This window comes from Manacus vitellinus, unplaced genomic scaffold (assembly GCF_001715985.3).
Source record: "Manacus vitellinus isolate BGI_N305 unplaced genomic scaffold, ASM171598v3 scaffold_67_pilon, whole genome shotgun sequence".
In the NCBI taxonomy this organism is placed as follows: domain Eukaryota; kingdom Metazoa; phylum Chordata; class Aves; order Passeriformes; family Pipridae; genus Manacus; species Manacus vitellinus.
In genome coordinates this window covers 631814-775992 of record NW_021940737.1, presented here as the reverse complement: position 1 = coordinate 775992, position 144179 = coordinate 631814, and the positions used below count along the sequence as shown (strand labels likewise).

Genomic DNA, 144179 nt, shown 5'->3' with positions numbered 1-144179 from the left:
CTCTGAGTGTCCCTCTCAAAGGAAATGTATCACTTTGCTTTTAGAACGAGACAAATAAAATAAAGCACCAAGCACGACACGGAAAAAAAGCAAAAGGAACCTCCAAAGCATGCACAGCTTCGTGTCCCTTCCACAGGACCAGTACAAAAAGGGATAAAATGACACAGATGTTTGATGAACAGCAGAGCAAAGCAACCGTGGAGAACGTGCCTGTGACTGTCATGGGAGGGGAGCACCCTTTGCCCAGTAGCTTGCAAGTGTTGCAAGCACACAAGCACACAAACGTAGACATTTCAAGTCTGTCTACATAATGTGTTTTAGATGGTTTTCCCTGCCTGGAGAAACTGTAAGTAAACCATCTGCAAAGGTGATTTGTATCCCTGGGTGTAACTGTTTCACTGGGCTTCTGGCAGCAAGCAGTTGTTTGTCAGATGTGATGCTCATAAGACCTTTAACTATAGTGATACAGCAATTGCCTCTGTAATACTTAACACGTAAAACAAATTATAACAATATCCTTAAGATTAGCATATAAGTAATAGTGCTATATAAAAACTCATAAAACCAAAATGTATGGCTACAATAACCGTATTAAAACAACCATTGTTCTGCTTTAAATAACCATATGAGCCACGTTTGGAAGATATTATAGTATTTACTGATTAAGAATAAGGAAAAATCTATAGCTGTCATCTCAGAAGAAAGGAATTGATTCCAGTTTCTGTCTTTCCTGTAGGTATTGGATGGCCAGCTCATGGCAAAAGCCCAACAGAACCATCTAAAGAGCTTCAATAATCCTTTCATAGTTTTAAAAGAATAAAACCACATCCTTTTTATGCATCCTTTTTGTTGTTTGGGGGGGGGGGGTTGGGTTTTTTGTTTGTTTGGGCTTTTTTCCAAAAGGGTACCATCATGTGTTACAGACAATATAAGAACACGATGCATGTCATCAACTACTGACCAGCTCTGCATGTCACAAACTGAACAGCACCATAAACTGAACCCCTGCACTGCACTGGGGACTTAAAAAGTCAAACTGACACTAATGCTAAAATGTCACATTTACACCGGTGCTAAACTGGCATAAAAAATGAATTGGGACAATATATCTCTCTTAAACAGTGACATTTAGAGCCTGGGAAAAGTAAGATGCAGAATGGGTTTGTCTGAATGAGTGCCAGACAAGACTGCACCTACGCACTGAGGAGGTTTTTCTCTGTGAGGAAACATGAAGAGAAAACCCTCGCTTTGTCACAGAACTGGTACTCCCAGTCTCTTCAGCAGCTTCATCTTTCACTTGGCAGCTGAAGTGCTGAAATCCAGTGCAAATGAAAACAATCAGAGAGATCATGCTTCTGAGACCAGTACAAGCTAAAGAAGATTATCCCCCTAGATGGGGACCAATAAAGGCCTTTTACACCTCCCCTGAGGTGCTCAGGGGTGGGATGTGTGTGAGGAGAGGAGCTGTGCCCTTGGGAATGGTGCAGCCACTGCCTCCTGTGCTCACAAACCCGGGGCAGGGCAGCTGTCCTGAGCCCAGCACACACCCAGGGGGATGTCCTGAGCCCAGCACACACAGCTAAGCCCAGTCCCAAGCCCAGCACACACAGCTAAGCCCAGTCCCAAGCCCAGCACACACAGCTAAGCCCAGTCCCAAGCCCAGCACACAGCCAGGATGATGTCCTGAGCCCTGAGCCCAGCACAGTGACCCACCAACCCAGCCAGGCAGAGCAGAGCCATCAAAAGCAACACCAGGCATTTTTCATTTGCCTATGGACAGGCCACTTATGCTGATACTCATGATTACTTTCTACTGAATGAGTCACCTTCTGACCCGTTCTGCTCAGTCATTTTCATTGTACACTGAATTCCCTTTGCCATGTCAGACCCTCAATTTTACCAGAGCCACTAACACAATTTTCCAGAGCAGCAGCATTAGCTCAGCTTCCTCATTGTGTCTCTGGTGCCTTGTAGTTCAATTTATAGGCGGAAATAAAGACTTGTTGGAACTTGCCTCCTGCCCCCGAGGGTAAACTTAGTCCAAACCCAAGAGCAGAATCTGGGCCCAACCTCCAGGCTGTTTCTCCCAAGAGGTGATACATCAGCAGATGATCCATATAAGTCATATCACTATCATTGAATAAAAAGCAATTTGCACTATCAAAAGAAGATTTCCAGCACTGAGATTCACAAATACCTGAAAAGGGAGTACACTGTTTTTCTTTCTGCTAAAAATGGGAGGAGGAAACACACACACAAAAACCTCAAAGCACCAAATGAACAGAAAATTACAAACCAGCACAATGCAAATTAAAATATGTTTGCATTAATTAATTTCTGAATCCTTTTGCACTCATATTTAGCAACTATATGTCTTACAAAATCAACAGTATACCAGATATTATAACAAAAAGTAGAAAATCTTCTTTGTTCATGATAAAAAAATATTAGGTGAAAGACAAAATGTGTCAGTTTTGTAGAGAATAGGGGATTCATAAATTTTATTTTCCCCCTCCACTGTGCAGAATTTTTAGATTTGCTTAACAGCAACAGTAGCCTGACCTAGCACAGCAGTCCTTTAGCCAGAATGTCTGCCTTAGCATTGCTTAAAACTACTTCATTGAGAATTAACCATTGCCAAGCTCTCAGAAACACTTACAGGGCAGTTTCAGGTTCAGTTAGCAACTGGAAGCTCAGGTCATGACTGTGCCATCAGAATAAAAACGAACACTGCACTCAGTGCACTGGCTTGTCAGTTCATTTACAGAGATCATAAATAACAATGGTCCAAGGATAGATCCCTGAGGTACTTCTGTAATGACATCCATTAAATCTGACATGATGCTGTTTAATAACACAAGCTGTATGTGCCCTCCTAAGTAGCTAGCACCCAGTTAATTACAGATGATTCCATACCTAATCCACTCAATTTATCCTGTAAAGGAATATAATTTACAAAACAGACAATAAAAACAAATTTAAATGCACTCCAAACACATTCCCTGGAAACAACTCGCACTTAATCTGCAGTGTTTAAAAGCATCTGATTTTCTCATTCTAAATTAACCATAAACATTCAGATGCCATTCTGCTCCAGAGTCCCTAATTACTGCAGTGGCAAACTAACCCAATATCCAGTGTTCCTGCTGCTGCCCATCAGCGAGGGTTGCTCTGTGGGAGCACAGCCAAAGGAGACCATGGGGGTCACCCTGGGGCTCCTCAGGGCTGCAGCACAGCTCCTGGGCAATCAGAGCCTGAGCAGGGCAAGCCTGGCCTTGGCAGAGCCACCCCGGCTCTGGAGGGTCTGTGCTGCCACACTGTTCTCCCAGAACAGTGGGAAATGCTGCAGGAGCACACACTGCTGCTCAGAGGGCATCACTGCTCCTTCTGCAGATGGAGAGAAGGAGCTGATGTGATTCCCAGTGACAACCAGAGTGTGAGAGAGGGAGAAAGGTGAGAAAGAGGGGGAGACCAGAGACAGTGCTTGGGCTTGCTCTCCCACTTGAGAATGAAGGGAGAGCAGGATGTCTCCATAGCAACCAGCAAAAAGCATGGAAAAGGAGAGAGCAACAATGATTATAATAAGATTAGAAGAGGTCACACAGATCATCAAATAGTCCCCCAAAATCTCAGGCAATCATGTAGTAATAGCTGCTTAGTCTGGAGGTGCTCCATGGAACAAGTGCTCCACATCCACACATCATAAACTTCTTCTCCGACTCATGACTAATTTTTGTAGTTAAAAATAAAATAAAATTGAAAATTATATACTCTAAAGGAAGGGAGATTCAAAGAACAGGTATCCTATATTCCTGTGATGGGAAGGAGTCTACTGGTTCTACTGGGTGGTTTTAGGACAAGTATCTCACCTCCTGCTGTTGAGCAAGGCTGTCACAACAGACCCACACATCTGCCCTGAACAGTTTGATCTCCAGGAGAATTACTTCATGATACCAAAATCAGGAACAATGTTAACCCTCAGGATGTGAGCAAGACACAGCAGTGAGATTTCTGAACACTAAATGAACACCAGGTCATCCCCTTCTGCATGAATCCTGTCTCTGACAACACAACAGTATGGCCTGATACCTCTTTAAGAAACATGTATGTTCTGTATCTGTGAAGAGGAAAACAGGCCCCCCACACACCAGGCTTTAGTGGTAATACTCAATTTACTTCCAGCCAGACACCACAATGGGAAGATATAAGGCTTCCAAGAGAAGGAACAATTTATTTCTTTCACTAGTGGGTGAGATTTTTTCAGAGGGCAGAGAAGGAACACATTCACATGCTCCACCATTAGGCCAGGGCACAGGAGATAAATCTGGCTGCAACTGGCTAGACAGAATAAAATAAAGATACTCAGCCTGAAACTAAATGATGCTCCACACCTTTAGCAATATGCTCAGTCTTATCATTTCCCTCTGATATTGGAAGGAAACGTGGGGTGACAAGAGTGCTTGTACTCTAATGCACTTACACTGGTTATTTAGAGACCAGTGACACTTAATTTTCAAATACAGTCCCGTGGTTTTATATTGCTTTTCACCACACTGATGAAAAATCAGCCAATGCACAATGTAAGTCTCCACCAGTGACACTGACCTGAGCTGCAGTTCAGGGGAAAATCTATAACTGATGCCTGAGTGCTCCATGTGACTGGGGATGGGAAATAAAGACACTCTTCTTATCTACATTCCTATCCATCACACCTTAGGAGAAAGGATACTTTATGTTTTGGAACTGCATGTTTCAAGAGAAACTGAAGAATTCCAGAGCCCCAATAAATAAACAGAAAAGTCAAGTGTATTATAGATGCATTTGTAGGATAGATTTTGAATTGGCCCTCTTACATGGCAGGATGGTTTGTGCTGCATTTTGTTGCTGTTGCAAGCGTTTCTTCAATAGTAAATGACGTCTAATTGGGCAATTTGCATCCCCTTTGTGCCTGGCACACTGCTACCTCTGACACTCCCTGCAGGAGGGACTCGAAACTGCAATTTGGAATTACTCACATTGTAATTCCTGACTACAGGCCACTCTGGAAAGGCAGCTCAGCTGAAAGTCTGAAGCCGACATGCATAGGATCCAGTTTTCCCACTCTTGTGTGAAGTGCAGCTACACTTTATGGCTGCTTTACTCCAGAATGAGAAAATGCACGTGGCCAAATCCATTCAGTTGATTTGCCTTAACCTTCCTAAGTCCTTCTACAGACATGGACGTAATTTGTGTTTTCCCAACTCTGCCCTTCCTTCCTCTGCAGGTACCTGTCTCAGGCTTTTCCATGTCAGCTCCTTGAATCTCCACTCCCTTACCTGTTTTCCTTCCCCTGATCCGCTCAGCAGCTCTGGCAGATTGCTTTGTTTTTCCTTCCCTATCAGGGGGCGGGGGTGAGATCCAACATGAGCTGCTTTCCACTCTGCCTGGCAGCAAGGCAGCTGTGCCTCTGCCTCCCACACTGTTTCCCCATTCCCTGTATCACTGCTTGGACCAGATGTTGTCTCTGGCCTTTGCTTCTCCCTGTCCCAGAGCCCTTCCTTCCAGGGCCATTCCTACCCTGGCACTGGGAAGGTCTGACAGCTTCTTCTGCCGACGCTGATGCCAATGACTGTGCTGACAGACATGTCACACACGTGGACAGGCATGTACAACACCTGTCCCAGACACCACCACTGCACCAAAGGCCCAGACCAGCCCTGGGGTAGGGCCAGGCAAGTCCAACAAGTGCATCTTTGTCCCATTCATGCTTTCTATCAGTACTGGCATTGCACCTGCATGTTCACCTTGTCAGACTTCTCAATCAATCCTACAACGTTTATTAAGCAGGAACTTTTTTTTCTCCCCTCTTTTCTCATTTTTTTTTTTTTGAGTAAGAAGGAAATATTTTCAATTCCTCAGTGGCTAAGCAAGTGATAAGTCCACTAATGAGGGGCAAAAGCAGGAGACATAGCATGCCTGGATAACGAGAGAAGTGCTGTTGCTTTATCTTTCCCTTACTTTAATAATCTCTCTTTAACAGAAAAGCACATAGTTCAATACACAGCCTTGAGCTTTAAACTTCTGCTTGTCCTACAGGGGATTTCCTGCCCTGTCGGGTGAATTCCACTTAATAATACTGAATTCCTCTAACAGAACAATCCCTTCCTGTGGGAATTTAAAGACTTCAAGACTGTTTATTATATTTTAACTGGTGATTTTCCCTGTAGCTTCAATTGTATTTGGTTTAATTTCACAGAAAATGTTTATTCCCTTCCTATATTTTTCTTTCACAGTCTCAGCTCACTCCCACCTTGCCCACAAAGAGAGGCAAAGTTACTTTTAGTTTGTATTATCTAACCAATATGTAGGATGCACTTAAGCCCCCCCATAGAGAGGTGTTATTTGCAAAATGTATTACCTTTTCTTTTCTTCAAACACTGTGTGTAATCTCTGCCTGGCTCAGGTCTCTCCGGTGTGACAGAGGTAAATTTCACACCAACAAAGCAAGTTCAAACACCTCCTCACTGTACATTATAAGCCCTGGGGGAGACTGTACCTCACACACGGTTATTTTGGACCCCTAACAAAAAAAACACTGCAGTTCTACAGAAATAAATGTGCCCCAGTTAAATCATATTTTGCTTATACCTAAAATAAGAGACCTGTAGGTATTTTAAGATTAAATTATTATTATTATAATTAAATTAATTAAATTAAATTATAATTGCAGGGCTGAAGGAGATGCCCTGGTATATTCCCTGCACTGGACTGGGACAGTGCCCATATCAGGCTGAGACAGCTCACATCAGGGCAAAGCACATCCCCATAAGCAGATCTTCCTGCAAGGCTTTCTGGATCACACTCTTGTCTGGTTTTAATTTAATTCTGGAAATATTTTGTCTCCATAAAGAAGTGTTAATTCAAGGAAAATATTTATGTAACATAAAATAGTGTATTACAAATGTGATTAGAATTGTAATGCAAAGTGCAAAAGGTCCCCATTCTCTTTTTCATTCCACGTCAAGTCTGAAATAACTGATTTAAGTTAAAGAAATTTCTTTGGCAGTGATAATATTAAAGAGAATCATAAATAGTTTGCATACCTCTGAAATATCTATGATAAAACAAAGTGTCTCACAATATTAATGTTTTACTTATGCTGCACTTAATGTCAGAGTTTTCTAGTTAAAATACATTCAGATGATAAAAAATATCTATTGAGTAATAAATATGTAGGTTATCTGATGAAATATATTTGAATTTCTACTCAAACATTTTAACTTCTAGTTGAGACATCAACCAAGGCCAAAGATCTAAAAATCCATGTACTTCAAAAGAGACTGATTTTTGATACTGATTGTAGCCTGGGACTATCTTTGAGGTCTGTAACTGAGTTCTCTGATGAGATCTGTTAAAATGCTGTTTGGAGCCAAACATTTACACAATGTACAGCATGAAATGGATTTTTTTTTTTCCTCAAATACATTTTTATACCCTGGCAGTCTGTTAAAAAGAAAAGAAAAATAAAAGTAAACCTTAATAGAGTTGATTACAAAATCACAGCAATCTCATAACACAGATTAACACATAAGCTGTTATAGTACATTTTTTCTTTTCATCTCCGTGGTAGTACAGAATAATATGGACCACCTTGTTGTTATAGAACATTACTGCTTTAACAGGGAGATGTGCTCTGTGATATAATAGTTTTTCCATCTGTATCCTCTTTGATTCAAATGAAACCAATAATTTTAATTAAATGCTACAAGTAATAGCATAGTATAACACTTCAAATTGAAGAAATCATTTTCAACATATGGCATAAGGTTTTGTATTTGGTCCAGACCAATAAAAAAAAAAGTGTTTTATTTAATATTTGAGGTTGTAAGACATTTTTATTACCATGTAAAGTTTCAGAAACATTTCTGAACTATAGAAACCAGTTTCAAAGTTAACAACTGAGGTTCTGGATCCACATCAAGGCCAGCAAAAATAAAATAATACTTGAAGTTTAGATCTCTCTGAAGGCTGTGAAAAACCCTTTGATATTTTAACTTTGAAAATAGTTCCCTTGCAAATTTTAACTACAGCACAGATAAACCATCTGATGGCTGCTCAGTGGATCCTATGGAATAAAATCAGCTTCAGTCTGTAGTATTTATGTAGCACTCAGAAGCAACATTAGTAGACAAACAACAACCATTCTGATCCTACAGAAGGAACAATTCTGATCCTCTAGCAGTGTGCATCTTCAGCAGAATGGCTCCAGGTTTGGATGCATTTCTTTTCTACATTAGCCAAGGCCATACAATTCCAGACTATCACCAGTCCAGACCATGCAAACACAACTTCCCCTCATTTGTATCTCCATCCCCACAACCTTTAAAATTGCTCCCTTAGCAAATGTATCCTGATGGAAAACACAGACTTCCTAGTCAGACCAAAGAAGAAAAGAGTTGCCTACAACAGATCTCACTGCCTACATGATATCATAAAGATTACAGAATAAATCTGGCAATCCAAACATGAGAAACAAAGCAGGTGTTCAGCTGTTTGTTGTCCTACATGGTGAAAAAGTTCCCTTTTTATCAATAACTACAAATATGAAATTCAGAAAAATATATTATGATTCCAGAGGGAGGGAAAAAGTAAAAAAACATTGTGCTCATTCTAAGATAATATATCAAAGATAAATTTTACTTGTGTTTTAAGGTCTCTGGATGCATTGGTAACTACTTTTTTTTTTTTTTTATGTGCAGGTTATGCCAATATTGTTCAAAGAGTAAAGGTATTTGCACCCAATTTAAAGTCCCTTTACTGCCAAGTAATATAAAGGAGTCCAAATTTAAATGAGAGTTGGGTCACTGCCTTCTAAAATTTTATTACCTTCTAAACTATGGAGTCAATTTACATTTGTACAGGAAGAATTGCAATGCAGTCAGATTTGAGTAGAAATACTTTCTGCTCACTTATTTCCCTCCTCTTTTCAACACACAACAAAGCCAACACAACAGACAGGAGTGGTGAAGCAGACTTTGGAACCCCAAATCTTAACATTTTAAACTTGCTGATGCCACTGAACTGGGAGGAGCTGCCAGCTCCTGTGAGGGCAGAGAGACCTGGACAAATTACAGAGATGGGCAATCACCAACCACAGGAAAGGGGACAATGGCAAAGGCTGGATTCTGCCCCTGGGATGGGGCAGCCCTGGGAGTGTGGATAGACTGGGAATGAGGGGCTGGAGAGCAGCTGGGGAAAGGGGTCTGGGGGTCCTGGTCATGGCAAGCTGGATGTGAGTCAGCAGTGCCATTATGGCAATGGTTTTAGCTGTCAGAAACACAGAGACTGTAAAACTCTGCTGAACTGTTGGCATCCATGACTGAGCCTTCTGCAATCAGAAAGGTTGGAAAATGTTTGAGGACAGAAAAAGACAGAAAAGGGGAATAACCACACCATCTTCCATCTCCAACAGCAGCTAAGTTGATTATTTCACATTCTAGACTTAAGGCTCGATTTACTGTTCCCAAGTTTCAGCTAATTTCTCCACTATCAAATCTGGTGTGATACTGGATGAGTATCTGAAGGGTTCTGTGTGCCTGACACATCTGACAGGTGACACAGATAATAAGTCACTGCTCCCATCAAATCCAGCATCAGCTCTTTGGAGACTACAGTCACTCTAAGTGATCCTGAGTTTAACAATCACAAACATTACATTTCTAAAAAAGTCAAATAATAAAAGGGGGCAGAGTAACCTTAACAAGAGATTCTTCTCACGCTGGAGATACACTGATGTATCAGCATGAAAGAAAAGACAGACAAGGGAAGTTGGCAGTAACACTGACTTGTTTTCAAAAATATATTTTCCTATTTGCCCCTGCAGGAGAAACCTTTTCAGCATTCATGTGTTAAGCTTCATTTAGAGTCTGGATGGTTGTGTCCATGTACACTTGCAAATAAAATATTATTTATGGGCTGATCTAACAAATATTTACTACTGAACATATGGGTGAATGTTCAGCTGGTGTAAATCAGCAGAGCCACCAGTCTCATTTACATTAGCTGAGGCTCCAGCATGGTATGTTTATTACATTAGGGACCCATTCATATGGATGGGATTTACCCTGGTCACCATCTATAGGTTGCTTAATCCAATCTACATATTGAGAGGGACAGCAGAATCCCTTCCCTACTTAGGCTTTGTGCAATGCAGAGCCCTAAACTGCTGCCTAATGAATATTTTGGTATGTCTCCTATACAGGTATAACATCAGTGTTGTGTTCCCAATATTTTCACAGAAACCAACTGAAAAGCTATATTAGTTTCTAAACCCTTAATTATACAAACAGTCCCCTGAAGTGCTCAGCAATGCACACCCCAGGCCAGAAAGGTGTGAGCCAGAGCTCAGCCCCAGCACTCCCTGCCCAGGGCAGAGATCCTGTGGCTGCTGCTTAGGACATCCAACACCTCCCAGGGTTCCCTCAGCAGCCTCAGTGTGCAACCAGCAACTTGTCAGAATATTATACCAAAAATCACGTGGCTTTGTGGAGCAAGAGAGACTGGAAGCACTTTCTCCTTACAGACCCTCTTTGCCAAAAGAGGGAAGTGTTTCCTTCTACCGTAACACAGTGATCCATTCCTACATGAGAAACAGTTTTACATCATTGGTTAAAAAAAACAACAAACAAAACCAAACCCAAGGTGAAACCCAGTCCCTTAGTTTGCCTTTCAGCTCTGGCTGAAGCACAAAGGTAAATCTAAAAATTACTAGAAATTTCATATATTTTTGCCACTGGTTGTTTATATGACCATAAATAGCAACATTTTATTGCTAGATTTGCCTATCCACTAGACAAAGAGGCTCCTCCATAGCATGCAGGATACCTGGAGGTAAACCTGAATGTTCTCCTCTCCACCCCAGCCTGTCTTTTCCCATTTTCTCTCAATGACTGTATTTTCCATATTGCTTCCTGCAGCATTTACGGCTTACATTTTGAACCAAGGATCAAGTACTTAAAAAACATATTTCCCTCCAAATTTTAAACTTCTTTACTCATTCTTTCTTTTTCAAGACAACTATTCAAAGCTGTTGCTCCAGTAAGTAGTAAGAAAAGGTAGCAGACAACTGACCTCCTCTGTATTTTTGGAAAAGTAATTAGTGAAATTCTCTAGAGACCCAGAGACAGGGGTGATATATTACCACCTGTAGGTGGTTTAGAAAGGCATATGTTACAACACCCACACAGTTATAATCAACTTACATATTTTAATGTAAAAGTGGTATAACAAAGTTAGAGGGAAATGTGTTTTTTAAGCAACCTATTTCAGTTTCCTTGGACCAATACTGTCTCCTTTAAAACATCTGTTATTACAGACCTGATGTCACAAAGACAACTGATGGTGGAGGCAGACATAATCAACTAAAGTTTTCAACACTCCTTATCTCATCCAACAACCAATAACTATCTCCCTGCCAGGATTCTGCAATAGAAGAAACAATGTAAACTAGGCACACTCATTTTTCATCTTCTCCTTCGGGGATTTTTGCTTGTCATCATCACTGCATGCATTTACTCCTTCAGAAGTGAGACCCAGAAGCTGTCTTCAAGAAAATATTTCAGGTAAAATGTTGAAAAGTGTGATTGCCAGCCAGTGATTTCAACCAAGACATCTTATTTCCTCTTTTAAGACTAAAACTAAATCTTAAGTATCCTTGAAATCACATCCCTTTCAGTACATACAGATTTCTAATAATGGTAAGGATTTCAGATGTGCCTCTTTTTCCACTTTAAATGGAAAAAATGAGTTTTCATCTCAGTGATCTCATTTTTTACATACTTGAAGCGTTACACATAGCAGTGCTACATATATGACTTCTAGTGAAAACCTTCCAAAAGACTACAAAAACCAGAAGACCCACAGGAAATAAATCTACCACAAAATACTCTTCCTCAATCAAATAATTGGGTTAGTTGGGCACCTGAAAAAAAAAAAAAGCGAACAGAGTCCGTGCTGGTTTTGTTGGGATAGAACTGATTTCCTTTGCAGTGGCTGCTCTGGGGCTGTGTTTGGATTTGTGATGAAAACAGGGCTCACAATTCAGGGATGTTTTATTTTTTGCTTACAGAGCCAAGGCCTTTCCTGGGTCTTTGCTGCCACTCTGACAAGAAGGAGAGGAAGGCACATGTTGGGAGGGGACACATCTGGGACAGCTGAGCCCAAGGGACCAGAGGAATATTCCACACCACACATCATGCTCAGAGGTGAAGGTGGAGGAAAGGGGGATGTTTGCAGTGATGGCTTTTGCCTTCCCAAGTAACCATCACGTGTGCTGGGGCCCTGCTTTCCTGGAGGTGGCTGAGCAGCTCCCTCCCTTGGGAAGCAGTCCATGAATTCCTTGGTTTGCTTTGCCTGCAGGCACAACTTTTAATAAACTGTCTCTATCTCAACCCGGGAGCTTTCCCACCTTTACCCAACCCATCCTGGGGGGAATGAGCAGCAGCTCTGTGGGGTTTAGCTGCTGGCTGGGGTTAAACCACAACAAGTCCCTGTGCAGTGACCCAAGGGAAAAAAAGGACTGGATATAACTGAGCTAATAAAGGAGAATATGATAAAACAGAGAACTGACAGTTCCCCGTGACATTGAGGAAGGCAAAGCAGTGCTCAGAAGGCACTTCTTTACAGGTACATCTTTTGTATTGCTCATGTCAGAGTCTCCACTGGGAAAAAGAAGAGTGGCTGCATTCTCACTCCCTCAGTGTATTGCAAGAACAACTGAAAATGAGAGGTTGCAATTGCCAAACCTTTCTAGTTCCCTGTATCTGTTGCTACACACACTGGTGCATTAACAGGAACATGATGATACAGCCTCCTAGTTTAGGGCCAGACAGTGCAAGAGGGGAGATGGAAATTCCTGGCACATGTCAGGTCCAAGATTTCACTCAGCATGCTGTTCTGCTCACAGATCCCTGGATTTACACTCAGTGTACTTTTCTAGTGATTTACTGCAACAGAATAACTTGTATGAGCTTTTGTCTTTATTTTAATCAGAAATGGAGCAAGGAACGCAAGTTAAAAAAAAAAGCACCAGCAATTCAAAGTTCAGTTGCAGAGAAAGTACAAATGAATTTCTGATTGCATGAACACAGGACAAAGCTTGGAAATAGTTCCTGATTAATAATGATCACGTTATGAATAGATTTACCAGAAGGAGGAATGCAAATCAAAGATTCCATAATGATTTCTAGTAGAAACCTTCATGACTAGAATCCATACTGAGATGATTTGGAATTCATTCAAAGGTATTGGTCTACTCTTTGGAATCTGTGAGAGCAATCAGTTTTCTGGCATTAATTATATGAAGGCTTCTCTTGATGTATCTCTTTCTGCTTCTAGCTGATCTTATTTTTTAATTAAGAACTAAACAGGATATCCCCAGAAGCAAGACAGCAAGGAAGATTTCTTCACACAGGTGAGAATGTCTATTTTGCACAAGTTTGAAGTGACATGAGTTAATTACTGATTCAAAAGCCTTTCTACCAAACACAGTATAGTTGATCCCCCTCATTATATTTGTCAGTGCCATGTTAAAGCAGTACAGAGGTCTGGGACTGGGGCTGACAGGGCCTTACCAAGGGAGACTAAGTCATCTCTCAGGCAAAGGAACCTTCCCTTATTTATGTTTGTCCACCCAGACATGCACAGGCAAAAGCTGGAGCTGAACTGTAGTAACAGAACCCGAAACCAGACCAGGTGTCAGGGAAGTCAAAAACTTGCAGCTATTTTAATCGTGAAGTTAACCTGGTTAAGTCAGGGGTATTTTGTTTGATTTCACAGTGGTTTTTGTTTGTTTCTGTGGGTTTTTTGTTTGTTTGTTTCAGGTGCTTTGTTTGTTCGCCTTAATTTTTTATATCTGAGAGGAGTTGTGGTGTGTGGGGTTTTTGTTTGTTTGTGGGGTTTTTTATGTCGTGTGCTTGCATTTAAAATTGACTGCAGTGTTTATAGCCATGCAGCCTGTTGGGGATTAAAGACCCTCAATAGATCTCTGTGCACCATATGTAGCGTTTTCTGATTTAGCTGCCTTCTAGAATCATGGAATCATCAAGGCTGAAAAAGACTTTTAAGATCATCCAGTCCAACCATCCACCTGGCACTGCCCCTGTAACCCCTAAACCACCAAACCAGACCACCCAGAGCCAGATCCAGATCCAGATGCCTCTTGAACACCTCCAGGCATAGTGGCTCCCCCACTTCCCTGGGCAACCTGTTCCAGTGCTTGGTACAATAAAACAGGAAAAAAGGGGGAGGGGGTTATGCATAGATCTTAATATATTTTCAAAGGAAAATGTAAAATGAATTTACCACTGAGAAAAATAATTAATAGAAAGATACAGTGACCTCCTAAGAGGATAGAGCATGTCTGTAGGTAACCCGAGATAAACCCCAGGGCTTTCTCTTCTCAGAGCATGTGTATCCTGTGGCTGGACATTTTCAGCAGCAGCATAGCCCAGAACTCAGCAAAGGATAAAAGATCCAAGTTAGTTAAGCTCTCACAAAAGAAATCTGATGATCCTGCAAGCATGTAATTACAGAGGCACCTCCTTTCAGCCCTGTCTCAGCACATCAATGTCTCTCTTCATCTGCTTTGAGTGCTTTCTAACCTTGCAGATCCATAACCCCACTACTCAAAAGTAAGTGTACAATGACACAGCTGAAAGTTTAAACCATACCTTGTATCAGCACACTAATTTCCCCCCGGGGCTGATGCCCTCCAGCAGTTTGATGCCAGCCTTGCTGGGTGAGAGGTTCTCCCCTCGATGAGTGTTCACAGTGTGAACACACCCAGGAGATCCCTGTCACCTCCCAAACACCTCCACGGAAAAATAACCATTTGCTACCTGGGAAAACTGCTCCAAGTTCTCTTTATAAGCCCAAAGAGAGAAGAGAAATGTCTTGCTTTTTCACAAAACTAAGAAAATAGGATTTCCCTGCGTAGCTGAGAACACGTTTCTGTCCAGCTGTCCCAGCGCTCAGCTGAATAACCATAAGCCAAATTTTTCATTTGGGTTGTACATAACTCTTGCTCATTTTAAATAGGTGCTATCTAGGAGTAGAGTTTGACCTAGTTTTTCCTCAAGAATATGCAAAAAGAAACAGGAAGAAGTGATGAGATAATTCACAGCTGATTGAAATTTCTGGGGAGCCATTAAACCCAGAACACAGCCTCCCAAACAGTTTCTTGACAATCTCTTGTGAAAAAAACTATCAGAAATGCCAAATATTGTTAGTTAATTCTGGAACTGTGACAGAGTTTTGCTTTGGTTCTATGTCTCATGAATTTATCATGACTGTATATTATTTGCCTAAATAGACCTTCTCCTATAATTTTGACAAACACTGCTAAAAGGAACTGTATGTTATTGTTATTCAAATCAGTAGACACATTCAAAGAACTGAACATAAAGGTGAGTTAACTGAACATGAGTTTTGACTTTGGCCAGAGTGAAAACTTTGGAGGTCTTGTTGTAATTTTTACCAGAGACACAGCACAACAGATGCATCTCTTTGCTCAGGGGTTTTCCTAAACAACTGCATTAAGCCATGTGAGCCATCAGAGATCTGCATTTGCTGACATGGAACAACCTTCTCCATCCCCACACACAGCTCTGGGACCAGCACAGAGTCTGAGCAGAGTTTACAGCACTCTTTAATCTTCTAGTCACTGCTTGTTCTATGTACCAGCAGTTTGGGGGAAGCTGTTCTCTCCCTTTCACCCACACTCCTGCTCTGGTGTGCCCTGGGGACAGAGCAGAAATGCCCCCTGAACCCACCCATGCAGCAATCAACTGCTGAGGGCAGACTTCGGGATGCAGAGAGTTTTTCATCTTGTTTGTTTCTATTAATTAGCTCCTGAAACCTCCCATTAACATGAGGAAAACCAAATAGTTAACTAACATAACAATGGTTTTAAGTATCCAGCTTTATTCTGCACTGCTAAAATTATGCAATGTTAAGTAGATTTTGAGGCAATAAGTATCAATGTTTCTAATAATAGCTACCTTCTTACTGAACACAAATTTCCTACTCACTGCCTTTTCCAGAACCACTCTTTGTTTCTTACACATGCAGGGGAATTATTTTCACCCCTTCTAGCTCTTCTTTGCTAACCTGTCTGAAGCGAGTTCTCAGCAAGACTCAAAGACCCTACTATTTCCCCATACATCCAAACTATTTCCCTCACCCTACTATTTCCCTATCTGCATCCAAACTCTGGAATCTGATGCATTTAAGGCTGGTGTTCTGTCAAAGTTAATAGTCATAATTGCCTAATTATCGGCTCTAGTATGATGGTAAAACCTTTTAACATTTCACTTTTCCCCAAGGAGTGTGTATTGCAGCTTCTGGAATGCTGCCTTACCCTTCTTTTGGGAATACTTAGGCAAAGAATTCATTTTGCTCTCAGCTAAATGAACCTTCTGCTCTCCCTCTGTAGCCATCCTGTCTCTTTGCCTGGTTGTTTTACATGAAGTGTACACATCCATACTGAGATATACACTAAATTCTCCAGCTTGTTCTGTTTGCCAAATTCCCAGCTCAGCTACAGGGAAGCAAATCACACTGGGAGTAATTTTGTTGAGCTAATCAGAATTAGTTTAGCCGTGCAATGTCATAATACTTTAAATTCCCTCTGATTTAGTCCCTGTACACGCTGAGGTTGCTCAGGCTTAAATCAGAGGAGTCCTGTGATGGCTCTGAACCACCAGAAGACAACTTCTGTTCTAAGTGACCCAGAAGGGTCACTCTGCAGGGGAACTGAACACAGTTCTAAGACACCTAGGCTAGATTCTCCATCACCTTATTCCTATGAAATCACCTCCACCAAATCATATTGAGAGACACTAGGTATAAACAGTGTTGGTAAGAACAACATACCACGTAGATGTTGAATAGTTGTGAAAAATAATTACCTTTCTTTATGGGACACTACAAACTTTATACAAAGAGTTTCAAGTTAAAGTCATTGGCTACTGTAATGTTCTAATAACAAACCTAAAATCAGAAGTACATCCAATCAGGATTGAATTTCATAAACTACGCCTTCCTTCCTCAGTACTTTATTTTACATTGTTGTGTTCATATTCCTTCAGTTCTACAGCCTAAACTTTTGAAAGTTTGGGTCTTTCTATTAGGTCAACCTATCTATAAGCTCTGTTTTTCTTCCTGCCTACTTCGTAGGACAACTTATGTTCGTATTTACATCTTCCTTTAAAATTAGAGTTTTTATTCTCCTCCTCTCCATATTTTGTTTGAAATGTAGGGATAAGTTTATAATAAAATCCCCAAGAGGTAGCTTTAAATGGCAGAGGGAATGGTATAGCTAGAGCAGCAGAGAGTCCTGCACAAATAAACTATTTGTTTCACTGACCATCTCAAGAGTATCCTGTCCAAAGCTGTTCTGCTCCCAATGCCTGAGTTAACTCACTCACAAGGTAGCTCAGGTACTCTGAGCTTTGGGCACACAGATACACTGATCACCAGATTTTTCCTTCCATGGACTAATTAATGGTTAACTTCACTAATAAAACAGTCCTTGGCTGTCATTGGCCAAGTTCCAAGAATTCTGAATTGCAGAATTCTGTTTCTGTCCCCCCACCACACTGGAAGTCTCCCCTCTGCCCCTTGAGCAGGACGACACAGAAGCTGATTCCCTGGGAGCAGGATACCTGCACTGCACATTTCAGAGACCAGCCTTCCTCCCCACACCTCTGAAAAATTGCCTGTCCCATAAAAGGCCTCCATAAACAAGAAAAGTGTAGCAAGGGATCCCACATGGATCACTTTTATTGGGCTAATAGAGAAACGACCTTGGGGGAGGACATCCTTTGAAAAGTAGCTAAATCTGCTGCTGACACAGAGCTGAGAAGTAGTAAATACAGAGGAACAGAGCAAACAAAGTCATAATGATTTGGAGAGAATTAGGCTTATGGGATGCTAAGTAGTTTATGCAGTTCCATGTAAAGGAGTAAAAGGTAATGAGGCTAGGGACCAAAAATAATCACAGAGACCCAAGTCTAAATTAAAGCACAACACAGAATAGAGACCAGGAAAAGGAAGTGGGAATAAGATAGTTTAAAGGGTTTTCCATGATCATGCACAATATTTGGCCACAATAAAAATGCAAACAAAAGTTCAGAGCCAGAAATTGGATAAGGTAGAGGGGAAAGAATAAAAAGGGAATTATTCTTTCAAAGGAAGGCATTCTGGCATCACATGAAAGAATACTGAGGCCACATGTCAAATATTGTGAGCAATTCTGATCACCACATTACACTCCAGAAAGGACATCAATAGGATGAAATAAAGCACTAGATGGACATCAACATGTCCTATGGTTTGGGAGGATGGTTATTCACTCTGAAGAATGATTAGTGAGCTTCAGCATTTGTGAATTTTTAGAAATTATTTACAAGTCATCGTAGTGTAACCTCTCCTCCTAAGAGAAAGGGCATGGATTGATGGCAGTCTGATAGCAAACTCATGCAAAATGTTACATTAGATTTCAGAAAGTACAAACAGTAATTCAGCTGGACACTGAAATACTTTTCCAAGGCACACTGCAGCAGTTCTGTTTATTTTAGTCCTCAAAAGCAGGTTTTATTGATCAAGTCTGATTCTGCAACTTTTAACAGGCAAACATCCTACTAACTTAGCAAGAGTCCTGTATGAAAAATACTTAGTATTGTGCTCATAATTCATTAGATTTTTAAGGAGCTGAAAAAAGTCTAGAGTTCATACTGACATCAAGGAAACCTATGTAGCTAAAATTCCTGCCCAAACTGTTAGAAATGGTGTTGTAAGAGGCATAACTGAGTCAATTATATAAGTACATGCTCTAATTTGATAGTCAATAGACTTTTGAGACAGGCAGTGAAACCACTCATTTATTAAAGATAAGCTCACGTTTAGGCCACATGAAAACTCTGGGTAAATGCAGAAGAGATTTGCAACTGTTCAAGAAGGTTTTAAAGGTTTTCAGCCTACAAACTTCTCGTGTATCCCACAACATGTACAGGCTCACACACAAAAAGACAGAATATAAAACCCTTGAAGTTCCTACATCCAACTAATTCCAATGTTTAAGTTGAAAATGTGCCAAAATTTGTGTGACACCTTGACTAGGTCTGAACAGTCAAGTTGTCTGACTAGGTCTGAAAAGACTGATTTTTAAGCATTCAAAATATTAAAACTAGCACCTAGCAAGGATCAACCATGGAAATCAGTGAGTATTTAAATATTTAAAATTTCAAGTAAAAAAAGTCATCATTATAAAAAAGAAATCACTTAAATACCTTTGAAAAATGTACCCAATTTCACCTACTTCATATCTCTAGATGTCTTTTAACCTCTGTACACTACAAACTAAAGTATTTCAAAAAATCTGAAAACACATCTTGATTGGGAGATGTTATATATATATATATCATTACAAGATATTATATAAAACATTCTGTCCTCTAATATTAATTCTAAGTAACTAAACTGGAAGTTGCTGAAGCAACTCAGATCACACCTTCAGTAGATATGATTCAATTTATTTTCAGGGTTGTTAACTAGTTCCTACTCAGTCTGGGCAGATCAAAATCTTCTGTCAATAATGCCTGGATTAAAAAAAACCAGCACCATCTGATAGATTTGGCACTTGGACCAGAACAAGTTTTATGAGAACAGCAGAACAGAGACATCATAAAGATGCAGGGAAAAATTAACCCCTCAAAGCTCCTAAAATCAACTCTAGGAAAAGAACCCCACCAAACACCAGCCCCCAAAGAAAAAAAAACTAAGCAGCTGGACTAGAACTGAAACATATGTAGGACACATAAAGGAGCAGAGAATCAAATAAAAGGGATGCTAATGAAAGGGAACAGAACTTTCTAGAGAGATGAAGGGTAGCCTGGGGGAAGCCTCCAGAAAAAGAACTGCATGAAAGTGTTACAAACCAAGAGGAAAGGTGGGGGAAGAAAGCAGTGAGTAATGGGGAAGCAGAGAGTACACAAGAGCATAAAAGATGAAAAATAAAAGCACAAAGATGAAAAATGTAAAGAAAGCATTTCTTTCCTGTAACAGAATCACAACTGAGCTGTCTGATGTTCACCATGTGAACTTACAGTGTTTTTATGGAAGGAGGAAAACCTATCAGAGGGACCAGAGTCCCATTGAGGTTTTTTGTCTGGTTCAGAATTACTTAAGAGGTTAAAAGGAAAAAAAAAAAATGACAGTCTGTAAAATTTAAAAACCTAAATACCTATTTAGACCTGGAGTTTGTGAATTTAGTAGAGTTGACGAGGATTTAAATATTTTCTCTCCTAAATTTAAACCAGAGTAACAACGTATTCAGCACCTATATTAAAATAAAATGAGAAAATATGCAGATAATATACTTTTCTTCAGTTTACTTTCCTTCTAGATCCTCTGAAGCCAAAATGCTTTTGTAATATGTCCACTCCTGGGAGAGAAATGCACCAAAACTAACAGCAGAAAGGAGGATTCTCTTTCAGCTTTAAATTTGTCATTTGTATTTGATGTGTTCATTAGAGCTGTTCATTACATCACCCTGCATCTCCATGGTTCCAGACATTTTGAGCCATTTCTAAGCGACAGAACATATTTTTACTGCGTGTCATTCTCCACACACTTCCTTCTGAAACTCTGGATTTCAAAGCTGAATTTTTTTAGATCTGCAAGACAGATACTGTGACAGGAAAAAGGTACTTTGAACACACTATTAGGATCCCAAGGTCCCTTTAAAATGAATGGTCAGTGTCCCAGAAGGACGAAAGAGTACATTTGATGGTGGATGTTCTGTTTATTATATGAAAAAAATACTCCTCCTCTGAGACTTCCCAAGCTGGAAATACAGTTTCTCTGCTGTCTGTTACACTTGGGTACTTCTGCTTAAATTATCCATTCCATAGATTCCTTCTTGTCTTAACTTCAAGCCTGTCACATTAAGACATGATGGAGCACTAATGCAAGCAGCTTTCAGCTCACAGATACAAATGGCATTGGCTGCTATCTCCCTGAGCTTCCCTTTCTACTGGCTCAATGTAAACATTTTTAGTTAAAACATCCAGGAAGTCACAGACATAAAATACATTTCTGAAGTTCGTACACAGACCATTTTCATTCCCATATGTTAAAAGCAAAAAGGATACTGCAATCTCACCATATTAATATCTACATCAAACAGGTCACTGATTTTCATGAAGAAAATGTTGCATTGAGGGTTTGTGCAACTCACTCGACTCCTGTCCCTGAATGAGGACCAGGAATGGTTGTCCAGATAATGCAGGACAGCAGGGATCCTTAGAAAACAGAGGTAGATGAGCCAGGAAAAAATCCCTTGTGTTAGTCAGGATGGCTGAATGAGAAATTCCACATTATTATCACTTGTGTCACAGCACAGGACAGCAGGTATGGCCTAGAATCCCATGGATGGGAATAAAGCTGGATTTCCTCTTACAGACATTAGAGGAACATGTTCCTATAGGCAAGTGGGACTTAAGAAGTTTTGAAGCATCTCACGTTGGTGAAAGAACATTCCAGCCTCAAATCTCAGTGTCAAAGACATCCCCCCCCAGTTTGTCTGCTCCACAAACCCCAAGAGAACCCCAGACAGAGAATGCTAAAGAGGAGGAGGAGGGAAATGATTGCATCAAAGGGCATCTGCATAAAGGTGCTGCCTTCTGACTTACGTTTTACAAAGACATCATTCAAAAGCACTTTTCATTGCATGAAAAAGTGCTTTGGTATGAACACAGTGCTCTTCCTAAACCTCTTGCATTTTCAAATCAAGATAAAAATTTGTGTGAGTGGAATGGAATAATTAAAAGCATAACATAAACTTATGTAGTCTTTTTTTTCCCCTAAAAAATAATATTATGACAGAATTTCCTTAGCCCACGTGTTTCAACTAGGCTAGCATTTCCATGTGAATTCAGCTTTACCCAGCTGGCCTACTCTTTGCTTTATGCTGATACTACAGGACTTATATAGTACCTCTTGTTAATACAGGACTATCCAATTTCTCTCCAAACCACTTTCTCTTTCCCCACTGTCCTGGTTTTGGCTGGTGAAGAATGGAACAGAAGCTGTACAGTGTATATGAGAAATAAACACAGACTCAAATGCCAGTTATAAGAACAGGGTTATGTATTAACGACTTCTGCTTTCAAAATCTCTGCAAAATACATTGTGCTTTACATCAGAAGAGACACTTAGCTAAAAGTACCACTACACTGACAGTACTTTCCCATCTGGAGAGAGGAAAAATTTTAGAAATACTCAGTCAGGCAAAAGTCTGATTCAGATTTTATTGCTAAAACTGCCAGCCAGCACAAAGTACTTAAAGCTACTATTTATATTTTTAACAGTTCTTCTTTTACGAGTAAGCGGGCAAAATACTTGCATGAAATAAGTTTGCACAGAGTAAAACACTTCAATGGGGCTGGCATGACTGGCTTTTTACTTTGAAAAGAGCTGGCACTTCAGCACTGGCTCAGAAAGCACCATTCTTTACTCTGATGTTGGTCCCTTTTTGGCCCTAATTAAACAAGACAGTGCTGTAAAGTGTCTTTCTGCTTTGTGCACACACATTCACTGATGTTTGCATGTGTAACAGCAGCTTATGGCTCAACAGCAAGATATTCCAGATTGGAACATGCATACAATTCCAGATATCAAAGTTAGCTTTAGTTTGACTTTGTGAGATTCTAAAAGCAGCTGTGCTTTGTTGCACTTCCTTAGATCCCAACAGTGATTTAGTTCTGAGGATTATATATTTGTCTCTTATGTGTCAAAAGTCTTATCCCTGGTGACATTACAACTCTGTTTTTGTATTTAATGTAAAAGCATGATAGCTCCACATTGATGATTGTCAGCAGTTGCTATTTATCATCTGTCAAAAGTTTTCCTCGTGGGAAGACAGAAAATCAAATGGATTATGGCTGGTTTTTTAGTTGCTTAAAGGAATCTTACATGACACAGGCTAAAAGGAACGGCGAAACCTGCTCCTGACAAGCGAGTGAGCATTGCCAGCAGTGGGAATTTATGTCCAGGGCAGGAGAACTGGCAGCTCTGCACAAAGCAGCACAGCTAAAAACGCTCTGTCAGCTCACTCCTCTGACCTCCTGGTTGCAAGACCACCTGACACTGTGGTGCCTATTCCTAAACCTACTCACAGGATTCTCTAGAACAAAAAACAAAAAGCCAAAAAGAATAGGAAAAAGCAAGACTTTGAATAAGCAAGACAGATGAAATATCTAATAGTAGATGTAAAAATGTCCGATAATTACATCTCTCCAATATCTTTTGGTCAAGGTTTTTAGAACTAAGAGGGGTATACTCTCCAAAGACAGAAAGAGGAATGAGAGGTGGTTCCTGCAATAAGACTTATCTGTGCCCCCAAGTCACTTCCCTGCACTTATACAATAACTAGAATGTACCCTTTCCTGAAAAAATGAGGAACTTTATATCTTCTTAAAGGTGCTTTCTCTAATATATCCGGAGAAAAAATTAATGAGAAGATACTCATTTAGACTCAGGTACCTCCCTGCTTGCACCAAAAAAACCCACGCACAAAAAATAGATGCAGCTATGAATTTTACATAAAACTTACAGAAATCTTTCTGGTTACCTCTAAAAAAGCTAAGCTACAAAAATTGAGGGAGACTTAAAGAGGCAAAAAGTTTATAAATTTCTAACACATTACAAGATGTCAATTTATGTCCAGAACTGTAAGATAACAAGTGCCACATTCTGTCTCTCTGTTATTTACTCAGACTGCCTGGAAACAGAAGGGATTCAGGAGTTGGAGTGAAAGCTCCCACAGGCACGATGGGTGAATCTCAATAACTTGTAAAACCATGAGATGGAGGAGTTAACTGCATTATGAATAGATTCTGCATTCAGCCTGTGCTCTGGGACAACCATGGACCTGTTACTGTTGTAATGCTGTGAAAAAGGCTCCTTTAATGACATTTCATTTGGAATTCAAACTACAAAGGAGGTTTGCTGGTCCAGCATTCTCCATTATCTCCTTAACCTATTTCAGGTTTGATACCTTTTTATCTTTAATAAACCTACTGAAAGGGATTCAGTGTTTCACAGGTAATTATGCCCCACCTTTAATTTTGGTGTATTATAGGAGATAGATTAAGGAAAATTCAGGGAAGCAATGGGGATTTAAATGAATAAAATAGAATCAAAGATTTAAAATTCAGTCTTTCTAGTTTCACCTTACATTGCCAGATAGAGAAAGCAGCTTTATTTCAACCTTAATGGTCGTGTGGAGATTACTGGTCAAAGCGCAGAGAATACAAAGCTCCTGTTACAGAAGTACTTCTGAAGAACCTGAAGCTTAGATCTGGGTTTCCACCTTCTTTGAAGCTGATTATGAAAACCTGTTCTGTGACAAATGTCCAGATAATGACACGCTGTAACAATACCTTGGTTTTCAAGATCCACCTTACAGGCTTGTGCTGCACTGTACCACCTTTGGAATTACGCCCTTCAAAATATTTTATGTCCTTCTAGAGTTGCTAAACAGAGACAAAAGTCAGAACACCTCTAATGAATCTCAGTTTGAGAAATATGTTGTATCCTGTAAGTAACCACAGAGGTACAGCACCAATATCAGGTCAGTGAACAACAAACCCCCAATGATTAAGCTCATTATAAACAAAAGGATGTATATCAGCAATGAACATTTATGTAATAATTTGGAATCATAATAACATCAAAAAAAAACCCCACCAAAAGCTGAAAAAAACCCCAAAACACACAGGTAGGATGGGTCAAAACTAGTTAGGATGTAATACCAGGTCTAAGCCAGTTTCAGTATTAGGCTCCCTTTACATTTAACTCCCACAGTGTGGAGAGGAAAATGGATTTTTATACAAGATAAAAGGATACTGCTCAGAAAAGGCAGCCCTTTTTTCCCCAACTTTAGCATAGGTGTTCTGCATTATTTAAGGATACATTAATTTTACTTCTCTGTGAAGCCTTGGTAAGTACAGACACGTTTTGAGGATTCAGTGGTAATACACAAGGTATATAAATACTATGGCTATGAGGAACAAAGAAATGTAAGAAAATGGTGCTGACTTTATGCTTTGCCTGAGTTTACTAAGTAAGTTGGAGAAATTTGGTTTCCCTGTTAGATAACCTAATACTTGTAAAGAAAAAATGAGAAAAGATGTATCTGATCACCTTTGAATCCATCTGGGTGCCAGTGACAGAAAAGTATTTTAAGGGTGAAAACATGGCCAGACCAGGACTTTCCAGATTCTTCTAATTATTTCCTTTGTAGGGATCAAATTTAGTGATCAATTCAAAATTCTAGTTTTTGAGCTCCTCTGGACTATCAGAACACGTGTTAAATCAGCTTTGCTAATTGTCTGGACCGTGTGTTCCCTTTTCCCTCATCACATTGGCAGAGGGAAGTGCACACGTGTACACAGCTGTACACAATGCACAGCCTCACACACATTGCAAATGACACTGGAGCTGTGCACTGAGGCATCAAATATCATCACACATCAGGTCACATTCAACACATGCACGGATGAAACCCAGTGATCACCATTTTAACATTACACAGTCACTGCTGAAAGCCCCTGGTTCCTACCTATGCTCAATACTCATCTGTAGGGTTCACTCAGCTCACGTGGCTCTCTCAAATGGTGCTTTTTTCAGTAAAGCTGGAGGGGAGGGAGGACCTGTGCCCCCCTCACTGTGGGCTCTGTGCACAGCAAGAGAACTGGGATGAGCACTACACAGAGGGCAGTGCCTGTGGGGGCGAGTCTGTGGGAATGAGTCCATTAAGAGAGCTGCCCCCAGGCAATTTTGTTTTCCAAGCTCTGTTTTTCATACTGAACAGCTCCTTTTAATGAGCACTGATGTCCACTCTGATCAATACCTGCAGCAGAAAGTATTACTGCCACTTTCTCTGCTCATACCCAAACTAAAAGAGAATTTCCAGTGGTGTTTTAGAGCAGCACAGGAATACCATCTGACCACTTCTTGACAATGAAATATGGAGAGGGAGAATGAACACAAGCACTCATGGATCCTTCTGCTTGTGATGGCCCTTCTTAATTTCCTGACAGCCCTGTGACTGATCCTGTCAATACCCATGACACGAGCCACTTCTCCCCATTTGTCAAACTCCAGCAGAGCAGCTTCCAATTGCTGGGAACACACATGTTGTTACCTGCAAGTCTTACTCAGCACAACAGATATTGAAAGCATTTTTACACCACCAGACAAAAAATGGGGAAGGAAGTTTACCCTCAGGCCTTGCCTTCCTTGTATGTTGGCATTTTTGCAGGAACCCATGCACAATCATACCCCTTGCTAAGAAATAACTGATACTGATTTTTCAGTTCCTGTAGGATTTTTTTTGTTTTTTCTCAGACAGGGGTGTTGAGAGCAGTGGGATGTGATTCCCTGTCATGAAAAATCAGCTGCCACATGCAGCAGGAGAAGAAGGACCATCATAATTCAGAAACTTGAACAATGAAGTAATGAATCCCCCCTTCTTTCAGCACCACCCTACCCATTGTGACAGGCTTCATTGATCACAGCACTGCACACTTCTGATCCTGTACCAGTTCTCAAGTGTTGATCCTACTGAAGAAAAATGGGCATCTGAAGAGCTGCTTAAGGTCAGCTCAGCACTGAGGGAATGAGGGAAGAGAAATACTTCATTATGACAACTAAGAACCTCAAACTTCTACTGAATTCCATTTGTTGACAAAGTTATGCCATGATCCTGCTACTTCCCACACAGCTCATCCATTTCCAAGGCAGCAACTTCTTCCCCAGGAAGTCTCTGACACTCATTATCACAAACATAACCCAAATCAGCACAACTAGAGAAAGAAGCTTGGTCTTGCCCTGAAAATCTGCCTTAGATTTATCCAGGCCCCTCTTTAGCTAATTTATCTTCACCTAATACAGTCCCACTTATTTTAAAGTCCTCAAACCCATTCAAATAAAGAGTTAAAAGACAGGACAGAGGTGGAGAGTCCTTGATTCCCTCAGTTCCAGCAGTAAGGACATGACTTACAACAAAAGGAGGGAGTATGAAAGCAAACAACATTACTCTTGCAGGCTTTCTTACATTTTGGGCAAATCAGAAATTTATGTCCCAGCTGCATTTGGGGGAAAGGGGAAAAAAAAAATCCATGCTCAAAACCTGGGATAGCATTGTCTGAATTCAGACCTGCTCTACGTGTTTCTAAATTTAAATTTAAAGCATGTCAAAAGGTGGCAACTTTTGTACTTTTGCTTATAAAACGAAAGGAGAAAGGGAAAGTTTAGCAGATATAGCAGTTTCAGAGACCAACAGCATACTCCTGTGCTAAATAAAGCATGTAACTGCCTTTAGTTACTGGACAGCTCTAACACATAAAAGTTCTCTGTGCTTAGAGGCTCTTTCCCAGTAATAATGACATTCCCACTCTCCTGGCCATCAGTGAAGGCCAGGAAATTTACATGTTAATACTGAGCAGCAAATTCATTCACTTGCAAAAGTAAACTTAATTCCAAAAATTTTCATGTGCCCTGTCTGCAAGGAATTTAAATTAATGTAGTTTGCATAAATAAATATGAATGTCAAGGATTCCAGGGAAGGTCTGGAATAGTTTTATGTTTTGCAATATGTTCATACTCGTTGCTGCTACATTGAGAATACAGACTGGTTTTTATTGTTTCATTCAAGATCAATTTTTTTTCTCTGTTGTCATCTTTACCATCTCTACCTTGTAAAGTGTCTCTCTTGCAATATCTAGTGGTCTAACAGGAAAAGCCTGCAGCCTTCTCCAGAGGATGTTTTCCTGCACTGTTTCGAACAGAGAAGACACAAATGGATTTTACAATTGTTCCCCCTCTAACAGTCCCTTTAACACCCTCGAGGTGTGCTTTGTCCCCGGGCTCGTTGGCCATTCTGGGGGTGCTGGCAGAGCAGGGACAGCCTGCCCAGCCTGCCCCTGACCCCACAGCAGTGCCCACCCCGTGCTCTCCAGCAGCTCTGCTCCCGGGGTTCCCCAGCTCCCCTGGCCACTGATGGCATTGACCACAAACACCTAGAGAAGGATCTGTCACTCCAACAGTCCCACCCACACATCCTGCACAGTATTGAACTGCACTGTGGGGACATGCTGGGTTTGCATGGCACAGTTTGGGCAGCAGGGAGAGCTGCTGGGGGTGGCTTCTGTTAGAAAGGTGCTGGAAGCTTCCTCTGTGCCAGGAGAACCAATGCCAGCTGGCTCCAGGGTGGACCTGCCACTGGCACTGCCCAAAGCTGAGCCCATCAGAGCCTCTGGGACAATGGATGTGTAAGGAGGGGGATAAAACTGCACAACTGCAGGTTTGGCTGGAGAGGGAGTGAGAACACTGGGGAGAAATAACTCTGCAGACACCGAGGTCAGAGAAGAAGGAGGGGCAGGAGGTGCTCCAGGCACTGGAGAAGATTCCCCTGCAGGGGCAGGTCATGGTGAGGCAGCTGTGCCCCTGCAGCCCATGGAGGCCCCAGTGGAGCAGGGGCAGTATGAGGAGTCCTGCCCTGGAGAAGGAAGCAGCAGCAGCAGAGACATGGGATGAACTGAGCACAGCCCCCACTTCCATCTCCCTGTGCTGCTGTGGGGAAGAGCTGCAGTCAATCAGGAGCAAAGCTGAGCCACAAAGAAGGGAGGGATGGGGGAAGGTGTTTGAAGGTTTGGGGGGTTCCTCTCATTATCCTGCTCTGACTTAATTGCTCATAAACCAAACTAAACTATCTTTGCCCAAGTTGAGTCTGTTTTCCCGTGACAGTACCTGCTGAGCCATCTCTCCCCATCCTTATCTCAACCCACAACTCCTTCTGTTCTCTCTCCCCTTCCCAGATAAGGAGGGCAGTGATGGAGTGGCTTTGACAGGCAGGTGGCACCCAGACAGGGTCAGCCCACCCCAGGGAGTAACCACAGTTATGTTACCCAATCATGACTCTGTGCACAGGACCTGTTTATGCATTTCACACTCAACTGCATTTTTATACTAAATTAATTAAGACAGGGACACCACCAATTCCTTAATGGTTGATTTTTAGGCTCAGGTTTGAAGTTCTTAACACTCTGCTTTCCCAACTTCTGTGGCTTTACTCTGAGATGGCTCATAAGACAAAGGTTCCCGTTGCTACTTTAAATGGCACCAAAGAATGAAAATCTGAATCCATTGCCCATTTAACTTCTGCCACATGGGGAGAAACACCTTGTAGTACAGTTTCTGTTTTGTTGTTACTCAATCTGAAGCTCTGTTCTCTTACTTAACAGCAATTTGGTCACAGTCCTTATGGTAATGCCCAATGTACTTAACCATGAGTATCTGAATAGTCCCACCCCAACCAGTAAAACCATTTACTCTTTGTATTATTAAACACACACATCAGCATTTCCAGCAGTCCCTACTCTAATGTGCTCATCTGGCTCATCTCTACTGAAAACTTCATATGTATCGTTTGTCTGACAAACAATTCTGACTGCAGGATATCTATACACAGAATTAATTCCTTGTGTGGATTACTTAGAACAAAGCTAAACGATTCTTGAAATGTTTTAAACATACAGTCAACCAAAAAATAAGTATTTGTGCACAGCGCCCCTCAAAACTGCATTACACAGAAAACAGGAACACTACAATTTAAGGGATGATTGGGTCATCTCCTCGATGCATTCTAAGCACTGAGTCTCCCAAAGCTGTTTTCATTAATTATGGCTGATCATTTAAATCACAATATTCTCACTGATCCTGTGACTTAGTAGATATTTCTAGCTGTAACAGTCCCCCGAGTGAATTTAGATTTGCTTTCTTTGATTCAATTTGAATAGAGATAACTTTGATAGAAAGTAGGTTACTATTTTCAAAACTGTATTTTTTTATGGTTATAATTTATTAGAAGCAGTAGGGAATTCAAATTTATGGATCAGTTATATCAAGTATTTAACTAAACCCACGAGACTACTGAACAGTATACTGCTAATCCCAAGATAAATATTTTAATCCACTTTTCAGCAGAGTCTTAAAATAAGGTTTCTTTCAATATGTATAATTTTATCATTTATTTTTCTCCGAACAGAGTTCCATGGATGAATTAGTAAAAAAGCGGAGCTTAGAAAGAAAATCAATAGTTCTCAACTGAAGACCACTTACAAAATACAATTGGGTAGTAATTGATTTGTAGCAAAATTTGCTGCTTAATTCCAGCCACATGTAACTGAACTAAAAGAATGCATGAGAGATTATAATTTGTCTGTGTACTAATGCTCCCAAGTGGATCACCTCTGAAACCATCATACAACTCCAATAAATTAAATAAAATCTGAAATGAGCTCAGAGCTTGCCAAATGCACCTTTTGCTAATGACAGGAAGCTGCATTTTGGCTGGGATTGACTGCTGCTGTTTATTGAAGAGCCATTCCATGGCTTACAGGGAATGAAGGGGGAGAACAGGGATATAAACTGGGTTCAGCACGTGTGCATAGAATCAGACAACGATTCAGTCACCTCACAAACAAGTGAGTCCTATATTGCATAAACTGATGTTAGCCACTCAGCCAGACGAGAAATCCTCTGGGGTAAATCCAGAGGGAACCAGATTGCAGTAAACCAGTATTTGAAATTTAAAAAAAAAAAAAAAGAAAGAAAGAAAATAATGTTTGACTTGCAGTTGTTTCCTGTAATGTTCACAACCAAAGCCCAGCCCCTGCCAAAGGGGTTTCTATCAGAATGAGTTCAGTACAAGCTCCTCTACGTGACCCTGCCTTGGCAGGGGTTTGGACTAGATGATCTCCAGGGGTCCCTTCCAACCCCAATGATTCTGTGAAACTTAAGGTCACTGGGTTTTTAAAATGTTTCATTTACCTAAGGTACTGCAGTATAAAACACAGTCCAAGACCCATCCATTTAGAGTGGTATTACATTAAGTTATAATCTTTTGACCTTACACCTGCACATGTTTAATTTATACTTTGGGGCTCCAAAGATGCAGGGTATCATTAAGGTCACTTGATGGCTTTAGCTCAGGTTGCTACTTACAATAAACCAAAACCTGCAGTGTCATGACACCACTCCTGTAAATCCTGAAGGAACCAACACTTCTGCATGTTTCAGTACAGACAGTTCTTTCTAACACACAGCACTAGCAAACACTGTGTTAGCAATTCATTGTTTCTGAAATGAAGCACTCAAAGACATACCAGAGGTATACCAGAAGCAATTTGGATTCAGATATTTTGTGTATAAGCACTACAGTCCTGTTTTTAATTATCTAAGCATATACTGTTTTTCTAAGAATTCCTGCCCCATATTTACCATCAGTTGATTTTTTTTTTGAAAAGTGTCTATTCTATTTTTTTTCATCCTTATTTCTCCATGTTAGGACTCTAGGCTATCTAGACCTCACTCATTTATTCTCTTCATCAACTTTTTAGTTCTTCCCATCACTCTAGAACCTAAGTTCTCCCCATTTTCACTCAATGTCTTTGCAAAGTGAGAGTTGGTACTGCCATTTTAGAGTTAGTAAAACAAGGCACAGGGGAACTCAGTTTACCACTTTTTCACTCGTTATTGAAGTCTGATGTGGAATGCACAGTACATTCCAGAGGCTGCAGCATGGGGTCTCGTGCTACCTGTCTGCAAATTAATAGATTCTTCCAGAAAAGGCTGCAGGTTTAAAAATCTAAGAACATTTCCTCTGTAACTACTTCTTTCAGAAGTAATTATTTTTACTGAAATAACAGTTAGTAATTGTTAAAAGAGACATCATGAGAGCCTGACAGAGCCAGGGAGAATCCCAAGTTAAATTACCAAAAAAGGATATTAACATGAAAATATTTGGTAACCTCAACTGTGGCTAAAACCAGAAGAAAAAGGGCACAGAGACATATGGAAAAAGGCATCATGACGGTAATAAAGGTTCAGTTTGCAAACCAGATCTCCCTGAAAGCAGTCTGGGTTTAAATACCACCTCCTGGATATTTGTTCATATTTTCCAAAATTAAGACTAGAGTTACGGTAAATAAAAAATGTTGGTCATTTCCACACAGAGAAAAAAAAGTATATATATATATATGAAGGTCAACATTTTTCTCTTTCAAACCTACAATATTACCCAGCTCCCTGGAATGAGTGCCATTTCTTCTACTGTATTTTCACTTGACCATAAGACCTGTGTAACCCATGGAACCCGTGCAGCAAGTGTAACACTCACAGTTATGAACCCAAAAATGACATTCACTTCAATACCAGAGTCCATGCAAGGTCTCACTATGAGTTTCACACACATTCAAAGATAATGAAGCTACTTATAAGAAAGAATGTAACCTCTTTGAACAGTCCATATATTCACACCCACAACCTCCCAAAGGATAGAAAGTACTGAGTTTTGTGAATGGAAGGACTACCACACCAAAGAAAAAAAAAAAAAGCAGTTATCTTTTTCACCATGATAAAGGCATTCTGTATTTTTAGACTAGGGAAAATGAAAAACATTTTTACATCATCTTGTTTCGGGAGCCTCTCAGTGTAGCTACAATTAAGGATTTTACAAGGGGCTCCCTGCATCAATCAAGTTATCCAGTGCTAAAATTCATCATTCTATGAGATGAAGGGCTAAGAAAGACATAACAGTTTTTCAGTCACACAGAAATATTCTTTCACACCCGGTGGTAGAGAGGTTAGGAGGGAAGGGAAGGGACAAGATGGCAGCGTTAAAAGAATGACTACCAAATTCAGTCCATTTTCTGGAAACACATTCCTTTACTGCAAAAAAGTACAGGTTTTAACATGTATAATTTGAAGTGTGTTGCCCAGAGCGCAAGTTTATGTGCATGAGAGAAAGCTGAGTCATGAGAAGGCAGTTTGAGTTTCTATCTCAGGAGCTCACAAGAGTCATTTGCTCATTTTAGTTCTGTGAGCCACATTCTGAAGGCAAAAAGCATCTCCTCAGATAATCCCAGGCAAGGGGGATTTCTGTAACATCAGAGGGAGCAGTGACCTCTTCAGAAACAGCCTCTTTGAGTCTCAAAGCAGGCCAACCAAGAGGGTCCTGACCCACTGAGACCTGCTCCAGCACATCCCTGGGAGGCTGTAAATCCATCCCACTGGGGCTTGGAGTCCAAGCTGAGCTTTCCCAATTGCAAAGAGGTGTCTCTGTAAAGAACATTTCATGTGTGTATCCAGTCAGGGTGGTAATGTTGTTATTACAGCACTGTCTGCAATAACTCAGCTGTCACATTCACTTCAGGCTGAAACTCAGTCTACATGGTCAGCAATTTTTTTTCATATACAGTATGTTTAAAATTTAAGCAGACTGTTATGAGTCATGGGGTGGCCAGTAAAAAAAAGGAAAAAATATTTTTATTTATTTATTTAAGAGGAAAAAAGGTGTTAGGAAATTTTAAAGAGGGTGTTATTGCTTTTTGCACCATTGGAATATTACATCAGAAGAATAATTCTGTGGCATTACCCACTTCACATCCAAACCTCTTTTCATGAAGCATTTGTCCACATTACCCTGTCTGTTAAGCTAGTTCCTCCCTTAACACAGTATTAGCAAAGCCTGGATTCTAGTCTATCCACACCAGATGGACAAATTGTGATCTCTGGACAAAGTAACAAATACACTGACAGTAGTTTGAGACCAAGCAAAAAACAAACAAAGAAAAAAAAAACAAACAAAAAAAATAGTTTGCTGCTTTGAGTCCACACAAGAACCCTTTCAGCCTGTAGCTACCAAATCTCCCTTAGCAAGAACCTACCACAAAGAACTGTTAGTGAATCAACAGCAACACTTCTCTCAACATTCTTTGCTCAGATTCTTCCTGTGCTTTAAAAATGTGCCACTTTAATATATATCAACAGAAGAATACACAAATGCAGAGACTTCAAACAGCAATTCAATACCAGTGTTAGTTCTTATGTGACATTATTTCATGCTGGGATCACCAGGAGCTCTACAGAGCACAGCAAAAGCTGCACTGACAGAGACCCACACAGTGCCCACCACGGAGAACACAAGGCTGGAACTTCATCACATTAGAGACAAGATAGGAGAATAATTTTACCTACATAGCATTTCAGTCATCCAATCTCATGCAGCTGGAATTAGCCTTAAAACTGAACATACTGTGCCTCAGCAGTAAGAGAAGTTCTTGGATGAAAATGATGGAACATCAGAGAATGTAATACATTATAAATAATATATTTAAATTTTTAAATACTTAAATTATTTAAAGTATTAAATAACGAAGGGAAAATTAATAGATAAATCTTGTAAGATAAAGGTTAGGAAATAGTCACTGACTGCCCCATGTGATAAAAACAAATATGGCTGTGCCAAAAGGAAATGACTCAAAGATAAAAAAAACCAGCAAAATAAAGCACCAAACTATATCTTAAGAACTGAATGTTGCTTAAGTCTGTTTAAATCCTTTAGAAATTGCCAAGACGACCATCAACACACAATTTTTCCATCAGTAAAAAATGACACTGACAGTGAACTCAGAAGTCCCCCAGAGATTTTAAACCTCTGACTGTAGATTATAATAGTTAGACCCCCTCCCTGGCACTGTCTAAGCTGAAGGAGAGTAATGAGCGTTGAAAAAAAATTAAACAAATCAATAGCAATATTGAACATATATTAAAATATTATTGAATTTCTGTCTTTGGATTAAGCTTTTATGAAGGTTGACATAATGCAGTTGGACAAGTAGGCCCTTGGCCAATTGTCCATTGGAGTCCTACTGACTGCACCCAACTTCTGAACAGATACATAGAAATCAAAGTGTTCAAATACAGGCCTGAAAATTCAGCATTACTTTTTGTTTCAGCCACCCTATTTACACTTCCATTAATATTTCCAGGAAGCTATATAAATGCATTTATATATCTATACTAAGTATACATCTACGCTTCATACAGTATCTGTGTGAATATTTGTTAACAGCATAACCAACCAATTTTCTGAGGTTTTCTTCCTACACTGCTAGAGAGGAAAAACAACACTGCCTTCTTGGTTGACATATCAAACACTTCAAAAGCAGAATCAGAGTGCAAGTAATCAAGACTCTACTTGCTGCAAACAATTCATAAACACTGCCTAACATTTAATGTTCACAAAACTGTTTTAAAACTATAGGAGATAGCAGACAAATTCACAACTCTAGTTAGAAAAAAACCCTCTTTCTAATGAGTAGCAAAAATTCCTGAAACATAATGGCAAACGCTTTTGGGTTTGGAGCATCAAGCTCTAAAATAGATCATGACTTAAATGAATTTCAAAGTATTTTTCATGCTAAACTATATGTAAATGAGCAGATTATTCAGGCAATATTTAAATAGGATTATAGAAAGAAAGGCATAATCCTTTTAATGTACTATTTTTTTAATGTCTGTGTGTCTTCCATTTTCCAATTGGAGTGAACTATTTTTAGGCAGCCTCACAGTAAATATTAACCACTATCTTCCTTTGCCATAACAGTCAAAACCCTGCACTGATTTGCCTGTATAATAAGCAGGTTTTTGTATATTCTACACAGCGTGGTCTATTATTGTTGACTATAAATTAAAATTCTCAAATAACTGATAGGTTATTTGAATTACAGCATATGTTTGAAATTTTTCATAGCCTTTATAATTGATTGCTTTTGACTTTGTCTTTCCTGTCTTTCATGTACACGTCCTCCAATGAACATATTTTTAAAGTGCTAAAATCCACTTGACAATGTCACTTTAAGACAGTCTTTTGTGCCTTATCTCACTGGCAGTAATCAATCAGGAATATTAAACTGTGTCTTGTGCCACCAAGGGAAATGAGCTCCTCCTGTGCCTGGGCAGACAGGGGTGTGGTGAGAGCTCCCAAGTCCATCAGAGTTCCCCAGCCTGTCACCTCCAGCCCCGAGGTTCCTGCCAGCCAGCAGGGACCTGTCCTGTCACATCTGCCATGACCTGTCCCCAGATGGGTGAGGCAATCCCACAGGGCAGTTCCCAGCACCAGACTGGGCAGTGTGGCAGCAGGGAAGGACTGAAGGTGAATCCAAAAAATCGGCCCGAAAGGCTGCTCAGAGACATTGTTTTATCTTTAAGCAGCAAGGTATTTGTTTATTCAATGTGGGAGCAAGCCAGCTCACACTGGACAAACTTGCTCCACTTGCAAGTGCAAAAGCAAGTTATTTTATACACTTTAGACACGTGGTTACATCATTTATTATACATATTAATAAGCAGGCTGGTCTCTGGGCAGAGTCTTTCCAGACATGCTCAATATTGTACTGTGGAGTCTTCTCCTCAAGCCTTCACCCCTCTGGTGGTCACCATGGACTTCTTCCTCAATTTGACCTCTTCAGTCAGGTGACCTGAATTCTTCAAGCTTGCAAAGTCCTGGCTCTGGGCCTTCTAGATCTTATTCAGAGGTCTGGTTTCCCTAATTTATTACTGTGTGTGTACTACTATTCTTTCTATACTAAGGCCTTTGGTCCAGTGAGCAGAACAGAACATGACATTAATCAGTGGTCCCAAAATGTTCTTCCAGCAACACAGGTATTGGGGTTTCCTAGCAGGCCAAGATATCTCAGTTAACTCTTTTAGGCCTGGCTCCTGTTTCAAAAGCACCTCTCCACTTCCTTCTCAAGCACGAGCTCCTCTTGTAAAGCCAGCAGGTGGGCAGTTCATAAAGTGATGGCACACGAGACTGTTTTCATCAGAAACTACTAACCTCTGATAAATACCTTTCAGCTTAGAGATTGGTGTTCAATGCCCTTGAACTAAATTATTATACTTATTCTGAACTGCATTTATTTTATTTTTGTTAAGAGTAATTTCTCAAAAGATGAAAAAGTATTGATGAGTAAACAACTATTCATAGGACTAAGGAGAATGCTACAATTATTTGCTTTAGATGTCTATGTCCTAAAAGCACTGGAGGAAAACAGTAATGTGAGTTGGGCATACACTTGCTTAGTAGACTGCTGCAAAACATTTTAATCAGATGCAGTTAAGCTACAACTGAGAAAGTTCTTATGCAATGTTTTTATTGACCTAAAGTTTACAAATACTATTTCAAAAAAACATGTCTGGGATACATTGGTAGAGAAATGAAACGTGGTTCAGGTTAGGGGGATACAAAAATCAGCAGGATCATTGTGTATAATCCCTCTTCACTCATCCATTTCATGAATTTCATTATATTGTGTTTTTCTACATGAGGAGTATTTTGGGTTTGTATGGTCAACGCCACTTGAATTCTACAGACTGTGAACACAAACCCTTTGGGCAATCACTGGGTGGCTGCACTGCAACCCATCATTTCAGATGTTTTAGACACATCACCATGTTAGTTGGGCCCTGCAAATGTAATCTGGCAGAAAAAAACCCTGTGTTTCCACAAAAATTGAATGTTTTAATTTGAGCACGCTAGAGGAGTCCATCTGGCCATTTAGAACCACTATTAGCTGTAGATTCTTTCTAAGGCCTACTGGTTTCAAGACATTACTTTTTTTCTGACAGTTAGCTGTATGAACCACATAGTTATGGAAATATTTGAATTGTAAATATTGAAAATCAGCTACTATTCATGCATTGCAACCCTTCATATATTTTAATATGCATATTAACACCATGAAGGCTCCATATTCGTGAAGCTGATCCTGACAGATAATAATAATTGTTGAATATAATTGATAATACTACTTATTGAAAGTGACCAACCATTTAATAGTTTCTCTCTCTTTCACTTGCTTTAATTCTGGAGAAACATGATGATATTAAATGTTCAGTATGGTAAGTTCAAGATTAATAATTCAATTATCATTAAGCACAGATTGAAACAATAGTGTTGCCTTGCCTTGCAGTGTCAAGAGTTTTAGTGAATCATTTAATAATGTCTGTGTTCTTCCTACACGTGAATTGTCTGGGTTGACAATACCATGCAATGGTTTCAAAACTAACATTTTGCCACAGTTCCAAGGGAGCTGTGAATTAGAGGTGTTTTAAAGTTATTTCAGTGGGTTTTTTTTCCAATCCAGACACTTTCTCAGTGTTTAAAAAATGGGCCAAACTCACAGCACAGGGAAAGAAGATGCTTCAGTGACTCACGGCAAAAACAATGACTTGGTGTGAACACCAACTCCTGGCAAAGGAAGTGTGATGGACAAGTGACACCAGTTCTAACTCACCTGCCTGCTGAGCCTTTGCCAGGGGGTAATATTCAAACAAACACCTTCTGCCTCACAGTAAAATGAATTAAATTATCTTCCTGTTATCTTTGGTTAGACCTGCACGAGGCCGTCGACAGGAGCCATCTCTTACTTTCCTTATGGTCAGATTTCAGAAAGGATTTACTTTTCATTTTAAAAGGGGCAATTGCAGACTGAAGGATCATCTGAGTTTCCTGAGGAGTCTCCTCAGATAAAGACAGAAAGTTGCAGTTGCTTATCTCTCCCTGCTCCATGAAGCCTGGCTCTCAGACATGTGGACTTAACAGAGCTTAGGTGGACTTTTCTCTTTGGCTTTTGATCTTGCCAGTCTCTTCTTTACCAGCATAAATGATCAGACAGCATGCACAAACATTGCCAGTTGCATATCTTTTGAAAATATGGAAGTCAAAAACCTGGGCTCCTGCCTCTTGCTTTTGATCTGAATCTATTCTTTGTTTTTTCCTCAGATTCATAAATGTGAAAATATCTCTTGAGCTGTACATAGGATGTCTCACATATATTCACCATTTTCATAGCAAATGCTTTGCAAAATTTTATTTTTGATTAAAGGGATTTAAAAAATAACTAATCACTGCTTCTCCCTTTAATCTGTTCGGATAAATTATTTTGGAAGAGATGCACAATCAGAGACCAATTTTCCAAGCACTACTGAATATATGCAAGTTTAAATTAATGACTCAGAAACATAACCTCTAGACCCTACCTTGTACTTATTCATAAAGCCCATCTTGACAGAAAATAATAATTAAGGATATAATTGATAACAAACACAAAGGTGACCAAGTATTTAATAACATCTCCTTAATTCTCTATAAACAGGATATGTATCACAGATCAAAATGTTCAGTATAAGCTCAAATTTTATAACTCAATTAACATTAAATATAATTTATGTCAAAACAATGTTTCAGGCGAGTGGCAATTAAATGTTACCTAATTCTGCATCATGAGGACAAGATGCATTGACTCTATTATGGAAGAAGAAATATCAGTAAAGCAGCAGGTTTTCAGCAAACAAATGCATTTGTGAGGACAAGCCATCCCTTTCTGTGCACAGTTGGTGTTTTCACCCACCTTGTCCTTTGTTACAGATTTCTGCTCAAACCAAACTGCAGGAAGGGACATGTGATGAGCACAGAGCACACACAGATCACCTGAGGGCACAAGGATCCAACTGGGAGAACTGCTGATGGGAACAACCCAACGGGAAGAGAGAGCTCTGGTGCAGTGCCCAGGACTGTCCCTTGTCTCCCACCCCATCTCCTGTCCCCTCAGGGGTTTGAAAGAGGACCTGCCCCGTGTGTCTGCAGTGCCCACACACCTGGAGAGAAGCTTCTGCTTCCCCTTGCCATGTTTTGTGGTCCTACCAACAGGCAAGTCCTCACAGTCACCAAAAGCATGAGGGACTGTGGTTTTTTAACATAATATAATGGTGTCAAGCAAATTCCATAATCTCAGCTGAGTGGCACTGCTCATGTAGTGTGAAGCTGAATTTTTCCCGTGAGGCTGTATATTCACACATTAGACTGAAAGGTTTCTCCCACCTTTGAGCAGAGCCAACATCTGCACCTGTGTCCCTGTTTCACATTTCAGAAGAGGAGAAAAATGGACACTTACTTATAGTGTTTCAGAGCAGCAGAGATAATCCTTCCTCCACTGCTATGTAATATTTATTCTTTGTAAAACCGACACTTTAAAAAACAACACAAAACACAACAAAAAACCAAAGGAACGAACAAAAACAAAAAAACCCAACAAAAAACCCCAACAGAAAAACCACAGAAACCCCCCACAAAAAACCCAACAAAAAACCCCAAACAGAAAAACCACAGAAACCCCCCACAAAAACAACAACAAAAAACCCCAAACAGAAAAACCACAGAAACCCCCCACAAAAACAACAACAAAAAACCCCAAACAGAAAAACCACAGAAACCCCCCACAAAAACAACAACAAAAAACACAAAACAAAGAAAAACAAAAACAAGACCAAAACACCAGACCAAAACACCAGACCAAAACACCAGACCAAAACACCAGACCAAAACACCAGACCAAAACACCAGACCAAAACACCAGACCAAAACACCAGACCAAACAAAAAAACCCAAACAAAAAAACCCAAACAAAAAAACCCAAACAAAAAAACCCAAACAAAAAAACCCAAACAAAAAAACCCAAACAAAAAACCCAAACAAAAAAACCCAAACAAAAACACAAAAAAACTCCACAAAAATAACAACAAAACCTCAAAACAAAGAAAAAAACTAACAAAAAACCAAAACACAAAAACCCAAACAAAAAAACCCAAACAAAAAAACCCAAACAAAAAAACCCAAACAAAAAAACCCAAACAAAAAAACCCAAACAAAAAAACCCAAACAAAAAAACCCAAACAAAAACTACAAAAAAACTCCACAAAAATAACAACAAAACCTCAAAACAAAAAAGAAAAAAACTAACAAAAAACCAAAACACAAACCAAAGAAAAACAAAAAACAACAACAAAAAACACAAAACAAAGAAAAACAAAAACAAGACCAAAACACCAGACCAAAACACCAGACCAAAACACCAGACCAAAACACCAGACCAAAACACCAGACCAAAACACCAGACCAAAACACCAGACCAAAACACCAGACCAAAACACCAGACCAAAACACCAGACCAAAACACCAGACCAAAACACCAGACCAAAACACCAGACCAAACAAAAAAACCCAAACAAAAACTACAAAAAACCTCCACAAAAATAACAACAAAACCTCAAAACAAACAAAAAAACTAACAAAAAACCAAAACACAAACCAAAGAAAAACAAAAAACAACAACCAAAAAACCCCACAAACCCCAAAACAATAACAACAAAAAACCCCATAAAACAAGAAACAATACAAACAAACAAAAAAACCCCACATGGCTCTGTTTATGTTTAAGTTGTCCAGATTTTGCAGTTTGGGGAAAAGAGGTAGCTGAATGCACCTCATCATGGAACTCCTACAGAGGGGGAAGAGGGAAAAGACAAAGCCATGGAGCACACCCCAGGCAAAGGTGACTCAATAAGAACGTACAATTTGACTGTCATCTCTGATCACTCATAAGTAACAATCACACTGCTCAGTGCAAAACAGAAGGACTCCACAACTTATAGGAACGTACAGGAATAAATAAACCTCACAGTACGTTTATGACAACAGTGTTGGAGCTCATTCCCTTTTCCCTCCCCACAGAGAGGGGCTGAACTCCAGAACTGCAACACTTCCAAGGGCACCACCTCTGAGCCACCACATCCACTGCTCCCAGTGACACCACGGTGCTGGGGATTTGAGACCAACAACTTTACTCCAAGATTTACTAGCAAGGACAGCAGGACCCAAGCCCCAGTGCAATGTGATCTCATGCACAATAACACACTGAGTTGTGACATTCTGCATTAGCTTCTATTTCTAAATGATCTCAGGCTGGAGCCACATGCAAAACAGATTAGAGCAATCTTGTTCCAAGCCAGAAAAAATGTGGCTAAATGTGGCAACATTTGTAGTGCAAAGATTTTATTTTTCTCACCAGGCTCTGGTAAAGGAGTGAACTCCTGGCCAAGGCTGTGGGCTGCACATCTGGATGAGGCTTAAGATGAAGTAATTACTTATCCTACAAAAGCTCTGATTCTTCAAGCTGATCTGCTCCATGTGCATCCTACTGTAGGAGTCTGGGAGGCACATGGACACAGCACATGTCTTCCTGGCAGGACCAGCATTCAGCACTGCTCTGCTTGTACCTTCTGGTCCTTATGTTCCCATATGAGAGGACATTAAAGTCTGGCCAGCCATGCCCAATTATCCTGGCAGTGTTAACCCTGTACTACTAAAAACTGCAAAGCCTGAACAGAAACCAGACTAGAAAAACTTCACTGACAGCAGCTGCAAAGGCAGTAAATAACTCTGTTTTGTGGGGAAAAACAAAACAAAACAAAACCCAACTGTTTTAGATGAAGATATCTACTTTTTAGAACTTAACGCAGATGCCCAGTGGGTGCCAGGACTCAGGATGTAAAGCTCCTGGAGTGTTCCTTGCCATTGCTGAATAGCTCTCAATGACTGGTGTGGAACTGTAGCAAGCAAAGAGAGTCTCTGTCAGTCAACTACACTCGGACATTTGGAGGGGAATAAGTCCAATAAACAATGGAGCATACATGGTGTAATCTAGTGCAAGGAAATTTATGCTGAAGTAATTTAGCTTTCAAATATAGTACCCAAAACAGCAAAAGAAAGCCTGAAATGTTTATTTTCCTGTTAATGTAGTAGAAAAAAACTGAGGAGTTGTCAAAATATTCTGTTTCAGCAGCAAATGCAGATGAGAAGATCCAGCAGCTTAGGACAGAGCAGTTTCCAATGCTACACAAAGTGATCCCTTCACCCAGGAGCCAGACAAGGAGCAAGTGTGGAAAAAGGCTTGAAGTCTGATATTGAGGAAAAACTGTATCATAAGAAAAACCAGCTGATGTTCAGCACAGTGTGTGGTACTAACCACACGCTCCAGAACTCTGTTTGGCCTTTGCAGTCAGTACAAAAAAATAATTTCCTCACTGACTTTTTTGGGTCACTTGCTGCTTTATGTAAGAATTTACTGAACTGATAGGGATTGTTCATATTTTGTTTTATTTTCACCGACCTCTCCATAAAGCAGAGGTTAGTATTCCATTCTGATCTGGTGAACGATGTAGTCCATCTTAAACCTAGCAAGCTAAAAGAAATAGTCTATTAAAAACTGGTTTTCCAGCCCCAGCAGGTGTTATAATTATGTCACTCCACTACTGTTACAATGTCAGAGTATGAGGAACCGACAAAATAGTTACAAAGATGAAGTTTCCCAGAAGTGTCTACATTAGTAATTTTGCTCAGAACATACTCTTTTTATTTCACTAGGTATTTATGTATTTTAGTATCTTAGCACCCAGTTTAAACTCAAGGAGGGTAGCTTGTTTTCCTGACCTTCACATGGCCCAAATTTAGCCTTTTAATCTGCTGACCAACTGAAGCTGGAAACAGCAGAACAGGAGGTCAGAACTTCTTGCAGTGCAGGATAAATCACACCTTTCCTCTGCTCTACAGCTCCACTGAGCATTACTGGTTACAAGCTCAGAGGAGGCTGCTGTTGGCAGAGCAATCTGCTATCCCAGTCAACCAATTTGACCAAATCTAGTCACGAAAAACCAAGAGATTCAGAGGAACGAGGCTGAGCCTTCTTCCACTTTGTTCGTGCTGCAGTCAGTCAAGAAGCCAAATAATCACTCATCTTTGCAGTTTTTAAAAGTCAACATTATCTGTCCAGCAGCCATTTACACATCATCTGCAAATGGTAAAGCAAACAATCTCATTAAAAGGCTTCCACTTCATTTTAGAAACTGAGATTCCCACACAAGTTGTGTGGCATTGCACAGTGCAAAGCCCCTCTTTCCAGGCTGCAGTACCTCTGCCTGGAAGGTCAAGGGAGGAAAACTCTTGAGGTCACTCCCAAATGTGATGTCCTGCAAGGGGGGATGTACAACGATCAGCTGAGCCTTTCTGCTGAACCAGAAACTACAAATGTCTTCATTTCTATTCTTTTTAGATAAAGAAATGTTCCATCTCTCTCTTAAGCTTTTTAGAGGGGAAAAAAAAAGCAACCAGTGTCTTTTTTTAGCTGTGTTTTTGTGTTCTCTGTCCTTTGTAATCTACTTTGACTCACTGACAATACATGACTTTCTGTACTCTCACTCTGTCTTCTAATCACAAACAAAAAAGAAAAGAAAAAATCACCACCCCAAAACCTTCTGTCCATCCCCTGTGATTCCAAACCATCTCCTTTATCCAGTGGTCTGGTGAGAGGAGGAGGAGACAGAACAGCAAACGTTTTTCTTTCCTTGGCCTCTGCCCCAGCAATATCACAGTATCACCTCTTCTACTCCCAGTTCTCTTTTGTGCTGTCTCTTCACTGAGCATAATTGTCAGAGGTGCCTGATGGGCAGCCAGGCACGAGTGCCACAGCAATGCCATTCCCTTCCTGTGCATTTTAAAACAGCTGGGGAGTACCTATTCTTTATTTGGTCACAAGCATTTCCATGATTGGTATGTCTTCATTTCTGATTCTGTTCTGTGTGCTTTGATTCCTGAATTTGATGAACACAGATTTTGCCTATGTGAGGGTGAGTTGCTTTGTTTTTTCAAAGGGCTAAATATAAAAACATTATCAATTGCATGCTTTTTAAGTGTGGGGCTTAAAGATTCATGCTATGGCAATGGCTGTGTTAGCTGTGGATTACAGCAGTGTCTGTACTTGTGTATACCCCTGAACAATACTCAGACTCTGCAATTACTGCAGAACAAACAGCAGAGTTGATCAAGGGCCTTTGTGCAGGTTCTTCAGTGACACCACACTGATCTGCTGTGACTGCCCACACATCAGTGAAGGCACTGCAAGACTTTGCCTGGTTGGTATAAGAAGCTTTAAGACCCACAGGACATGGGAAAAGGCACAACTGCCCTGTTTGCCACCCCAGTGGGACTCTTCAGGCAGGTACCTGCTGAGTGTGAGTGGCTCTACCCGGGTGTACAAGCCATCTGAAACTCTTCTCTGTGCTGTTTGTCTGCTAGGGAAGATTCAAACCTCTTGCTCCCCTCAAGCGCTCAAGTACATAAGAAGCCATGAAGCCAATTGCAAGGTTTCTTTCTAAAACACTGGTGAAAATTCTCTTCTATTTTTGCAGCACTCACAATTCAGGTTTTCCAGCTTTGGTCTATAGGAACAAACCCCAGCAAATGCATAAAAGCCCATTACATTCCATACATCTTAGGTGCTGGATTTTTGTTCCTAAAGCCACAGAAGTTGCAGTAAACCAGGTAGTGATTCACTTTCTAAATACAGGCTGGTGTTTCTGTCTTTATATTGTGCTCATAATTGCAATGTCAAGGAGGATCCTCTGTTGTTTCTAAGAAGGGAAAACCAAGAGTTTTTAATCTCATTTGTGACCTGCCATTTGTCAGCTTAAGGTTTTGGGGTTTTTTTGGCCACACTGAAATAAGTTCTACCTCAATAACATATTAAGAACAGCCACTTACAAAGCTCTCCCTTTGGAAGGGAGAATTATCTTTGGGGACAGTCTCTTCTAACTTCTCCACCAACCTGCCACGTGACTGATCAGCCACTGACTTCCACAACCATCTATTCAGCACATCTGAGCCAGAAACGTGCCCTGATGGTACTGCTGCCACCTCTGTGCTCTCTAACCAACACAATGAGAGGAACACTGTGGGGGACACTTCCCCTGTGCCAGAATATCATTTACATTATGAGCATTTTTCCCAAGCAATGCCAGAGAGGAAGGATGCAACTCTCACTGTCTTTCTTTGGAAACAAAATTAAATTATCAGTCTTTAATTTAGTTAGTGATAATCTCTGCTAAAACATTCCCTCATGGCTTCCACTAAATATACCATTAAAATCTCTCTTCTGTCTGGGCCACCAAGAGCTCTCTCTACATGAGAACATTTGTTCAAGTTCGAACTGGGTTCCTGCTGGCTGCTGGGAAAGCAGATTTCTGCTCCTAAAAGAGTTTCTACGTATCACTGCATGATGTAAAAGCACAAATTGGTCACATTGTGTCATCCTATTAGGAATAAAAAACTAAGTCAAATGCAGCCGTAACCACAGCAGGACAAAACAAGAGCAATTCCCTGGGCTGTGTTTCCAAAGAACATATTTGAGTAGCACCTAAAGACAGCACAGGCACCCCAGAATTCCTGTCAGCAGGACAGTTCCTGCAGTTCTTGCATTAGAGAAGCATGTGGCACCAGTTTGTAAGAGGAAGATGTTCTTGAAGGACAGCACAAAGAAGTAACCTTTCAAGCAATGCCAGCAGGGATAGGGTGTAAACTACTGGGGGATTTGAAGGGCCAGATTGGAACTCAAGCAAAGTTAAAATCGATGAGATGGAGGGTTCACAGAGGCAAGCCAAGGTGGAAGGCAGAAGCAGACATCTGTACAGCTACCAGCAGGGTGGGAGTGATCCCTGCTCATGTTTACAAAAATGCCAGTCCACATCAGGGTTAAAAATATCAGTTCCAATTCTCTATCACTTCATCCCATCAGTACAATTTAGCTCCCTGTGGAAAAGAAACAGTAATTCTACTACAGCACAAAAAAAAAATTGTTCCAGGTTCAAATTATCTCAGAAAAAAAAAAATCCTCCTCACCCATCATTGAAGTAGATATGTAAAAATGAGAATAACCTCAGTTGCTGTTTTGATACATCCGAGTTGCATTTGTAATAAGAAGGCAGATATGAACCCATATGTCCAAGAGTCCCCTGGGCAGCCTGACTTGGAAGTGATGGAAGACATTCCATCACTGTGACCAACTCAAGTAAAAACCAAACCCACTGTCTCCATGTGTACAGAGAAGATGGGAACAGTTGACAGAGGAGTACTATGGAATATTTACAAACTCTGGCCTTTGGACTTGTCAGTAAACAAGTCCTTTCTTCCCTGGCACTGTGATACCCTTCATTAAATGCATCCAGACACCAATTCACTGTCCAGAAGAGCAAGAGCTGAATGAACTGAATCTCTCGCTTCTCAGTGAAGTCTCTCCACTCCATAAGAAAAGAACTCTGCACTGGTAAAAAAAGACACACTACTGATAACCCAGAAAGACTTTAGACACTGTGCAGGAGCACAGTACAGGTCTGCCTTCTCTTGCTCCAAATCCTTGAGCTCTGCTCAAGAGTGCAGCAGATCAAGAGAGAATGTGGAGTCTAAAAACACAGTCATAAACCTTCCAGGACAGGGCTGGCTCAAGGCTTCTCTGCACAGAACTATGACTGAGGCTGGACTGCTGAGGGCTAGAAAGGGAAGGGATGGAAATGGGATAGGCTGTCTCCTTCCTGTTATTATCAGAGAGGTGGGTACAGTGCAGAGCAGAGTGGGAAGGAAAGGCAGCCCCTCCTGCCCTTCCTCAGCCCTGTCTCTCTTGCAGCAATGATCAGCCCAGCTCTGGCTGAGACAGAGTGGGGGACAACTGCAGCTGTGGGGTCACATTGGACCTGGTGTCCCAGACAGGCACCTGGACTTGCCTTTAGCACTCCTGTCCTAGGAAATGCTTTAAGTAATGAGTTTGTCTGTCCATCCCCAAGAGGGGAAGTCTGCTCCCAAGTGGAGAAGTCCCATATTACTTTGCCAAGTTCCAAGGAAATAGAGAAGGCAAAATAGGAACCTCCAGCCTCATGTTGTGGTAAAGAATTACTCTAATATAAACACACATACATATGTAAAGGAAAACACTTAGAATCTAGGTAGCCACTGCACATACAAGAATTTTAACATTAATGTTTCTCTTGTTCATTGTCATGCTGCTAGGCAGACATAATATTTTTCCACTTGATTGCACAGTGTCACCAAACCCTCACCTTTTTTCCCAACCCCCTGACCAGCATCTATGCTGCTCCTGAAACAAAGCACTCAGTGTTCCAGGTAGGTGGTCTCTAACAGCTGACACCATAATGCCACGTGGACTGTGGCACTGTTGAACCACAGTGCCCCTCTCTGCACAGAAGGAGCTGCCAAGGCCACTGGGCATGGCTGCAAAACTCATCACACAGAGAAGAGCTCTGAAACAAAGGTTACACATGTTAGCCCCAAACAATGGGAGTCCTGCTCATATGCCAGCCCCTGACTGTTTAGTGTTTCTCAGACACCAAGTTGATGTGAGCTCTTTCTTGTTCCAGTTCCTTAATGTAAAAAACACAAGGGTAACACAGGTCCCAAATATAAAAAAAGTAAAATAAAAGAACTGGTCTACCTTCTAACTACACACGTTAGTTTGCAGTTCTTTCACTGTCCCATACTATTCCACACTTGATCAGAAAAGCAGTTTGTTTTCCAATGGATCAGGCAGAATTACTATTTCCATTCTAATTCTCTCACACCTCCCCTCACACAATATTAAGGTGAAAATCCGCATTAGCTAAGTTTTTAAGAAGTATAGACAAACAAACCAAAACCCAAAGCCATTAAGCTCTTGCATTTAATTACACATCATGAGCTCATTATCTACCACGCAGAAAAAGTATAAATTCTTAAATACTTGTATTTACTTTTAAAGCATGTTCCCTTAGTATTTCAAAGCACAAACACGAGCACACAGTGTACCCAGTCATCAGTCACACCATTATTTTGCACAGACCTCTACCATGGATCTTCTCATTCATTTTCTTCCTGACCTATCACATTTTTCCTTTTTCTTTCATTGTGTCCTGTCTAGAGGCAAAACCAGGTCCTTAATCACTTTCGTTGCCATTTTGGGCCACTTTTTTCACTGTCTCTTTCTCATTCCTACAGAATATTTCAGTCTTAGATAGATAATGTATAAGTGGCTTTTCACTAACTTAGCATAAAGAGGTCTGGTATCAGCAGAAATGTATTTCTAGGCTCTGGTATGCTATTCATTGGCAAATAATTTCTAATAATTAGTAGGGCTTTGATTTTTATTAAATCAGTTTACATGGAAATGGTATATCCTCTCCTATAATTCCCAGCTATTTAAGTTCTAATTTCAAAGTCAATTCTGGATAAAGTTATTCTTAGCAACCACCTGAATGCAACTGTTGCCTGTACAAAAGGAGTCACAAAAGCTGTGTAACACTTGTCTGGACAAGCTTAGAAGTGCAAACTCTATTTTCAAGGCTGTAAATAATAATAAATAAAAAAATCTGAACAAACAAAACAAAAACAACCAAAGCAAACAAACATAAAACCAAAACACTTGGACAGCAAATGAAGAAAGCAGGTGTCTAAATCTGCAATATCTGTTTCTCCAAAAGAGAATGCAACAGCTACTATAGAGGTTTAAATACTTCTAGGTCACAGACACATCAGTTTGCAAAGAACACATTTTTGCCTTAAACTTTTATCACCTCTCTCTTGTGCCACGATGGTTGATGTATCGGGGTGGTTACTTTAAATCAATACAGAAATCAATAGTACTGAATGTTACTGAATTTCAACATGAGGAAATAAAAGAACAAGGTGATTCACAAGTACTAACTACAGGTAAATTAAGGCAAAGAGCTTGTACTAGAGAGCTCTTTAAAAAGTTTACTAAGCAGAATTCCAAATGGTTAAATTAATAGTTTGTTCAAATATATTTTAATGTATGCTGATTTCAAATACTTTTCCCTTAAGTATGTCTTGTAATATTTAATACACTATTTATGACACATGATCAAAAGCAATATTGTTATTTCTTCCTGACTATCCAAACTTTTACAAAGCAGAAAGAAGGAAGTCTGTCACACTGAACTCCAAATCTGTATTTGATTTACATTAATATTATTTATGTCAATACACTGAGAATAAAATAACAATTGTTGTAATTGTTCCTGTAAACAGGTTTGAAAGAGAAATCGATGTCTGATCAGCTTTAAACATTAGTATAAACACCCAGGCATTTATCCTCAGCACTTTGACTAAGAAAGAACACTGGGATAAAAAGCACACTTCACACCCCTGGCACTGCTTCCAGCTCAGCCCTGGACAATCCATCAGACACCACCACATTCTGGGGCACAATTAACAGTGCCAGCTGCTCCCTGCCAGGCATTGCAGGGGCACCCTCTTCACATGGGGAGTGAGAGGCTCTGGCTCGACTGGAGGGAATCTGTACCATATGTGGGGAGCTGACAGGCAGAATAGAAGAGGACTTGCACATCACCTCAAATGGGTGCTCTGCTCACTGTGCATGCACAGAGCACATCCACAGCCTCCACCCCTTCTACTACAGACATTACAGAGTATTACTCACAACAGCTTGGAGATGCCTGAAGTGGGGATGTTCCTCCTCCTTCTGAAGTTACAAAGTAATTAACTTGTGCCAGTTAAATGTAATTTAAGAATTAAACTCGTCATCTCACTGTCGTAGTTTGAGACCCCCAAAATCCAATTCCCAAGTCCAAGCCCCCCCTCCCCCATCTCACCTACCTACCTGTAAATTGTTGCAGTAAAGAGAAATAACAAAAACAATACAGTAAAATGCATCAGGGAGATGCTGACAATGTTTTATAATAATGACATCCTTGGGTACACAGTGTTTTAAGTATTTTTCTATAAACTCATTGCTACTCAATGTTTTCCTGTTGTGCCTTAAGATTCAGAGTTAATATGACATGTCCTCTCTCCTGACAACACATTTTATGGTGAGTTTTTCAATAAGATAATCAGCCTATTGCAATAGGGCAGATCTCATATTCTGCTTCTGGTAGTCTTCAATAAAAAATATCCTGGGAAGAGTGCTAGAAAATATAATCTGCACTGTTTGTTTATACCAGGAGAAGTGCTCCACCCTTCTGATGCAGTGGTTTACTTCTCTCTGTCTTTTCCACCAAAAACTATCACAAATTCCTGTAAGAACAAAGTGTAGGGGGCCCAGCAAGGACTTTCCTGTTTTCTTCTCTGCAACTGTTCTGTTAAAAATGCTTTATGGCAAAGTATAAGGAGAAAGTCTTTTGTCTACAGCTTGTGACCTTACTGGCTGCTTTCACTACCTTTTAATTTATTTCTCATTTTCCTTCCTCTTTTCCTATATTTCACCTGTTCTGTCATCTTTGTATTTCAAAGAAATGAAACCCTTTACCACATTTCATATTCTCATCCAAATCTATAAAATTCTGTACCAGTTTTAAGAAAGACAGACTTTCTTAATGTCTCTGTAAAGTTTACACTACTATTTGCAAAGGTAGGAGATGCCACTGGAAGTTAATTGAGTAGCTGCAGTCAAGGGAATCAGCAAGCAGAAAGTCTTTACAGAAGTGGAGCCCAAACACTGTACTTACTTTCCTAAACAGCTGACTTCAGCACTATTATGCACAAAAATTTCATTCTTCTTAAGGATCCCACCCCATCCCAGTTTGTGGAAATGTAGTAAGTGCATAAAAAGAAAATACCACATCCTTGGCTGATTTGATGGGCATTTTTGCCTGTTTCAGTCTCTGTGCTAAGGTTGATCCCTAAGGCTGATCCCATCCACTTCCCCACGTCCATCAGTCTCCCTTTAGAGCTGAAGCTGCTGGGACCACCCTTCTCTTTTTGGCAGTAACTGGTTCAATTCCCAGATTAGGCAGATGTTTGTGTACCAACGACTTATTTCCTCAGGTTGGTATTTGCATTAGCTTTGCTACAGCCAGATTTGTGCTTGAGCTGCTCCTGATATGCTGCAGCAAGCACCAATGTGCAACAGTTCTTATTTCCACAGCGTTTCAAAGATTTCCAAATTAACAATATGGAGGTGTTTTCAGCCATCATCACCGTGTTATTATTCACATGTGGCTTCCTTATCATATGTAAGCTGTCTTTCCCCAGCCTCTGCTGCTGTGGGAATCATCTATAGCATGGTCTTACTACGGTCCTTTAATCTTCTAACTCAGTTTGAGTCATTACAGACAGTTCTAGGTCTAACAGTTTTCATTTTCTCTATGTGAAATGCCATCATTTCTTTCTCATTTTATTTTTAGTGATTAACCTGAGTGTATACAATTTAAAATAATACCTATTTTATCCCCTAACTTCTACACATATGCATAAAGAACTTCCCTCAGCTTATTGCTGCTCATATACCTGGTTTTAATAATAATTTTTTAAAAAAAGCAAAGAGCAAAAAAAAAGGATAAAAAACCCCCCAAAGTAAACCAACAGAAAAAAATGACAAGTGAAACAGGGTTCTTTTGCATTACGATTTTAGGATAATGCAAAAGCAAAGTATATTTCAGAATATTTCACTGGTTTTGGCTTTTTACAAGAGGACAGTATTCCACTGTTCTGTGCAGGGTTTAAATTGATGCATCTGACATGGAGCATTCTTTGGGCAGCACACATGATTAAAATAATTCTTGCTTAATCTTTAATTTATTCTCACTTCACTGCTGAAATACCCATTATATTATATTAAAGATATTGTTCCAGTAATTAGTTCTGTAATTACTTGGTAGCAAGAGTCTACAATGACAGTAAGCAGATCACTAATGTACACAAGGATAAACATTGCTTATTGTTTTCCTTTAATATTATAACATACATTGCAGCACAGCCACTTTTTTCAGTAAGTGTTTATTTTATTATACAGGACAGAAATCCCCTTTTGGGAAGATGCAAAACCAGTATGAAAACCTTGGCTCTTTCTTAGAGTTTAAAGAACTTTTAGTAATTTCTCTGAGACTGTCCTGTCATAGATGTATTATCTTGGCTGTCTGCACTGAAGGAAGGTACTTGAAAACTAAGAAGTACTTAAGAGATTTATGAAGGAGTTCGGGAAGAAAGGCCTCTGCACCATGAATATTGATTTTAGTTTTAAATAAAGCACTGAGATGATGCAAGATTATAAAAAGGCACTTTTAATAACGAGGAAGTGACTCTGTCAGTCCACTGTCTGCACAAACTTAATAAATGTCATTTAGGGTTAAACAATCGGTGTTCAGCAACGCTGCAAAGTTATTGAGGATGCCAGCTTGGGGCTGGCAATAATCAGCTCTGTTTGACCCTGCAGCTGATATCCTCAGTAAAGAGCTGCTTTCAGGAAAGTTCGGAAAGAAAGTTCATTATGGTGCAGTAGTTAATCCCTAAACTTTTCCCATACTCTGTCTGATATCTTAATAAGGAAATGCATGTCACTCCTCCCATCTGTATCACAGACAGGAGCTGCTTTTCTGTTCAGTCCTTCAGTGTCCCTGGTGCAGCAACAGCACTGTCTTACCTGGACCACCTATGTCACTTCACACAGCATTTTAGCTGCTTCTGATGCACCTGAAGCAGCAGAAACAACGAGATGAGATGGCATCATGCACTAACTCATCTCCATGGAACTCCAGTAAGTGTGCCCCAAAAGGCTTCCTGGGGAGCCATCTGCTACTGCTGCAAGGACAGACAACATAAATCTGTGCTAAATGGACAGTATTGACCTGCACTCTCATTCCCGGGCTTTTCAAGAGCAGGGAGGAAAGGAAAAGACAAATGTACCTCATTAAATAACAGTTCATCAGAACAGGATCAGATTGATGTCAAGACAGCCATGGTAAAGAGGACTCCCAGGCTCACACAGAAGTCTGGGGGCTGTCTGTGCCCTGCTGAGGGTCCTCCCTCCCACCCAACACACCTCTGCCCTCCAAGCCTCATTCACTGCAGATTCCAGCTCTTGCTGGGACTTACATATCAAATAAGCACTTGCTAGCTCTGCCTCTCTGTTCACACTGAGGCCCATTTTCCTGCCTAGCTTTTGTATAACTCCTTTGGTTCTTAGTTCCATACATCAACGGGACACACATCTGCAGAAGTCAAGACACTAAAATTATTTTAAGGGGTCATGACTCCTATACGATGTGATTATTTTGCATTAGCATAATGCAAAATATCAGGCAATAAAATGATTTATTAAACTGATTATATATTCTCGTGTAGCCTTTAAGCTTAGTTGCCCTCACCACCTTTATTCACAGTGCTTTTCACTCTGCATTTACAATGTGGAAGTGCAGCAACAATACTTTCTCATCTCCCAGAGAATCAGGCAGTACACCCATGGTTCAGTGTTTCACAATCCATGCTTAAAAATCATAAAACACTTGGAGAGGTGTATGACAGTGCATCAAAATTTGAACACTTCCTTTCTCAGGAAGAAGGAACATGTGGGTATAATGCTTTAGGATAAAAAAATATAAAGGAATTGGGTATGTCTCACTTACATGTCAATGGTCTAATCTTCAACACCTGACACTTCTCAGTACAAAATATTTTGTTATATCTCACTTCAATGCCAGTACTTCAAACATGGAAAATAGGGTTCATCTCAGTATGAGTGCTTGAAAACTGTGCATTCTTTGTGCAAAACGCCTGGGGAAGGAATCCAGGGAATGATCTAATATTGTACACCGCCACATAAAAATATTGACATTCTTGGCAAACTACAGCAGAATTGAACATTCACATGTTGCTGCATCTCCCTGGAAAGCAGAACTGCTTCCCTGCTGACTGCTCCCTCCCTAGGACTCAGCCACTGCTGCATGTGTTTGTATGGGCTGTCTGTGGCTGCAGGAGCCGAGTTCCTCATCCCCGTGCTTGAAGGGTGGGCATGGGAAGCCTCTCCAGAACACAAGATACAGACCTCCAATAGGCAGGTCAGATATTGCCATTTAAGATGCAACTACCTGGCAGTATGTAAGCCTACAAAAACTTCCAGGTGCTTCTTCCTAAAGAGAGTACGTGGTTTCTCAAAACAGAAGCACTGATTCTGATTCAGCTATTCATTACACTCCCTCCCTCCTTTCCCTCCCTTAATATTCCACATTTTCACTATGACACAGAATCATGCATACTGCTACATAGCACTAATATGTAGTTTATGTTTTTTCCATTATAATTCCCACAGAATCAAACCTTGTAACCTTTCATTAGGCATTATTTTAGGCTTTTAAAGAATCAGCATTATACAATAATTATCAAACTACAAAAACTAGCAGATATATACATAGGTGATAATAAAGTCCTCTGAGCACTTCTGAATCACAAATCATCATCTCCTATAGAAAACAAACAGCACACTCACTCCTGAAAGCACATTCTCGATTGACTTGGTTCTTAGAAACATCATTGCAAAGGGACTCATTGCATTTTGTAGTATTGGGTATAATGCTTAATGATCTAAATGTAGATATTCTAAATATCTACCTAGGCAAATATATAAATAGATGGTATTAGTATTAGACTTTAATAAAGACTCACGAATAAAACAGTCACCTATAAAATTCAAGATTATTTAACAACCAATATCAACATTAAAACAAACACACAGGTTTCTGCTGACAGTCACAGGAACCTGAATTCGTTGCACTATCACAGGGGTTTTTTTCCTGCATCTGCTTTCCTCCTGACCCAGCTTCACCTAAATCTCCCCACCCCAAGCATTATCTCTGCAGAAACATGTGGGCAGTGTTCCCTGTTCTGCTCCCATGCCTGCACACTGTGCTCCAGTGTACAGACCCCCTCCAATTCCAGTTCCCAGCCCTGTCCATGTACTTCACACTGCTCTGGCAGGAAAACCAACTCCATAAGCTACACCAGCATCCAGACACATGGAGGGATGGGAGAGAAAAATAATGTAGGGAAGCAGAGCCTACTGGACAGCAGGCTGGGCTACACTGCTCTGACATCTATGTGGTGTCAGAGGTATCCTGGACCCAACTGCCTGCTGAACAGAAACACAGCTCCTGTTTGCCTTGGCTCCCTTCATTTCACTGGTACTTGTAGTGCTACTTACAAGTACAGGCTATTTTGCCAAGCAGATGAAAAAACCAAATGGCCCAAAGACCACTTTTAGCTGATGATGTCTTTGTTTACCAAAGACAGAAAGGGCATGACTCAAAAGCCATGAAGTCCTTGCTCTCTCCAGGGGCCAGGAGAGAGCAGGGTAATCCAGAGAGCAGGGTGACCCAGAGAGAGCAGGGTGAAGCTCAGAGATGCAACTGAGCCCACAAGAGCAGAAAGCACAGTATGGAAGGGAAAAAGCACGAGTCAAACAACTTTGTTCTGTCAGAGCTTTCCTCTAAGATTTCCACTTGTTTTGTAAAACCAAACCAGAACCTGGAATTCCTGTGGATAGTAACTGAGACACTTGGAGACACTGAGTACCATGGAAAATGGCAGAGGAAGTTAATGCTGTCAGAGGTAACCACACTGAACAGAATCAAACTGATAACACACAGTCTGTCATTATTATGGTTTCTGCACGTACCCAGACAGTTTTGTTAGATAAGAGAAGAAATCACATCTGAAATAAAATAAAATAAAAAAACCCCAACTTTCTTCTTAACCTACAGCCAACTATGGTGAAACACAGGGCACAACCAGAAGCATCCCAGACATGAGTGGACTGCAAAACCAGCCAAGAGTGCCTCGGGAAAGTGGTCAACTTTGATATGTATTTGCTACAGCTTTTGAAGAAAGTGTTTTTCAGTAACTGGGTTTCAGCATAAGCAGTGGCAGTGTTTAGTATAAGATTAAATCAGATAAAATTATACACAAATACAGATAGTGGATCATAAAGGGTTTTTTTCCTTCCACTCAGTCCCATGTTGATGAGAGAAATCCCTTCAGTTTAAAAGACAACTACGAGACAAATTCTAATGTTTACATTTCATAATTAAGTACCTACAATTAGTTACCTACATGCTTATCAGGTTACTAATAAGTTTAGGTACAGCAAGCTGTTTAGTCAGTTAAAACATTGCTGTAGGATTATTACTTCTGATCCTTTGATTACTACCATATCCTTCCTAAGATGTCATTTAGGCATAATTCATTGAAACACGGATACTGAATTACACAGGATAACCATTAAGTTGCTGGCAATATGCTTTATTAAGAATTGGTCTTACAATAGATTTTACTCTTCCTCATGCTCAGGAATGTCCTGCAAGTTGCACATTGACTTTCCACACTTACTGCTTCCACCAGCTGGGTGACCTGAAGCACCCTCTGCCTGCACCCATCACACCCCCACAACACGTGTTCATACCCCTGCCCTGCCCCCTCCACACGAGAGACATGGATGCACAACAACATTTGGGAAGCCTTGCCTTGAAGCCCCAATACCACCTGCTTTATCTCCCTTGGAGTCCAACCTAACACAAACAGCATTTACATCTTAAGCCAGGATTTCCTGAACACCACACCAAGTCCAGGCCCAGGCTCTCTCTCCACTTGTCCCTCTCAGTCTGCTCTGGTGTGTGTGAATTTAAACAAGGTATTACAGGACACTTTTCCACTTTGAATAAATCACCAGTTGATTCCCCCTGGCTGAATTCCCAGAGCCTGAGTATCACATTCCCCTAATGAAGGCTTCATGGTATTCTCTTGAACTGAATCCTGACAATATCAAAGCAGCACAGCAGAAGCAAAAAACACCAATGCGATGTTAGAAGTCACAATAGTTTACTTAAAAAAAGAAGCCTTGCTATGAAGGTTAGAAAAACATGCAGTTCAAGGAAGAGACTGGTAAATTCATGGAAAATCTGGAAACAAACAAAATGACCATTAGAAACTATAACTCTCCAGTCCTACTCAAATAGCAAAATGGGATTTCAAATAATGAGTGCAATACTGTTGTGTTTAAACCCATTTGTTCCACATAAAGAGCAGGCCTAAGAAATGGCAACACAAGGACAAGTGCTTTGAAAAGGTAATTATAAGTCAAGCTGTTATTTCACAAAATGAAGTTAGGAAGGCTGAGTAGCTGCTCTGTCTTTGATCTTCTACTGAATTGAAAAAGATTCTCTAGAAGAAGAAGATATATTCTACTTACCTGGACCCTCTAATGAAAGTTGCCATACAATGAAAGTTGCTATACAATGATTAACATTTCAGGCACTGTTTACATTTATAGTATTTGATTACATTAAATTTTGATTACATTTTAAACGGAATGCTTTCTCGTGGGGACTTAAAGAGATAATCGTGGTTTGACATGAAACCAAATTCAAGATTTTGTTTCCTATTTAATTTAGCAGTTTCAAAATTTCCTAGCCAGTTTATATTTTAGCAGGGCTGAAAAATATAGCATGTTTGGATATTATGTGTTTATAATGCTACTACCTCCATTCTCTGTGCCTTGAGAATTCATATTTGGGTTTGGGTTTTTTTAACCCATCTCAATAGTTTTAGTCTAAAATAACTTTATTAAAACCTGAAGCTGTTCTGATTATTCTAATACAACCAAATGACACTTAATTTAAGAGAAATTACTTTGAATGTGCAATCTAGAAATGGAAGAAATTGAAGAGACTCTCTCTATGAAGCATTTGGGATGTAGTTAAATTGTTTATGTTTGTTCAGAAGGGGAGTGCACATTTAAATCCTGCAGGCAGAGCCAAACCAGCAATGCAAGGTAGTACAGTCAGTTAATCTTGTGGTGTTCAGTTTGTTGGGTCTGTGCTGTGAAATTGCTCCTGAAGCTTTCATGTGGAAAATGAGAATGTTCTTTAATGGCTGATGGGGGAATAAAGAAGTAAATACAAAGAAACTCCTACAAGCTCTTAATATTAACTGCACTAAATAAGTGTAACTAACTGCACTAAGTTATTGATTTATCAGGGCTTGTCCAAATAGTATTCTCTTTTGTTCATTTGAGGGAAAAGGATGAAAAAGAGTGTTAGACAAACCAACTGCTACAAGTTACTGAAAAATGCCAATGTTTATGCTTCCAGCTGTTTCAGTAAACCACCAAAGGAACAATTAATAATGACCTCAAATAGTCTAAAGCCAAAGAAGTTTATCATATCTCAAGTAAGATGTATTTTCCTTCAAGGCTGCAGCATTTCCAATGAGGTCTATCCTATTTAAAAAATGGGAAGTACAGTAAACAAGCACAGAACAAGATGTTACGGGAAATCTACTTTGTTGCTATAAACAGATCAACACATCTGATAATTCTGTTAGTGCCACTTCTTGCAAAGACTGAGGAACTGAGCTAACTACAGCAGTTTATTTACAACTGAGCTATTTGAATTACATGCACTTAGGACAGAACAACTTGGAGACTTCTACTTCAGACACGCTTGGGTATTTTCCACCCTGCCAAAACTCAGAGCTACAGAGGCTCCTTTCCCAGGGAGATCTGAGAGGAAGCTGCAGCCACACGTTGGTCCCATCTGAGCTGCAAAATCAATTCTAGTTGGTGATTAAACTTGCCAACCATTTTAAAGGCAGAACTGTAGAGGTGTATGGAAGTTTTAGGGCTTTTAAGTGCAAGTCCCAACAGTGAGTTTTGGCAAATTTGAATTCTGATTACCTTTCCTGTCCCAAATTAACAGAAAAGCAGGTTATGTGCACATACTGTAAAATTCACTAACAGCATCTTGTTTTCCTAACTTGATAAAAGTGGTGAACCTACTGAATGTTACCTGCCAGGTAAGGGAACATTTGCTCCATTTAGAGGAATAAAGAGAGGAGATGGATGATAAAAATCTACTGAACAGGCTGCTCTGTCTACACTACCATATGTGTATCCAAACCGTATCTCTGTGCAAGAATTACTAAATACATAACTTACTGTGTCTACAATGAATTTTAACTATTTCACATATGCACTCTAGTTCTCAATATAAACAATGTTGTTCCAACAGTCTTCTCTTTCAGCAATTACAGAATGGCAGCTCCTAAACGTGTGTTCAGTTTAGTGCAGGAGCTTCCCAATAAAGAAGAGGGAGAAAGAAACCACACTATTGGAAGTAGAAGGAAACCTAATTTCAATTTGCTGAACACACCCCCAAAAAACTGTTTGGCAAGTCAATTCAAAGCTTATTTGGAAGGGATAAAACATATCAGAATAAGCCTGTTCAATTCTTGCCCATCTGTTTTGGTTAATAGTATGTATTCTATTATTTTGTGTGTGTGTATTGAAGGCAGGAAAAGATTTTACAGTTGCAAATATAAAGGTCAGCAAGCTTAACCACACATTTTAAAACTTCTCTCTGTAAATTGATGTCATACCCTGTGCTCAGTCCAGGTTGAATTTTGAGTCAGTGAACTGTTGACTACACCCTACTGATCTAATTTAGAACAAATTTTTATAGCCTCACAAATTACAGTTACGAAAACTTGAAAGAAAACAAAATTTACACCATGTCCATACCTACACCAGTGAAACCATTGCACATCTTCTCTACCTGCTTATATATTCCCTCAATACCAGACACAAGAATTGTCTTATAGAGGAAAGACTATTTAATTTAAACACAGTCCTTAAACACAGGTTTAAGTAATCAATAGCATTACCCTGCTGTCTTCATTGGTTTGCAATCAGACAAATGAGTAAATTACATTTATAGAGATGCCCTCCAAGCCTGAAAGACCTCAGAAGTAGCCAAGGCTGCTGAAAGTAAAAGATCATGCTTTCTGAAATAAATACAAACTAGGCCAAGTAAATTACACTGATGAGCAATAAAGTATTTGTACAATATCATTTTCATTTCATAATGTTTGCTTTAACTAGTTTGTGAAAGACCTAAGAATTTTAAGGCAATATTTGAGTAATGCTATTCAAACAGTTGCATTAGTAACAAGATGAGCAAGTGTTGCATGCTACCTAAACATATCTGTGTCACCATTTTAAAGGGTAAACAGCACTCCCCAGAGTGTCAGCTTTTCCTTAAGTCTCCTGATTGTCACTAATCGAGGCAGATATTGTCCTTCTTTCTCCAAAACTACTGTCAGGGATTAACTTCCTTCCTGTGTGACCCCAGCACTGTGGTTCCAGCCCAGGTCAGCTGACTGACCATCTGTGCTCCAGAGATAAAAGGCTCAAGTGTCACACTGGGGCCAAGTTTTCAGCCCTTGTAACCTGCACTGAGCACACATTTGGATTACGAATGGATTGGCCTTTGTGAGAATCCCCCTCTCCCAGTTCCTTGTGCAAAGCAGGGGGGTTTTGTTTCAGAGGCAAACAGGGCATGACAAGCACACTCTTACCCGAGCACAGTCACACCCACAGGGAAGAACAGCTTCCCAAGGCTTCTCCCTGCTCCAACTGGCTGGCAAACTACCTCTTCACGTACAAAACAGAGTCCAGCTGGAGCAGGAAATCAGTTATTTACTGTAATGCAGACTGACTTTCTACTGACATCACATAATGAAGGCATTTACTGCAAAGTTACAGAAGTTGATAACAGTGGCTTGAAGTATTTTCTTGTATTACTGCAGGTTTAATTACCAAGAAATTTGCTACTACTCAAAATACAGATTTGAAAACTTACTTTGGCAACCAATGTGAGATTCAAATTCCAATTTTAATGGCAGAAGTTACTGTTTACTAATCGTTTTTGCCTCTGATTGACAAGCAACGAGAGAGGGGAAAAAACAGGTATTTTTGAACCTTTTGAACAGCTGAGTGAGAAAGGCTGTGCCAGAAGAAGTAGAGAGACACAGGTGGTATCCCCCACTGCAAAACTTTAATAAGTTTTAAACTAGATCCTGGAACATTTTAGACTGTTAAGGAAAAAGGAAAGAAAAGCATTCCAGCAGAGTTCCAGTAATAAAAAGCTGTTATCTTATGCTGGCAAAAAGCAGTGGCATTCTGCTGTTTATCTGGAGGTTTGTGACTGCTGAACAGCAGAGCCAGGGGACAGAACAGCCACCCTCCAGCAGCACGAGGCTCCTGCCTCAGCTCTGGCTGCTCTGCAAGAACTTGCAGAGCCCCAGACCCCTCCCAGCACCTCTGGTCAACTTTTTTGAGTTTCCTTTTTTCCATTATGGTTGACGTTTTCAAGTCTATGATGTGTTCCACAGAACTAGCCTATCACTGTGAGCTGCTGAAGTAACACTGCATTCATGGACAGAATGTGTACTTTTAAGTCTAAATGAAAATAAAATGAATACCTGAGTTTTTAACTGTCTGCCTGAAAGACATTTTTGAGCAATAAAGCCAGGAGACAGGTTTAATAGAACATTCAAGGCAAAAATGTCTTTCTAAATTTGTTTTATTTCAACAACTCTAGGGATAAATTGATGTATTATGTGATTAAATTAGAACCTGACAATAAACCTATTCCTGCAGAGTGATACACTCACTTGGGAGGAATAGAACTGTAAGTAAATAAAAACCTCATAATTTTTATCTAACATACTTTCAAAAAAGGCAATTGATACGATGCCATAGGTAATAAGGGCCAAAATACCATTGGAAGAAAGACTTTTGTACTTTACCACTCTTCTCTAATCACATGAAATGTGTTCTGCTTTAGAACTGGGATAATTCTTAAACAAAGTAAGACTTCAATACCCTTCACAGCACATGCTTAACTTACCTTCCTTTTAAGGAGTTTAAACTTCACTTTGAAAAACTTCCTAAGTATGACTTGGATGTTGCTGGAATAGCAGTAAAATGTCTGTACAGTGCCTTATTTCAGGCACCTTGATTTCATAACTTTACTTGTTTATCGTATTTCAAGGCAACAAAAGTTGTTTAACAGCAATCTCAGTGTTTGTATACAGCTGACCAGTAACTAGCCATTGTCAAACCTGATAACGTAAGTTACTAAAAATATATTAAGTCATAAGATAAAAAACACAAGATACTTTTAATTGGTTCCAAACAACCACAAAGTTTCCCCAACAAAACAGGTAGATTTTTGTTCTATTTGCTGAGACAAACTATCACACAATCAGCTTATTTGCTGTAAGGTATTTTTACACATACAGTAGGCAAAATAGCACCAAAAGAACAGAAGTTTTCTCAGTAAGATACATGCAGGAAAAATAAAAAATAGTTCTGTGTTCACATTTAGCATCTCACCTTCTGCAGAAATATGAAAGTCATTTTCTTAGCAATAAAAGGATGACATGGCTACTAAACCAGTCAAGTATTAAGCTTGCCCTTTTCAAAGAAAAACCATGTATTTCCACATTTAAGACTGAGGGGACAAACCAAGACCAAACAGGAAAAGGAATAAGAGCCTATGCTCAGCAAGCACAAGCTGCACCTGAATTAAACACAAAATAGCAGTGGCTTCCTCCAGACAGCAAATTCCCAGCAGGGTCAAAGTCAGCACTCCAGGACAGCCACCACACAGGCACCGGAGAGACCAGCAAAGCAAACCAGACCAGAAATATTCACCAGTTTGCTGACTTGTATCCAAACCACAGAATTAGTTTCACATATATACACATGCATTCTGTTGTCAGTCTTTCTCCCTTCTATTAGATATATAAAGCACACATAAAACCAGACTGCTGTACCTGCTTGGGGACACAGTAGGAGAGCCCAACACCACCTTTAGGATCCTTTCAACACATCCAGGATCCCTTCAAAAAAACTCTGTATTTAAAACCTAATTATCTCATTTCTTTGTTTGCTACTTAAAGGAGAATCACAACAAATGGTAACCATGCTGTAAAAGCCAACAGCAAGCAGCTGTACCACTTAATAAGACGTGCTGGCCACGAGTCTCTCAGCCCACACCAATTCCTTGATTTCTGTTGCTGCTGCTGGTCTCCCTCATCAGATCAAATCTATCACCACTTGTGCCTGCTTAACCCCACTTAACACACCTCTTAATTACATATTTCCTGACAGAAAGCCTGACAGGTTCTGGGTGAAGCTCTCAGGGCTGCTCCTGCAATGCTGGGCAGCTCTTGCATCCCTTCAGCCACCTCTCCCATATCAGCTCCACCTCCACCTGCAGCTCCTCCTTTGTCTTTCCAGTGGCAGCAGGGAGTGAAAAACCAGCACTTCCATGGCTACCTGGGGGGAAGCAACTCTGCACTGTTTGCATCCTAGACCAGCAACTCCTCCTCCTGTCTGAGACAGGGGCCTGCCTGCAGAACCAGGAGGGGTTGGGAAGCTTTCCTTTCCAGCCATACAGTGGCTCTGACCATGGGATTGTCACCAGCACACTTGCTTACTGCCACTCTGCTGCTTTTAAATCTTCAGTTCACCCAGAAGCAGAAATGTCTGACTACACAAGGGCCAGTGATGGCAGCTGGTGCTACAAGAGCTGCCATTAAAGCATGGAAGCCAAAAAAAACCACGTTGGTTTATCACAAAGTTCTCCAACTCGACTGACAGCAATTAAAGTGCATTTCTCACAATTAGTCAGCCCTACCTGACCTATACCAGGAGACTAATAGGGCTTACCTGCCCTAAATCGTTTGTTAATTTTACCTTTTGCTTCAAATCTGGATAGTGAAGGGAGGTTAATTAGGTGGCCAGACATTCCTTTGAGTCTCAGTGTGTCTGTGTTACTGGTGGCCTATTAGCAAGAGCTACCACTGCTCCTGGGTCTGCTCCTGTTTCCATGCACAGGAAAAGAATATTTTTAATTTTCCTGTTGCCATATACAAGGCTGAGATGTGACTATAAAATGTACCTTTTTCCAAGAGTGACTGGGAACTGAGGTACCATGCACTCAACACCACACAAAGTCAACTGAAATACAGGGCACTCACTCTCAATCAGAGAGAGGCTTAAAAAAGGCATGAGAAGAAAATGGAGTGCTGTAGATAAGATGTATTTCTCAAAGGACAGAATGCTTATTCCAGAGGACTCTTAAATGCCAACAGTCTTCAAACATGGGCGAGACTGTGAGGTTTTTTTAGACCCTGATTACCAATTTTCTTTTGCCTATAGGAGAGAAAAGCAATGTTTACCACAATTCCTCAGTTGTTTCCCCAATTCTCAGTGTTTCCTGAATTCAGAGGGTTTTGCTAAAATACCAACCACCTTTATTTGTCACTATTTGCATTTGTCATATATGCACTGAGTGCATCATTATGATAATTTAGGAATATGTACATATCTGGCACTTGACACTATGACAGCAAATAAACACCCTGCATTCTAAAAGAATTCAATTGATTTCTTAATAATTTGTAGCTTCAACATGGAAATTTCTACATATATTTGCCATAAGGATGAGATTTCAACCTCAGAAATAGGTTTTGCATCACGTGGAGATTAAAAATAAAAGTAAATACTTTCCTTAATTCTGCAGTTCTCACAACTCCCATGTTTTGGAAAGAGGCTTTAGACTGTTCCCTACTTCTTGCTGTTGTGGCATCCTAAGCCCTACTTAAATATGCATCAATGATAGAGAAGTTTCTAAAGTGAGAGCTGGACACTTCCACTACAAAAAATGTGTTTTAAAAAGTTTTAAATGTAGGCTCTTCGAAGTGATGGAATTCAGCATGTCACCTGAAAGCATTACTGACTTTTTATAATTCGACACTAAAAATTATTGCTTCCTCATCATCCACCTGCTTCACCACTGAATGCCAGCACCAACTTTAGAAGCTGGTCCCTTCTGTCAATAAGGCAATTCCAAAGTTCAGCTGGTGCAGTGGAGCAGGGGCAGCACAGGCAGGGGCTCAGTTGTCTTTCAGGAATTTTATCTTCCCAGAGATCTGCACTTCTCACACTGAGAGTGTTGATCTGTGGCTACCAAGCCTACCAAAAAGTAAAATCCACTAAAAGGTAAGAGAATTTTTTCCAGCTGTTTTGTAATATCTCTACATGCCACTTCCTTACTGTGTAAGTTCTCAAAGCCAACAATTCATACCCTTAAGGTGCATGCAAAGTCAGTCTCCATAGAAAAGCAGCACCAACAATTTTTGAGGCTGAAGTGAGGCCTATTTGAAAGTCTGATGCTCTTATAAAGGACAGGCTGTTACCTTTACAAATTGCTGTTTTGTTTATTTTGACTGTATCCTGCAGGGTCCAGTCCTTTGATGGATGTGCCTTGGTCAGTTTTTTCAAGTTATTTCTACTGAAATTTTATCTGTATCCTTACACAAAAGATTTTTTCCTTTTAGAGAGATGACTCTCAGGAGAAAGGAAAAAATAAAAGCCTAAATTACTTTTGCTCTAAATAATAAAACCTGTGCCTTTTTGTGTGTGTTTCCTCACTTTAACCAGAGTTTAACTTCTCTTTGTTGCCTACAAGCACGTATGGCTATAATCCTTTGACAAGGATTTTGTGAAGTGACAGTTCAAACTGTCAATTATTTCTGCAGGGTCCACGACTTCATGGCGAAATTTGCTTTTGACACACGTGCAATTAAACATTTCCCACTGTTCCAGGACCTTTCTCTTACTCTCCAAAATTAATGTACCATCACTGCTGTCTCATACTGCAAAGTGCATTTGAGACAAGAATTATCATTAACTCCATGTGCAGTTCAGGGTCCATTCACTGGTTGTTGCACCATTCAGTTTTGCTGTATTTAATATTTTAGCAGAAGGATACATAATTTTGCATTAATCTTTATTAAACATAACTTGCATTTTGACAGCAATATTTCAAATTGCTCGGGACGACAAATGGACCTGCAACATCAACACTGATAAAAATCTTACTATTTCATCTTGATTTCTTTCTATTTCTATAGGATTAAAATAAAAAAAAATAAAGTAGAGACTAAAGAAGCAAGGTTATCACAGCATTTTCCCAGTACTGTGCACAGTAAATGAGATGAGGCTGGATTCAGCTTCTCAGATCTGCTAATAATAATGGGAGTTGTAAGCCTAACTCAAAGCTTAAGAAATTGAAAGAACTGACCTTCTTTTGATTTTACAATTCCAACATTCTCATTTTCCAGCTCTTCTAAAATCATCTTATCGTGTCTCATGATAGCCCAAATGATGCTGAATTTATTGCTGAAGTTTACAGCACTGCAAAGTACTTATTCAGAACTCTATCTACAGGTATCATAAATTAATTTATACTAAAGTAAAAGCTTCTAAATAATTATTTAGATTCTGAAGTTACACATCCTTTGGGATACCATATAGTGCACCCTCTCTCTGTCTTTAGGGTAACAGACTGGAGTGCAGTAACTGTGTCTGAACATCCCAAAATACTGTGGGAATCCTCAAACCCACAGCTCTGGACTGGGAATGCTCTGGACTTCAGTGGTGCACAGGTTTTGCTGAGAATCAATTCTGCACAATGGCAAGCTGAGGGAGTCCATTTTTTTCAATAGGTTGTGGATTGTACATAATCCTCTTTTTCTCTCAGATTGAACACTAATACCGATCCATTTGAAATAACACAAAAGCCACGAATTTTAAACCCTAAAATTAAATCTTGAGAAATCTTTTTCTGGTTTTCTTACACTGTACCTACTGTCCTGACATGCAATATCAGACCAATGGTCCAGTCCTGCAGCCCATGAGCTCCTTCACTGCATCTTATTTAAATGAGAGTAGAACAAAGAGTCATGACCTGAGCATTTCCTGGTGGCCTCAACTCTGAGTTTCTTGCATAGAATCAAGTAATTATATTCTTCCCAACTTTCTTTAATTAGGAAGTATACAAGTGCTTCTACATTATTGCTCCAAAAGTCACTGCATGTGGATAAACCAAAGCAGGAAGACATTTTGATTCCAGTTAGAATTGTGAAGGTCACTGCAGAGTCAGGTTCACGGAACTACAGATTTTAACGTCCTGATTTTTTTACCTTATTGTTATTACATCTTTTCTTTTTAATTATTTACCAGACCAATTGTAGGACACACTGGAATTATGGCATTGCAATCCTACCTGCACATGGCATGCTTAATATTGTTATTCCTCAGAAATTCTTTTTACACCAGGTCTGCAAGAATCCTATTTATGTAGAGAAGAATTTATTTCTTATTTAAGACATATTAGATAACAACTATTTTACATAACAAACAAGGTATTCATCCAGTGCTGATATACTGGTGTTTGGGGTGTTTTTTAAAATATTTTATGGTTTAAGGGATTAAGAAACATTCTGCAGACAAGAGTCAGAGCCATACAGGAGACCCTGGAAAGCAGCTGAGGTCGTGACTTTGCAGCTGGCTAAGCTATTCATCTGGAAGCTCAGTCCAGCTGCAATTGCTGTTTTTTCCATATTTATGTGGGACTGGCCATGGACTGCAACAAAGAGTTCTTGCTACTGGAAGAAAAACTACAAAATTCGATTCTCTTTTTTTTTTTAGCCATATGGAATTTCTACAGCCAGAGTCAGTAACTCCTGCTCTGCAGACATCTGCTGTAGTGTGTGCTGGGCATGTGCCACACACAAAACATTATGTTAAGATGAATTCATATTTAGAAATTAAAATCACAAAAAGTTAGGCAAAGCAAAAAATAAGTATCTATTGGTGGTTTTAAATTGGCCCATTTTTAGACAGTATCTGCTTCTGGGGATACAGATAAAGGCACTGACATGAGAATGAAAAGTGCACAGACTTGTTGTTCTTACAAGTCATCACATTTTCTGAGAAGATTATTGCCCAATAACACAAAAGTTAATTTTGGAAAAAATGTTTACAGTTAGAGTAAGGAAGAATTATTTTTTATTAGGCTAGTGCCAAGTACATTGCAAAAAGCTTTTATACAGTTTTATCTGTATAAATACACTTATTGCCATGTAAACTGTATGGTCCTTATCATTTATTAAAAACTAGGATTTTTTCTTTCTCTAGCCAAGAAGTCCTTTGGCACATAATGATTTAAAATGGAGCAAATTTCAGCTGGACAGAATATGCAGGCATTTGTAGACACTTCTCAAACCCACTTCATATAGCTTTTAAAAACATAATAATGAAGAGAGAATGTCCACACTAAAACAGGGTTTGGTGATGAAAGAAAGGTTTAAAAATGTCATATACAGCTAGTCTGTTCTTGTTACCTTTGAAAGTGGGAGTCAGAGATGCAATATGAGAAAGTAGTAAATATAGTGAGTTATGTGAAAATTAGGCTGCAGATGCAGTGAAAGGTTTGTTCTTTATCTTAATCTGCTCTTACATTTCAAGCAAAATCACTGGCAAATGTTTACTTACTTCTATCCAAGCACAGGAACTGCTGTGATCTCATAATAACCATAATGGTTTTTCTGGTAACTGACACTCATTTATTAACACAAACTACACATTTCCTTTGGAGAAACACGTGTAGATTTCTGCGAGATAACCACAAATCCAAGTTCAATATAGGTGTCCCACTACAAAATCAGAAATCCATGACATTCAGTTGCAAACAAAATCTTATACATAATGGCTATGGAACACACAATATTGTGGTGTGCTACAGAAAACCTTCAAGACATTAATTGGAAGGACTTTCAGAATACATTGATTGACATTATAGTTTGAATTTTCCTGTCTGTAGAATGCTGACTATTCTAGTAGTCCTTTTAGTCCTTTTAAAAAATGTTTTTTATCCATAAGTACTTTATGACTGAAAATCACAGTGACTGTCTAATTAGAAGAATGGTCCTGGTTATGTTAGGAAGCTGGGAATTGTTCCCTTCTGGTGGCTGAGACCTCAGTTTGTAACCTTGAGGACTCACATGTTAACCACATCTAGAGATGTGACCTTTTCACATCTAACCAGGCTGTCCCTGCACTGACTCCTCCTCTCCTCTGCTGGGGGGTGTGAGTGGAGATGAAATGCTGCCTCCAGTGCAGGAGGAAAGGAGCACTCTAAAGGAAGCCTACATTCTTTTTATTGTAATGGCAGCTGTGTTTGAAGTGTCAGAGAAGCCCTGGGAGAGATGGGTTCATAGGCAGGGGGCAGGGGAAGAAGTCAAAGGTGCATAATCCATTAGCTCATCACATGGGTACACAATTTATCACATAGCTCTGCTTCACCACATTTATCACCACCACACATGTGCCTGTCTGTGTGTGATGCCCGTGCTCATGTGCCCATTGCTGGTATCACCAAAATCAGGTACAAATTGCATATATCAAGCTTCATGTTTCTAATGAAAAAATCATTGAAAAAGGTTTCAAGCAATTCAGAATAAACAACGGTAATCAATTTGTTCACTTTGCCTTCATCAAACAGTTAGGCTCAGATATTAAACCTAAATAACCACTCTGGCAGAAGTGTGGTTTAAAAAAATTAACAAAATTCACCCACTTATACTATGCTGAAATTAAAGAAAGGCAAGAAATTAGAAACAATGTTTTTCCCATTTCTGAACGAACTGTATTTTAGGGATGTCACAAAGTGCTGCTTGCACTTATTGGACTAACCTGTAGATTTTTATATCTGCTTACATAACAAACAATGTCTTTTTTAGTGTGGCAACCTGTTATGCAACTGCTGAGAAATCAGTCTGTAGTTCTGAAGAGATGTTTATTGGTGCTAAAGTAAAAAGATATGTGTGCTTAGTTAAAATGCTGAATGTAGAAGACAGTATTTCCCTAGAGAAGGAGATCAAAGGGATGTAACACAAGCCAGAATTTTCATCAAACCTTAGAAGTGTTTGATATTCCAAATAAACAAATATTGACTCCCTGCTTAGTTAATCCTTCGTGATGCAGGCCTGGAGAGCTCTGAGCTCATCCCAGCTACGTCAGAGCTGCCCCTGCCAGTCCTCACTGATACTCTGTGTGACCTCCATTACCTTCAGCTGGCATCTGGGGACTGAGATTGATGACATTCTTGTCTGGTTTTCTTTCTTAGTTTTCTTTACACAAATCCAGAAGCCTACACAAACTGAGTGGAGTGGAACTGCAGCTGGAGCAGGACAGCAGGAAGAAGAGCAGAGCTTTCAGCGGCTGCAGCTCCATCACCACACACTGAGCACAGGGGGAGTGGCTGGAAACCAGGCTGGTTTTCACTGTTGTATAAAAACTGAATACTGCTGATACAAGCCTCCCAAAGTGTATCTGAGGTTATTTTATTGCTCTTATTACATTCATTTCCCCAAAGCAAAATGTTGCTATAACTCGTTTAGGAGTTCTCACTTATTCGGAAAGTCTCTTCCCAAGTATTCAGCAGGTGCCATTGCAAGAATGGGGGAAGTTGTAATATATTGTAATATTGGTTGAATTTTCCCCTTTAAATATAAGGAGGGAACTAATATTACAGTAGAAAAGACAAAGTATCATAGCATGATGAATGTCGTCCTGTCTAACATGCTCTGCTGTGCAGGAGTGTATTTACTTTTTCAATAAATACAATTACAGAACAGTTTCCTTTCTATGAAGCTGTCCCTCAACTCTCCCTTACAATGCAAGAGACGCTGGGAGATGTCAGAGGGCCAGATTCCTTCAGTGAGCATGATTAGAAAATATTTTTCTATCTCCTCATTAGCTTCCTGAGATTTCTTTCCCCTTAACTGTGACTGTCTGGGGTTTTCTCTCACTTTCTGGGCAATTAGTGAGAGAATTCTAACAGTGGCATTGTCTCTTCCTTCCCTTCGGTCTTTATTAGACAAAAAGCAGGTTTCTTTTGTTCTCTGACCAGAGTGGCTGAATGAATAAAGTCTCTCATGGAGCGTCCTCCTGTCTTTCCCTGTTCCAAAGCTGCAGCGAGGCAGGAGCTGAGCAGCCCCACTGCCCCAGAGCTGGTCCTGGGCACTGCCCAGGGGCTCTGTTTGCTTGTGTGGAGCAAAAAGGGGCACAAGACAAGAAAGGGGAGGGCAGAGGCTTTAAATCCTACTAAGTCCAGGTGTCACAGCTAAATTGCTGCTTTACCTGATGCCATCCTGGAATGCCTCGGGGGGAGAGGAAGGTCTTTTCACCCCTTCCTGCTTATATTTCACACAAACCTAAATCAATAACTGTGTCTTGTATGAACATGAGCACCTCCTTTTCATAACGAACAAAAGCAGATTTATCTCAGCCTTGGGTGAAAGCAAAGAACTCTTTCCAAAACAAACACCACAAAAGGGCAAGAACTTCCCCTACAAAGGAGCTTTGGCACCTGCAAGCTCTTCCATAATACACTTGCTGAAGAGTGACTTATGTGTCTGTTAGGTAAATATCCTGCTGTCATTCTGATGGCACACCATAAAACCAGGAAACAACACTTACAGCACCAATATTTACATTTATTCTGAGGAAATACTGTTCCAGTCTATGTGGCACTGAAAGACTTGTTTCCCTTTTATCAGAAGACCACTGACAATGGGAAAAGTATGTAGAAATTTCTGCAGTCTAAGTTTGGTCAGTTAATACCAAGCCTTTGAAGCTGAGGGATAACTCAAGTTTTCTCTACTTGACAAGCAGTTTCCTCACAATCAAGCTAAAAACAGGGCTTTTAAAACTCCTGTGAATTGAAAAATGACTGACTGCTGGCCTGACATATGAAGGATACCAGAATATTAGAATTTATATCATTTTGGCATCATGGCTGAAATTCTGGCTTCAGCTCCTTCTTCCTTGCCCCTGTTCTGCACATGAAATGGAGATAACACCTTCTGTCTGCCTTACCCTGTTAATGACCTGTTCAAAACAGGGGCTCTGCCAATACATCTACAACACCCACAACTCAGCTCCTGCTCTCTGGATGATAAAATAAGGAATAAAAATGAGATCCCATCCTGATTGACATCTAATCTCAGAAAACTAAAACTTTCACAACAATGCACACTATGAAGTATGAGAAATGCACTACAAAATTTTACGTCCCAAAAGCCCTGTGTTTGTAATACAGAAAAGCATTTTTTCTTAACTCTCTTTTTCACACTGACAGTTATTTTTAGCCTAATGCTGGAAGCCCTCAGATTCCCATTTCTTTCAGTGAATTTTAAAATAGTCTCATTATTTGACTGAATAAAGTCAAAGTGATTGTTCACATCAGGAGAATTACTTGCACAGGTTTTAATCCACTGTTCCAGGACCTTAATTTACTCTGCCATTTCCCAACTGTTTTCATACAACCTGAGCAAAGAACCATAGAATGGGACAAAAATCTTACAAGTCATCTATTATTTCCCAATAATTACTATGTGGCTTCTGCTTTGTCTCTCTACATTTCTTTAAAGACTTCAAAGCAGAAAAAAAAATATTGTCCATGTTAAAATTTGAAGGTGGAAAGCATCAAGAAGTTTCCTGCATTCCTTTTTATTTTCCAGCTAGAGACCCTAGAAGGGAGTTGAAGAGTTTAATTATAATTCTTCACACAATATCAACATGAACTTTCATTCTTTAAAATAACCAGCTCACAACAGAGTTTTGCTACACTTGAGTTTTGCAGAAGCACAGCATATTCACAGGTTTATTACCCAAGGTATCTGACTGGTCTCGGGGAATAGAGCCTTCAATAAAGTGTGCTGGTACAGTGTATTTTGGTTGCAATTTGAGGGCAGCAGGAGGAATTAATTAGAAATATTTTCGTGTGTGTCTGTGATGTGAAAAGCTCTCCTTGGTTTCCCCTGTCCCTCGCTTGGTTCACTCAATAAATTGAACTTAGCAGTGTGACATGGTTTCTGTCCCCTCCTCACCCTGACAGAACCACAGGCTGGTCTTTTTTTGAAGGCAAATAACATTTTTTCTGTAACTTTCACAAGAAACTGCAACGCTCACATAACTCACACAAAACTACCTGAAAGTGATAGTTATGTACTTTACAAGTGACAACCATTTAGAACCTGTCAGTCAGGAAGAAAATTATTGCTCTTTGTGCATAAAATTGCAATTAAATAGTGCTTCTTGTGTTTCAGTTAAAAAAACAAGCATCTCTAGACCACAACTTAAAGCATCAGAGAATAGACAGATTTCCAGGGATTAATTCAGTTTTCAGGTACCTCACTGCAAATCCAGAGCAAGTCTATTGAGCTGAAAAGCTTTCACATGAACTTACAATAACAATGGATACAAAATTTTGCCCCTTCCTGCTTATTTCTACCAGTGTTTCTTCCATATTTGCTCACTGCTTCCCATCAAACAAAATTAAACCCCTGTCCAGATGTAATGTGGGGGCTTTTGCCATAGATATTGCACTGCCATCTGATATGCAAGAATAGACAGGCTGACAGAATGGGCTTCATCACATACTTTTCCTAACTAAACATCACTGTTTTATATGTACTCCAGAAAACACAAATTAAATAAAATGTGCTTACATTATAGAAAAGGTGCCTAAATTTATAGCTGAAGAGTGTTAAAAACGTTTTTTCAGAGACTGAGCAATTAGAAAAATTACACTTCGTAGCACTCAAACCTCATACATTGACACCAAAGGATAAAGCACAAATGAGGAAAAAGGTTTTTGTTCTTATAACATTTGAAGGAAGTTGAACTTTCCAACTGGAATGAAGGAGACATCCTTTGCTAATGGGAGATGACACACTGCACCAACAAGGAGCAGTCTAGAAAACAGGGTAAAATGTGTCTGTATTTTTGCTGCTCTCATGTGTTGAAAATGTTAGTATATTGGTGGTGTCACTCAGGACATATTAGTAAGACATTATATGCAGCACCCAAAAATGTACTAACAAAGCAATTGCTCTCATCTGAAAACCTGCATAGGAAAATTAAAAGTTGCAGTACAGGTCATGCACTGACATATTGCTGAAGGGAAATAGAAATAGAGAGAAATAGAAAAACATGCATAAAAATAACATATTTATGAAGAAGACTATTTTCTTCATAGTTATCTAATCTATTGATATAATCTGAATAAAAAGCAAGGGACACAAGCAAAAAGAACTGGGCAATAGTGGAGTGGACAGTGAGGAGAATCTCTTGCACAAAGAGTATTTTGGATAAGATGGAAAGGCACAACAGGCTAAGTCCAAAAGCTTGAAGTGTGTCTTCAACAGTTCTGAACATTCTGTATTTCTGGAACACAGCTGTTAGCAATGTTCTTTGGAGCTTTCTTGCCTACATAAGAAGTTCCAGTGTAAAGAAAAGAACCTTCCATAAACAAGCAATTGATGAAATATATCACAAGCTCTTTCTTCAATTCACCCAAGCTACATTCAATTATTAGTTATACTTAGTGAATTATTTATATTTAAATGGTGTATTATTTACTCCATACATGTAATAAAACACAGCTTTTTGTCTTATATCACCTGCCATCAGGGTCAACAGGGTTTCAAGCAACTATTAGAAAAACAAGGAGAGCATTCACTAGCAAAATAGCCAATTAATATTCTAAGAATTCCAGAGGGAGTTTAAAGCTTGATGATTATAAATTTGAAGTGGCATGTTCAGTTTAGGCAGATTAATTAAAATATCCAGGTACGTGTTGTTATCATATTGAATCTACATATTTCTATACTGAGGTTGCATTAGTTTGATAAAATGATGTATTAATCCCAGGAGGTTCTAATTAGGTGTGAATAAATGCCACAATGAACTTTTCAGGGAAGCTCAATAGGACATTGTCAGTCAGTGTCAATGCAAATATTGTCTCTTACTGATAAACACACAACCCCCCCAATTCTATTTCCAGAAAGCCATAGGATAACTACAATAATAACAGCAGGGACCAATCAGATTTTTCTGTTGCATTAACTACTTTTTTTTTTTTTTTGTAGATTTGGCAAGAAGAGTTATTTCTTCCAGCTAGAGTGCAAACATCAGGCTCTAGATATCATTAGAGCTGATGGACATGGATCTGGCCAGTCACCCTCAGAGTCTGGTATTTGCCTTGGAAAATCATTCATTTTACAGAAAATCTCCACCACCACCACCACCACCACCACGAGGTAATTTGAGATATATCCTTTTAGTGAAGCTCTTTTTAAAGCATTCTTTTTAAAGCAGTAAGAGAAAACAGTTTCTTTCAGATACATCAGCTATCTGCAAACTAGAACTACATTCTGCTTATGTACTGAATTCTACCTAATCCTAATACAAATTTCCAGAGCTCCACCTAGACATGTAAAAGACCACATGAGCTATTTGAGCTCCATCAACAAAAGAAAGCCCCACGAAAGGCCCCGAAAAGCAGCTGTAATAACTGGCACCCTGCACTGGAAATGATCCCCTCCCTGGGGCTGGGCAGGAATTTCAGGATCTGGCACTCTGTGGGAAAACATCCATCAAGTACAATATGGACATTCACAGACAATATGGATTTTACATTTGGGATGACTGTTGTGTTCATGAAAATAAAGGACTGACAACACTTTTTTAGAGCAACGAATAACACAGACAGGCACTGTCCAAACTTCCCCACAAACCTTTGCCTGGGAGCAAGTCTCCACTTGCAGCACTTCTGCTATTCCAGCTCTTGGCCCTTCTTGACCAGAGGCTGCCAACAGTGCTGACCAGAGCCAAACTGTGGGATGGGAGCAACATCCACTGGGCACAGGGATGTACTTCCAGCCTGTCAAATAACACCTGTGCTATAGTAGTGCTTCGAGCTGTGGAAGGGGGTAAAATGTGAACTGGCAAGCCAGCTCTTTTACCAGCTTCTTCCTTTTATTTTTTTTAAATCCTCTGAAAATTCCCATCTGAAAGGAAGTTAGTTAAAGGTACTATTTAATAGTACAATGCAGATGCTTGTTTGTACTCTGCTGCTGACTCCAGCTGGAGCTCCCAGTACGACCTCCCCCGAGAGGGAGTACATTACTCAAAGCTGATATTATTGGGCAGGACTGGATGAAGCAAAGTGTCTCAACACACAGAATTCATTAGAACACAGACATTCTGGACAGACCTGTCACTTCGAAACGTGTTTGCTTGGCTGCTTCCACTTTGATGGTTCTTTGAGAGGCTCCTTCTCCAGAGTCACCTAGAAACAGTGCAGAAATAAGGGCATTTTTCAAATGACAGGTCTAAGGAACCAGAGTGCTCTAAATTAAATGGTTATATTTTTAAAACTGAATTTAGCAGCAAGGGGCTTTCTCATCCAGTTTCCTTCCATTGAACTCCCTCCATTCCAAAAGTCTAAGCCAAGAATATGCAAGGCTCTTCAGGCAGCATTAATAAAAGTCTTCATGCTGCAGATGACATATGACAGAAGGGAAACGCAGATTCAAGCCATTGTTTTAGTGCTTCAGGTTGGAGTAAAATTTTGAAGTACCACTTATTTCACATACCTTACATAACAGAAGCTCCATTTCCCTCCCTAGAGACTTTAAACACCCCAGACATTCTGTTATATCCAAAGTGGTATCCAGTTACCCCATCTGGCAATTCACATGGATGTCTAAATTCTAAGTGTTTGTTTAAAATATCTAGAAATTACATGGCAAAGAATTAACTCATGAATTGTCTGGTACAACTTCATCAGCTTCAATCACGTTTCTTTAAGGTGATGAGGGAAAAAATAGGAACATGATCCAAAATTAAATGGAAGGAGTTTCCCAACGGACTTCAAGAGACCTTTGAACAAATCAAGGCAAAAAGAAAGGTTTAAAAATTGACTAAAAAGTTTAATGTCATTCTTCTGTCCCCTACTGATGAATCAGTGCCTGAAGTGAAACGTGGACCTGGAATGAAAATATACAAATAAATATATCTCCATCAGAAAATGTTTTTGATTACAACTGAAACACTTTGGGGGAACAGAACTGACCAGACAAAGGTTTCAGAAGAAAACAGGAAAGCTCTAAGCCTTTCACAATCCTTAACATGGGAAACCAATTCTCTTTTACCATTAAATTCACAAAGCAAGTGTAATTTTTTTTAAATAAATCATATTACTGTTGTGCCTTCATCTGCATTGTCCCAAATTTTACAAAACAAATGTCTCCAGTTGTGTTCACACCTTGAAGGGGTGAGAGCTCAGAGTGCCCAAATCACAGGCTCTGCCTCACTGCCAGAGTGTGGGCTTGGATGCTCCATGTGGGAAATAAGGAGGGCTTTTAATTCTGGGGGCTCTTGGAGTTCAAACTTGGAGGGAATATGGGCCAACCAGCCAGAACAGGAGTATCACACCACTGTGCTAGAGGAAATGACCCTTTTGAGATTCCAACTTCATTCTAGCTCTATTTTGTACAATTTATTAGATGAAAACAGCTTTTGTACTGTATGGCTTAGCAACTTCAGTGACAGATTTAATTTCCAGTTATCTCTGCTACAACAGTAAATAAATCTCTCAAGTGACAGTGTTCCTGTATGCTTATATATTGTCCTAAAATGAAACATATTGCACCATAACTGTTTATTGGCCATTCAACTTTAATTGACCAATTTTTAAGTAGTTATCAGTTGGCTATTTTCTTTAGAGCAGATAACATTCCTGACAGTCAAACTCCTTTTCCTTCCCTGTTGTCAAGGGGTAAAATTATGTATTTGTGAAACTTTACAAAACATTTCCTCCATCACTTGAAACATGAAATAGATGCAAAAAAAAAAAAAAAAAAGAACAATACCCTGTGACTGGGCAGCCTATTTCCTCTCTGAATCACCAAGGAGTTTACAGCAAATTAAGAGTGGGTATCCTGAAAAGGAAGTGTTTTTTTCATTATTTTAGTATCAAAAAAATAAAATGAAAACCCAGGTGCCTTTTACAAACCTGCAGCATCATTTGGGAGTGCCTAAAATCCAAATACAAAAGGACTACTTATTAACAAGACAACTAAGTGAGAAATAGAAACTGAGAATTAAACTCAACTTGGTATTTTCAATTCAGCCTGAATTTTACTTTTCTTTATGGCTGCCAAAACATTTCTAAGATATCTTTCATGGAATTCTGCAGTCCTACAAAATGTCACTTACTAGTTTAAATCTTTGTCACAAAGCAGAAAAAAATGTACTCTTGATATTAAAAGAAAAAAAGTAACAGAAATAGATTTCATTTTGAATCCACTGCCAAACCCCATCTGACAAACACTTGGCCTTTGGCCAGTCCCAGTTGAGGCTGAGATGAGGATTTGTCAGGCTGGGCTAACATTACTGCAGGAATTCAATCCTTTGCTTTGGGAGCCTGGCAAGGACTCGGCACAATTCCTGGAAGAGGTGGTAACATTCTGGAGATGAGCAGCAAACTCCTGGATAATGCTCTGTGGAAATGCAGGAGATGGCAAACAAATAGTGTGTCAGCAGAGAGCCATCCTCACCAAAGCTATCAGCCAGCAGCTATCCAGTTAAATACTGAGCACAGATCTCCCGAGACATGCATGCACACACCCATTCTCAGTGCTGCTGTCTGACATCAGGTAGCAAAGACTAATAATTTAAATACACATTTTTCAGCCTTACCTAGACCCTGTGTGTTATGTTGTGCCTTGTAATTTTAGGAACATGAAGCAACAGATGGTAACAAATGACATATTTTCTTTAATTGTGCCTGATCCTGAAGAATGGCACTCTTTGTGCTCCATCCCATAACAGGAGGTTAAACAGATTGGATCTCTGAGCCCAGTGCCCAGGCACTGAAGCTGATGTATCAGCAAGACTTTCTGGATATTCTGGAGGTCAGTACTCTTCCTAGAAGGTTGACCACATCTTGGTCATGCCCAGTCACACTTCAGTGTTACTTGGAGCTTTCTTTCCTTTTCCCAGGTTCTTCTTCTCTCTCCCTTCTCCTGTGCTTCTTTCCTTTGCATCTCCTAATCCAAGGAGTACAAGGTCTTCCTAACCTACACAATCACATCTGTTGTTGTTAATTAGAGGGCACTGAGCAATCAAATATTCCAAAGTTCAAAGCATGAGAGAACAGAATGTTTGGCAGGGCTACTCCTCAGCTTGGGAACTCCTGTTTGCCCAGAAAGGACCTCTTTACTTACTCTTGAACAACCAATTGTATGTTCTTTATCCCGTGTTTCTAGACATTAAGAATAATTATGATACTGTTGTTGCAGTCAGCATCAAGATCCCTTTGCTTCAAGACAAGGACTATGAAGGTCTCAGTTCAGCCTGGTTTTTTTGTTTCCTTTTTTTGGTTTGCTTCTTTTTTTGTTTGTTTGCTTTTTCTGACAGAATTTGAAATGCATGTCAAATGTTTTATTTTACTACCATAACACAAAGAGGTTTATAATGCTGTTGTTTCACCCTATTTTGTTAATTTCCATGCATATCAAATGCAAAAGATAAGGATGCATTTGAAAGATATAAATTTGAGAAGAAGGACACAGTCTGGATTCCGTGAGTTGCTGTACACTGAGTTCCTCTACACACAACCAGTCCCAGCAAAGGTGACTGGACCTGCAGTACTCAGGCAGAACTACACACAAAACTCAAACTGAAGGAGCTCTGCAGATCAGGGACAGACCTGGTTTGAATTGTCAGCTCACAGCAGAAACAGCTGAACAGTTCTGCATCTGGAAACTGGTTGTAGTTATAAATGATATGGCTCTGGGAAACTTTTGTTGTGGTTCTTTAATCTTTTAGTTTTCAACTGAAACTTGTTTCATTAAAGTGGGGGATGACTGTTCAAGGGCTGCCTTTATAATTTTTGTTACCAGTTCAGACAGAGATCTGGTTTATGTGCTTGATTTCAGCAATGAAGGTTTATTGTATTTACTAAACCATATGTTTTTCTACAGCCTGCTTGGAATTTATGATGACATTGTTTTGGTTTAAGTTGACAACTACAGTATGTTTCAAGTTAGCTGATTTCCACTGAAAGTTGTAGCCTCTAATGAAATGAAATTTTGAAAATTTTCAGGCAATTACATTTTTCAGCACTGGTGACAGAGTTCTGTTGCAAGGATTTGTTTGGGGATTTTTTTGTTGTTTTTTTTGTTTGTTTTGTTTTGTTGGGTCTTTTGTTTGGATGGGTTTATTTGGTTTTGTCAGTTTTTTTATTATTTTATTTTTTCTCCACAAATAGATAAAATTCTTTGAAAGGTCTTATTATTACCTTTTTGGCAAATTCATTATTTTGCAGAGGATCTAGAAATCAAGAGTTCTGTATCTGCAAATGTCCATTCCATTAACAGAAACAGCAAAAATACATATTGGGCCCAATTTACAGTATATAATAGTTGGAAAATATAATAGTTGTAAAATATAAAAGTGATTAAATATGTAATTGTGATCCTTCAAATCTTACATATTTCAACTAGAATAACAATAGCATGATAAATGCATGTTTCCCACTACAAAATCCTTTAGCATTTCCAGAATGAATGGGAAAGTTGGTATTAAAAGCCACTGTACAAAGCCTATCCTATCTCGTGTCTTTTTACTTTCAAGACTCTCATGTTTGTTAGTAACTAAATATATTATTTACTAAATAAAAGATATTCTCAAATGCTGATCTGTAATAATTTGTGTTAGTTAGTTAGGCAGTTACCAAATGAAGTTCTAGCTTAAACTCAGACTCTTCATGGATAAAGTTTAATATAAAACTAATTTTGGCTGAGGAGGTAAGAGGTAAATAAACAACCTCTGTGCTGAGAAGTCCAGTTCTTTTGTTTCTCTACAGTGATATAACTGACTAAGAACAAAGGGGGACAGATCATCTCAAATATTCAAAAGTCATTCTCTAGAAAAGAAGCAGCAGACTAAATGTACATAAGCTAACCCAAGAATAAGTCCCAGTGGAAGAGGTTTTAAAGAAACAGCTGGAAAGGAGTAGTAAATTTTAGAAAATTTATTTTCCAGGTTACCCTCTTCCTTACATTATGTTGTATCACTTCTATTAAGATTAAACAGTTTTGTGATTCAGAAAATTCTCAAACACTTCAAAAAAAACCTATTTACAAGTTCTCAAAGCTTACCCTGAATTGCCCAGTGGAGTCACTATGACCAATGTAGCTGTGAATGTCCCAAAAAGGTCTGAACACTGTGAGCTTCCCCACCTGAGCAAAAGCCAAATGGCAAAAGCCAGTTCAGCCCCTGGCAGTGGGGGTGAGTTCATCTGAACAAGAGCTACAGGAGACAAACCCCCTGAGCTGTAATCAGTGAAACGGTGCCCATGTTCAGCCAGCTTCAAAGGATTACATATTAAACACAAACTTTGCTTTTCATATAACCCACTCCTAACGACTGAAGGTCCCACATTACCACCCCACACAACAACACCAGTCCTGCTCCCCACCCTGGGTCCCTCCACTGCATCCCCTCTGATTTCCCAGCCATGCATTTTTGCCACACTACCTTGGAGTGTGAGAAACCAAAGGTTCTTCGGCCTATGACCACAACCTGACATGATAGGATTCAGAAGACTTTTAAGAGCCACATAAAATGCTCTGAAAATCATTTTGGAAGATGAAGGCATTCCAAGTCTGGTTATGATTATTTTCCCACTGTAATGTTATGTGTCCATGGCAGGTATGTTACATGGAGGAGGCACAGATAGAAAATTAATTTTCATTGCTTTGCCTATGGAAAACATACCTATCTCAGTATCCAGAAAAACACTGATAAAATGGTAAAACTGTGTTTTAAATAAATTCTTCAGCAAAAATGTACTTAATATATTTTAGCTGATTACTTGTGCTGTTCATTTAAATGATGGGATATTATGAAATACACATGGATGTGCTGCACTGAGCCCACTCAATTCTTTACAAACATTTAAAACTTTATTAGTTGATAGAGTAGGAGAGATTTCTTTTGATTTTTCTTTCTGCTATTTTCATATGTTGAACATATGGTATATGTCTCTCAAGCCCAGCTGACAGTGGAAATCAATAAAGCCTCCTTCCACTTAGGCTGCAGCATCATTTGTGAATGGTTTTAACTGCACTTTTATTAATTCCAATGCTATGATCAGCTTCTCATCAATAAAGAACAAGTCACAAGATTCATAAATTCCACGTGTCATAATCTATTATTGGGCAGAGTTGTACAATATTTAATTTTCTGTCTTTCTTCCAGGGTTGTGTATTCTGTCACATTCGAAGAAACCAGTTCAGAAAGTGAATTGGAACTTTTTTTTAAACTGGTTTTGATCTTTTGTTAGAATGATTTCAGTGCAGTGTGTCATATACAACAATTTATAATTATGCAATCCCCAGAAGTGTCAATTGGTTTAATGTACCAACAAGTTACCCAATTTAAAAGTGGATTTACTTTTCTAACTATGAAGTTACATCAGTGTAAAAGTGAGTATGAGCTTAACAGCTTTCCAACTTCAGCAGGATGCCATTTTTGCAAGGTGCCTCCTCTAAGTTTACTCTCCCTCCCTTGAATTTTGATTTCCTAATCCAAGCTTCAGCAGAAAACATAGTTATCAGATAATTATTTTATAATTATACAAAGTTACTTAAAGGTTAGAGATAAAAAAAAAAGTACAACATTTCTCACAGGGGCTGTAAATACTCAGTTTGCATTTCAGTGCACGTGTTTGCAACCTGACCAGCACTCCTCACCAAATTCCTCTCTGCAACAACCACCTCTAAAAGCTGAACGTGTTAGATTATTATATTTACTGCAACAAGACCATTCTTTCCCAAATAAATGTTTTATGTTGGTCAGGTCTGAAGGTCTAGATTCACTTTATTATCTGTATTTTGTCTTTATGTGTCTTTCACTCCTCTTTGCAGCCATCAAAGCCCAGCACACTGCCCTGCATCCCAGCTCCCCTGGGAACCTCCCTCTGCCTTCACTAAACTCTGATCCTGCCCCCCTGCCTGCATTTACAGCCTTCACCTCAGGGGGAAAAATCTTCTGTCCCTGCACATAACTCTGATAGATGAAAAAAACCTTGGACACCTCTTATTTCAGTGTATGGTTCAAACACTCCTTTCCCCCTCCCATGGAAGTTGAGGTGGTACCTGATGGCACTGCCAGGCAACCCCCCCAGCCCATGCCTTCCCTCCCCCCCACCAGGATGCCAGTGCCCACCCGGGTCCCTGAACACTGTCCCAGGCAAGCTTTGCTTGGGCTGATTCTGGTTTTGCTACAGCTGGGAAGATTATGCAACTGTTTCACATTTTAGTTCTATTTTAAATTTTCAAGATCAAAGTCGAGTTCTAGGAACTGTCCAGTGATTCTACAGCCTCCTGGGGAGGACTTCGTGGTGATTCAGAACACCCACTAGGTTCCAACTCGGAACAAGATAATATGGCCAAGACTTCAGTTGTTAATAAGATGCAATGTTACTTAAAAATATTGCATTTTTTAGACAACTTTCTGCTAGAACAATGTTGTATGCTATTAGTCAATTAATTAATGAAGTTTTATTTCACGTTTCATGTTTTATAATCTTCACCAATCCTCACACATGCATTTAAAAAAAAAATAAATAAAACAAATTCACAACACTGTCACTTTGCACCAAAAACCTCCTGAGGAGTATAACAACCAATTGCATATATCCAGAACATGAAGGTGATTAAAATGTTAAATTCAGTCAACTGGCAAGCACTATTAAAGGAAGTTAGACAACTTACATATTTTCATGCAATCCCTGAATGCAGAAATGGCTGGGACTCCTTGATAATTCCTCCTCTCAATTTTTAGAATTTCATTGCACTGGATCACAGAACATAATCACTGAAAAAGAAAATTTCATATACCCTGTTTTAAAACTTGAGGTTTCACTCCACTCCATTTCACTTTAAAGTAATATAGTTTGGTCTTCTAAGAACTGCCAGGTGTTTTGTACTTGGAAGTTCCATCTTCTACTATTCCTGTAATCAACAGTACCAGGCACTTCACAGCAGAACTGACATTTTATACAAAGCAAAACATTCCTCTCCACACTTTTTTAGGGTACAGGGGGTTGACGACAACAATGCAGAAAAATCTCTTCCTCTTTGATTTTTGATTTACCAGCTTTCTAAAGAAAACTTTATGACCTACTACATCATCTTGGATATGAACTTATCTCTAGACCAACATCAATAAATAAGCAATATGATTTCTCCAGATTTCCTAAAAATGGGAAAGTCCAAAGCCCTCATTTTCTGCACAGCTGATAACAAAGGACAAATGCAGAAGCTGTAAGAGGAAGCCAACCCTTCCTGTCCAGCTTTGATGAGACTCTGCCATGTCCCTCAGCCTGGGACAGCTCCTGCCAGGAGATACTTCAGCAAATATTACACAAAACCAGCCTGGGCTTCATGGGAAGCATCACATCTGATGCTGGGTCACAATAAATATTTCTTGAGGGGGTCTGTCATTTTTAAATAGATGATATTATTTATTGTTAAAAATACAACACTGCATTCAGAAAAGGTCCTGCAAATCAAGCCTTGGCTTCCACTCAGACTGGATTAACAAACTGCATCTGACCTGAGGCAGGACATTCAGCCTGGGGCTGTGTCCAGCTGTTTGCAGACACGAACCTGACAGAGCACAGAGTCTCCTCAGACTCTCCCCTGCTCAGAAAGGGGATTTAAAGGCATTGTTTATTTATTTGTTTAATAAATAAGTACTACCCATGAAGAAAGGCTGGCAGGGGGCACAGTTGCTACATCACCATCGTTCATGTGTCTTCTACAGAACCTGGGACTTCTGCAAAGACATCCACCTACAGTCTAGTCAAAAAAGGACAGAAAATGATAATATATAATTCAGGAAACTGCTCCTTGCTACATTTCAAGATTAAGCCTTTGATAATACTCTGTGTATTATTTGGTTTTGCCTCTAGATTTAGTGATGGTCATCTTTTCTGCTTACAATTCAGAGCAATGTAAGGTCAGAACTTTAATGAGAAAAAGAACTGAAGATGAGGAATGTTCCTAAATCCTGAATCCAGAACAACTCAGAGGACAAGGAGCAAGGATTTGGTGTAGGTCTCACAGAGCAGTAAACCCTTTAATATAGGGACTATACAGTTCATATAATCCCCAGGGAAAAGCTGACATAAGGGCACAAATACCATTGATTTCCATCTATCCTACAAGATTTAAAATACATTCTGACAACATGTAAAAGGTGCATGAAACACATTTTGTTTGTAGGTCAGCTGCTTTGGCCTAGAGCAATTTGTTCCTATTTCCTAAGTTCATATGCATTGCTGGCTAGTTAATAATGAGGAATAGTCTACTCTTTAATATTTTACTATAACTACACATACACACACACAACCAAAAAAGAACCTGAAAATAAAAGTCATTTAACCTCCAAGAAAGGCATTATTGTAATACGTCAAATAAAAGGTGAATCTGTTATTAAGAATACATCAAATTACACTCAAATGATCACAACTAGATGATCCATGTGTTTTTCTAAAAGAAAACTAACTTCAAATAAACAGGAGCCTTTACTATCTGATATAAAATTATCACTTTGCCACATCTTTTCTTTCACCCTCAAAAAAGGAAAGAAAAATCAAAAATAAGTTCTTGAATAACTAGAAATCCAACCAAATATTCCATATTTGGAAGAAGGTGTAATGAAAGTCATATAGAATGTGTGATTTATTTTTGGAAACCAATATAGGCCATAATAAAATTATTTTAAATCATCTCTTTAGCCTCATTTTAAAACAGAGTTCAACAAAGGATCTCACTGCAGGTTCACCTACATTAAGCAATCTGACAAAATCACACCTTTCACCATAATAAAAAAAAATAATCCTGCTTCATATCATTCAGTCATTCTGTCCATATTCATCAAAAACACAGAATGTAATTTTCTTTTATCTAGAACATGAGGAGCATGGTAAGACCACAAGCTGAATAGATCCTGAAATGTTATTCTAGTAGGCTGTAGGAAGTTTATAAGTTCAGCATTGCTGTTAAACACAGAGCAGTGCTCTGGTTTTTCTCAGGACTCCACACACCAAACTGCTGTGTCACAACTTGGGCAGATTGCTGCTGCTGGAAGTCTGTATTTCTGAAGGCATTTCTGGCCCTGAAGAAGTGACCCTTTGTCACCTTCAACTCATCAGTTGCTCTCTCCTCTGACATCCCAAAAGACAGTTCAGCTCTTTGAAAGCACTTCTCACAAACGCTGCCCTGTGGTGCAGCCTTTGGATGCCATCACTCCGACTCCTTTCCTCTCTGAGCAGGGCAGTTCCCAGCCCCTTCCACAGGGCTGATGGGCACGGGCAGGGCAGTGCCAGCCTTCCACCCAGCCAGCCTGCCAGCAGTCCCTGCACCCAGCCCCTGGGTGCTGGTAAAGGGGCTGCATTGCTCAGACAGTTCATCTCGGATTTTCATTTCAGCAAAACATCCCAGTTCTTGGATGTCAAGGGAGCCTTCAGACCTTGAGCCTTCTCTGTGTTCCAGTCCAGCAGAATCCCCTCCTCAGCAGTGAACACTTTCACACACTACATTCCCATTTCCCAACACTCTCAGGGCAGCAGAGCCAAACTCCTGAGCTGGGATGAATTACACAGCTCTGGCTGGGGCTGTGGAGCAGAATAATCTCTGTTGGAGAGAGCAGCTTCAATTTTTGGAATCCATCTTTCTCAGACTGAAGTAATCTCTGAGAAGTAAATGCAAACCCTCATTAAAGCATGCCCACACATGAAAATGTTAATTGTAGGCACTGGGATTAACACAGTGGTCCTGATATAAATATTTTAAGTCAGTGAAGAAGGTGTAGAACAGCTCTGAAAATATCAGCCAATGTGAGAAGCAGAGAAGATGAGGAGGGTCAAGATCGTGTCAAGAGCTCTAACTTGGGAACTCCAGTGTTAACCTTCAGGGTACTCATGTGAACCAAGTGTTCCTCTGACAACCCTTTAATAAATTAAAAAAGAAATACAACCTGTTTTCATTTTGTTAGTCTGATTCTACTTCGGACCTTGAGCAGGCATTTATCTGACATGTGCCTGAAACTTAACAAAAACAAAATAATTTTTAAAAAAATTCTTTAAGAAACTCTATTAATAGAGACCCCTTTACCTCAGGACAAAACAAACAGCAACAAAAAAGTAATGCAACATGGATAGCTTTAAATTTCTTCAAGGCAATTTGGCATTGCCATATAACATGTTATAAAATTCAGAGACATGGTTGATACAAGAACACACAAGAATTTTATATGAACATACTTCAAGGGAAAAGGCATTTAACAACTGGGTATACATTTTCAGGTTTCACCGAATGGATTATTTTGGATTATTTTAATCAAAATTAACATGGACATTCCTGGTCTGTTTCTCCTCCTCCCTCACTTTTACACTGACATGACTCAGTTCAATGGAGTTATTTCTGATTTACAGTACACTGTGTGAGAAGGATCAGACCCCCAGACTTTAATGTACCTACCAGCACAATATAAATAAACAATCTTCACTGTGGATCAGAAACCTTTAAAACACACAGGGAGCTTGGTACCAGAATAGCAGAATCATATCTTTGGAGTGTGGGAGGGGTTTGATATTTTTATTCTTAAAAAAAAAAAAAAAAGAAAGAAAAAGAAAACAAACTAAAATGGCAACAACAAAACCCAAACTTCTGCAATGTTCTACATAGCTGTAATAACCTTCCTGGATTACTTCTTGGTATGCAATTTTAATATCCTTCTCTCTTTGACAAGGTCAGGTCTGCTTTGTCTTTTAGGCAGCTCAGAAGATTCAAGTTATAGCTAATTGCTTTGATTATTTGTTCTCTAACCTCTAATTCCCCATGACCTTTTCCAAGCCCATTTTCAATTTAATGAGCCAAACCAGTAAAGCTTATACTGGACTTTCGATGAGAGCTGCCAGAATGTCTTGGCAAATTAAGTGTTCCACGTAGGAGGCTGCTTTCAGACCAAATGAAACCACAGAGTTAATTTTGTTATTTTTCTTTTAAGGTGTATCACTTGTCTGTATAGAACCATCGATTTTCACAAAACAAACAAACAAAACCCATTTATTTTTCTACACTACCCATACAGGCAGGGTGGGTATATTAAATGTGTGTGTATGTTGGTCTGAACCCAAAATTTAATCTTTTTCTTATCCACTTCTGTATTTGATTAAGCTACACTGACTTACACAACAAGTCCACTAGAGTGAATACTGTACTTGAGATGGAAACATCCCTCCAGAGCACAAACAATTCTGAGAAAAAAAACATGGATCAACAAGCCCTGAATTTTTCTCTTAAACTAAGCCATCAGTACCTATCATGAGCATAATAGAGAACTGTTAAAACAAGAGAAGTATAACCGTGTGTGGGTTTGATTTAGACTTGATTATTATTACAATTATTATAAATGGCACAAGCTCACTTTTTAACCAAACAAGAACTAAAGCTCCCTTGGCACAGCCTGCTCCAGTTCTGATGGTGGGATGAGGTGCTGACTTGTTTCAGAGCTGTTTTTCTGTTTGGCTTTGGAAGATGTACATTTGCATGTGTTTTTATAAAATTGTCTCTCTGAAGTAAATCCCATCAACTAAATTGTCTAGAATAAGGACTGGTTGGGATACACAAAATGATGGGAGGAAAACAAGGGAAGGAAAAAGAGTATTCCAAGAAGCTGCTGATGCCTTCTGGTTGGGATTGGGTATCCTACAGTCACTTCAGTGCCTCTGCACCAGCCCCCAGCTCTTGCTTTCCCTGTCACAGCCCAGAGACACGTCTGCCAAGGCCCCTCCAGCTCACATCTCATTTATCTTGTGTTGGCAAGAGGGCAAAAAGACCAGCTGAGGTTTGTTGTTGTGTTTCCTGTTTGGATGGGGTTTTAATCACCTATTTAACTGTCAGAAAATAGGTCTGCAATAAGGTCCTCTCCCCCACTCCTAAGGAATCACCGCACCGAACTGTAAGCATACACTTAGGTCAAATTTGAGTATTTTACTACAAAATATTACAACCACGTGGTCATTAGAAGCTTCTGTACTTAACAAAGGTGAATACTAGCAAGAGTACCTTGTCTCCATGAACTCCTCAGTGTGATGCCACCCTTTACAAACTGTAGGTACTATCCAGCAAGTTCCTGAAGAGATTTCTGAGTTTTTGCTCAGTACTGTTTTTCATTTTGTTTTCAGTCTTTTTAAGATTGTTACTATTGAATTAGATATTTAAAGATTATACTGCTTTAGAGCAACCTTATAGCTAAACTTATAGTGAATAAAGTTCAAAATAAAAACTGAAACTTGGTGCTTTAGTGAATGAGTCAGATTTATGTATTTGAAGTTAAGCCTAGACACTGATTTTTTTTTCAATTTTCTATTTAAGTGAGATATTGAAACTGTATTTAATTCTGTGGCACATTGTTAATCAAGATAAGGAAGTATCAGTGTATATCCAGAGTAGTTAATGTCAGACTATAATTGGAATGAAAGGCAACTTGATATCTGAGATTGTACAGTATCAAAGGACAGAAAGGTAGAAAAACCTCACAAAGGTGACCTCTGGGCCACTAAAAGGAAAGTGCCAGAGATGCCCTTCTCCTTACACAGAAAGAAAGACACAAGTTCACTCTTGAGAAAGGTGGAAAGGGATGAAGATGAAGTGTTCAAACTCCTGGAAACAATTAACATTGTAAGAAGTGCATTAAACTGCAGCTGTGACAGAAAACTTCTTCTTTTCATTCACATTCTTTACTATGTGATTTTTCTTATCAATGAATCCTGAGAGTGGTGGTTACCATTCTTGAGGTGGTTACAGAAAGCTGTGGGAAGGCAAAGGATACAAAGCCCATCAGCCCAGGGACTGTTGTCAGGACACAGCCCCGTCCCCTGTGCCTGCCCCAGGGAAGGGAAAACGGCAAAGGGAAGAGGCACAACCACCTTTCCTCATCCGATGCTGTTCAGGCAGCAGCAGAGGGAATAAAGTGCCTGTAGGATGTAGTGAAGGTTCCTGTGGCTGGCTGGCAAGGCTGCAGCACAGGGCTCTTACCCTGAAGGGGCTGAAAATATTTGACATCAACAGCTTGATCTGCTGGGGTTGTGCCAGCAGGTCGGCATCTCTTTAGCTCAGCGTGTCAAACTGAAGGAAATAGGGAAAGCAACATGGGACAAACGTTTTGACCTCCCAGCACTGTGTACAGTGATGAGATACTGCCAGTGTTATCATTTTCCCTGCTAACACTTGCCAGGAGCAATTCCTTCTGCTGGGCTTAGGACTGCTCCTGTTTATGTGCATGTTCTGCTATGCACTGCCAGAGAAAGTTGTTAATACTAACTGTTTGTTTCTAAATATTCCATCTATTCCGTTCAGAAGTGGACAAATCACTCAGTCAACTGAAATAACTGTCTTTTCAGATCAGATAAATGATATGTAAACTTAAAAGATTTTTTTTTTAAGTCGGAAGTCATTTTGTAAAGACCTTGAAATACAAAAATCGCCAAGGAAACAATGACTCCAGTGCATTGTTCAGACATGAAAGTCACAACACAGCTTCCTTACCAATACTCAACACAAAACTACATGACAGTGCACATCTTCAAGGGTCAGAGATCCATACTTATCAAGAGATTCTCCTTGTTCTTGTATTGCTAGCAATGGTCCCAGGCCTGCTGCACAGTGAAATACTGTACTGAAATACACCCCCCACCCCTCCTGTCAGTACAAGGGATTTTACAAATCTCAGTGTAAATCTCAGATTTTACACAGGATTAGCATACAAAGATATTATAATATGCATAGCAGTAATCATTGACTGTGAGTATACAGTTAAAAAATAATAACACTCAGCTATTTTAAATACTTGTATGTATGTATGGCAGAAGAGTCTTGGTGTCACAGTTGTACCATGGCATAGGAAATCTGGAAAAAAACCAAATAAATTTAGGAATTTTGGGAAAGAATAGCGGTTTTCTTGTACTTCCTGATTAAATATGTTATTTTCTAAACTCTTCTTATATCAGATGTTATTCTATTATGTAGCTAGAGCACCATAAACAATGTGGTAAGTTCAGAAATCTGAATCTGTTAATGGAAGAAGTGTGCGTGATATTTACATCTCCTTTGGAGAACGATATTGGAAGAGTAGCACTACTGAATATTAATAAAAATATGGTGCTCAGTTTTCTAAATACATATACTGAGGTGGTTCTACTGTTAATTCCAGTGTGAAAGAAGTTGTTACTTATGAGCCTACAGCCACACACCCACTACTACCAACAGTCTGCAAGAGACAGGAATTTATATTTAATTTGAGGTTTATTCCTGCCTAAATTAATCATGAAAAGAGAACAGCCAACGCATCATTTGTGGTTTTCTGGCATTAAAGCTGTCATAGAGCTTGTCCCAGATCAGAAAACCCCACAGTGTAACTGAAGCCCTGAGTCACACACCCTCATCAGCACCCAATGCTGAAAGCCCACTGAATGAAAACCCCTCCCCTGGACCATGAAGTCCCCTCTGGAAGCACCAAAGGAAGGAATTCCTTTGGGAATGAAGACTTGAAGGCCAGTGTTAACAGTTATCTTTCTCAAATAAGAATCAGGGAATTAGACCTTGTATTTGCAGCCAATAATTGAACCTCTTCCAATGCAGAAGAACCTTATCCCACTTTCTGACAGTGAAACAATGCATTTTCCTAATTTTACTGCCACAGTGAATATTTCTATGTCCTGATAATATGAAATACGATTTTTCTTCCCTAAGAGGAGAGAGCTATTTTTGCTATTTACCATGGGTTTAGGTTGACATATTTTATTTACATGTTGTTTCTCCCCATCTGAGGTTTCATACTGATGGTCCTTTGAGGAAGTTAAGTACCCCAAAGCACTACCTCTTTCAGTGTTTTGTTGAATTTGAATTAAGTTTCCCTGTAGTAAGTTACAAAATTGTTCAAAATTGACTCTAGGCATCCTAAGAACCCTAAAGCTTCTAAGGGAGTTGTTTAAAACTAAAAACTGAATATTTCCTGAAGGAAAACTACATGTCAGATTTATATTATAATGTGTTATTGTGTTTTTGTTCTAATTGGGTTTGAAGCCAAAATGCTGTTGTTTTGCAAATGCTCCTGTTATTATTATTTCCACACCGAAACCCAAACAACAAAAGAGCACAACAGAAACCAGCACCAGAACAAGAGAGATTCTGACAATTTTTCCATCCATCACCCATATTATTTAATCATACAGTTCCATGTTACAGAGGAGTAAGAATCTTGAATATTTATGTTGAAGCACAATGACAGGTTATATTTTATACAAATGAAGTAAAATTACCTTGAGTGTCTAAGAGGAAAATAGTTTATCTGGAAAATTTTAGCTTAGCTTCAAGAATTAGATGAGGAGTACGAAAAAGTAAATAATATCTGCCAATACAGGATATATGGTTATCAGAACAGTGAAAACAACCAAATATTAGATGCCTAACTGCACTGTTTCTTTAGTCATAGAAATTTCTTGAGAAACAGATTTTTTTAACAATAGAAGCTCTTTCATCTTTGAGATTTAATCCTTTGAGACAGAAAGATGACCCAGCAATTACTTTATTTTGCTTTTTAATTTTGTAAAACTTTTGCCTTTATAAATTATGTTTGGCTGCCATATACTCCAGGTATGTCTACACACATAAATGAAACTGTGACAGGTAATGGCAACTTCCCCAAATCAAACAAAAAGCAAAAGCCCCACCCAACCCCCCCCAGTCATCCTCCATCTTTTAAAGTAACACTATCAATACTCAGAAAGTGACATTTTAAAATATTGAAATATTTTATGAAATACATGAAAAGGTCCCCACATTGAAGGGCACCCGAGCTGATGTGAAAAACTGAGAGTTAATGCCCTGGATTGTCAAGATGGCCCAACCTGCTGGACTAAGAGAGCTCTCCTGGCCCCAGGACTGTGTGTAGGTGCAGCTGTGACAGGATGGGATGAGGAGCTGCAGCTCAACACTCCTGACCTGCCTCTGGGGAAGTCCTCCCCCTGAGGGATGTTCCACAGCAGAGCCAGCTCCTTCCCTCCCATGATGTGTTCTCTGAGCTCCGGGTGTCTCCACAAGCCTGAGAAGGTGCCAGTGGGGGCACAGTGAGCCCCTGCCATGCTTGGTTACCCTGAGATCCAGCACACACCTCAGACCCCAAACATGGGAACAAGCAGAAAAATCACTGCACTCAAAACCCCAATGGGAAACTGTTCACATTCCTGAAACAAACATTTAAATTGCAGTTTACTGAGCAGATTAAAATTCTGTTCTCTCAGTGTCTACACGTTTCTGCACTACAGGAAACAGATGGCCTTTGACATCAACCAACCTCTGCAAAGAAAAAGGAAGGGAGTTCAAACACAAGTCAAGTCAAAGAGTTTTCAGGTTGCCTGTTCATACAGAAATCCTTTAAAAGCTTACATCTCAACCCAGTCTACATAGAAGGAATATCTACCCCAAATTCACTTGCATTTTAATGCTCAGCAGGAAAATAACAGAAGGTGGTCGAGTACCAGTTTTACCACAGTTCTAATGTACTTCAACTGTATAGAAAAGGCTCCATTAGAGGAGCCCAGTTCTGGTGCCCAGCCATGCAGACCAGTTACTGCACAGCACAGCTAAAGAATCCATGGAAGAGGTAATTGAGAACATCTCTAATCCACGTTATATCTCACAGGAACAGCATTTCAAATCACTACATGGTGGCTAGCACAGATCCTGAACACGCTGATTCCACGGGCTACCAGTATTTTCACACAGTTAAGATCATTCAGGATGCTTTCATTTTCATTTTAACATCAGACAGACTTCATTAGGTATGGAAAAAAGTTTCAACTATAAGATTTGTTCATGTTATATAAACTATACACAGTAGTGGGCAGGTTGTATGATGTGATGGTACCAGTATAAAAGGCCTACAAGCAAGCCAACATGCTTCAGGCATTAATCAGTTATCAGTGGGTGACAGAGTTCATTGATAATTACATCTGTTATCAACTGACAACCCATATTAGAAACAGGTGATGGGTTTAAAAAAATCATATATATATATGTGAAATAAAATACCTTTGTCTAATCTGATGCCTTCTATAAAATGCTTGTTATTTCGCTGAATTACCACAAAATTTTTCTTTCCTTTTCACTAAAGCACGATTTCTAAGGATGTTTCCCTTAACTGAAGTACAAAAGTACTTTTCCCATTTAGAAGCTAAGCACAATAGGAAGAAGGAAGTTTACTTGCTTGAGATTTCAAGCAAGGATCAAGACATTGTTCCTCACTGTGACTCATAACCAGGAATTCAGAGCTGATTCCTGTTAGGTTGCACATCTGACTCATGTCCTCTCACAAGGTTTGCTGCAGAAGATATTCTGAAAGATGTAAGACAATAATTCTCAAATATACCAAAGAGACTTGTAAAACTGAGCCATTTCAGTCTCCTGGAAATGACTAATGAGAACTGTTGCAGCCATTATTTGCAAATATTTACTCTCCAAGGCACAAGGCCATAATTACCAAGGTTTTAGCAATGCCAGCACTGGGTAGGTACATTTCCCAAACATTTTGGACCTATTCATATAATGTGGCACAAAGAAAAGACAAGCCACTACTGCTACCTACAAGTATATAGATATATATATATAGGCATTTACCATATTTTAATTAACTTAAAAATCACTTTGAACTTCTAAGAAGGACCAAACTACTTTTTTTTACCCACTCTTTTGTTGTTGTTGTTTTTCATTTGGTTTTTTTGAGGTTTATGGGGTTTTGTTGTTTTTTTGTTTTGGGGGGTTTTTTGTGTTGGGTTTTTTTTGTGTGTGTGTGGTTTTTTTGTTTGTTTGTTTGTTTGTTTGTTTTAATCTTCATTAGCACAAACTCAAAACTTATTCTGGAAGGTAGAATAGAAAGCAAACTGTTCATTAAGCAGACAAGAGAGACTCTCCCATCACAGCCTGCCCATGAACACCTTTGACATATGAGAGAGAGCACTTCCCAGACCAGTCTCATTTCTGTCTCCTGAAGACTGGATCTATCAATCCTTCTCGTGCCTTCTGGCCTCCCTGTGTATGTGCCCCTGTCCAGGACAGGCTGGCCTGGCATGTCAGTCAAACCCACTTGGGAGCCCCTTCTTTCCTTTTCCACATCTCCTTCACTGCTTCCTGTATGAAGGAAGCAGGTCAGTCAGGTAGCCCTGGTCTCATGAGCTACCTGTCTCATATAAAAACTACTGGATCAGGATTCCCCTGGGACATGTGCTGCAAACTCCTGGAAGTGAAAAAGATACTCTGCCCTAAAGAGCATACAGCCTTCCAGCACACACACACAGCAAAGGCACTGGGAGGAACAAAGTCCAATGGCAATGCAAGAGGGAGAGTAGCTGAGGCAAACTAAAACCTTGGATGGGTGTTCTGTCCATGAAAAAATCTGAATTATACTTTCTAGTTACACTTCACAGTCTTCCAAAAAATCTCCCCTTCTCTTTGCTTCTATATAAAGTGAATATTTGCTCTTGGGACCTACCACAAGAAGCAAAACATGGAACAAACTACAGAAAGGGCGATGATCACACAGAGAGCAGCAGATCCACATCTCTGTAAAAAACTGCAGAAATAGTCCCACTGCTTTTCATTTAGCTGTGCTTAGAAAGTTTCTCTGGGAAACAGAACTCATCTCTCACAGCTTTAACCCCTTCTTTTAACTCTCCCCATTCACAGTCCCTTCATAATGAAACTTCAGTTCTGTAGATCACAATCCAGCATCCTTTCTTTGCTCTTAGTGGCATTTGTGCTTGGAGAGTCATCCCAGACTACATGAAAATATTTCCTCCATAACACAACCACAGTCAGTGAACACAGTCAAACAAAACTGTCTTGTAGGAACTCTGCCCACTTTCAACAAGATTACACGAGGCTGTTCTTTTCATAACCACAATGTGGGCTGAGAAAATAATTTTTTTTTCTTATGAAATTTAACCTTTGGTTCCTAACAGTCAATGAGGCAAGACATAAATTTCAAATCAAGTCATACCAGAAGAGAAAGCATTTATAGTAATATTTTAACATTGCTTGTGATATGACCAATCCTGTTAACTGCCCCCTGGCAGTCCCAGCACCGGGCCCCCTTCCCAGGATGGCTCCAGCAGCCCAAGGGAGCTCCTGCACCCCCACAGGGTTTCTTTGCCAAAGATTCCCCAGAGAAACTGTTTGTCCTGCTCAGGGGAGAGTTTTTGTCATCCCTTCCTCCCTTCAGGTCACTGGACACCTGGGCCACGAAGTCCTTCGTGCTTTGTGCTGGTTTGTACTCAGAGGTCAAACCAATTGATTAAAAAGGCAACCAGCAAGTCCACATAATGTGGTTCCAGGGTGGCCCCACAGTCTCCACGTGCACCTCATTAGACCTAATTGCATGGAAGTGAACTGTAATTCCCTGCTAATGTAAAACAGAGAGAGGATGGAGTTCCTCACACAAAGTGCAGGCAGGTAGGGAATTTCCAGCATGCTTTGTGTCCCACAAATTACAGCAGAGTTAAGAGAAAGCTGCATATTACTGATGAAATGAAAGGACACTAATTGGTAAATCAGGCTGGAGAGACAAAGGCTTAATATCTAAGTGCAATGCAATTTTTGCTGGCATTGCAGGGATGTGCATATATTAGAGATCCATAGGTTTGCTAGAATACTATTCAAATAATTTCAAATCTGTTTGAGGCCTCATCCCACTCCCCAGTCTTCATACTACTGAAAAACCCCAAATATTTCTGCATATAGAATATGCAGGAATAGAGTCATCTTCTGCTTAAAACTCCTCTGTGTGTTATACAATGGCACCTTTATTGCCAGCTGTTTGTGAAACCTTGTGTTCCTGAAGATGGTTTTCTCCAGATCAGGAGAAACAAAACAAAACCAAACAAAATCCCAAACCAAAGCGAGCAAACAAAAACATCAAACCAGTAGGCAACTCCTGAAAAACAAACTGGAAGAGAAGTACAGGCATTGCAAAGTTAAACCCAGAATGTCCCCTTTGGACAGCACAGATGTTTACTTCAGCTAATATCTGAATAGTGTTACATGTTTCAGATCAGGTCTCTATAACTTAAGCTCTTCCTGTTTCTGACCTATTCAGCCTTACTTTGCAGGTCCAACAGAAGCAGAACGATCTAAAAGATAATGAAGAATGGTTCAAAAATCAAATGCCATCACATATGCTAATTTTATGTACGACTGACAAGCTCAACCATCCAGAAATTTTAACCAATCTAGCTGAATATTCATAACTTAGTTCCTGACTGTACTGCTTAGTAAAAGTGCATTTCATTTGACCACTTTGTGAGACCCCAAATCATGGAGTGGGACTGTGCTGTGCTGGGTGGCACGAGGAGAAAACCAGTCACTTCCCAGGGACTGCAAAACAAACCATCAGGCTGGACAGAACCTGGGGATGTCAGCAGAGAGTGCACAGGGAAACCAGAATGGACAGAACACAGGGGTGTCAGCAGAGACAGTGACAGGGAAACCAGAAGGGACAGAACACAGGGATGTCACCAGAAACAGTGACAGGGAAACCAGAATGGACAGAACACAGGGGTATCAGCAGAGACAGTGCACAGGGAAACCAGAAGGGACAGAACACAGGGGTGTCAGCAGAGACAGTGCACAGGGAAACCAGAAACAAGAAATGCAGCATGCCCAGAACATCCCCAGCCTGACACTTCTCATTTCTTTCAGAGGCATTACAACATGGGAGAGTTTTAAGGGCTTCAATTTAATGAGGTCATCTTTTAAACATTTACAGCAACTTTTCAAGTGTGGGGTCAACACAGAAGAAAGCACAGAAGTGCTTGTTTGAAAATCTAATAGGTGGGCAATGAAGGTATAATGGAAGGCAGGAGCTGACAATGCAGCAGAGGGGGAGGACAGACTAAAATGCTCTCCTAACATACAATAGAGAGATGGGCTTTGCTGCAGCATTCACTTGGACATGATGAACTTGTCAAGGCCAGAAAAAACCACTATTATGTCAATTGAGACATAAGATGTTAAGAGCTTTAACAAGAGTTCTAAACGTTTCACTGTCAATCCAAACAATCATCTCAGAGATGTTACTCAAAAAAGAACTCCAAGAGTAGGATGAAACTCAGCTAGGAAGAGATCTGAGGGGATTATGATGAATCTGGGCCTCCACAAGAGGCAAGATGGCAGAAAATGAAAGCAAAGAGGGGAAGGGCTCAGGCAGGGGAAAAATGTCTGAGAAAGTGTTCTGCTTTAGTCATGTACAGCTGGATCAGACAATTCCATTAATTTAGAGGTAACAGTAATCAGAAACAAGGATTATATTATGAAAACATAAAAAAAGTCCAGAGGTGACATCCTTGTTTAGATCCCAGACTCAGCAGTTTGGACATGGTAGCTGAAACAGAGTTTGTACACAAGATTACTGTACTTTTTCACTTAATAATTTAAATATACATATTACTTAAAAGCTGGCCTGCACACTTATTCTTATGCTAAAGCAGAAGTTGGAGATTACATGTTCCAGCTTTCACCATTGCTTGGAATTTTTTTCTAAAATCAGGGGAGCAAAAGATGAGGCAAAAGATGATGGATGAAAAACATGTCCATGAGCCTGCAACTGTACTTGTTAATCATTACAATAATGTGTAAAAATAGAAGCTGACAATATGTAATATTGATGCACTCACTTGACAGACAGGTACATAATTCATTTTTAAGAAGTGCTCACTCTCAAGCCATGAGAAAATATTTCAATTTACAATATGCCAAAAAAATGTTAGTGTTACCAAAGCACTAAGCAGGATTGCCTGAGGGAGGAAGAGACCCCTCCTGCAGCCCTCCTGAAGTGCTTTGATCCACTGGGCTTCAACTGACCATCTTCACACATCTGTCACCTAAGAGGAGGAGCTGTTATACCCTCAATTTATGTTCATGAGAGAAAAACCCAGGTATAAACTGAAAGGGAAATTGAGCCTAAAGAGTGTCAGTGCTGAGGTGAGGAGTTGAAGTGGTTACATTCCTGTCTGACCCTACTGCTGCCTTCACTCTGACTGCAGTGAGGGTCCATTGCATTCCTCCAGGAACAGCAGAGAGAAGGAATTTGATATACTGCTGTATCACACGAGCTTCTCTGTAATTCTCCCTGTTCTGAGCTTTTAGGTACAGTGCTTTAATTGTTCAGTGTCCCTGAAGACATTAAGTTGCAAAATATCTAAATACATAGGTACCAAGGCTGTCCCCAGGAAGGATGTGCCTTGCATTACATGTTCTGATTGTGAGCTCTATATTCAGGGTTTTTTCCCTTTGTTACTGACAAGCAAATTACCAATACACTGTAAGACTATTTTATGAATAATTCTAATTACATATAGAATAATCACATGATCATATAATGAACATATGATTACATTCATATAGGATGAGCTGCTCCAGTCCATGTAGAAGGTTGAAGTGCTAAGACACAGTAGGCAAAAATAATATTTCAACTCATTAACTGTACTCTGGAAGAAACAGCAACAACTTGGACAAACTGTGTTGCTGGTTGAATCACATGGCAGTGAATCAAACCTCTCTTGCTTCCTATTCCATTGCAGGAATTCAAACACTTTAATTTAGATCACATTACTGTCCTGGACTTTTCTAGGGCTCCTATTTGACCCTCTCTGAAGGCTGCCCCACCTCTTCTTTGGAATCCTAATTTCTTCACTTGCTTTGAAGGCTTGATTTAAAGCAAAGGAAACCTATTTAATGGTTTGGCTGGTGAAGTTTTGATCAGCCCCACAAGTTTACATACATGCTCTAGTTGAGTGCTCAGCACTCATATGTGCAGAAGAGCAGTGCAACACAGAGCCAACACCTACACAGAATTAATACCACAAAGATATTGGGAGTGTTTCTATGTTAACAGAAAATACCACAGTGTTCCAAATAACAATAAATGCATAATCAGTTTGTGATTTACTTGCAAGAGCCTGCTTTTTGCAGTCAAAAGTAAAACCATAAATTCCTTGCTCTTTCTGGGACAACTTACAACTTAATATCTTTTATTTCTTTTTTTTTCCCCCCCTTAATATTAAAGAAAAATTACCCCTGAAATGTCACTTGATTGATTGTAATGGCCAGCTGCTCCAATCTCCATGGAAGTATAAGAGCTGCTGCCTGAGGTGCACTGAAGAGTGCCAAGGCTCACAGCAACTCAGCTCATCCTGAAAAGCACCAGGCAGGAGTGAAAACTGCAATTTAAAATTCTCCCAGAGACCCATTATTTGCAAACCATTGACACAAACAGCTCCAGTCCCCCCATCAGTGAGACCTGGGGAGCTCTTCATCCACAGAGTATTGTGTGCTCTCTGACTTTACACACTGCAAGTCCTTAGGAAATTTTGGCTAAAGAGGTATTCTTACAAATCTGAAATCGGGGGTTTTTTTCTTACCATCCAAAAAGAGCATTAATATATTACAATGTACACTCAGTCCATCTTGATTTAGGATGTTTTCACTGTAGAAAACAAGCCTGCTATTGGATAAATATAAGAAAAAATAAGATATCCAAGACAATCTTCTGAAGTTTCTAGGTAGCCTTAAAGAATAGCATCATATATTCATAAATTATTGGAATTAAGGGGGACAATGAATCTATAACTTCGACTTCCCAGAAAACTTCATCCCTAAGGATTTTTGAGTTAGAAATCCTCGTGAAAAGGGATTTATATGTAGACACTAGAACATTAATATTACTGTACAATGGAGCCTGCTACACCATGGTCCTTCAAGTCTTAAACTTCTGCAGAACTTAAAAACTGCAAGTTTTTAAGGACAGGTTGAACCTAATCTGATTAACTGATTATAACCAACATTAAACATGAGTACCTGATGCTCCTATCAGCAGTGATTCTAGGAAATATTTAGAATACAGCATTTTCTTGCTTTTTTACTCATTTTTAAATTAACTCTGTCTGCCTCTCTAGCTTGTAGAATTAACACTAATGATAACAATAGTTATTGATATATCATTGATTTAAAATTACACAGAAATGCAGGATGGAGACACAGAACATGTGGGATAGTTTTCAGACTAAAAGTGCACTCCTCACAGTTCCAGTCAGAGAAATTTTTATTTCAATCTCTTTCCCAAGTATCCCCAATGTGACATCTATTACATCATTTGATACGATTTTCTATTCAATTTTATGGGGCTTTCTGCTCTTTTCTGCTTTATTTTTGGGAAGAAGAGTTTAGCTTCACTAAAAGAGCATCTCAGGTCTTATTTTTAACTCAGCTTTTCTTTTCAAAGAAAAGAATGTGCCTGAATGGCAAAACACTCTGCTTTTGCTCAGATCCTGCTGCATTAGAAATTCAAGTAGTCTTCTTCAGTGTCCCCCCAAGTTGAGCTCAGCTCTGTGATGACCAGGCAGCACTCACACCTCGTGGGGTGAGCATTTTACATGTTACTACACACAGCTTAAGTAATTCACCCAGCCTTTATAACGCTGGAGTATTCTCACTGCAGCTACAAGTTTTCCCCTGTATTTATCAAAGCCTTTGTGTGTGTGTGTGTGTTATCAGCCACACTTTCTCCTTTGATGTCTCTGTAAGAGCAGAAAGGCTGGAGAAGGGGAACACAATAGCACATTCACTGACACCACAAGCACTGCTTTTTCTAAAGACAAACTGGCTCTTCCTCTCTGCAATTAGAAAGTTCTCCTGTTAGCAGCCAAGGCTGCTCCGCACAAATGTGCGAGTGAGCAGGAAAGGTGGAAATAACCCAACCAGGATGGCAAACAACAAACAACAAGAGAAACATCAAACCCCCGCAGAGCCAAAGCACGGCAGCCAAAAGCACCCAAGCAGGGCAGATCTGGCACCACACACCCCCTCTGTGGCACTTGCAGCTGCAGCTGGAGCAAAACACCTCCTAAAATCCAACTGTGAGCAAGTATGAACAGGCTCATTGCATCAGTCCCATGGCAAAAGTGACACTGAGACACGAAGTTGTTGCTAATTATCCACCAGCCATTAATACATCTCCTCCTGCTGAGTCCTATCTCCTAACATTCCATCTGTGATGCCTTTTTACCTTATTTCCAATTCAGCTACTGAAAATTTCATATTTAAAATATATTTCTTGGTAAAAGCAAAATGCAGCTCTGAGAAGGCTTCAATGCACAGAATCATGTAACAGAATAGGCAGAATTTTCGTTGCAATCCTCAACAAATACCTTCATCTAAAAACTCTCAAAAGATTTCAGATGACAGTGTGAAGCTTTGCTTTTTCTCTGTCTTTTTTTTGCATGACTGAATAAGAGGGATCTTGTAAAATTAGTGACCAAATTAACTTTTACTGGGCAAACCCTATTTTTTGTACCATAGACAGAAATAATTTCATACTATCATGTTTGATTTTTTTCCTCTAAGGATTAGGTAAAAATAAAATTTAAAAAAAAGGATTTCTTGTAGTATATATAAAAGGCAATATTAAAAATGGGTAAGTTTATTGTAGCTTAAAGCCTTTGTTGCTACTTAATGGATTTTGCACAATATATTTAATATTTTTGCTGTGCTGGGAAAACAGAATAAATATTAATCTTTTCCACCAATTAGTTTGCTCAACAGTCAGCTTCTCCTAAATGGGCTTTTGCACAGGCTTACACCACCATGGCTAATGAAATGGCACCCTTGGTAACCTGCACAGAGAAAATATCTGAGGGATGATATAAGTTTTCTTTGAGGTTTTCTGTGATATCCCATCTTGGTGGTACGGAGGGACTGCAAAGGTTTCTGATCTGTGAGGCCAAGATGGACCTGAGGCCAAGTTAATAACCAGCAGGGAGATTAAATCACCCCTCAGATGCAAATGAAAAGAACTTCATTTTATTTTGCAGAACTCCAAACATGCCGCAGCTGATGCCTGATACGTGAAGAATAATCTGAACAGAAGGCATTTGAGGAAGACATATACAACCCTTTTGAAAAGCTGACACATCACCCGTGCAGGAATTCCTAACAAAGGTTTGTAGCACCATCATATCATGTACTACAAATCATATTGTCATGCTTACATTGTGTAGCATATTGTGATGGAATGTGGGGTTTTATGCAACACTTCAATTTAGCTTATACAATACTTCCCCTGTTCAAAACCACTGGCAGAGGTCATTCACCTTCCCAAACCTCCTACAGTCAGTCAGCTTTTTTCATAGTACACTCTCCTCATCTTTCTCTCTCCAAGTTTCTTAACACTACTTTTCCACCTCTCTTGTCTTAGACATCATATATTTCAAAGGACTTTTCTTAAAGCATCTATAATTTTGCCTTTTTAACATTAAAAACTGTGGAAGGCATTATAAATACCTTTAATAGCACTAATCAATGTCTTTCCTTTCCTCTTGAGCTTGTTTGTGTTTTTTCCCTCGATTATGAAGTTCTTCCCAGCAGGCTCAGAACACCCAGACACAGCAGTAATGCTGACAATGCCCAAACAAGCAGACATTCAAAAACATTCTTAAATTTGGGACTGTAGCTTGAAAGGATCAAGCTTGTCAGAAAAATACATTCCATTGACAGGAGCAATGATCAATCAATTCTAAACCAGGTAATTTTCCCAGTTGGAGAATGAAGGAGTCTGAATATCATTTAGGTACACTACACTAGATCTGCTATAAAAGATCAGCACTTACCAATATTATAAAAAAGACCACACTGAACATTATCAAGACAGTATGATCATCACTTTTCCAGGTTTTTGGTGACTCTCCATCAGTAAAAAGTCTGCCCTCACCACCCACAGGTAGGGAAACCTCTGTTTTACAGATGCATAAAAATACTATAGGCATCAAGGAGGGCTGTGCTGGAGACAAGCAATAAGCCCAGATTTCCTGAGTCCTTGCTTCTTGTCCTGATTACCAGACTGGCAGGAATCATTCTGCTGTCCAGCTGACATCAGAGGAGCCCAGAATCAAATAAAGAACAGGAGAAATATATCTGAATTCTACACTTCAGTCGAAAGATTTGATACCTTTCCTGAGGTACACACATAAAAGACCAAACCCCAGGTTGTTAACGAGATTAAAAGCTAAATCTTACATTATACATTTTTGACAGACTTTGATGAAATACTGAGGTGGTGTGTTCTACACCCAGGTATGTTAATTGGTATTCTTCCATTACGATGTATAGTCTGTGCTTTGACTAAAAGAAAAAGACCAAAAAAGATACAGTATGAAAATTTGGAGTGCTATTCAGAATGGAAGGACACTAAACATTCTCCAGACTTTTTAGTAAACCCCTTCAGTAAAATCAATTTAATTTCCACTCCACTTCATCTCCACTTCATCTCTCATTTCTGCACTACAAACACTTCTTTAGAAAAGTGTATTCATGTTTGGCCGAGAGAGGAAAACTGAAAACAAGACCAAAAATATTTCTATTTTGTCAGAATAAGGAAGTCAACGCCACTGTTCAAACAATCTGGGAGCTGGAAGCACAAGAATTAATGACTGCACTTACAGTACATTAGCAGATCTACAGCTGCAGAGAGACTGTTCAGACAAAGAGGGCTAATCACCCTATCTCAGAGATCTACCAGCAGACTCCTTTAAAAAAAAACAATCATATTTTTTTATATCAAGAGACACTAATGCCTGACAACCTTCTGCTATTACTGATCACTGCTTTTACAGGGTTTGACAAACAAGGAGGCAAAGATCAGATCTTCGGGAAGGATTTTCGATGGAATCCTTCATGTTTGTTTATGATACCCCTGGTACCCTCACATTTCATTATAAAAACTTGCACACACAGAAATGTGAAAGTGTTGCTCAGAGAGCGAGGTGGCAGGATTTTCTGCAGCTTTGCACAGTACCTGTCCTAACTTATTAAAGGAATAATAGACTTTATAAAATCCACAAAGCAAGCGAACAAATGACACGTTGGGTGGCTGTGGGGTGAGAGGGATGTCACTGCCTGTGTCCACAGTGGGACAGGTCCATGCTGGGAGGTTCCCTCAGTGCTCATCCCCAGCTGCACAGTGGGCACCCTGGTGCCCAGCCCCTGCACACTCACAGCTCCTTTGGGGGGAACCCTGGGCTCCCCTGGCACACACTGAGAGCACCAGGACAGCACCCACTGCCCTGCAGCACTGCCCTTCAGAACGTGGAGGCAACCAAGGAAATAACTCTACACTTATTTTAGCACAGCCAGACAGATCCTGTTCCTTAACACAACTGCTGTGCTTAATGTATATTGCATCCCTATGGCTGCAATATCCCAATCCTATTGGAGCAGATTATCTCTAGTGGAAAAGCAATGCACTAAATTTAGCCTTTTAATACTTTGGTCTATAATATCCTAACCAGGGAAAAATGATCTGCAGGAAAGGTGGTTTTATAGGATGTGTTGTGCCTTCTGTAATTTTTTTAATAATCTTTGAAATGAGTTAAATGGATAATTACCTGTATCTGGTGCAATAGTACACATACAACATATATGTGAAATAGAAATTGTCAGCCTGTCGTTTAGATGGTGGACTAATTATGCACAGATTCTCTAAAAAGACCCTACCTCTTTCATAGGCAGAACCAACCACCATAGATACAACCCACTGAAAAGAAGAAAGCACACTGTGTGCTGGGCTTCATTCCCTGCCCTCCCAACTGCTTTGTGGCACTTGTGGCCTTTGGTTGGTTTGTTTGCTTAATTATCGAGACCAAATTTTTCAATTCCACTCTCCAGCTTTCCTGTTCCTGAGCATAAACAGGGTGCACACACACACACCTGAACCAAGGATGAAGCCTTTCTAAAAATCTGCCCTCTGGTATTTAGCACTCAGATACTAAAACTTCACTTTGTCACTAACTATAAGAAAACACTAAAGGACATGACTTCAAACATTAGAAATTAGATACTCACCATTTTCTTTTCCTCAATAGTTCCAATTACCTCATTAATATTTGTTTTCCTGCTACAGAGAATATACTTTGGAACATCTGTTTGTTGAGCTGGGTATCACTGAATCACAATTGGCTACTAATAGCTGCAACAAAGAAAATTATGTGAAGATTGTTTCTAAAGCACAAATGTTTGCAGTAGCTGTTTTCCAGCAGCGAATATGCTTTTGGAAAAAAGAAATAAACATTAAGAAGGGAAGCACTGTGGTCTCCCCGCTGTCAGGATCACACATTCCCTGAATGGGAGCATCATTTTGGTACTGTGTAGCTAAACAACTGCTTAAGTGATCGATAAAGACCATTATCTTAAATCATAGCACGAATTCCCAATATCATACATAAAATCAATAAAACATACAAAGAACAGGACTAAAAATTTCCACTAAAACATAGCCTGCTGCTTTGGAAAATAATATTTAGTAGGTTGGGTTTTTTGTTTTACTAATTATGAGCTCAGTGGCAGTTTATTCTGCAGTAAATCTGCTGGTGTGAGATTAAACCTGTTATTGAACAGAGTTTTGAATCTACTGCAAGGCACTCATCACTGCTGGAGAGTGAACATTGCTGTTATCTCATTTAAAAGTTGGCCAGCAAAGCAGCCCATTTGTTTAAAATGCAATTAAGCTGGTGTCTTGAAGAGAAATTAGCAAGGAGTACTTCATTCTAGAGGCATAAGAGGTCTGTCCATAGACACATTAATCCTGTGATTTGGGACATCACTATGATTTGGGACTGTGTTCCAAGAGGATGTGCAGCACACACGAGCACAACAAAGGAAATATATTCACTGAGATGGGTCGGCTCCTTTTCATGAGCTCCAAGACCTTCCCTAGTTCATGCATGTTGCATGTGTTTGCTACATGGAAAAAAAATATTCTTTTCTATTTCTGCCAAATTGAAACTATTGGATGCTTAGCAGTCTACAGATCACTAGATTAGGTTAAAGAGAAAGTTCAAGCCTGTTTTTTAGAAACCTACATAGGATTATTTCAGCCTTATGGCAAATATTCCACTGTTACTTGATCTCCAAGATGATGATCAATGTTAAAAAGCTAATGAATTATCTCAGGTTGCAAAAAAAGTAGAAATAAAAAAATAAACTCAAAAAAGTTCCATTTAACTGCAGTTCTTGAGGAAGAAAACTGGGACATACAGATTCAGTACACTCTTTTGAAATAACAAATATTTTAGAAGTCTGCAAAGTGAATAGTGAAGGACACATTCTTCTCTGGCATAACTTGACCAAAGTCAAATGTCAAGTTCAGCCTTCACAGAAGTCAGCAGAGGTACAGCAAAGCAGCTTTTCTTCCTTCTGATCTGTGTAACACGAGAGGACAGTCCCACTCTGAAGAACAGGAAAACAAAGGCAGGTGCATTTTCAAATGCTCTGTGTCTAAATGTACACACAGTTCTTGCACAGGAAAAATACAGAGGTATCCACCTCTGGGCTCACACTATAGGGTCTGTCTGTACATACCTGGGTGTTCATGTGATTTTATAGAAAATATACACTAATCTACATAAATGGGGAATTACAAAATTATTTTGGATGCCAGTTTTCTCAGCTTTTTAATCATGGGAATGCAAAAAGCATTTTTGGCCAGAATATCTTCAAGGATACCCTAAGTTGTGTTCTTTGTTTTACTGGGACCCTCAGGGCCATTCCAAACCAGGACTGTAGAACAAGAGCAGTATTTTCATCATGCTGATTTTGAGCAGAAGGGACTCAGTCTGCCCTGAGGTTTGTGTCAGCTCCTTATTCCACTGGCATCCTCCACAGACAAAGAAGAGTCTCTGCTGGGCAGGATCTGCCTTTGGGTTTGGTTCTCATTGCTCCAGAAGGTTAATGAGGGACCAGGACCCGAGTGGGGCTGAATGTTTATTTTTATGTTGCTTTGCTTTCACAGTCTCCTACCAAAACTTCATGTGGTATTTTCAGTAAGTGACAGCAGTGGGATGCTGGGAGCAGAACCCAATTAACATTTTTTTAACTTGCCAGTTCAAAATAAACTCAGTGATCCGTCTTTGGGAAAGGTTAGGAAGACACTGGATGACCAGTATTTTTGATCACCAACATTCACTCTCTCGTGGTCACAGAGCTCAGCTCTGAGCCCAGAACTCTCTGAAGCACAGCAGCCCCTTCCACCACGTGCCAACTGTCCCAAGCACAGCTTCTCTAGGAGGTGCTGGCTGGCAAACACCCAACAGCAGCAAAGCAGCAGGGTGTGCTGGGGTTCAGGCAACCCTTCCACAAAATCACATGTCTGACAGAAATGAATATCTAAACACAGACTTGAGCTGTCTTGTGATTTTGTCCTGCTGCCCCTGAACCAAATGAGACCGAGGAGCAAGCTCTGAGTGAGGAGCACAACACACTTGGAAAGGACTCCACTGCACTTCTGCTTACTTCTGACCACCATTACAAGCTAACACTGGACTGCAAGCTGACTGAAATTTTAAAATTCCAGATTTTCTTGTACTTAGAAGAGCTCCTGTTGGGATAGTTCAAAGATTTCAAGAGGCAGGAGAGACTCTGGAGAAGGCTGTACCCCTTCTGTGCAGCCTGCATGGATGCCACTCAGCACAGGCACATCTATGGTTTTAAACACCAGACTTAAATTCTACTTACAAGCAAAAATTAGTCTGTAGTGGCAGTGAGAAAAGATGTGGAATCAAAGCCTAGCCTCAGAAAACAACTGTTTTTTCTCTGCCAAGGGCACTTTCAGCCCCAGCTGCATTTAGTTCAAAGACAAAAGAGTCCACAGCTGAGGCTCAAATCAAAAATGATACTTTCAAATGACACTGGAGGCTCTAGGTCCCCAAAGGTTTTTATTCATTTAAATGAATAAATAAATAAATAATACTTTACTTTTTTTCCCTGCTACTTTTTCCTTGGACATACTGATTCAGCTAGTCTGGAATAGCAAACATCCACACAGGCTGGAACCTTCATTAGTTAATCAGATCATTCCCATTTTTGTATTCCATATTACAATGCTTCTACTGATTTCTTTAACCTTGCATTTTGGCCACAATTAATGTAATCACACTTCCAACAATTTGGAGATGATTTCTTGCAAGCAAACTGCTACATACAGCAATGTGACTCCTATTTCTGGCTTGATTCTCAAACAGCCAACAGGAATGGGAGTTTGAAGTTAAGTTAATTTCTTTTTAATTATCTTTTCTTTCTTTCTAATTATCCTTTGATCACAGATAAGAGGAACAAATTACAAGAGTTTTTTCATTATCCACAAAAGCTGATGATGTCTGCACGTCTTGTATAACATATTGGTGATGCTTATTGTTTCTGCAAGATGCCTTAACAACATTTTGGAAGGAAAGTAAGTGTGCTACTCTAGTACAAAATAACTTTTAAAACAGCATACAACTATCAAGATCATGAAGCCAACTATATCCGTGAAATGACTGATTGATTTTTTGACTGGAGACAAGTCAGACAACAATTATCTTCAGCCAACACTGATTTCCTAGATGCTCCACACAAACAAGCATCCCCTAATTCCAAGTTTATAACAGAGTAAGTCCCCACCTCAGTAGAACAGCACATCTCTATGGTATTTTTTTTAGCTTTAGTCCAGCCTCTCTAACATGCCAGGCAATTTGGCACCGACCTCTGCCTTCGGGAGACTATTTCACAATCTAATAGATCTCATTGTCAGGAAAGTTTTCTGCACTGCCAAGTCGTTCCCCAGAGTGCCACTTTTATTTAAGGGAGGGGAACTGGTGCTGGCAATAGTGTAGTTGCTCCTCTGATATTTTCAGCTAGTGGGTGCAAGTAGCCAAACACCATCTGGTACCCAGCTGGTACAGTATATTTAGAGGCACCTAAAATCCTTCCAACCCTCTCTGGCTCATCTTTGCTTTTGGAATCAGCTTCTTAATCATTTTTAATCATTGTATTGTTTTGCTATCTGGAAAATTCCTTTGTATGTATACAATTATTGGAAGGAAGAATTTAATTATAGTTCAGAGACTATTATTATGAACAAAGCAGCGAGGCAGGTTTTTTTTCCCTCCACTTCAGTTTAATTATCTTTAACAAGTTTTAATTGTGTATCTTTTTTCAGTTTACAGCATGCAAAGTGTCTCATGAGATGAACAAATCTATGAAAGTGGGGCAAGGTTAGTGGCTACATTTGTACATAAACATGAGCAACAGTAGATCTTTTACGATATGTGCAATAAAAACACGAAAAAGGGAATCTATATGGAGGCTTTAGCAGTTAAAATACTTCTAAGTATTCAGAAGGCATGTTTCACAGACATGCTTTTGAACAAGATTGTGCACAATAAATTATTTTTGCTATAATTACAATTAAGCTAGTGATATCTTTTAAATGTACAAGGTGGTTAATGACCGCTCTATTCCAGGTCCAAATGCAGCCCCTCCCAGAGCACAACCCCTATTTAAAATTTTTCTCAAGACTCACTAGAGTGAAAAATGTGTTTAGTCTGTGGCACACTCCTGCAACATAAAAATGCTACCTGTTCTTCATGACCTGATTCCAAATCCCTGTGAAGTCCACGGCAGCCTTTGCAGTGACATTAGACCCCAATGCAGAGCTAAATATTTTACAGGATCTTAATAAAAATTGCAGCAGCAGCCAGGGCAGAGCAGGGATCTGATGCAAATCTTCAGTGGACTCATTGGAGCGATATATCATGTAAAAGTAAACGTGTGCTCTGTGCATTTGCTGTTTAAGTCACTGTGAGTTTTGCCTCAGAATTAGATAAAGGATATGGGACATCCTCAGTCAGCTTCAGCAGTGCAGGCAGAAAAGGAAAGTCTTTCCTAACAAAAATAAATGACTTCTCTGTTTCAGAGAATACCAGAAAGCCAATGTGGCCTCCATCATCCTCAAGATGTGAAATGAATATGCAAAATCAAGATCACTCGCTACTGAGAAAAAACCTTATTTCCCCATATGAAATCATTTAACACAAGAAATGGAACCACACAAGGAAAACAAGATCTCATCTTTCTCTGAAGAAAGTTGCAGTGACTAGGAGCAAACAAATACAATTCTCCACAAAGCTATCTCTATAAAGAACATTTAAAGCAAATATTTTGATCCCATCTGTCAGATTAGCACAGAGTCTTCAGTTCAAGTCCTTCTTCTCAAACAGTGTCTGTGCTGCCATACACACAAAGTGCACAATCCAGGACCTGCAGCATCCACAGGAACTGAGATCCCACAACCTGCCTGGTTCAGTTTTGAAGGTCTGAAGAGATCAGGTTCTTTCAGTCCAAGGTGAATCAAAGAAAATGCTATGAGCAAAATCTGAATGTGTATTTTGCTTGCCAGGGAACTGGGTCATGTACATATGAACAGATTTTCTGTAGACATTTTGCAATGAAAAACACTGTCTGCAAATTCAGTACTCAACTTCAGAGCTTGGTTTATCTTATTCCTTTTAAGTACCAAACCACAAAAACATTTGAAAAGGCGAAAAAACTCGAAAAGTTAAACACTCCTTTAAAATTAGGAAAAAACCCTATTGGAGGTACTTCCAAGGCCTTCATTCTCCTCATTCCTGGGTTGTGTGGGGGTTCTCAGGAGGGGCAATGACACATTTGAGGTGCAGTCTATAGGGATGATCTGTAAGATGATGAGCACCCACAATCTAGAGGAAATATCCAGTGCATTAACAGCTAAATGCCTCAAAACTCTCTACATCCATGTATTTACTGAAACTATCACCAAAGTCTAGTTCCAATTGTGGGGATGAAAAAAGTATTCTTTGACACAAAGACAGTAATATATTTGCATGTTTGCTCCAGAGCACGGTGACACCACACCTTCCCAGGTGAGTCACAGGAGCACTTACAAAGCTGCTTCCCCCACACTGCAGCCTTCAGTCAGCAGCACCCTGAGACAGAACCTCTGGGAAACATTTCTGCCTGAACTCTTAAATGTTAACAAATTTACAGGCAATTGCAAAACAAATCTTACAATAGGAACTGTTAGGCAGTCTTAACTTTGGGCAACCATATTAGGTCTGTCTAGGATAAACGTGAAAGAAAAGGAAGAAGATAAACAAAATTAAGAGGAGCAAATGGAAGCACTAACTGCACACTGGCACTCTGAAAAACTGGGAAATTGCTACAGCATTCATCTCAAGGAGGGGAGAGAGAGAACTCACCCCATCAGAGCAGCACTGCAAATCTTACAGCAACAGCAAGGCTGGCTGGCAGCTGCCAGTTTTACTGCTATGACAAGACAGCGTTCCTCTCACCTCAAGTACCCTGTACTTAAAAAAATTAGTCATATTAGTAAAATGAAGTATAGTTGCCTATCATCCTCATAGGCAGAAAATAACCAGGGTACCTGACAGAGTGCTGGCTGTGTGACAGGACAGCTCAACTCTCTTCTCCTCACTCCTCCCTGCCACAAACCACAGCTCCTCCTGCCCAGCACGGCAGCAGGGATGGAGGGAACACAGGGATGGAGGGAACACAGGGCAGCAGGGATGGAGGGAACACAGGGATGGAGGGAACACACGGCAGCAGGGATGGAGGGAACACAGGGATGGAGGGAACACAGGGCAGCAGGGATGGAGGGAACACAGGGCAGCAGGGATGGAGGGAACACAGAGCTCATGCTCTTGGCTGCAGGGAGGACACCAGGGCAGCTAATGCTGGTGCTGGGGTGGGGGGAGTGCATAAATTGAAAATTTTTAGCCAGTCATAATAAAAAAATCTGATTAAAAGCAAACCGATACATTTTATCACTTTTAACATTAAAACCTGAAGTTGTTTTTCTGTCCTGGTTAACTAATAATCTTTAACAAGCAAGCTTTTCCCTTTGCAAGAACTTTCCAATTACCATATTTGTACCTGTATTTCTGCTACACTAGAAGAAATCTAAAGAATTTGATAGACTTCTTACATGCAAACAATAATTCTGAGAGAGTTATGGAAATTATCTGCTGATGGTCCTGCAGATATTTTATCTACACAGAAGAGACTCATTCTAAATGACAGCACGTGTTGCCCTGGCTGCCTACAGCACATGCTTTGCTAATGGTTTGTTTCCTGACCCATTTCTATTAAGCACAGAGACCAGCTGAGGATTATTCACTTTCTCTTCTCTGTTTATTTTTGCAGCCTCGAATCTGTGACTCAATAGGAATGTTTACTGTGTTATTTATTGTGGTCAAAAAGAAAAGAAAAGAGAGGCCACCACTTCAGTCTATAATGCTGTATTAGACTGTCTATTAAAAGCTTCATATCAAAGAATTTATTATTTGGAAGCAAAAATTTATGACAGACCAAACATTTCAACCATATCAATGTCTCAGTCAGTCAATCAAACCAATCAATCAAATTAATAAATAAAATTCCTTGTGTGTGTTCCAAAACTGACAGTAGAAACGGAGTGGGAATGAAAACAGATTGTGGGGACTGGATTTGCATGTTTCTAACTGATTTTTTCAGCTGGTACCAATAGTTCTGGTTTTGCAAGAAAAAAGCCAAATACAAAAATAAAAAATGTCTTGATGCTGTTCAGTAATTTCCAAGGAATAGAGGCCACAACTGTTCTGACTGGGAGGAGAACACACAACAGAACAATAAAGCAAATGAACTCCCACAGAAATAAGTTGGGTATTAGTTGAGTGAGACATTTTCTGTTCATTCATCGTAAAGATTATTTGGGTTTGGAGCAGAAAGGGTTGTTCTACAGAAAAAGACCATAATGAATATGATTCATCACTTAATGAATGCCTAATCCTTAGCCTTTAATACTCCACACCATCTCCACACTGGACAGATGTTATCTGTAGTGCCAGGCAGGGACATGGAATATCTGCTCCAGGAAAGCAGTTCCTGGAGCGTCCAGAGCAGCAGCCAAAGTGCCACAGGAGCAGAGCTGCTCTGCTTCTCCTGCAGAAACTACTTCTTTATGTTGAAGTTGCAGACCCAACATTTCACCTGTGCTTCCAGGTGACACTTAGGCACAGACATTGAACTTCCTAATTGGTACCATTACCTCATTCTGGAAGTGTCTGACATGTTAATTCTTGAATTTTCTTTACTAACTAAGCAGTAAATATACACACATTAAATAACTAATTTCACTGCCCAATATCTTCTTTTTGGTAATGAAAAAAACTGGTATTACATTTATCTGGAGACTTTAGCACCGTCAAAAATAAGGTGTGATTTAGTGAAGTATAAGTAGAGTGGCTGAGCATTTCAGTTTCTTACTTTCAGAGAGCCCAGCAGGGAAACTACGCATTTATATCACAAATATTTTCAAGACTGGTTTATCTCTGGTTTTCTCCTCCATTCTCTGTGTGTGAGATTTAGAATGAATGTCAGTGGAAGGATGTTAACTCAAGTTCCCACTTTGCCATCACCACTTCAGCAGTCACTCAGAGCAGAGCTGAGTCTGGAGATCAGCCCCGGGTGCCCTGATGGACAGGAAGGATTGCATGGCTGGTGGGAACAGCTGAGGTCCATGGCTGTGAGTGGATCTCATGGAATTCTAGGAACACTGGTAACTTCATATCTGAAATGATACAGCAATTTACTCTGACATGAAACTAACCCTTTTTCCAGGGATATGATATCTGCATTGTCCCTCTGTAATGGCACTCCAGGCACAGGCAGCAATCCATACACTGCTGCTCTCTGAGCCTGACATTATACATAAAATACACATTACACAGCCTCTCATAGAGGGGAAGACCCATACATTTAATAAATAGTCAGAACAAGACTGTTTTCCAAAGCAACCAACACTGTTTTGCTTTAATCTGAAACAGATCTATACTGAAAGACCTGAGTGAACCTACCATGTGTGCAAACAGACAGCTGACTCACCAAATTCTGAAATATAAACCTCTTGGAATACACACACATGATGGAACAGTAATAGTCTTACATTTGTTTTCGTGCACAACATCAATCAGTAACAGTGTATGTTAGAATCTGCTATAAACCAGATGCATAAACTTTAGAAACTTTAATGCACATCACCTGAAATTCTGCCTATATTTGAAAATTTAGAGCTATTCTGCATTTGCAGTTTTTATTGATCTAGCTACATTCTGAGTCAGATGATGTGGAGAATGTTCCACTGACATTCACAACCCTTGGCCCAGAAAAATGGATTTAGGACGTACTCATTTCATATTCAGCATCTAACTGATGAGTTCCTATTTGATCATTCTTTCACTCTGGCAAATAATTGTGCTCTATTTTCCTTAAAATGTATGCAAGAAAGAGTCAGTCTTTCATTTAGTCATGATAACTCCAGAAAGTGTTGGTAACTTGACAGTTAAGCATAAAACCAGACTGAGAATCCAGAAAGTATCAGAGACAACCTAGAAACAGTGTTACAAACCTCACAGAGACACTGAAATGAGATGACAGCAAATGTGGAGAAGTGAGTATGGTCCTTCTCAAGGAATGAAACCATTAACTCCGGATCATCCAGTGATGACTCAACTCACCACTTGCAGCAATGAATATGTCAGTGACATACAGGTTGCAGCTAGTTCCCCCTCACAAATACGAAGGAGGGAAGGGAAGGGAACAAAAGAAAATCACCAAAACAACCCTGCTGTCCCTCTTTTTATACTGTGAAACATGATGTTTCACACAATTCCTGGGAGATGCAGAATAAAACCCCTTCACACCACACTTGGAGGAGGTACTTGAATTCAGGACTGCAGCTTCACAATGAGCTAACAGCTCCATATCAAGGACCTTCAGGCAAGTTGTTACTAACAGAAGTCCTTGACCATGTGGGACAAAGCAGGGTCCTGCAGTCCTGCTTGCCCCAGATGAGGGTACCATAGTTTTCAAATGGTACAGGAAAGAAAGGAAGGGAGAAAGCCAATCCTCTGGGAATTTTGTGTTCTACAAGCTTTGAATTAACCGAGCCTGGGCAGAACAGGCAAGGGAATGCAGCCTGTCTCAGCAACATCTGGGAGCAAGGGATAAACCAGGACATCCTCAGGACACAGGAATTACGGGCACCAGCAGAACCAGCCACTGCAGGGAGGGGCAGCTTCGGGGGGGAAGAGGTAACCACGTGGCCAATTGAAGCAAAACTGAGATGTGTGAATATTTCTGCATTGAACCCCTAAAAATAAAGAGAGTAGTAGTATTTTTACGATTCAGAGATTACATGTAAAGATCTGCAACTGAGTCAAATCTCCCTTCTATTCCAAACAGTCTCAATTTCTAGAAATCAATCTACAGAAATGAAAAAAATTGGTATCTTCAAAACAGCTTTTGAGATCTAAGTGTTTGAACAGCAGTATATTGCACCTTTTAAAGCACAACCTATACAGTTCTAAGGGAGGCCAGACCACGTGTAGTGTGAGAGGAACAGGCTGGCTTGAACTCCTCCAGACACCTGGGAAATTTAAAAGAGATGCTCTTAGCTCACTTGAAAAAAGGAAGCAAACTGCTTCTGAAAGTAAAGTTGGACATTTTAAGACAAGTCTAAACAGGTTTTAGAATTACCTTGAGCTTTCTGAAGATTTCATCTGATTTTTGCTGCACTTCTCCACGGGATTACCTGTACTGGTTATGAGTCTAATATTCTTTTATAACTATAGAGTCATATAAACCTATAAAAGGGAAAGTTCTGACTGCCAGTGATGTTTTTCACCTCTATATCCTGACTAATAGCCTTTAATTTTACTTGTCCTGCATCTCTTTATGTATTTTTGTCATTGCATAATTTGTATAAGATGACTATTACAGCATTCTTTAATGATACTGGCGAGTCTCTATCTTTTTTTTTTTTTTTTTTTTACAAAACCTAATTAAAATGGCAGTATTCCAGTGAATTCTCTACCAGGAAAAGAAAAATGACATCTGTACAGGATAAAGAAACTAGGTTTGGGGCTTCTGATAAGTTTCCTGCTTTTTCTCTAGATATGAAACCAAAATATACTCTTGTACTTGTCTAACCTACAGTTATCTGGGCTTCACATGCTCTGTCCCTCACAAAAAGCCTGACCTCACCCTGGTTAAGGGTGAATCTCGAGTCCAAGAGAATACAAGAGAATCTGCCACACAGCAGTGGTGGCACTTACCATGAAGACACAATCAGAAGACAGTAAACAGAAACATTCACATTTAAACTAATTCAGTTTTTTTCTCAGGGAATTTTCAAAGAATTATGAATAACAGAGAAGAGAAAGTGAACTGTTGTGCAGTTGACTGATAAATATTTCACATCCCAGAGTTTACCTCTGATTCAAAAGCATTAAAGGTGAGCAAAGCCTTTTGCAGGTTCAAGCAAACATGATGGTTTCATGAAATCTCTGAGCTCCATCAGACTGACAGTCCACGTACACTGCACTGTTCAATTCTCCTCTTTTATACTCCTGTAACTTTCTGTAGGGTCTGCATTTTAGGAGCTCACAAGGATTTATTCAATAGTACCTCAGAAAAAAAAAATAAATAATTTTTGGTAGAAAATTGAGAATAAAGGATTACTGAGGGCAAGTTCCTAGCTGGCAATACCTCATTCTAAGAGCTTCTACTCCAAAGGCAGGCTCAGAGCTTGTTTCTCTTCAGGTCCCAAGTTTCAGCTGTCACCAAGCACAACAGTAACAGTCATAAAAACTTGAGAATGGTACTGCAGCCAGTGCTGGGAGGAGAGCCCTTCTCCCCTGCACACACTGGTGCTCTGAGGTGGTTAAATGCCAGGCTGACACACAACTAAAGGCTCTTTATTTAGCATGGCTGTGTTTCTTTTCTTATGGGTGACTATCCCATCTGGGAGCTGTCCCATAAGAATGAGAAATCTTGTCATTCTTTCTTCCAATGTTGAACTAACAATCTTAATATATTAATACACTAGAACATCTTTACCTGATATTTAATGTTACCTGATGGCTTTGAAAGCCTATTTTAACTAAGCAGCAGCTGATGCTTTGAACATTCGAGTTCCTGGGTTTCCTGTGGGTTAAACACTGAACAGCAGGAGGGGGAGGGACAGTGTCAGTAAATCCTCAGCTTCAGCACCAAACAGACAAAAGCAACCAGCTACAAAGTGAAGCAGAAAGAAAAAAGGCCTAATGATTCCAGGTCCCAGTGGGCCTGTCTCCAAAGCAAGGGAAATTAGGCAGGAGACAGAGACCCACGAAGCCATAAGTAACAGAAATGTCTCACTGAAATCAGTGGCAGAACTCTTGGGGGCAGCCAACCAGATCTTACACTAAGCCAACTGAAGAAGCAGAAAAAGTGAAATAAAAGAACTTGCACCAGGATGGGAGAACCCAGCTGGAGATGGAAATGCCAGTATTTCTTTGTTACGGACTGTTTTTAACACTAAATTATTGCAGAAAGAAAAAACATCAGAAAGTCAGCAAATTTTCCCCAAATGATTAATTTTTTTTCCTGTGAATATGAAAAGTAAGTTTTACAATTTCCTGGCAGAATTTCTCATTTCAAGAAAAACACAAATTACTATTTGGATTAAAGCATTATTATTTCACAGTGTAGTTTCACTCCTTCTTTGGTAGCCACTGATAGAGAACTGAACATCTTATTGATTCATTCTGCATGTATCCATCCATTTAATATTCTTTTGCTCTAACTTTTAATCATCAGCAGGAAAGTCTCATCTCTCCCTAGCAAACAAGGCAGCATTTTCATCTTCAAAGCCCCAGAGAACCTAAATAATTTTTTATAAAATTGAGAAGTAGAGGGAGATTCTCTCTGGACTGACTGTTTCTCCTATTTTTGCACCTGCATTATCCTCCTGGATTATCCTGCTGTCAGCTGCCTCTGCACAGAAAGCACTGATATATGCACACCACTGACTCAAGTCTTTTGCTTTTTCAAGCCACGCTCACCCACTTCACAGTTGATGCTGCACCATCAGCAGTATTTTAGTAGAGATTTCAAAAAGCATTTCATTATTTAGGTCTCTGCAACAAGGACACCCTGTATGCTGTGGCAGGAGGGGTGCAGGACAGGAGGAAGGACTAAATAGTGCCAGGTGTAGAGTGAGCAGTGCCAAAGGTTTGCAGAGCAGTCTGCAGCTCAGAGTCCTCCTGGGGCAACACACTCCTTTTAACATGAGCAAGGAACACTTGGCATCTTTAAACTCTGCTTACCTGGATATCAGGTCAAATGGATGGAATATTTCATCTGCTAGAATTGCTGAGGATTACAGTGAAAGTGCCCCTTTAACGCGCACTTGAAAGTCGATTTCCGAACAGCGAGAAGGGTTTTCTGCAAGCAGGCTATGATTTGAAAACAATGAGAAGACAGCTGGTGTTTGCAGAGGTCAAAGATATTAGTGAAAATACCTAAAATTTTAGCCAAAATGCTAGGTGCTGCAGCAAGGAGAAAGTGTAAAAAAAAAAGGAATAACATGCTGAAAAATGAGTCCTGTGGGGCACAAACAGAAGATCTGACATTTTCTGACAGTTTAGATAAATCCATTGTAATGAGAAAAGAAAGATTCTGTATGAAATCAATTCTGTTTGCAATACTTATCCTCGGATGTTCTGAAGAACCGTTTCACATCTCGGAGATGACATCCTTTTCTTTAGGGCCTAATCCAAAAACCGTTTAAGTTAGTGGGCTGAAAATGGCTCAGCTCGACCAGGAATGATAGCATCTGCCAGGAGATTTGTTTCACATCTTTACACTTTCAAAAGCATCACAGACATATCTCCAGGAAGTGGACAGGGAGGAGGGACATGTCCAACTGCCCCAAATCTTTGTTTAGCTTTTCCACTGTTTGAAACCTTTCCCACTTTTTTCCTATGGTGGCAAAAAATGATCCTTCCCATCACAGGACACCACGAAAAAGGAAGAACAAATACTGGTTTTGCAATGTGCAGTCTGCATTAGTATAGCCACAATGTAATTCTTTTTAGGTTAACTAAAACATTTGATCTAAAATGTGTAAATAAAATAGAAGATACAATGGAAACACATATAAACATGCCACATTAAAGGGTTTCCTTGAAAACTAATTGACTGGAGAAAAGGGAATCATAATTCACATGGAAGGAGATAAAAAGAGCACAAAGCAATAACGAAAATACTCAAGCCAAGACTTACACAAACAAATATACTGTGGTGGAAGAGAATGTGAAGTTTTACATTTAAACTTTTCTATACCCATTTACTTTGTATATTTAAACAATGAGGAAACAGGAAACTTCCTCCACTGCGCAATCTGGATGGCAGTTTTCTCCACTGAGAAGCAGGAGGAAGCAAGGATAAAAATACTGCCTTTAGTGACAGTTTTACGCACAGTTTTGTTACCAGATTGAAGTCAAACAAATCAGAGGTGCATTTGTGAAAGAACTTATTAGAAAGATCCCTGGAAGATTAACAAAGAATTCACATACTATCAGTGACAAATGTAGGAAGATAAATTGTTCCTGGTTGTGAGACTTAAGTAAAATTCAAAAAACCCCTCTCCCAAACTCAATGCCAAAACCCAGCACTGAGGCTGGTGCTGATTAAGCTGTGACTCCTCTGCCAGAGCAGTTTGTCAGATGTCCCACAGCTTAAGATAACAGAAACTTGAAAAAACTCTGAGGGAACTGCTGGAGGAAATAGGCTGGAGGATGGCCAAAATGACCAACAAATCTTTATTACTACTAATCCAAGTAAGGAAGGAAAAGAAAGATGAAGTAGAACAAACAGTGCTGTCCCTTCCTCCTCTCCCTGAAGGGGCAGCAGTGGCTGCAGTGCTGCCATCACCAATCTGCCCTCAGCCCACCCCTCACTGTGCTACCTGTGCCCAGCGACCCCCACACACAGCAAGGTTCCCCTTCCTTCAGCTGAGGGCAAACCAGGCCCAGGGGAAGAGGCTGAAGAACAGTCTCATCCCTCTGTACTGATCAGGCATGTCTTTGTTCCCCCCAAGTGCAGCAGACTCTCTCCAGAAGGGTTCTGCTTTCAAACAGCTGCTGCCATGGCAGAGGGAGAGGAATTCGTGGCGTGGGTGGGTTTTTTACATAACCCTGTGTTCCTTGATTAGCTGCTAAAATTCTTTATGTTCTTCATAAGGAGACAAGTGGCGTGAGCACAACTTCCTTTTTAGAAAACTCCTGTAAGAAGCAAGTCTGCCTGCTACCTTGTATGATAGTTTGTGATTAGAGTTCTTTCCCAGAAAATAGGAAATCCAGGTTCAATTCTTCCTTCTGCTTTAGCATATTCAGGATCACACCCTCTATTTCCCAAGTGACACACATTATGCCATAGGCTGCTAGATAACAAGGCATCAGCAACATCTTTTGATAAAGCTGCATCACTGTACTGAGAGAAGAAACTGAAATTATTTGGGCTGTAGATGAAGAATGGAAAGAGCGAGATTTTAAATTCAAACAGGTTATACAAGTGGTTACATTCAGGGGATGAATGAGAATCCCAATTTCCAGTCCTTATATTTAGGACCACTTGTTTATTTGATTCAATAACTGTTGAAATACTGAGATAATAGAAGAGAATTTGGAGAGAGACCTGTCTTATTTTGTACTATTTTTAGTGTGCTTGTTTTCTGCCTTTACTAAGTCACTCACCAGTTTTCCAGCACCTGTAGCATTCAGTTTTTGTTGTGCTGACCCCAAAGTTAAGCACTGGATGAAAAGAGGGGTAGAATGTTTAATATCTAAGGGTAGCCCTGGAACGCGTTTTCTTGGGAGGCAGTGCAGACACACAATCCCCAATTCAAGCAAGAAGAACTTCAAAGATCAGCTTTCTCTCCAATTTTTACCTCTGCACTCAGGGAAATGCAGATACCCTACTGGAAATAAATAAGCATATTCCATTTCCCTTTCTGTTTTCTCTTCCCCTAGTATAAATCATGAAAGCACCTCGCAAAATCTGTGAAATAACTTTGTTCAATAACAGTTGGAGGGAAGAATCCATATTTGTAATACGTCTTACATACCCCTCTCTATTACTTGCCTGGTTGACAAAATTCCTCAAGGAAACTCCTTAAGACTATACCAGTTTAAAACACTTCAACTTCTTTTTTTTTTCTTGCTCCATGCTCAAACACAAGATTGGCTTTTTTTGCTTAAACTGGTTTACATTTCATGTGCATTCATTGTCCTGTAAGTGTATGAAAGTTTCTTAATAACTAATAGTTTAAAAGTAGTTAAAATGTCCCAATGTAGACAGAGTCTACTCATGAAAATTTGGTGTCAATTTTTTCATAATTCCTGCAATCTGTACATATTTTGTCTAATTATATCTGGAAGTACATCTGCTTGGACACCTGCAGAATTACTGCAAGCTGTCATTTTCATTCTTGAAACATTATTTAAATTTTTAATTTGGCATCTGTCAAAAACAAACAAAAAATACTACTGGATATTATAATGCAGCAGCTGAAATGTGCCGAATTTTACCGAATCACACAGGATGACAGACAATGCCTTCAGACTGAATCTTTATGTCAGCACTCTGGAGCAGAAGGAAAATCACTGTGATGTATTTCTAGCAAGGTGTATTTTATTCTGATTAAGTCCCCACAAAACTGATTGGATGAGATAACTTGAAAGCACTGACAATATGTTTTTTCCCCTCAAAGCACTGTCGAAAACTTTCACATTGGTCCCAGTAATAGGAGTCTCAGTAACAGGCCCTGTCTGACAGACTGGGACACAGAAAGCTGTCAACCCAAGAGCAGACTGGAGATGATTGTTAAGGGGATTTGGTATTTCGTGTATTTTGCCTAATAGGGGAGCCTGTGCTCAGCATTTCCTGAAGCAAAAGAAGACAGATGAAATCTCTGGGCACTTCATTGCTGCTGTCTCTCAAAGATTTCCTGTCAAAATGGGCCTATAAGGGAAGAAAGGTTTTCAATAACATTTTTTTTTTTTTTACCTGGCAGGATTTCCAGTCTTGCTATGAAGGAGTTTGAAGGCTCTGTCTTTGTGAAAACACTGCTGCCAAACTACCATATCTAGTTGTGTTTAAAAATAAAAAAGCAATCTGACTCACATTACCATAGTGTATACTACAAACCCAGCTTTGATTGACATTCTATCCATATTTTATACAGTGCTTTTTTCCTTCCCGTCAAATGGAGCAAGTGACCTTGATGTTACTGTGCTTTGCAACTTAAACAGGGAAAGCATATTTGTTGTCAACTTCTTTAGGGATACAGTTTTCAACAGAGTACACAGGGAAAAGGAACACAACTCCCATTATTAATAGTAGGAGTTGTTCATGTAACGCCTTGTTCATCTCATTGAGACTTCACCCTTTTTTGCCAGCCTTCTTAGAAGGTTGCCATGTAAATTTTATCTGCACAGAATTAAAAGGAACAAAGAAAATTATAATTCTTTTTGGTATCAATTCTAAATAAAAAAACGTTGTACGTGTCTGAAAATCTGTAATTCCCCAAGGAATTTAATCCTGGGTGCAATCAGGAAAAACAAGTCTTTTCCCCTACCTCATCATTAAAAATGAGTAAACAAAACACTCATTTTTCAAAACTGCCTAGGATTCTGGAGACTGTTTTGAGAAAAAGAGGAGGATGTCCAAAATCATCCAATCACAGAGAACCTGCAGCTGGAGTATGAGGAATACTTCTGTCTAAGGCAAGTGGTAGCAGGGTTGAGAAGGGGAACGTGGCTGCTCCTCTGTCACACAGCCCCCACCTCTCTGGGGTTTGGGTTTGCAGTGCTTTTCCTCCTAGGAAGAGGCTACTTAACCTGCTCTCTTGTGAGCTTTTCTCCTAGAAGTGGAGCAGGAAATTCAGGTTTTGTAGGTCTGAGGTGTTAAATTAACTTGATTTATTACAGACTAGATGGAGGATTTTACTTTGTGGCCTGAGAACCCCCTGCTGTCTGAGAAAACTCAAGTGATGCACATTAACTATGTCTAAACAGACTGTGGAGGATAATTTAATTTGCTGCAGAATGGTTTGCTCCAACAGGGGTCTTGAACAAGGAAAATTAGAGGATATGAGGCTTGCTGTCTGCTATTGGTAAAGACAAAACTTATCTAATTGGAAGATAGGTAAAAATTTACTATATCAAAAAAAAAGAGGAAGCATTTGTCAAATGGGAATGATGGATACTTTTTCCAGGAAATGGGATCAGCAGCTGTTACAGAGAAATAGGGATGGAGGGGAGAGAAGGCAGCATTAAAAGCAAGGACTGACACCAAGAAAACGCAGTGACACTGGGAAGAACAGTCTTCTGAAGCAGTTGGCTCTCAGAAGGCTAAGGATGATTTTGAGGGTCACAAGGGTGTGTTTGCATGGTCAGCCAGCCTGGGCAGCAGAGTTACACTGGTGAATGACTGAGAGCCTGGGAAGGACTCGGGATATGCAGCAACAAATGCATGAACACCCCGATCAAAGAGGGGGAAAGCTCAGCAGAGGGAGGTGCAGGTGACACATGGGCCTGGCACACACTGCTCCTGAAAAGTCCACCATCCTACACCCTAATGACTGGGAAAGGCAGGGTTGGGAAGAGTTGCACAGCTCTGAGTCCAAAAAGGAAATCAGCATGTCAGCACTACATCAGGAGATGTGGAATGTGGGATGGAGTAAGTCTGAGATGTCAGAGATGCATTTGAACGTACTCATTTTTTATTTACACAGAAGAGATTTATGAAAGCAGTTAGTAAAGAGTCATGTTAGCAACAGTATACAACTTAAGGGGAAAGATGTATACATTAAAATATTGCAGAAGGTGCTAAAATAGATAAAGTAAAGAGAAATTCAGAATTAAAGATGCCACACGTTTACAAACTTCCTCAACTTTCTCTCTCCTCTCCTGCAGGAAAAGAGCCATACAGACCTAAACAGTAAAATATTCCAGGAGACAGCAAAGAAAGCAGGTGCTCTCCTGCAGCCTCAGTCAAACCCTCAGCACTCAGGCAGATCCCTCAGCATAGCTCAGCAATAGCTCAGTGGATCTGGTATTGCAATGCTCTACCTGGGCAGGAAATCTGGGATTCATATTCCTCCAAGACTGTTTTGGAGACTACTGCATGAAATGGTTTTGAATGCACTCTCCAAGCTTCTATGTGAGACCATAATGTTTTTAGATAAGTAATTATTCTGTAATATTTCCATAGCCCATCCCATCTGGGTTGGCAGCAGGGCCACCCCTGAGCTGGGCAGGTCCCACCCAGCTGCAGGGAGCCCTGGAGCCCTGCAGGGAACTGCAGCAGTGGCAGCTGGGGGCTCTCCCCTTCTTCCTGTCCCCACAAACCCACAGTCTGACACGGATCCGTATTTCTGGGGCAAAGAACTCAGTTACAAGCTTTTTTCTTGTGCTAACTTTTCATCAAGCAAACCTCCTGCAATTCATCTGCACAGGATCCCAGTCTCTCTCAAAAAAAAAAAATATATAAAAAAATAAAGAGGTAGTTCACCAGAGTGGAAAGACAGAGAAAAGAAATGTCTTTGGCAGGATGGTTGAGCCTGTAGCATTTTGAAACTTCAGATAAAGATGCAGAATCAGGTTTTGCCTTCACAAACTGCTAGAAATCCACAGTGCTACACAATGGAAGTAAAGAACTGATGCTCTGGGCCTAGATGGGCTCCTCTCACTGGGACTTGGCATAAGCATGGAGTTAGGCCAGAGGAGATTAATTCCACTTGTGATATCTTCATCCAGCTCTGAGTGTTGAATTGCTGAGCAGTGTTTATGAGCTGCAGAAGCAGCTGTGAGGACACATCACCAGGCAGGTTCTGTTTGGTTGTTTTTCTCCCTTGCATAACATGATTCCAAGTAAAGCAGAATATTCAAGGGGAAAAAAAAAGATAATTCCCCTGGCCCTCTTCTACCCAGTCCAAATTATGACTTATCAAAATTAATGAACACAAAATGTCTTTAAAGCCACAGTTAAGGCTTTGATACATGAGCTTTCTAGCACATGCCCTACAAGAAGTCTGAATTAACAAATAAAAACAAACTTAAACTTCTCTTCATGGTCAAAGACAACTCGACCTCTATGCCATAGTATAAAAAAAAAAAATCAAACAAATAAAACCAAATAAAACCTACCTCATATAATTTTTTTATACACAATTTTATGTGGAAACACAGGGTCTACTGTGACTTGCTTTTAAAAACACCATCAGATTATTTACCAAAGCCAGATGATGCACTATAATTCATGTCTAAAAACACCTTCTCCAGGAAAGACAGACACAAGCCTTTTGAGGATTCTCTGCTCCCATCTATCATGACTAGAAACGTGTGAATCACAACAATAAATTCCACCATCCCAGAAAATGACATTACCCTGTACTACTCTCACAATTTAATACTTTTCTGATTACCAGGATTCTTCTTTCAGCAGCTGTTCCTAAATCCCTTTATTTTCAATGCAATATAGTCCCATATATAACTCTCCTTTTTCCACATCCCCGTGCAATTTAGAGCAGCTGACTAGAAACCAATTTAGTAATTAAAAATTTCCATGCCTACACCTTCTGAGATCTACAGCACGTGCTAGTGCAGGAAATGAGGAAACAGGGAAAATACAAGATGGGTTGTCACCAGCAACCCATGTCTTGTATCATCTGAAGGTGCAGGTACATTATTCTTTTCAAGTATGTACACTCCTGAAAGGTTCCATGTAGAGAGTGAGAAAACTTGTGTCCATTTGGACACTGGATTAAGTTTTCAGACCACTAAAATTTGTGTCCATTTGGACACTGCACGAAGTTTTCAGAGCACTCTTTGGGTTTAAGGCTTTACCTCCCTAAACATTATGAGCCAAGTGGCACCTGGATGGCAGGTGGCTCTCTGAATGATCAGAGTCCAGGACACAGTGAGTGTAAGATGTCCAGGACCACACATCCCAACACAAACACGAGCACTGGGCAGGAGCTGCTCTCACCACTGTGGGGTGGAAGCATTTCTGTTGGTGTTACCCTCTGATGGGGCCTCATTTAGCAAGCAGGATAATGGGCAGTATCAGCTAATTAACACTTCTGTGAAGCATTTAGGAACTGCAGGAAAATCTCACCACACACACTTTTTAAAAAGGACTCTGGTATTTTAAGTTTAGAAAGTCCACAGCTCAAAAAACTTACTCTCTAAATGCAAGAAAAGATGCAAGAGAATAAGACTGTAAATCACAAGGGAACAGGGATGTTCAAATATGCAGAAATCTGTTCTGCATGCAATGATTGCAAGTTCAGTCCTTCTTCTAGAGAACAATATGCTAAACTACACAAACATAATACTTTGCCTTTTACATTTCTGTAGATTTTAAAGCACTTTGATAGTCTTGCTATATTGGTTTTACATAATTTCCAAGTAGTATTCTTTTTCTGGCTTTGTTTTCCTTTCTTCTTTATTTTTGTACTAATGTCTCTGAGAATCCATTTGGTGAATTTGTAGTGCTAAAAACACTGAGGTTGCTTTTAGAATAAAGTCAAACTCCAAACAAATAATGCAGAATGAAGCATTGGCAGCTTTTTTAGCAGAAGTTAAAAAAGCTTTAAAAAAATTAAAAATCAAAGAACAACCAACCAATTCCTCTTAAACAGCAAAAGTGGAACTTCAGGAGATAGATGGGTACAAATACTTAACACACTCATTTTTTCCCCCATCTTCTGTCTCCATCACATTTTTTCTCCCATTTGAATCTGTGTTTGACTGCCAAGCAAAGCCCAGGTAGTAAAGCACTTTGTTATTAACTGACCTTCTAGAAAGACTTATACAATCTGTTTTCAGTTTTTACATAAATTATGTTTCTATGTATAGTAAATAGCAGGGACTAGAATAAACAACTAGATAAATATTTATTAGTCTTGATTATTATATTATAAGCACTCTCACCAAGTCCTACTGGAACCATCTCCCCCCACTCACAGTGTGGCCAGTTAACAAACAATGCCCAGTATTGGGGATCCCAGGGCTCACTCTTTAGCCTTTAAAACCACCTATTCAATATAATATTCTCAAAGCACTGCACTCAGTTGATTAAAGTCATGTTTGCTGTGATGTAAACATCACAGCATCACCAAAGTGTCAACATCGTCAAACATTAATTTTGGAATTATTTTAACACAGTCTGACTACACTAACAGTTCATCAGGGTATTTGAACTAAAACATCCTTGTTAATTTGTGCATATACACTACAAATCAACAAAATAATACACTGAAGGATCTGTTTCCCTTTTCTACCACAGGCAGAAACCACATATGATTTGTCCTATGAAGGTGAACCATTACACAACTACATCCACATTCCAACGTTTATTTTTTGAAAAACTAAAACATCTCAGTCTGTTACAGAATCTAACAAAACAGTTTCACAAAGCTTCTCAAGACCATAATGAATCACAAGCACCAGATTTCTCCAAGCTTTCCTGAGAAGAGCGTGGAGACAACCAGGGCCAGACTGACACCTCTGACATCAGAGGATGGAATGACAGGGATGACAAGGTGGAGCAACCCTCAGAATGAGCTGGTAGCAAGCACAGCCCCATCAGCCATCATAAATCTTCCACTCAACTCCAGTATCTCTGTGGCCATTAAAATAAAACCACAGGGGGACAATCCCAGCTCTGGCATTGCTGGGAGGGGGCCCCACAAGGAGCTGGTACCCCTTCCTCAGGTCATCCCTGCAGCCTAACTAGGACTCTGCAGCCTAACTGGGACTCTGCAGCCTTGCCTCAGGAGCACAGATCCCAGCACAGTTTGGGTTGGGAGGGACACCCAAAGGTCACCCTGTGCAATCCCCCTGCTCTGAGCAGGGATATCTTCAACCAGATCTGTTCCCCCTCAGAGCCCCATCCAACCCCACCTGAAATGTCTGCAGGGGTGGGGTGTCCCTGCCTCTGTGGGAAACCCCTTCTACTGTTTAACACCCTCATTCTGAACCTCCAACCTTCTGTCTGATCCAAAGCAACGCTCTTTTAGTTTCAACATCCCCCCTGTCCTGTCCCAGCAGGCCCTGCTGTCCTTCTCCCTGGCCCCCTTCCCACAGTGAAAGGCCACAGGAAGGTCTCCCTGGAGCCTTCTCTTCTCCTGGCAGAACAACCCCAACTCTCTCAGCCTTTTCCTCGTAGCAGAGGTGCTGCATCCCTTTAATTTTCTTTTTGGCCTCCTCAGGACCCATCCAACAGGTCCATATCCCTCCTGTCCTGAGGAACCCAGACTCCACAGTGCCTTTTGATGTGGACCAGGAGACAGAGGCAGGGTGAAGGACTCTGTTCACATATTTTTCCTGTCCCCAGTAAGTTGCCGATTTTTTTCCTATTTTCCCAATATCTGATGTAGCTATATAGATCCTTAGCTTCTTTAAATGTTGTGTGAATAGGCTGCTGTTAAAAGAAATAGGAAAAAAAAAAAAACAACACAATTAGGACGTCTGCTCTGGGAAAGACTGAAATATGAGCTCATCTTTCCACAGGCACCAGAGATTCCGTGGGACAGAAGGGACATTATCCATGTCCTAATTTCAGGGAAATCTTCAGTTTGAGTTGTGCCTTATAAACCTGCACAGAATGCCATCACTAGACACAGAGCTAAGGCACACCAGGTTTCATTAGTTCCACTGCTTGCAAACCACGTGTTTATTTTAATAAAACATGAATACCTGCAAACAGGAGCCTGCCTGCCAGGTGGGCTTTTTCTGTTTGTTTGGTTTACTTGAAGAGCTTTAGACAAAGCCATAATATTAAGCAGTAATTTCGCCTGTGTTTTGAATCACACTATCAGCAGTGAGATCACAGATGAGAGAGGCAGCTGAACTGACTGTGATGCAGGATGAGCTGAGCCTGCCATCCCTGCCCGAGCCTGGCTCAGGCTGCTCCCACCCTAATGGAATTCTTCAGGTTATTCCAGATTCCCGCATTCAACACTGCAAAAGTGAGTTTCCTGGTTAATGCTATAAAGCAACACTGAATAAATACAAATAGTTTAATCTTCCTCTGCAGTCATATCCTCCCACACTGGTAAGTGTAATTAGAAAAATGCTACATTGCATGTCTTGAATAGTGAATGTAGCTGATTGTTAATCATTATATTTACATAGTTTATATGAAAAATATTTAAATTCATGAAAGCTCCAACTTTTCTTTGCCATAACATTAATACCTGAACAGCACCTGAATGTATAATAGCATATTTGTACCTTATGGAGTCTTCTGCAATGTCCTTGTAGGAAAACTGTTGGACAATGAACTTCTGGGTGCAGAGAGCATTTGGAACTAAAAAAAAAAAAAAAGGAGTATTTCTTGGATAAAAGTGACATATGCTTGGAGGGAGAGAGGGGAAAGATACATGTTCCAAGCTGACATGAAAATGTGTTCACATAAATATACGGTAAACCGTAGTATATTGAAAGAAAATTTGAGGAATTGCCTTTTATAAAATCCTTTTTTTGGCAAAATTGATTATGAATAACCTTTCATCTATTTTTAGCATCCACAAAATAATGATTTTCACAAAAACACAATGATAAAAAGGTTTATATGAAGCATGGAATTTCATTTTGCCAGCGATAACTGTCTCGTATTTGTTTTACAGAGAACAGACAAAACAAAAATGTATCACATATTTTGAGAAAATAAAAAATTAAGAACGGTCTATTAAGAAATAACTCTTTAGAAATTTGACTAGGAAGTAATGTATGCTCACTAGCAATACCTCTGATAAGATTTTTGAAATTATAAAATAAATGCATAAGGTACTAATAGAACATTTTTCAAACCTGAAGTTGGAGAAAGAGCATCTAGTATTCCATAAAACTAGTTTTATAAACCAGACCACTATTTACAAAAAAACCTCAGTTTATTTTCCAGGTGCCCAGTCCAGGCTACCATGGACTCAATTTTCAGCAAGCCACTGTTCCCACCTTTAAGGAACTGGTTTCCAACACCCATTTGAGTTGTTCATTCAAATTTGAACATGTTCTAAACATTCCTATATACACACTTAACTGTTCAAATAGGTGCACAAATGAGAGCAACACTGCCCAGCTCTAATACAACTTTACTAGACAGTCTGAAGAAATGCTTCATTCAGGTACTCTGCAACTTCATGGAAAAAATCTGGAAATAACCTCAATGCCTCCCTGTAGGCATAACTATTTACAGTTCTCCCTAGCTCTTTTTCTGTGTTTATCCCATATTCCAAAAAGGATTATTCATATGTCTATGATGTACTTTATATACATTTACTTGCTAAACACATCAAATGTGGTGTTTCATGGCAGAGATACACGGGAAGATTTATTTCCTGATAAGAAGCAGAACAGTGGGCATGTTTGGGGAGTGATTAGATTATTAACGAAGTACTTAAAACTGACCCCCTGAATGGTTTAAAAGCTAATTTTAAAGTTTTCAACAGTTTCAGTACTTACACAGTGAGATCACTGGAACTAAAGCAGCAGATCAGAAATAATTCCAACGTACAGACATGTGCCATAACAGTTCCTAGAAAAAGCACATGACAATCCACTGTCTCATGCAAAATCAATTACTTTTTAGTTCAAGATCCTCAGCCACTGAAACAGGATATTATTTTGTGTCCTGAATAATACCTTGTTCCAGTTTCTAAGGAAACCAGCACCAAAAACTAAGTTTACAGTGCTGCATCCTCCACAAATTGCCTACAACATCAGTCCCTCGGGTATTATTACCAAGTGCTATTTGCATTTAAATTCCTATAACCCTTAAGCAGCTGGATTGTTTATTTCCATGCACAGTTATGATCTGCTGGGTCCCCAGGGGTCAATCCTCACCTCTCCATAGGGCTTCCCAACCCATCAGCATCTCAGGACTCAAAAAGCTCGATTTCAAACCAGGAACACCATTTGTGAACTCTTATTTAAGAAGTTTCCTTCTGTCCCCCTCGGTGTGATGTCTGTGTGAGACATTCATTGCTGGTGTCACCCCCCTGGTGTCACCCACGGGAAGGACCCTGCAGGTCCTGCTGCTCTGTGCTGCCAGCACTGCAGTGTGGAGGACAGTCCTGCTCCCAAAGGAGGGGAACAGCCCGGGAACTGCAGGACCTGGGCCTGGGCAAGGCAAGGCAAACTCACATTCTTCTTGACAGACAACTGCTTCCTTTGTCAGAAAAGCCCAACAAATACTCTGATGAGCTACTGATGCTTTTAGAGTTGAAAACTCTCCTGACAAACTACTCTGCTGACCAGAGATGAAAGGCCCTGACATCAAGTTTCTGTCTTCAGAATATACAGAATTGTTATAAAATCTGTTCACAGAGGATGCCACGTAAAAGATTCAGGGGTGTATTTGCCCAACATCAATTTGTTTTTTAGTAGAAAACCCCCTTCCTTTCTACTGTGTTTTAAAGATTTTTAATTTTAATTTTGTAGCTATTTTTTCACCAAAAAAATCTTCCATGAACTTCTACAAGCTCTATATTTATTCTGTATTTAGTGATATCACTTAGTGAACAGGATAAAAAGAGGCTTTTCTAAACAAATCACTTTAAGGATTAAGCAATCACACTTAGCCTGAGAAACAGAGATTGTGAATATAAGAAGCATTACATTTACAGTCATTTATACTTGTTCTTGGAAATTTTGCTGAGTTTCCTGAAATCATTTAAAAAAGGAAAAAAAAAGATGGTATTATGGTGGTTTTATGTCAAATGAACAATTAATAATAATAAAAAATAATATGTTGAAACCACTAAAAACATTAAAAGAATATTGAAAAAATTAAAGTAATGCTTCAAGATGATAAATGCACGTTCCCCATTGCTTGGATGCAATACATCTTTAGTTAATTACATAATGCCTACTGTGATGCATTTCTTTGATGTTAAATCTTCTTCTTATTGTAAATAATTAGTGTAGGATTACGTGCAAGATGGATTACTATTTGCTGACTGTTGAGTTCACTGGGCAGTGCTGCTGATTTTGTGCACTTCTGAACTGGTCTGACAACAGAGTAATGTCCCTGCTACAGTCTCATCCTGAGTAGCCCTGAGCACCTCTCCAGACACAAGGAGCCCTTAAATCAGCCAGGGAATTGAACAGGACTCGTGGCTTTGCATCTCATCAGACCAGCTTTCAATGAGAAGTGAAAGGCCACACATTGCACTAAATCATTCCCCGACTCTGCTGAGTGTCTCTCACCTCCCAGTCAAAGGTTGGGCACTGAGGGCGATGTTTGGCTGCTCTGCACTCGGAAAGCAGAGCAAATGCTGGTTCCTTTGCCTACCAGGAGAGAAGCAAAGGCAGAAGTAAAGCCCCCCCTTGAGAGCATCACCCCCTGGGCACAGACTGGCAAGCCCTGAGCCCCAGCACACAGCCAGGCTCCTCTGCAGCCAGCCCAGGCAGCACAACCAGAGCTTCACACCACCAGAGAGAAGGCTGCTTGAAAGGAAAGGGACTACAAGGAGAGCATAACAGAAGAAAAAAGAAAGGGAAGGTCATGGATAGAGATGGGAACAAGACTACTCAGGATTTAAAAAATAAGGCTGTCTTAAACAGATGTGAAATGAAACCCCTGAGTAATCAGCCTTATTTCTGTGTCACAGCTGAGCCATCTATAGGAAATATTGTATCAGTGGTACTTAAACAAAAAAAAATGAAGGAAAGTTTAATGCAAAAAAGAAGAACATGAAATCTACACTGCAGAATGAAGAGGGGTGGGTTTTTTAATTCCTCCTTCCTTTTTTATTTCTGCCCCTTTTCTTTTTATTTTTATGCAAAACACTCTTAGGCTCCACGTTCCTGCAAAGTCTCCTTGTGGGACTCCTCACCAATGCCTGGCTATTCTATATACTCATGTCAGAGCAAAATTCAAGCTCAGAAACAGAAACCAAAATTGTTAAAAAGGTTTTTAAGATACTCCCTAAGAATGAGATAATCATTCATGAGAATTGATGCAATCCTTAGAAGGAATAAGCTCTTGCCAAAGACTGAATTGAATCAGAGGGACAGTGCTGAAGCTGCATCCTGTTAGGAATATTCGAGCGGAAAATGTTTCATGCATATTTTGCATCCATTCTTCCAGTGCCTAATTGGGCTGGAGGAGTGAGATAACTCACAGCCCATTGTTCTGGCAAGGCACAAGTGTAAAGAGAGATGGGAATTGTTAACAAGCCAATATTAGTCCAGTAACATGACTGGATCGCTTTATTTCCATCTCTTGGAAGGATGTCACAAATCCTCACGTAGAAGATTTGTTCCTCCTTTTGCCACAAAGATTAACTCCAACCTGTGGTACCAATACTTGGCTGGAAGGACTCGCCCAGGAGCTCCACTGCTGGGTTATTATCTGGGATCTATTATGTTTTACATTTCTCAAAAAATCTTTAAGCTAGATCTTTGACATTCAGCTGCCTGTAAAGACACGCACCACCCGATGAGAAGCTTTGATGTGCATTTGGAGGATTAAATAATCTAGATGGAAGGCAATGTGTTTCCAGCCAAGAAGAAAACTATGGAGGAAATTTTGCCTCCTGCTGTTCAGCACTGCTGGCAGTCAATACCTTTTAGCCTACCCTCTAAATTTGATTTCATACATATTTACAGACTATTTTTCCTCTTACTACTAATTCTTTAGAGACCAAATTAAGAACAAAGATAGCAGGAACAGGCTTCATCAAATAAAAATGTAAATATGCTGCATCTCATTTTTGGATGAAGAGCGTTTATTTAAATATTTTCTCCAATGGAATATCTTTGCAGTATCATTATTGCTTGCAACTGGGAAAGTAATAGCCTTACAAGCCAGAGTAACCCACTGAGGCTTAAGCAAATTTATGAATTTAAATAATGTCGTTTACTTAAAACAAATCCTAAAATTTTCTGCATTTGTAGACAAGAAAAGAATAGTAATAATAAGACAATTAGATACTAAAGAAGAGATAATCTCCCTTCCTATATTCAGTGTACATTTGTCATACAACTCAATAGTTTTAACTATGAAAGAAACACTGGAGAAGTTACAAACTGACTTTTTTTTTCACATATTTTGAAAGCAACTGGAAAATCTGAAGTTAAAACTGAAAATTGTGGTGCTACAAAGTGAAATTAGTCCATAACGTATTTCCAATTTTCATTTTCTTAAAGGAGGTTTACAACACCTTATTTTTTTTAATTAGCAGCCCACCCTTTCTGTCTGATTGACTTCACAGGTATTTAAGCAAATATGGAAGATACAGGATGCTGCCTTGATGAAGCCAATGAAGTTACAGCAGTGACTATGGAGTAAAAATCTTACCAGAAATGTTTGATCTCTTTTATTTCCCATTTAAATTCAATGAGAAAAAATATTATACCCCGTCTGACTGAATGCTCTGATATTTTTCCCCTCAGTTATTACTTCAACCCACAGCCAAAGTATCCTAAAAGGATTCTGAAAAGGCATCACCAATAACTGTTGCTGTAAGCAACAGAAGGCTTTATGCTTCATCATCAGCCTCATTTTTCAAACGATATAAGGCACATTTCTGTCCATAATGACAGACTGCAGTCAAGTTCAGTACAGAAGTAATGTACAAAGTAGGGAAAGAGTAACTAGACGTATTTTTTACATATTCATCTGGCATGACATTCATCAGAAGTAATTTTGACCTCTAGATTTTCTTAATTTTCAGGTTCTTCCATCCCATCCTACCCAAAACCCTCACAGAAGCTTCCCTGTGGGTTTTGTAGGACCAAAGTAGCTCAGGAGCTTGTGATTCTAGCTTTAAAACACCGTTAACATCCTACAGCATCAGCTGCTTCCCCACATATCCCACCAGGCCCTTGTTCCTGTGCTCACAGAGACACAGTCCCAGCCAGCTTGGCGAGGCTCTGACACCACGGGTGTGCTGGACCAGCTGTCCCCAGGCCAGACTCTGCTCTGCATTAGACACCAGGGCTCTTCTGGCAACCAGGCTGGCCAGAGACAGACACTGTTTGGGAGGAAGGTGGCATCCAGAGTGCCATGAAGATGTGTAGGAGAAATGAAAGGTTAAAGCAAGAACCCACTGGATTTTCTGGGCTGCATCAAACTTTCGCTTCCTCTTCCCCCTGAGCTCCTGAGAGGAGTGTGCAAAGCCAGCTCCCCGAGCAAAGGTGGCAGGATTTACGTGACAATGCGTGTGTTATCCTTGCCTGCAGGTATTTCCTCACTGAAGAATATATTAGGGCCTGCTACCTTGTATCATTTTCTTTTGAGAAACTGAATCACAGTTCCACTACTTCTGAAGTGTCAGATGTTCACAAGCCAATATTAAACTGATATGTGTTTGTTATATAGCATATAGATACCCTTTGTTGACGTCTCATGATATTTCTATATAGGGCAAGACAAAATCTACTTGAAAGAAGAGCAAATATGTTAAATGTTTTCCTCAAGAAAACTCCTGCAGAGAGGAAGGAGAGATTAATCTCTTTGTAAGTGCTGGCAACGTTTCAGACATGTATCTACAAAGAACTGTGACAAGTTTAGCAGTGACATTCTGTAGAATAGTGAGGAGACCAAACCCGAAGCTAAAGAGCCAAACCTGCCCATCGAGTCTCTGTCTCCATCACCCAGCGAGGTGTGTGAGGTTCCAACACAGCCCCCGGGCAGGTGGGAGCTCCCTGTCCATGGGCCTGTTCCTCTGAGCCTGCAGGAGGAGTCCCAGATATTCTCAGTTCAGGTTTGACCCCTATGGCTTTACTAAAGTTCTCATTTGTTAGCATCTGATTCACAATATAGAAGTTGTTTGTTAGTTTTGACCAGGCACAGAGACTATACACAAAATATTTCAATTTATTTAGTTGAATAAGCAGAATCCTGAAAAACAGATCTTTTATTTGTCTTCATAAATTCAGGATTTGCTTTCCACAAGAGTTTGGAGATACATCTTTTAAATTCACAAACCCTGCATGTCAGGCTGTGGGAGCTGTTTGTCCCCATGGGCTGCAGGGGACATACATGGGCCCTGGGAACCTGTCCCTGCCTTGGCTTCCCTGGCAGCTCCCACACCACCAGCTCGGCATGTCCTGCTCTGCCACGCTCCAGGGGCACAAAAATATCAACAGTTCACTCATCTTCAGGAAAAATTCAAATTTTTCTGATGTCCTGGAGACTAGGAGCACACATCCAGAAGGTCTGTGGTGTGATAATAATAATATGCTAAATCTAGGAAAGGAAAAAACTATTATGCTCTAATAAGGAAAAAAAAAATAAATTAACAGAAAGATTTAAGGTTGAGATTTAAAAGAAAGTATTTCTTGTGAAATGTTTTTCTTTAAAGGCCTGGTTGTGATTTCAGTGGATAAAATATTGTCATGCCAGTAAGTGTTTTCTTAGAATGATATAATTTTTGAGAATTAAAAAAAAAAAAAAAAAAGAACTTTTTCTCATCTGCAAGATTATATTCAAGAGAGATGTTTTGCAAATTCTCCTGCAAGGACAGTATACATCAGAATTATACAAATGAATGTTTTCACAATCTCAGAGGCTTCACCACTGTAATTAAAAGGTGAATTTTTCACTTTTATTTTGTTATTCTTGTCTCCTGGGTCTGATTTATAACTTTTGTTATACAATTATATTCATTTATTTCTTTGTACCATGTTGTATGTTATTTCAAAAGTAACATCTAGGGTGTCCTTGCTTTAAAATGTAGATTTAGCCTCTCTGGATGAAACTTGGTAGAACATCTGTGTTTGAAAGTATGAAAAATTACACATTTTCTGAGTGAACCAGGCTGAGTGCTCACATTATACTGTCTCTAAGAGAAAATTAAAGTGCTGCTGATAGCTGAGGGACTGGATGGCTCAAGGGAATCGGAGTGTGACACAGCCTTTCATCTGATGAAAACCAGCATGAATTTAGCCCATGCTGATAATGACCAAAAGTCATTATCATTTGTTCAGTAATTTATTTAAAATGAGTTAGGGGTCTGGCTCACGTCTTGGTGGTAAAGAGGTCAAATTAGAACTGAGCAAATAATGAAGAAACGGGTCTGGAAAAATTATTTCATATCTTTAAATTAGTAGGCTTAAACTTCTTTCTGTTTGTCACCATCTTAATATTTTAACAAACAGGTCTAGGAGGACGGATGTTTGTGAATTTAAAAGATGTATCTGCAAACTCTCGTGGAGCAAATCCTGAATTTATGAAGACAAGTATTTGCACTGGAAATAAAAGATCTATTTTTCAAGATTCTGCTTATTCAACTAAATAAATTGAAATATTTTGTGTATTGTCTCTGTGCCTGGTCAAAACTAACAAACAACTTCTATATTGCGAATCAGATGCTAGCAAATGAAGTGCTTTCAAGAAAGCTACAGAATCACAGTCATTTACAGAAAAAAATAGCAAACAAAACCATCCCACAAGTTATATGGAGTTAAGCAAAAGTAACCAAACAAAAACTGCAGAGCCACAAAACTCTCAGCAGAAGTATGAGGGAGGAGAACATTTAACTCATGCCTTTACAATTTCCAAGCATCTCCATCACACACAGGTGTCTCTCTGACTGACCAGGACAGGGGGCTGAGCACTGCACTGCCTGGAGACCATTTATTCTCATGGTGAGAGACTTTGTGGCAGCAAGATTTGAATGGATATTAGGATCTGGTAAGTAGGGGTGTGGGTGAGGGATTCACAGAATCACTGAGGTCCACAGAGGCACCTGAACATCACCTTGTCCAGCCCTGCTGCTCAGAACTGGTTGCTCAGGGCTATGTCCACTCCAGTTCTTCATACGCTCAAGGATGGAGTCTCCCATTACCCCTCTGGGCAACCTGCTCCAGAGTTTGATCACCCTCACAGCCAGGAAGGTTCTCCTTGCCCTTGTAAGGTTGTGCCCATTGCTCCTTGTGTTTTCACCAGGCACTGCTGAGCAGAGCTGGGCTTCCTTGTCTTCACTGACCCCCATCAGATATTTGTACACATCCATGAGGCCCCCCAGGCCTTCTCTCTCCAGGCTGAGCAACCCCAGCTCTGTCAGGCTCTCCCCATATGGCACACGTGCCAGACTGTAAATCACCTTCCCAGCCCCGTGCTGAGCTCTCCCCAGTGCGTCCACAGCTCCCCTGTACTGAGAGGCAGAGCTGGACACGGCTCTCCAGATATCCCACCGACACTGAGCAGAGGGCAAGGATCACCTGCCCTGCCATCCTGGAAGGTGCTGCCTGATGCAGCCCAGGAGCTTGTCAGCCTTTGCCACAAGAGCATGGTGATGGCTAATGGTCAGCTTGGGGTCCACCAGGACCCCCAGTTTCATATTGGCTGCAACACCATTTTGGATTCTCTTCAACAGATCTTCCAATTTCCAAAAGAATGTGATCAAACCATGGTGAAGCCACAGAAAATGGAGAGTCAGCCTCTGAAAGCTGGAGGACTCTTGCTGCAAGCAGGAGACAAGGAGAACTTTGTGGTATAACTATAAGACTGAGCTGATGGCCTTCCACGTGTAAACACATGAAACAGACTCCAATTCCACTCCTTTTTTGATACCAAAGGTATCCTGACCTATGGACTGCCTCTAAAGCACACAAGAGAAAGCTGCAAAGACAATAAACAGCAGTGCTTTGTTTTCCCTCTTGGCTGGGGTTCCTGCTTCCCTGGGAACAGCAGGACTCTGGGAAACACTGACTACACAAAACTATGGCAAAATTGTAGGCAAAGGGGAGCACTTTTAGCAATTATATTTCTGTGTGACCAGCAACATGGCACAAGTCACCAGGAGGGTCTCCTCATTGAGAAACACCATATTTAACTGGAATAAATAGTATTACCTCTGATTTACATCAGCAAGTCTGAGAGGAGAAAAACATCTGGAAGAGCTCACCTTGAGAGGAGCCATAAGCTTATTTCTATTGTTGATAAACAGAATGTCAGCAACAACAATCTGCAGCTTCCACTGTTCACTGTGTTCATCTCCATGCCACAGGGAAAAATGGTGCTTAAGGCAGAACAATCACACCTCAACTGGCCTTAAGCTAAAATGACACCATAAATAAACAGTGTGAGAAATAGTAATAATGACAGCAATGAAAATAGATATAAAAACCAAAAACCAAAGTAGAACTGGTGCAAAGTAATATATCTTCAAACTTATAAAACTAGTTAGGACATTTAAAGATCCACTTAGAATAATAAAGAGAAAAATGGCAAATGAAAATCTATTATAAGGCTTGAAATTGTCCTTTTGACCTTTATTTAAATTAGCAAAAGTTGCATGTTCAAACCCGATGGCAAAATATAGTCCTTTTCTAGCAAAACATGGAAGTTTGGTATTAATACAGAGCATGTAATATTAAAAGAGTCATCTATTATAAAATCTAAGTCATGACTATACTGCCAAGTATTGAGCTTAGCAAAGAAGTACTAATTCTGGCTAAATTGGTCCAAACCCCAATAAAACTATTCAATGAAAATTTGGATGAACTGTTCATTTGCAGACTAGTAGCTACAATAAAGGAGACAATGTCTTTACTTGTTGAAAGTAATATCCACGTAAGTTCTGAACACAAGCATCCTCTAACAATAAACCAAATGAGCTCTTAATATAAAATATGTCTTCCTTCTCTGAAAATCTGTATAGCAAATACAGCCCCAGGGAACTTTTAACAAAATGTTATAAAACTGAAAACTGACATTAATAGGAAGTCCTGATATATCCTTAGTGACAATGAGTTAATTCTCCTGCCACTGCACAAGGAAACACCAATTGGCTCCAGTTTGCTTCGACTGGATTTGCTCCCATCAGTGACAGAGGAACGAGGCCAGTCCTGCTGAGACATCCCCATGACAGGTGGATTTAGCAGAGGGGATTGGCTACAGTTGAAGTATGGGACCCCTCAACATCACTCAGACTTTGGCTGGAACCCAGGGGATGGAGAGGGCACAGTGCTCGTGGTCAGGGAGCTCCTTGGAACCAAGGAGCCCATCAGTGGGGTAACACATGGGCCTCTGCCTTCCCACTGCACATCCAACCCCCACCTCCCTCTGGGCACGTCCAGCCTGGCCCTTGGTTCTAAAAAGACTCTAATGTCTGCCCAGTCCTTAATTATTGTTGTGCCTTTCACACATCTCTCTTTTCTGTCTGCCCAAATGCACTTCATTTTCTCACAGCTTTGCCTCTTCCTTCCTTCCTTCCCCAATCCCCTGAGATGTCCTTTGCTCCCTGCACAGCAGGGCTGAGGTGGGAGAGTCCTCCTGGAACATCTGCCCACAGCAGCCCAAAGTTCAGGCTCTGCCACGTGAACCTGTCCACTCTGTTACTTCATCTCTTCTCCAGCATGACTGCCTTTGGAAGGGAAAGAGGAGGCCCTGCAGTCCTTCTGGTGAAAGCCTGCAAGGGGAAATGCAATCTGTCCCTTTACCGTGATGGTCTGACCAAGAACAGAGACATGCACCAAGAGAAGGTGCAAGGAGGAACTTACAGTGCACTAGATATTTGTGATTAATTTTATACTGAATCAAACTTAATGTTACAATCGATTTTTTTCTTCAACTCAGGATTGAAAGCCTATTATAATACTACTTATCAATAGAGAATGTTAATTCACACTTTGAATTGTGTCTAAAATGGGGATTTAATTTAGATTTACTAGGACAGAAATTGCATGTTAATTAAATAGCAATTGATTACTAAAATATTTTTACTGAGATTTAACAGCTCTACTACATAAGAAAATTTGCTAAATTACTGTCCAAATTGTATTTTTAGATGCACTGCAGTGAATTCAGTGAGGTTGCACTGATGAAAATGAAAACAAAATAATCATTTTCTCTTGAGGTAGTGTTTATTTAACACCCAGGAACTCACTGAGATGAAATCAAGTGCTTAGCTACAGATATTTAGGACAGTTAAATTGTTAAGGAATATTATTATGTCATATGTTTTGAAGCTGTAAAACACGATAGCAAATGTTCAGTACCATTTATGAATTGACAAAATAATCTTTAGCTCAGAGGTATCAGGTGCTGTCGATGCCTCAGTACACAAGTCTGGCACCAGCCACACAAGGTACAAATTAAGGTGATATATTACAATTCATGCTACTATAGCTGTGCTACACTTAGTTAACAACAATGTGGGTCTGGCTTGGGCAGTGAGGACTCAACTGGACTCAGTTTCCCCTCAGCACAGCAAGCAGAGTAAGAACTAGTGCTGCTGGGTGAGGTCCAGAACCAGAACTAGTGCTGCTGGGTGGGGTCCAGAACCAGAACTAGTGCTGCTGGGTGGGGTCCAGAACCAGAACTAGTGCTGCTGGGTGGGGTCCAGAACCAGAACTAGTGCTGCTGGGTGGGGTCCAGGCACACAGGCACTCAGGAAGTGCTGGGATGAATCTTTTTCCATTGGATGCTGCAGGCTGGACTCGGGGTGGGCACGAGCATGGCCTGGGCTCACTCTCCCTCTGCAGCTCAGGCACTTCAAAGGGAGATGCCATAACCTGCTTGCAGAATATTCACTTCCAATTTACATAATCAATGGAGATCTTTTCCAAATCAGAAGGGCGAGATGAAGTACCACAGCTGAATTAGCAGTGTCCTGCCAGAATCCAGTCCTGGAAGGGTAAATGTTTTCTCTGTGTTTTTCCATCACTGTTAACGAGGTTGGCACTTCCAAGGAGGAGAAGAACAAACTTCCTAAAGAGCATGACTGTGAATTTTTTTACCACTTTTATATGGTCTTAGATTCTCACCCAGTTCTCCCCCCTTAGGATAGTTCTTCTCTTCAGCAACACAATGTACTGATTTTTCCAGTGTGCATGGGTAGAATTCCCCTTTCTCATGATGATTCCTTGGAGTTTTGGTTTGGTTTTTTTTAATGTTGTTCTAACCACTCACATTCAGCTTTCAATCCCTGATTTCAGTGTTTTATCACTCCTGTTCATGTCCTATTTTATATGCTGCCTTTCAGCACTTCCAATTCTTCCTGGTCTATAGAACACCAGCAGAAATTTCAGCAACACTGCTCATTACCATTTTTGCTTTCCATCCTTCATGAACTAGAAATATAATACTTGGACCCATCCCAAGCCTTGTGATATCAGATAAATCACCTTTCTTTGGTGCAAGGACTTCTATTTCTTATTTTGTTTGAAAAACGAAGTTCTTTGGCAGTTTGATCCGCTAATTTTTTCTCCCCTACACACTCCCATAAACAAAAGCTCGTGGATCACAGAGGCAGAGGAATTCCCTGGATGTAATCCCCTTCCCCCAGCTCATCCAGTGCAAACTCCCATTTTGGGGGGTGGAGGAAAGCTAAATCCCACTGTCACACCCCAGCCTAAGCTGCATTTTAAATCTATATCCTTTCTTTCATCAAACACTGGATCTGTGTCAGACAGAAACACCTTTATCCTTCTGCTTTCATGGCAAAGTGCCCATGTCCAGGGAACTCCAAACCTTCCTGTCAGCATCAGCCTCTGCCTAAATTTTTATTCACAGCTGAGCTGACTGACAAAAAACCCCCTGGTGACCCCCCAGAGCCTGAGGACTCACTGCAGGTCCCACCAAACACTGCCCCAGGCACGCCCAGGCTCTGGGAATGGGGGGCTTGTTCACACTGTCCTGATTAACCAGCTCCAGCTCATATTCCTCCTCTTTTTAAAGCCATTCCAAAGCAGGTCCTGCCTGAAACATGACCCTCTCCCTTCTCTTTCAATCCTCCACCTGAACCTACAAACGAAACTCTCCTGCAATGTAAGTTCATGATCTTAGAATAAATGTTATTTTGGTTTTGTATTTTGCTAATGTTCTTAAAGAAAAGTTGCAAAATTTAGCCATTTAATTTCTTAAAGTGAAATATTCCAGAACCACATTAAGCAAAAACATACACTTCACTGCTTCTTCTGAACTTGTGTATTATAAACCAGATAAAAAAAGATTCAATTACTTACTCTCCACAAAAGTACTTAATTTATCCTGAGGGCAAGGGGACAGCTTGAGTGCAGCTGTACAATGTTTTGCTATGATGTTCATTACTACTTCTACCTGCCAGGCACAGGCTACTTGGTCTTCCTAGGAAACACAAACATTCAAAATATGAACCAAATACAAGTTGATGTTACTTTTATCCCTATTTCCCGTTCCCCTGCATTCACACTTGTGTGACTGATTTGTGTGTGAAATGGTTTCCAAGTTTTCAAGCAAAAAGCAGTTAAGAAACAAAATATTTATACTCCTCTAACTCGTGCTTCCTGCCTAGCTAGAT

At 39.9% G+C, this 144179-nt stretch overlaps 1 long non-coding RNA gene across 1 annotated transcript; it reads right to left on the bottom strand.

Annotated features, from left to right (window-relative positions):
• Positions 1 to 86814: 86814 nt before the first annotated feature.
• LOC108641526 lies at positions 86815 to 139907 on the bottom strand. Its single transcript, XR_001922046.1, has 3 exons — positions 139803 to 139907; positions 130177 to 130252; positions 86815 to 87138 (listed from the first exon to the last, which is right to left on the bottom strand). It is a non-coding gene; the product is annotated as an uncharacterized LOC108641526 (long non-coding RNA).
• Between the last annotated feature and the right edge of the window lie 4272 nt (positions 139908 to 144179).